Source organism: Peromyscus leucopus, chromosome 22, assembly GCF_004664715.2.
Source record: "Peromyscus leucopus breed LL Stock chromosome 22, UCI_PerLeu_2.1, whole genome shotgun sequence".
Classification (NCBI taxonomy): domain Eukaryota; kingdom Metazoa; phylum Chordata; class Mammalia; order Rodentia; family Cricetidae; genus Peromyscus; species Peromyscus leucopus.
Genome location: NC_051081.1, coordinates 10,864,513 through 11,005,592, shown reverse-complemented (window position 1 = coordinate 11,005,592; position 141,080 = coordinate 10,864,513). Strand labels below are relative to the sequence as shown.

General features: G+C 44.7%; 5 protein-coding genes and 1 non-coding gene across 20 annotated transcripts; 3 read left to right on the top strand and 3 right to left on the bottom strand.

Annotated features, from left to right (window-relative positions):
* The first annotated feature begins 5,491 nt into the window (after positions 1 to 5,491).
* Positions 5,492 to 19,441, top strand: Rab11b (RAB11B, member RAS oncogene family). Its single transcript, XM_028859909.2, has 5 exons — positions 5,492 to 5,692; positions 16,258 to 16,453; positions 17,193 to 17,386; positions 17,679 to 17,759; positions 18,432 to 19,441. The coding sequence occupies exons 1-5, from the start codon at positions 5,653 to 5,655 to the stop codon at positions 18,575 to 18,577; spliced, it is 657 nt and encodes a 218-aa protein (XP_028715742.1). The 5' UTR covers positions 5,492 to 5,652; the 3' UTR covers positions 18,578 to 19,441.
* Positions 19,442 to 30,688: 11,247 nt separating this feature from the next.
* Positions 30,689 to 30,795, bottom strand: LOC114685330. The gene has a single exon (XR_003733456.1). It is a non-coding gene; the product is annotated as a U6 spliceosomal RNA (small nuclear RNA).
* A 6,584-nt stretch (positions 30,796 to 37,379) lies between these two features.
* Marchf2 (membrane associated ring-CH-type finger 2) lies at positions 37,380 to 69,012 on the top strand. Of its 4 annotated transcripts, none has more exons than XM_028859921.2 (5): positions 37,380 to 37,506; positions 46,649 to 46,876; positions 54,040 to 54,235; positions 61,995 to 62,204; positions 68,381 to 69,012. In XM_028859921.2, exons 2-5 carry the CDS (start codon positions 46,701 to 46,703, stop codon positions 68,537 to 68,539), a joined length of 741 nt encoding a protein of 246 aa, XP_028715754.1. In that variant the 5' UTR covers positions 37,380 to 37,506; positions 46,649 to 46,700; the 3' UTR covers positions 68,540 to 69,012. The 4 variants fall into 4 exon arrangements, with proteins under 4 accessions (XP_028715754.1, XP_037053854.1, XP_037053855.1 ...); XM_037197959.1 differs by lacking the exon at positions 37,380 to 37,506 and adding an exon at positions 37,778 to 37,798 and having other exon boundaries at positions 68,331 to 68,542; XM_037197960.1 differs by lacking the exon at positions 37,380 to 37,506 and adding an exon at positions 37,779 to 37,798 and having other exon boundaries at positions 68,367 to 68,542.
* A 6,186-nt stretch (positions 69,013 to 75,198) lies between these two features.
* On the top strand, positions 75,199 to 121,975 carry Hnrnpm (heterogeneous nuclear ribonucleoprotein M). Of its 3 annotated transcripts, XM_028859916.2 has the most exons (17): positions 75,199 to 75,385; positions 84,546 to 84,715; positions 92,764 to 92,816; positions 93,727 to 93,734; positions 93,822 to 93,915; positions 96,631 to 96,669; positions 96,787 to 96,822; positions 97,884 to 98,037; positions 98,724 to 98,773; positions 100,128 to 100,188; positions 103,617 to 103,718; positions 104,820 to 104,864; positions 105,310 to 105,387; positions 115,400 to 115,453; positions 117,754 to 118,556; positions 119,295 to 119,346; positions 121,550 to 121,975. In XM_028859916.2, the coding sequence occupies exons 1-17, from the start codon at positions 75,273 to 75,275 to the stop codon at positions 121,711 to 121,713; spliced, it is 2,076 nt and encodes a 691-aa protein (XP_028715749.2). In that variant the 5' UTR covers positions 75,199 to 75,272; the 3' UTR covers positions 121,714 to 121,975. The 3 variants fall into 3 exon arrangements, with proteins under 3 accessions (XP_028715749.2, XP_037053852.1, XP_028715751.1); XM_037197957.1 differs by having other exon boundaries at positions 96,631 to 96,822; XM_028859918.2 differs by lacking the exons at positions 75,199 to 75,385; positions 92,764 to 92,816 and having other exon boundaries at positions 96,631 to 96,822.
* A 603-nt stretch (positions 121,976 to 122,578) lies between these two features.
* On the bottom strand, positions 122,579 to 130,012 carry Pram1 (PML-RARA regulated adaptor molecule 1). 7 transcript variants are annotated; one of them, XM_037197955.1, is made up of 11 exons: positions 129,929 to 130,012; positions 126,174 to 127,677; positions 126,025 to 126,088; positions 125,874 to 125,962; positions 124,769 to 124,831; positions 123,536 to 123,593; positions 123,328 to 123,433; positions 123,044 to 123,206; positions 122,932 to 122,965; positions 122,819 to 122,853; positions 122,579 to 122,738 (listed from the first exon to the last, which is right to left on the bottom strand). In XM_037197955.1, the coding sequence occupies exons 1-11, from the start codon at positions 129,929 to 129,931 to the stop codon at positions 122,701 to 122,703; spliced, it is 2,157 nt and encodes a 718-aa protein (XP_037053850.1). In that variant the 5' UTR covers positions 129,932 to 130,012; the 3' UTR covers positions 122,579 to 122,700. The 7 variants fall into 7 exon arrangements, with proteins under 7 accessions (XP_037053850.1, XP_037053846.1, XP_037053851.1 ...); XM_037197951.1 differs by having other exon boundaries at positions 123,328 to 123,593; XM_037197956.1 differs by lacking the exon at positions 124,769 to 124,831.
* A 6,773-nt stretch (positions 130,013 to 136,785) lies between these two features.
* On the bottom strand, positions 136,786 to 140,154 carry Znf414 (zinc finger protein 414). Of its 4 annotated transcripts, XM_037197958.1 has the most exons (8): positions 140,012 to 140,154; positions 139,617 to 139,854; positions 139,061 to 139,343; positions 138,725 to 138,832; positions 138,516 to 138,621; positions 137,739 to 138,073; positions 137,610 to 137,660; positions 136,786 to 137,199 (listed from the first exon to the last, which is right to left on the bottom strand). In XM_037197958.1, exons 3-8 carry the CDS (start codon positions 139,314 to 139,316, stop codon positions 136,871 to 136,873), a joined length of 1,185 nt encoding a protein of 394 aa, XP_037053853.1. In that variant the 5' UTR covers positions 139,317 to 139,343; positions 139,617 to 139,854; positions 140,012 to 140,154; the 3' UTR covers positions 136,786 to 136,870. The 4 variants fall into 4 exon arrangements, with proteins under 4 accessions (XP_037053853.1, XP_028715756.1, XP_028715755.1 ...); XM_028859923.2 differs by lacking the exon at positions 139,617 to 139,854 and having other exon boundaries at positions 139,971 to 140,154; XM_028859922.2 differs by lacking the exon at positions 139,617 to 139,854.
* Between the last annotated feature and the right edge of the window lie 926 nt (positions 140,155 to 141,080).

The following is a 141,080-nucleotide window of genomic DNA, read 5'->3' as shown; positions in this document are numbered from 1 at the left end:
TATAAAAAGTAATTGCTACAATAGGGCTGGGATTGTAGGTCAAGTGATAGGGTGCTTGCCTGGGATGAACCAAATCTGGAATTTGTTCTACAGCACTGTATAAAACTGGGTTTAGAGACACATGCCTGGAAACTCAACACTCAGAAGGTAGAAGCTGGAGAATCAGTAGCTCAATGGATACATAAGAGTTTCAGGCAAGCCTGGGATATATGAAACCCTGTATCAAAAACAAAATCAAACAGGACTCAATGGGCCACTGCAACAAAAAAGAATAAATGGGTGAGTGAAAAGGGCAAGAATATGGAAGAAGAGCATGTTGGGAGGTGTTCAGGGAAAATGGAAAAAGGAAGTTGCAAGTGGCTGTGGTCAAGATATATTAGATGCATGCATGAAATTGTCAAGTAATGAGTTTAAAATATCCTAACAGCAATACCTCCCCCTCAAAAACCAGAAAATATCAACCAACAAAAACAAATGAGCAAACATAAACCTAAGCCATGGGGAGATGGCTCAGTTGGTACAGTGACTGCTGAATCAGGTCCCCAGAACCAAGAACAGAACAACAGAAACAAGTGTTATGTAACTACCACGTGGGCTCTGCAGTTATGTTATTCTTCACTCAACAGATGTTCAGCACAAGAGTACAGCAATGATGTGTACACAATCCCTGCCCTCTTAGGACGGATATTCTGCTAATGCTACAGAAACTCAAGTCAGGGCTGATGGGGGTGGCCTCAGTGGCCAAGCACTTGCCTATAGATCATAGGTTTGGTCCCCTACTCCAGAAAGAGAAACAAAACAAGAAACTAAATGGATCAAGAAACTGATGCTCGTTTTGTGGTTAATAACATTGAGAAAGACGGCAATACATTTTCAACGTGTGCCACAGCTTTCCTGAGAGTAGATGTCAGATACACATGAAAAGTTAATCACAGAAGGTAATAGATGCATTTGTATACCAAAATACCCTTTTGTACATTAAAAGAAAAATACAAAGTAAAAATACACACACACACACACACTCTTTTGAGACAGAGTCCATGTAGTCCTGGAACTGGATGTGTAGACCAAGTGGGCCTTGCACTTACAGAGATCTTCCTGACTCATCTTTCTTTTGAAAGGTTCTCATGAAGCTCCTATTGGCCTTGAGCTTGCTATACACCTATAGATGAGCTTGCACTTCTGACCCTCCTGTCTCTACCTACTAAAGGTTGGGGTTACAGACATACCTGTCATATATATAAAATTTCTGGTGATGATATCCAGGGTTTGGTTCTTGTTAAGCAAGCATTCTTCTCACCATTTTCTTTAATTGGAATATTGAGCCAAGTAAGCTAACCTTACCTATTGGGCTACGAGGAGAGCCTGGGTTTTCCCCAAACTCTAGTTACAGCACCAGTTTCCAATATAACATTTCCCTCTTACCCTGTTTTAATTCCCTATATAGATTTTATTACCCCATGGCATTAATATATGCTTTAGCTGGGTATGGGGGCTGTCTTAGGGTTTCTATTTCCATGGCAACTCTTATAAAAGAAAACATTTCACTGGAACTGGCTTACAGTTTCAGAGGTTTAGTCCATTATCATCATGGTGGGACATGACAGCATGTAGGCAGACATGGTGCTAGAGAAGGAGCTGAGAGTTCTACATCCTGATCCAAAGGCAACAGTGTAGCACAAATTGTTAGAAAGTCTTATTAATAAAAACAAACCCAAAGCAGTTACTGGGGTGAATGCTGGAAGATCAGAGAAGCAGAACAAGCCACAGCCACGTCACCTTGCCAATTCCTCAGCTGATCCTGTTTCCTCAGACTGGATGCCTCTGAGTCCTCATCCAGAATGAATCTCAGCTGAACTTCTGCTAAAAGTCTAAAAGCTTAACCAGCTTTAGCTCCTGCTCCTCACACCTTATATACCTTTCTACTTTCTGCCTTCATTTCCTGGGATTAAAGGTGTGAGTCTTCATGCCTAGCTGTTTCCAGTATGGCTTTGAATTCAGAGATCCGGATGGATCTCTGCCTCCCAAGTGATAGGATTAAAGGCATGTGTGCCACCATTTTCTGGCCTCTATGTCTATCTAGTAGCTGTTCTGTCCTCTGACCCCAGATAAGTTTATTAGGATGCACAATATATTGGGGGACACAATATATCACCACACAACAGAAAGTGAACTGTGTGCCACACTGGGCATAGCTTGAGCATATATGAAGAGACCTCAAAGATCAGCTCCACAGTGACACACTTTCTCCAACAAGGCCACACCTACTCCAACAAGGCCATATCTCCTAATAGTGCCACTCCCTATGGACCAAGCACTCAAACACATGAGTCTATAGGTGATATAACTATTCAAACCACCATAGGGGCACACATCTTTGATCCCAACACTACTGGGGCAGAGGCAGGCAGAACTCTGTGAGTTCAAGACTAGCCTGGTCTATATAGTGAGTTCCAGGACAAGTAAGACTACACAGAGAGACTCTGTCTCCAAAAAACCTTTAAAAAAGAAACATGAAAAATGATGAGAAGTAGAGAAAAGAGATTAAATTAATATGGTGAGGAAAGGAATAAATAAAGGACTATCATGATCCCACTTAACTCTGAGGTACTGATATCAGCTTTAGATGATTTACAGAATTGGGTCAAGGGGTATGTATAATTAGGGATGGGGAGATGCAACCATACAAAGCCAGGTGTGGCACGGTGCACTAGCACTCTCAGCTTTAAGGGTCAAAGACAGATGGATCTCAGGAGCCTGCTGGACAGCTAATCTAGCCAAATCAGTGAGATTAAGGTTCAGTGTTCAAAACTGAGGTGGTAGCTATTGAGGAATACACTTGACATCAACCTTTGACCTCCATAAGCTTGTTTACACATACACACACAAAACCATCTCCATATATGAACATGCACATACATATACCACATACACATAAGAAGAAAGTAGTAAAAGTCAAATAGCAATCTCATTGATCATTAGCTCTGCTCTGGTTCTTCAAGGTTGTCCAAAGAAGTTATCACCATCTTGCTTGAGGGATTGGTCACTGGCTAAAGACATCACTTCTGCTCTGGGGTGCAGCCTTGCTTTCATCATAGATACTTGCCCTTATCTAGAGGTGGAAAGTAATAGAAGGCTTTGTGTTTCTTGGAATCCAAGGTGATTATAGATATTAAGTCATTGGCCTCACTTTGTGCTTTCAGAATCATAAGATTGACAAGACATTCCTGAGTGATTAACATGTCTTTGCAGGCAAAGAGGAGTCTTTATCCAAAGCAAAGGAGACAGACACAAAATGAAGACAAGAGATATCAGGCGTTCATCTTTCCCTTTATTATGCTGAGGGCCTAAGTGAGGAGTTAGCATACCTTAACAAAAGAGTGTTGTTTGTTTGTTAGATTTTTTTTCTTTCTCTCTTTCTTTAAATTTCTCTCACGGGTCTTTTTTTTTTTTTTTTTTTTTTTCTTTTCGACAGGATTTCTCTGCATAACAGCCCTGGCTGTCCTAGAACTTGCTTTGTGAACCAGGCTGGCTTTGAACTCACAGAGATCTGTCTGCCTGCCTCTTCCTCCGAAGTGCTGGGATTAAAGCTGTATGCAACCATAAAATGTGAGTGTGTCTGTACTTGGGAGTTTATGTGTACTGCATAAATACAGGACCCCAAGGCAGAAAGAAGGCATCAGATACCCTGGAACTGGAGTTACAGATGGTTGTAAATTGATATGCTGGTGCTGAGAATCAAACCTGGGTTCTCTGTAAGAGCAGGAAGTGATCTTAATGGATGAGTCATCTCTCTAGGCCCTGTTTTTTTTTGTTTGTTTGTTAGGTTGTTTTTGTTTTTGTTTTGAGTAAGGGCCCCAAACTACCTTTTGGGTAGGATGACCTTGAACTCCTGACTCTCCTGCTTACAGCTCTCCAGTTCTAGTGGCATGTGCCACCACACTCAGTTTATGAGGTGCCAGGGGCTTGTGCATATTAAGCAAGCACTCTATTGCTTGAGCATTTTCAGTCTCAAACCAGCTTTTAAACATTTGTTATAGTGCCACTAAGAATTTTTTCCCTCACTTCAGTGCTAGGGATTGAAACTAAACCTATGCATTCTAATCAATTTAGCTGTGGGCCGAAGAGATGGCTCAATGGTTAAGATCACTGGCTCCTCTTAAACAAGATCCAGGTTTGATTCCCAGCACTCACATGGTGGCTCACAACTATCTGTAATTCCAATTTCAGGGGATCCAATATCATCCCTGGCCTCTACGGGCACTGCATGCATATAGTGCACAACAATCAAAACACACATACATGGAAAATAAATATAATTAAGCTGCATTCCTTTTCCATATTATTATTCCCAGCCTCTGAATAGCTTTTAAACAAAGACTTCATGGCACAAAGTGAACTGTTAATTGTGTATGTATGTTTTTAAGGAAACAATCCACATAATCTTAGGAATACATGTGCAGAGGAAGAAAATGAGATCAGAGAGGTAACTTCTAAGTTACTAGTGTACAAGAGGATCAGAAGTTCAAAGTTGGCCAGGGTGTGGTAACAAATGTCTTTTAATACCAGTGTGGGGGATGGGGGACAGAGGTAGGTAGATCTCTGAGTTCTACACAGTAAGTTCCAGGCAAGCTTGAGCTACAGTGAGGCCCTGAACTCCAAATAAAACAGAAAAAAAAGAAAAAGTTCAAAGTAATCCATAAATACATAGTAAGTTTGAAGCCAGCCAGAGTAACATTAGGCCTTGTCTCAAAAAAAGAAAGCCAGGCTGGGAGGTGGCTTTATCCCAGTACTCGGGAGGCAAAGCCAGGCTTATCTCTGTGAGTTCGAGGCCAGCCTGGGCTACCAAGTGAGTTCCAGGAAAAGAAAAAAAAAAAGAAAGAAAGAAAGCCAGACAGGTCATCAGATCCACATCATTAATTCCAGTCCAGCCAAGGTTTACATAGTGAGAACCTGTCTTTAAAAATAAAAGAAAAAACATGAGTAATGGTGAAAAGCAGAAAACAAGAGGCTTAATCAATTTGTTGAGAAGTGGAACAAATAAAGGTCTAGGATCCCCATTTGTTTTGGAGGTACTAACATAACCTTTAGGTTTAAACAAAGAACTGGGGAACTGCAACCCAGAGAAGGTTCCCCCAACTCACGCACATACACCCGGAAATGGTCATTTATGGGGCTAGAGAAAGAGGCCAGAGCAGACTCACTGACCTATGATGTCATCAGGACGTTAAAATCCTTAACATCACCTGGAGGTAGCTCAATTTCCCTTCCCGGACAGGTCCACTGGAAAGCCGAGTCTGAATCCAGTCCCTCATTGGTTTCTCACTCCGTCAATCCACTTCATTGTTCAAGTCTTCCGCCCCGCCTTCCTCCTTCGGCTTCTGATAGGCTGCTGAGTCTGTCACTTCGAAAAGGTCCGCATTCCTTCCGCCTTTCTCCTGGAGACCGAGGGCTAGAAGGGTGGATCCCAGGAGGCTCCCACCCCCTTAAACTCATCTCCTAAGTCTGATTGGCTTGCCCGGGTGCCTGTCACTAACGCTTTCACCGTTGACTGGCCGTCGGACCGCCGCTCTGCGCGGCGCCGGTTCCGCCCCCGTCGGGTGTTTGTGGTGGGGCTGCGGAGTCGCCGATCCCGCCGGAAGCGCCAGGACAATGGGGACCCGGGACGACGAGTACGACTACCTATTCAAAGGTGCGCCCGGTGGACTACAGACGAGCAAGGGCGCTGTAGCGACCGGAGGGTCGAGGCTCCGCTAAGGGACGAGAGGGCTCAGGGTGGAGCCCGGGGCTCCAACGAGGCCTGTCTCCGGGTAGGGAGTTGGAGAAAGCCGCGACAAGCCGAGCTCGCTAGGTTTCAGGCCGTAGTGCGCAGCGGTGAAAAGAGGGAGGCTCAGAGAGGCCTATGGACCCCGGATGCATCGGGGCGGGGCCGAGGCCTGGAGGGGGTGGGGCCCGGAGTGGTAGGGGAGGCCGTTGGGGCGGGGCTTCTGAGGGGCGGGGCTTCCCTGAGTTTGGTCGGCGGGCTGCGTTGAACGCAGGGTTATAGGGAGTTAGGGCAGTTAGGGAACATTGTGGGCGTGCCCAGGAAGCCTGATTGGTGTGAGTCTTCTAGGGCTGGGAATGGACTGGTAGGGGCGGGGCCTATCTTGGGGTAGAGCCTGGGTCATGTGGTTCAGGAGCCCTAAATTGTGGTGCCTTGGAATTGGGTGGGACGGTTCCTGTGTGTGCACTAGTTCAAACTCTGGGTAAGTGATGGAGATGTAGTTCTATTGGTTGAGAGCTTGCCTAGCAGTAGCATCCACAAAGCCATGGGATTTATCGCCACACTGTATAAACCTTGTGTGAAGGTGCAGACCTCCCAAGGAGGCAGAGATAGGAAGATCAAAAGTGCAGAGACCTGCCGGGCATTGGTGGCGCACGCCTTTAATCGCAGCACTTGGGAGGCAGAGGCAGGCGGATCTTTGTGAGTTCGAGGGCAGCCTGGTCTACAGAGCAAGATCCAAGAAAGGCACAAATCTGCACAGAGAAACCCCGTCTCGGGGAAAAAAAAAAAAAAAAGTGCAGAGGTCAGCCTTGATTACTGGAACCCTTTCTCAAAGAAAAAACACGTGGATGGCATTGACCCAGTTTGTACACTATTCTGAGACTTTATAATAATGATCTCTTTTAATCCTCTTTATGAGTTTATACAGCCCATATTATCCAGGAAACAGGCCTGTAGGGGTGCACACCTAGAATTCCAGTATTTAGAGTTGGAGGCAGGAGAATCTTTTTCTATTTCAAAGCCATCCTGGGGCTGGTGAGGTAGCTCAGCAAGTATCGATGTATGCTGCCAAGCCTGATAACTTTAATTCAGTCTTGGGGCCTACATGGTAGAAGAGTCTGTGAGTTGTTCTCTGCCTCCACGTGTACTCCATGTCATATGAGCCCACACACATACATGCACACAGAATAAATAATGTAATTTGGCCAGTTGAGATGGCACACACCTTTAATTCTAGCACTCAGGAGGAAACTGAAGCAAACAGAGCTCTGTGAGTTCAAGGCAAGCAAGCCTGGTCTACATAGAGAGTTCTAGGAAGTGGGGGAGTGGTGGAGGGTCGCAAGTGAGACCCTATCTCAAAAAAATTTTAAAGCTAACCTAGGTTACATAGCCATAGCCTGTTCTCAAAACAGAAGGGAAACTGAAGTTCAGAGAGGAACCTAAGGGTGAAGCAGGATTGGGCTCAGGACAGTTTATGGTTTTTTGCCACTTAGGGTGTGAGCTTTGGGGCAAGGCTTTCAAGTTAGATCTGGAGCAAACAGGTGTCAGACCTCCCTTCAAGACATACGAATCCTACCAGCAGGAAGAGTTTTCCTACCTGGTGAGCATCCCCCATGTCACTGGGTTCCCTCATTTCTCTGCTGAGCATATTTAGGGATCTCTGGCATTGTGACTCCTATGCCACGGCGGGCTTTTTGGTCCTGTACTATTTATTCATGCTGGACTCCCCACCTAACAGTGGCTGGTTTTGAGAGCTAACTCCTGGGTACACAAGGGACACATTGTTGCTTTTCTGGGAGTATGTCCTGGTGCTCAAAGTCAGCCTTGGCTTCTTGGGATTGTGGAGGTAGTTGGGATAGCCATGTGGCTTCTAGGCAGAGACAGTTACCACATAGCACCATGGGCTGATAGTGGGCTATATATCCAGATGTGAGACTGATTAGTAAGTTAGGCTCCAGGTATTATTCCAGAGGCAGAGGACGATTTGGAAGGATTTTGGAGACCAGAGATTTGAAGGGCTCTCTGATGGTAGGTGGAGCAGACTCAAGTCCTGCTGTGGCAGGGACCTGTCCCAACTCAGCCCACCCTGAGGAAGCTTCAGGCAGGGCAGGGTATCTTTTCCCTTCAGTTCAACACATTCAGCATCTGTGGTCATTCCCTGCTTGTTTGTGACCTTTTGCTGTTATAAATAGCCTGGCATTGAATGTGTGCCCAAGTCCTCTCTTTGCCCTGTGGGCTGTTTCCTTGATGTGCATTCCCAGAAGTGCAGTTACTAGGTCAGGGGCGATGGAGCTCCATTGCCATTCCTGGTACTTGTCTCCAGAGCTCACTTCCTGGAAACACCAATCAGCTCCTGCAGTAGCTGGCATGGGGGGAGTGCCTGCCTTCCCTGCTGCCCTCCCCCACTGGCCTCCTTTCCTGGTCTGGCAGGTGCCTTCTTCAGTTAGTCATAGTAACTCCTTAACCCCCAAGGTCAGCATCCCACCAGTGCTCACCCTAGGTCTCTTCTCCATTTTTTACATCTCATTTGAGGACCCTTTAACATTTATCCTTTTCATTCAGATTTTCAAGCTATTAAATTAGAAAAGGGAGTGGTGGGGAATTAAAAGGGAAGGCAAACTACTATCATCAATCACATCACTTGCCTGCATGTGGCAGATCCCCCAGAATGTGAATACACTGCACCTGCTAGTGCCTTCTGAGACCCACAGCTTTCAGAAGCTCAGGCCTAGGGCCCGCCAACCATCATAACAAGGGTCATCATTGGAGAAGCATTTCATATTTGGTGGCAAGAAGGTGAGGCCAAGCCCAGCCTACGCTACATATAGTGAGAGCCTGTCTCAAGAAAAACAAAACAAAACAATCTACAGTTGTGCTAGAAGTGTTGACAAGGACTGATCTTGTTACTCTGTGGCTCTCTCTGCAACCTCTAGAAACTTGGGAAGGATAGCGTCTGGAGCCTCACCCTACCCTCATTTCTCTGTGCTAAATAAACCAGCCTTGGCTGTCCTCACCTCCTTATCCTAGGCTTTGGTCACCTTTCCTTGACATGGAAGGCCACAAGGAGACAGTGGCTCACACACGTTTTTGGCAGCCACATCACACATTGGCTCGCTTGACCTTAAGGTGAAGGCCAAAAGGTCCCATGAGTGGGTGGCCACATGCCATTTGTTTTCCTCCATAAATAGTCTCTGCCCCAGGAGTAAGGTTGTTTATTTGTACCTAATTATAGATGCTCACGTTTATTCTCCCAATTTTCTCCTGTCACCACTGACCATTTTCCCAACCTGCTGGTGGATCCCTAGAGATACCCCTGACTTCTCCTCTAAGGAACATTAAGTTAGGGGTGCCATATTGGGACCACCTAGGCCCCATTGTCAGACTCTTTTCCCAGAGTTCCCAGCCAGTTAGTGCCCACCCAGTTTTCAAGGACACAGGTCATGTGAAAGGCCCAGAGACCCTGTTCTTTGGGTTGTGCCCACCTCTACCCAGGGACATAGAAGTGACTAGACCCCAGGGACAGGGCTAGCTCCAGCACTTACATCCCTCTGCCGAGTACACAAGGCTAGGTAATATGCCTGCCAGGCCTGCTGTGCTAGTGACTCCCACTAGCCCCAAAGAATACGGTCCCTGGAGCCTGGAATGGTTAGGACCCACTTCCTAGAGGAAATCTTCCCCACACTGAATAGCTGCTCAGTCAGCCTGAACATCAAAGGCTCCAGGGGTGCTACCCTGTCATAGGACAGGCTAGAGCATTCAGGGCTCTTGAGAGGTTCCAGATCTTTGTTTTTGCCAACTGGGCTTGCCTGCTTAGCACGCCAAATGGCATATCCAGGGGGACTATTTCCCAGCCAACAAAGCCACAGACTTCTTTGGAAATGCTGAGGGCTGTGTCCTCAAGGTCTTATTATTTGCCCAAGACAACTGGTCACTTGTTTTCTTGACAATGTCGTTTTCACATCTATTCTACATGCAGAGGCAGCCTAGTCACCACCCTGGTATATCAGGCACCCTGTGCCAGGGATGGCCTGAGCAGCCTAGTCTTCCTGCTGTTCACCTGGGTGTGGTTTGTGGACCTTCCATCTAGTCTGTGCATTCTTGTTCTCAGTGGGTAACCTTGGACTGGGAATTTGTCTCTGTGTTGAGTATCCCTAACTGCAGTGGGATTATTAACATTGTGTCTGGCCCTGAGTGGCTCTGAGAATTTGCTAAGCCTAGGCCCGAGAAGCATTTGGGTACAAGATTGACCCAAGGTCCAGTCATGGTCACAGTGCAGCTGCTGTGGCCAACAATCCTGAAGGCTATGCAACAGAGACAAGACTTAGAAGATAGAGGGTGTGGGGCTGGAGAGATGGCTTAGAGGTTAAGAGCACCAACTGCTCTTCCAGAGGTCCTGAGTTCAATTCCCAGCACCCACATGGTGGCTCATAACCATCTGTAATGAAATCTGGCACCCTCTTCTGTATACATAATAAATAAATAAACCTTTAAAAAAAAAAAAAAAAAGAAGAAGATAGAGGGTGTGAGAGACCTCCTGAGCAGGGTGAGTTTTCCATGTCATTCCTGTAGGTGTGAGAATGAGGAGCAAAGTTCTCCTGATGTGGTAGCTCCTGTGGAAAGGAAGTGAGGGGGTAGATGCTCTGGAGAGTGATTCCTGCAGTTCAGCTTGTTTCATGGCTCAGGAGCCAGTCATTGCCACAACCACCATGGTTGGGAGTCCTTGGCTCTGCCCTAATCTAGCTTCACCTCTTTCTCTGAACTTGGCATTTTTTTTTTAAAGATTTATTTATTTATTATGTATGCAGTGTTCTGCCTGCATGTGTCCCTTCAGGCCAGAAGAGGGCACCAGAGGGCACCAGATCTCATTACAGATGGTTGTGAGCCACCATGTGGTTGCTGGGAATTGAACTCAGGACCTCTGGAAGAACAGCCAGTGCTCTTAACCGCTGAGCCATCTCTCCAGCCCCTGAACTTGGCATTCTTATACTGGGTACCCACAGAGTCTCAGGAAGATGCCGAGCCTATCATCACATGGCTTGTGGACCAGGCCATATGATAGTTGCTTGGAGAGGAGAAGCCTGACCTGAGTGAGGGGTCTCACAGACTGTTGGATCTTGAAGGATGAGCAGGAGTTTCTTGGCTATCCCTGAAGAATGCCCAGGTGGTGGGAAGCTGGGAAATAGGCAGGCTGAGGTTCACTGGGCTTCACTGTCTCCAGGAGGTAGAAGCAGGACCTCTGAGTTGCATGCCAGGGATAAGGGGAGAATGGCAGGGTAGATGTGAGATTGAAATGGAAGAGAAAGGCCTTGTTCCAGAGACCTGAATTCAGATTCTGCCTAGATGACTTGCCAGGCAAGTTGCCCTGGACATGCATTTCTTGGTGAATGAGGGGCAAATCTGCAAATAAACACAGGCCCTAGTTCCTGCTTTGCCTCCACACCCCTGATAGCATGCTTTGGGTTCCTCATTCCTCATCTGAACCTCACTTTCCTTTTTTTAAAAAGGGAATGTGTGTGGTAGTGTATGCCATCTCTGCAACCTCTTTTTTGTTCCCCCTCTTATGAATATGTTTGTGGGTTTTTGTTTTGTTTTTGGAGTTTTTGTTGGTTTTGTAGTTTTGTTTTTGTGGGGATTTGTTGTTTTTGTTTTGTTTTGAAATAGGATCTCACTGTGTAGTCCTAGCTAGCCTGGGTCTGCTTCCTGGGTCTGCTAGGATTAAAGGCCTGAGCCACCACACCAGGCTTGTTTTGTTTTTGAGGACATCATGAAGCTTAGACCTGCTTCAGACTCACTATGTAGCCAGGGATGATCCTGAACTTATTCTGCATCCACCTCCAGAGTAATTCCAGGGTATACCACCAGGCTTGGCTTTATGCCCACCACACCTAGTTTAATGCAGTGCTGGGGATCAAACTCAGGGCTTTGTGCATATTTAGACAAGCACTCTACCAACTGAGCAGCATTGCCGATGCAGTTTGTCCTTTTAAACAGGGACTAAAAATGTAGCTCAAGCTGGCCTTGGATTTACTGTGTAGCCCAGGCTGCCCTTAAACTCATGGTTCTTATGCTGCAGCCTCCTGAGTCTTGGAATTATAGGCATGTACCATTATGCCTGCCTCAGTCTTCCTCTTCTGGGCTCTAAAGCAACCAGCCCAGAAGGTGAAATGGGTTGGGTTCCCTGTTTTTTGCCATATTCTCACCTGTGCCCTGAGGGGGTTGACATAGGCATCTTCCCAGGGTGATCCAGGCATGTCTGGGGTCAGATGAGGTAGGGAAGGAGGCTCTTCCAGCTGCTTTGGGGTGTGTTGATTCATTCCACAGACATTTGTTGGCACTTACCATGTGCCAGGCCCTATGCCAGGCCTGAGGATACAGCACGGAACAAGACTATCCAAGATTCATGCTTATAGGGCAGACTAGCCACACACACACACACACACACACACATAGAGCAAAACCAGACACGTGAGGGTTGCATGAGCTATGAAAGAAAAGCTAGGACAGAGAATGAGGAAGGTTGGGAAAGTAGGTTTATAATAGGGTTGTAGGTAGGATCTTCTTGGCATCCAAGGGGCTCTCAAAGAGTAAGGCGGGGGCCAGAGAAAGAATGGTCAGGGAATGGTAGTCTGTGTAAAGGCTCTGAGGCAGGACTGTGCCATGTGTTGGGAAAGAGCAAGAGCCCATATAGTTGGCTGGAACGTGTGGGAGATTGAGGAAGAAACGGAAAACAGCTTAGGGCATGTAGGACCATGCCTTGTGGGCCCCAGGGAGCATGTGGGTTTTGATTCTTAGGTACTTAGGTGCCATTCTAAGTCCCTGCCCAGGGCAGACAGTGTAGACACAGGGCAGACATATGTCTTGTGGCTATGAGTACAAGCTTTGGGACCTCAAGAAAAGGTTGATACTGTGAGATGATGGCCTGGCCTTTGAAGGTGGTAAGGAGCAGGAATCTACACACACACACACACACACACACACACACACACACACACACACAAACTTTGTCTAGCAATTGAATTCATATAGACAAGTACACATACAGGACTGAGGATGTAGCTCAATTGGCCTAGAATTCATGAGATCCTAGGTTCCATCCCCAACATCATATACATAGTGGTAAATACCTGTAGTCCCCACATTTGAGAGGTAGAGGTAAGACAATCAGTAACTCTAAGTATTCTGCAGCTGCATAGTGAATTGGAGGCCAGCTTGGGCTGCTTGAGACCCTATCTCAAAAGAAAGGAAAGTATACATACAAGTATATAACCAAGTATATCTTCACTATCTGAAGTCACCTGATGAAACCCACATGGAAGCAGAACATTACTGATCCTCAGAAGTGCCATGCAGTTTCCCTTCAGTTATGAAGGAAATACAAGATTGACCCTAGAATATGAGAGGAAGAAAGGACTGAAGATGACTATAAGTGGTTGGCCTGAGTACCTTCCAAGTTGCATGAGTCATTGTCTAAGCTAGGGGTGGTGGGGTGGTCACCCAGTGAGGTAACCAGGACAATATTCTGTTGTGCTGACTTGAAATGCTGGGGCTCTGTTTGATGATACAAAGGCAGAGGGCACATTAGTCTGGGCTTGCAGAAAGGAGGTTAATGTAGGAATCATCAGCCTATAAGCGATATTTGCAGCCAGAAGCATGGATGGGATCACCTGGGGATCCAATCCTGTGGCTCCCTTATATTTTTCAGGTAGAGGGATAGCCTGAAGCAGCTCTAAGATGGGGAGGCAATATGGGGTCATTGAAGCTCAGGAAGAAACAGTGTGAGAGAAGGAGGGCTCTCTAAGCTGCTGCATGGGGACAAGGCACTGAGACTTAACCTTTTCCTTGTAGCCACTGGAAGGTCTGTAGGTTGGTATGTTAGTAGGGTGTAGGGACTGAGTCCCTCCTGAGGGCTCTTCCCATTTTGTGCTCCTCACCCTGCTTGCCAGAGCCAGTGAGCTTAGCCTCAAGTCTGTAGCCTGCCTGTATCATCTCTACCCATACCTTGGAGTCCTGATCTCAAGGTGGGTGCTCCTCCTACTCCCCAGACCCTGGATAACCATGCTCAGTCTGGGGCTTAGAGGGTCCTGGAGGACTGGAGGCAGAGACAGAAGTAACAGAAGTATAGATAGCACTTTCTAGGGGTTAGATATGCAGAAAGGAGAAAATCAGGACAATGCCTAGAGGCATGAAAAGAGTGTATTCTTAGCCTGGCCTCTTGGTACACTCCTGTAATTCCAGCACTTAGGAGGCTAGGGCAGAAAAGTCAAAAGTTTGAGGTAAGAAAGGCTACATCATGAGACCCTGTCTCACTGTCTTCTTACCTTCCCCTCCACTCCCACAAAAATGTATTCTTTTCAGGCCGAAGAAATGACTCAGAGGTTAAGAGCACTGCTCTTCCAGAGGTCCTGAGTTCAATTCCCAGCAACTACATGGTAGCTCACAACCATCTATAATGAGATCTGGTGCCCTCTTCTGGCCTGCAGGTATACATGCTGTATACATAAATAAATAAATCTTTTTTAAAAAAATGTATTCTTTTCAAGAGAGAGAAACCAGAGCATATAAGCCAAGCAGCTCAGTGTAGCTATAGGGAGGGGAAGGGTGCTACCTGTTGGGTCCTGGTCCCTCCAGGCCTCAAGACTCCCAGGTGGGGCCTGGGTTCCTCCTGAGAGCTCTCCCCAGTGCTTGTCTCTCAGCCATTCAGTATGGCCAGTGAGCCTGGGCTCAGTCTGTGGCACAGCCATGCATGTCTCTCCTTGGCTGGGAACTAGGGCAAATACCCTTCCTGCTCCTCAGGCCCCAGATGACCAAGCCTGCAGCTCCCATGGCTCTCTACTGGTAGGCCCACCCTCAGCTACAAAGTCCCACTGCCTTCAGGGACCATAAGATTTCTGGCTAAGGTATCTGATTAGATGCCCACTGCCTATTACATCTGCATAGCATATGTGTGAGTACATGCACACGTGAACACAGACATGTGAGCACGGATATGAGCATATGTACATGTGAACATGTGCATGGTGAATCCTGCCCAGGCCCGGGCCTGGGCCCCACCCCAGAGCCTTGGTGCTGCAGCCCTTGCAGGCAGTATTTGCCAAGCCAGGTTAGGACTCACTTTATAGCCTGGCACTAGTCAGTTCCCCTGCATATTCCATGTCTACTGGTGTCATGCCCTGTGTCCTGAGGAGCTTTAACCTGTAATACTTTATCTTTCCTAGCCATGTTGTCCTGATAACTATTCTGGAATAGATTTCCTTTTTGTTGTTGTTTTCAGACAATGTCTCATGTAGCCCAGGCTTACCTCAGGTTTGTTAAGTAGCCAAGGATGACCTTGAATTTCTTGTATATCTGGTGGGGATGGGGCATAGCTTTTTGAGACAGGGTCTCACTGTGTAGTCTTGAATGGCCTGAAACTTGATATGTAGACAAGGCTAACTTCCCGAGTGTTGGGATTAAAAGCATGTGCTGTCATGATCTTGGGTCTCTGATCTTCTTACCTCCACTTCCTGAGTGCTGGGATTACAGCTTTGTTATTACAGGCATGTACCACCATGCCCAGTTTATGCAGTGCTGGAGATTGAACCCAGGCCTTGATTCATGGTAGACATTAAGATGGTTGGCTCCAGCTTCAAGGAGGCATGCACAGGGCTACATTGAGACCTTTTCTCCCTGTCACTGTTAACAACGCCAGCTTCTAGGCTGCAGGAAGTCATACACACTGACATGTGAACCTTATAAAGATGTGACAGTGATGGAACCCTCTAGGAGCACTGAGTAGAGTAATCCTCACCCCAGGCAGGAATGGTGACCAGCTCTGTCTAGGCTGCAGCCAGAACACATGTTCTTGCTGCTCATGGAACTGCCAGTTCTACAGATGAATGAGGGTTTGGTTGTTTGAAGCAGCTAGAGGAGAAGCATGGACAGGGGGGAGAGTATTGTTTCCTATCACTTAAAACACCAGACACAACTGTCATAGGTATTTACCCTGCTGAATGTTGACCCATCCTGTGCCCTGAACAACGCCTGAACAACACGCCCTGTGTCCCTTCCTGTGTACTGCATGCTGGCCAGGTCCTGACTCTGTGTGCTCTCATTCTGCCTTCCAAATAGGCTTACTGCCTTCTGTTCGCACATGTAGAACAGATGGGCCAGAGAGGTTAAGTGACTGGCTCAAGGTCACTCAGCTCCAGAGCTTTTTATGACCCTTCTTGACTACTCAGCCATCAGGCTCTGGGGTTAGTGAGTCTCAAGCCATCCTGTCTGCAGCGTGACCTGGGATGGCACCATGTCCTAGCTGGGACAGCCTTCCTCTAAGAACAAGAGACAAGCAAAGGTATCTGTGCTGACTGTTTCTGAAGCTTCCATTTTCTTTGTGTTACCAGGGTATCTGTGGGTGGCAATAACCAGAGAGCCACCATACAGATTTGATGGGTGGATGTGGGAAACATTGGGTGCTGCCTGATCCTCACCTCTCCTCCTTCTCTCCTGTTCCCAAGTGGTGCTTATCGGGGACTCAGGTGTGGGCAAGAGTAACCTGCTGTCACGCTTCACCAGAAACGAGTTCAACCTAGAGAGCAAGAGCACCATTGGCGTGGAATTTGCCACTCGCAGCATTCAGGTGGACGGAAAGACTATCAAGGCTCAGATCTGGGATACTGCTGGCCAGGAGCGCTACCGTGCCATTACCTCTGCGTGAGTTTAGCTAGAGTTAAGACCTGGAGATAGCAGGGGTGTGTGGACATGTGACACAGGAGCTTATAAGGGTATGTAAAGGTTGGACTGGACGGTGGAGAGCTGAGATCAAGGAGCGGAAGGGTATCCTGAGAGCTGTGGAACCCACGGGCAGACCAGCACCCAGCCTTGGGCATAACCTGGCACTGAGGTTATTACTGAGTGGATAGTGAGGGTCTGGCTTAGGCTCTCCTTTCTGACCCAGCCCCACTCAGGCAGCTTACCTGTCCTGGCATCATCTCCCAGTTTTAGCATACATTTTGCATCACTGTAGCCTCCCAGTTACTGAGACCCACCCAGCCTGCCTCTTTATGTACCCTTGAGCCCCCTGGCTGCCCCCTCACCTCATTTGCTACGCTTTGCATTCACATCATACAGTGGCCTCATCACTGGTCCTTCATCCCCAGAGCATGGAAGTGGTCCCATATGTGGTCCAGGCCTTTATTCACAGTGGGCACTGGCACTTCTACCTGATAGTAGCTTTCTCCCTGCACAGCTGCTGTATCCTCTCCTGTTCGTGGCCTTGGGGTATCTTCTAGCCCTGAGCCCCAAATTCCCTCCTCAGTCTCCCATTTGTGAAGGGCCTCCTTCAAAGATAAGATGGCTGCTTCTGTCCGGGCCCTGTGCTTAGACCAAAAAGCCACTATCCCCTGGGGTTCCCATGAGGCTGCTGAGGTTTATGCCTGCACTTACTCTGCAGGTACTACCGTGGTGCAGTGGGTGCACTGCTGGTGTATGACATTGCCAAGCACTTGACATATGAGAATGTGGAGCGTTGGCTGAAGGAGCTGCGGGATCATGCAGACAGCAACATCGTCATCATGCTGGTGGGCAACAAGAGTGACCTGCGCCACCTGCGGGCTGTGCCCACTGATGAGGCCCGTGCCTTTGCAGGTGAGCTTGTGGCAGACATGCATGCCAGCAAATGGTGGGACTGTGCTCTGAGAACCAGACTGACGGATTCAGAGAATTGTCTAGAAGTCAGGCACCTACTTCCTCCAATGTCACGGTTCATGTCAGTGCCTGTGTTCAGCCTTTGTCCCTAAGCAGTTAATTTCTTGATCCCAACCCTTAGTAGCAACTCTTATGATACTGGGTTAGGCAGGTGGGCAGGCATAGTCCTAGAGAGGGATGTGGGGAGAGGAGTGTGGGAGCCAGACCCCAGAGAGAATTTTCTCTTTTCCAGAAAAGAACAACTTGTCCTTCATTGAGACCTCAGCCTTGGATTCCACTAATGTAGAAGAAGCATTCAAGAACATTCTCACAGGTAGGCCCAGTGTCTGGGTAGGTATAAGGACAGTGCCCAATGTGCAGGTGCATTGCAAACCCAGTCCAGGCCTCCAATGTCACATAAAGTCAGGACATTTCTAGCCCTTGTTGACGCATGGACACAGAGGTCTTCACCCAAGTCCCTGTGATGGGCCCTTCTAGGGCTGCAGGGGAGGGAAGGAACAGCCTAGGCTAGTTAGGACCAGTTCTGTGCCCTGCCCCTGCCCACTTGGCTGTGCCTGGGAACCTCCAGGCCGCCAATGCTATTTTACCCAGATGTGGTGGGGGTCCTTCACAGCATGGTGGGAATTGTCTTTGCTTCCTGTTGCTCTATAAAAAGGCAACTTGAGGGTTTATTTTGGCTGACAACTCAGGGTACTTGAAACAGCTGGTCTCGTCATCACAGTCAGGAGACTGGGGATGTGCACAAACTGATGCTCAGCTCCCTTTCTTCATTGTACACAGTCCAGCAACCCCTGCAGAGAATGGTCCTGCTAGTGTTAATTAAGTCATCAAGATCCTCCCCTACAGGCATGCACAGAGGGCCTTCTCCCCAGTGATTCTAGGTCCTGTCAAGTTGAGGATTAGGAAACATCCGGCCTGTGTCCTTCGGAGAGGTAAATTGCCTTGGGCAGGCACACAGCTGCTCACTACATCCTTCCTGTTGCAGAAATCTACCGCATTGTGTCACAGAAGCAAATTGCTGACCGTGCGGCCCACGATGAGTCCCCTGGCAACAATGTGGTGGACATCAGTGTGCCACCTACCACCGATGGACAGAAACCCAATAAGCTGCAGTGCTGCCAGAACCTGTGACCGCCCTGCGCCTCCACCCAGCGTGCGTGCACGTCCTTGGTCCTTGGCCAGCCCCTCCAGTGTCCTCCCGGCCCCTCCCTTGTCCCTTTAGGACAGGCTGCTCCCACCCTCCACGTGAGCTCCTCCTACCAGCCCACTGGCCCAGGAGGAGCAGGAGTCAAGTGGCCTCTCCTGTCCTGCCTGCTCGAGAGAAGCTAGAAGCCCCTTGCTTATGTACCTGCTCTTGGGTATCATGGGCATCTTGACAGGGTGGGGAGGTTGGTAGAATGGACGGGGCCAGCCAGAGGTGAGGAAGATGAGTGGAAGGACCCAGCTTCTCCTGTTTTACGTGGTAGACTCCAGGGAGCGATCACCTCCTTCCCTCTCTGGCCATTTGACCCAGCTGGCCCTGCATCCCCACCCCAAACCCTCAGAGCTGATACCTGAAGAGCCAGGCATTAGGGGCTGGGCAGGTGGACAGTCCTGCCTACACCACCATAGCCAGCGCCAGCACGGCCTCCAGCATTCCCAGGCCTGCGCACTCCTGCTCCTGCCTGTAGATTTATGCTGGGAGAAGACCCCACACACACACACACCTTGCCCCTCTCCATCCTCTGCACGCAGCGTTGTCCCCTGCCCGTCCCTTCTCTGTCTCGTCTCCCTGTCTGGTCAGGAACCTGTCTGCAAGTGAAGCAATATCTCCATGTTTTGTATATAAAACTGCTCTTGTAGCCTTTGGTTTTTTGTTATTGTAGAGAAACACAGATTCTTTATACACTTTGTAAAATTTACGCCAAACCCCAGCTCTCGAACTCTTATTCTTCCTGTAGCCCCTGCACTGTTGCCCGTTACTAAAATGTATAAGCCAACTTCTGTACAGAAACCTGCCACTCAGCCTCTGTCTTCTTTATCTCTACAAGGGACACCTGATTCAGGGGCCCTTATTGGTCCCCAGTGGTACATTAGTCTAATACTGCTGAAGGCAGTGGGTAGGCATGCTGAACTTGCATACTAGGCTGTAAGATGAGGATCCTGGGCCCCAAAGAGGGGAGGGTGAGTCCTGTGCAAATGGCTCCTGTAGTAGGGAGGGGGGAAAAAAAACAAAAAACAAAACACTGGTGACCTGGCTTGGCAGCCTTAGCTTAGAACAGTTTAGGGAGAAGTACCCACCTCCCCGAAATAGCTTATATCTAGGATTGCCATGTCCAAGGGCGCCCCCTAGTGTGAATGGGAGGCATGAGCGTGCCCACAGCTTGCCATTTCTACCTGCTGCCAACAATGGCCTTATCTGGGTTCCTGGTAAGGAAGGCTTGCCTAGTAACTGTCTGATATCAGCCCCGCCTCCATGGCTCTCTTTACTCAAGATTGACACTTTATGGGGCTAATGGAGGACACCAGTGACTTGAAAGGTGAGTGGCTCTTGATTTTCACTGCCTCTTCCCAGGACCGTCTCCCCTGTCCTGTGCCTCAGGCGTACATAGTAACAAGATGTGTCCTTTTCCACCTCTAGAGGAAACCTTATAATCCAAGTACAGCAAACTGTTCTAGAGTCTCTGGATGAAGAGAACCTGGGGGTGCCTTCTCTCCTGATTTAAAAATGAATGTAGCCCCCTTGACAGGCAAGGTAGGCAATCCCAGACACATCTCTGATCCAAGCTGGTCACAGTGGCTCATACCTTTAAATCTCACACTTGGAAGTAGTGGCAGGAGATCCTGTTCAAGGCCAGCCTCAGCTACATGAGACCCTGTCCAAGAAAAGAAAGGAAAAATCAAAGAGCTCAAGGAAGTTGAGATAGATCCCCAGGGCATGTCAGAAGTCAGGCTGGGCCAACGCTGCTGATGTGAGGTAGAGAGTCTAGCACACACAAGCAGGAGATGGCACAATCTAAGGCCCTGCTCACAATGACTGGCAGTGAGGCTAAATTACCCTAGGTTTGGCCAAGGCAGGACAGGCTAGCTATGATGGATGGGGGCCAAGGTAAAGCAATAGGCACTGAAGGAGTTCAAGCAGATAAAAAGGTCATGAGCTGGAGAGATTGCTCTGATAAAGGTGCTTGATCCCTGGAACCCACTCAGTGAAAGAACCAACTTCTACAAGTCCTCTGATCTCCATATGACACATAACTGAATATTTTTACAAAAAAAAAAATCAAAATTAGTCATTGGGCTGGGTAGATGGCTCTGGGTAAAAGTGCTACATAAGTATAGATCCCAACATTCAATAGATCCCAGAACCCACTTAAAGCTGGAGTCACTAATGCAAACATCTGTAATCCCAGCAACCCTTCAGAGAAATGAGAGGCAGAGACAGGATATTCAGAAGTTCATGGGCCAGCTTCTGCAGGGATAGAGACATCCTATCTCAAACCAAATGGAAGGTGAGGACTGCCTCCAAAAGTTGTCCTCTCACCTTAACCCTTAGGAGGATTTCTATATTTGCACACAAACGTGCACACATGCACCATGTGCAATGTACACACACACAAAAGTGCATACATGGAATGTGCACACACAAATGTACCCACATGCAGTGAACATACATAAACACATGAATGTATGGACATGCATCCACATGCAGTGTACACACATGCATACAACACCATATGTATTGGTTGCAGGAAGTGGAGAAATCAAGCTAGAACTGGTCTGTAAGCTTTCTGTCTATCTTTCATTGTGCCAGAAGCTATATAGGCTGCTAGGGGAGAACTGTCATCAATAGCCCTGCCTATGGACCCTGCATGCTATAGTACTAACATGTTAGGCAAGATATGCCTGCTGGTATAATAGTGTAGCGTGGCTTTTATGTATAGCAATCACTCTCTGATTAAATCTAAAGCCCATTCCACAGAAGGGAACCCACATTTGGTACTGTAAGCCTGGTAAAAGTCTGCAGCTGGGGATATAGGCTCTCAGGATGCACATGCCTGCATTCTTACACATGTGCATATTCTCTCTCTCTCTCTCTCTCTCTCTCTCTCTCTCTCTCTCTCTCTCTCTCTGTCACACACACACACACACACACACACACACAAATAACATAAATAAAATTAGAGCACATAAACATTTGTTCATTCAAGCGTCAGCTGCTGTATCCAATAGGGATTAGACTAGAATTGGAGACAGAACATTCAGGGCTAAGTCTTTGCCAAACATAAGGTTGGATGTGTTATAGAATTGATAAGTATGTAACTTAGCCCACTTTGTCATACTGCAGCAAGAGACTGGAGAGACAAGTACGAACATAAACACATGAAAGACAAAAACTGCTGGAAACCCTTTCCCACATGCAACAAACAGAACAAGCTCAAGAAAGCCTACAAACTTTGGAGGCAGAGGCAAGAGGATCTCTGTGAATATGAGGCCAGCCTGGTCTACATAAGCAAGTTCGAGGACAGCCATGACTACATAGAGAAAAAAAAAAAGAAAATAAAAGAAAAAGAAAAACCCAAGATAGAATGTGGGGAAGCAGGTGCAATGCAAATTACCTATAAAGAAAATAATGAGCCTTGTGGCACAGCACTTCTGAGCACATATTTTCCCCTCAGCTTATTAGCCTACTCCCATTCTCAGGAGTGCTTTTCTTCTTTGAACATTTATTTGTGTATGTTTTTGCCTGCATGTATGTCTGGGTACCACATGCATGCAAGCCACACAGAAGCCAGAAGAGGGTGTCAGATTCCTCTAGAACTGGAATTACAGATGGTTTTAAGCTGCCATGTGGTGCTGGGAATTGAATCTAGGGCCTCTAGTAGCCAATGCTCTTAACCACTGAGCCATCTCCAGCCTACTTTTCGTTTCTTCATAAACTTTTTCTTTCTTTATCTCTTTATGTATACATTGAGTTTGTAGTGTGTGTATGGTATATGTTTGTATGTGTGTGCAGATGCACATACCTGTAGGGAGTATCAAAGATGGTTAACAGGTGTCCTCTATCATTCACTGCTTGACTTTTTTGAGGCAGGCTCTCTCCCTGAATGTGGAACTTGCATATTTTTTTCCTACTAGACTGGCAGTTAGCAAGCCAAAGCAATTCCCCTCTCCCTACAAACTTTCAGTGCTGAGATTATAGGTGTGTGCAGGATGAGACCTGGTTTGTTACATGGGTGATGGGATCCAAATTCTGGCCTTCATGCTTACACAGCAAGTGCTCTTAACCACTAAGCCATCTTTAAAGCCTCTGACTGTCTCTATTTCTCACTATATGTCCTAGGTGCAATTCTTTGTCCTAGACAGTAGACCCTGGAAACCTCAGTGGGTGTCCTCAAAACTGATCCACACCTGAAACAGTATGTTAGTGGTGTTGGGAAGTGTGGCCTTTGTGAGTTAACTAGATAGACGAGGTCATCAGAGTAGGGCTTCCATGATGGCATGGCAGCTTCATAAGATGAAGAGAGACCCAATTTGGCACACTTATAGTGTCTCACACATTGCAGTTCCTTCTGCCACGTCGCAAAGATGTAGAAAGTCCTCCACCAGATGTTGCTCTTAGACCTCCCAGTCACCAGGACAGTGCATTAAATAAGTCTCTATCCTTATTTATTTATTTATTTATTTATTTATTTATTTATTTATTTATTTATGTTGGGGGGGCACTGGTGTGGGGGTCAGAGGACACTTTTCAGTAATTGCTTCTTGCTCTTAGACCTCCCAGTCACCAGGACAGTGCATTAAATAAGTCTCTATCCGTATTTATTTATTTATTTATTTATTTATTTATTTATTTATGTTGGGGGGGCACTGGTGTGGGGGTCAGAGGACACTTTTCAGTAATTGCTTCTCTTCCTTCACCATATGGATTCCAGGGATTAAACTGAGGTTATAAGGGGTGGTGGCAGGCACCCTTCCCTGCTGAATCAACTAACTGACCCTACTCTTTCCAATATCCTGCTTCCAAATCCTTTGTACAACAAAATAAAATTATCTTAGATGGCCAATAATGTGGTGATATTATGTTCCCCAAAATATTGTGCATCCTAATAAACTTATCTGGGGTCAGAGAACAGAACAGCCACTAGATATAGAGCCGAGAAAATGGTGGCACACATGCCTTTAATCCTAGCATTCCGGAGGCAGAGATCCGCCTAGATCTCTGTGAGTTCTAAGCCATACTGGAAACAGCCTGGCATGGTGACTCATTCCTTTAATCCCAGAAAGTGAGCCTTTAATCCCAGGAAGTGATGGCAGGAAGCAGAAAGGTATATAAGACGTGAAAACCAGGAACTAGAGCTGGTTAAACTTTTAGGCTTTTAACAGCAGTTCAGCTGAGAGCCATTTGGATGAGACTCAGAAGCTTCCAAACTGAGGAAACAGGATCAACTAAGAAATTGGCGAGGTGAGGAAGCTGTGGCTTGTTCTGCTTCTCTGATCTTCCAGCATTCACGCCAATACCTGACTCCACGTTTGATTTTATTAATAAGAACTTTTTTAAAAAAAAAGATTTATTTATTTATTATGTATACATCATGTATGACTGCAGGCCAGAAGAGGGCACCAGATATTATTACAGATGGTTGTGAGCCACCATGTGGTTGCTGGGAATTGAACTCAGGACTTCTGGAAGAGCAGCCAGTGCTCTTAACCTCTGAGCCATCTCTCCAGACCCTAATAAGAACTTTTAAGATTCATGCTATACAGCCGGGCGGTGGTGGCGCACGCCTTTAATCCCAGCACTCGGGAGGCAGAGCCAGGCGGATCTCTGTGAGTTCGAGGCCAGCCTGGGCTACCAAGTGAGTCCCAGGAAAGGCGCAAAGCTACACAGAGAAACCCTGTCTCGAAAAACCAAAAAAAAAGATTCATGCTATACAATGTGGCCAGGAGTTTGATTGTTACGTGAGTTGAGAGAGACTGTTGGGCACATGAATAACTATTCTGAGACAGAGGTTTCCTGCAGTCAGAGAAGGAAGATTCTGCGATACGTTCTGAGGCTTGGTTAGTATTAGAAGGTTGTCCTGGCTAGTTTAATGTCAACTTGATACAAGCTATAATCATCTGAAAGGAGGGAACCTCAATTGAGAAAAATGCCTCCATGAGATCAGCTGTAAGGCATTTTCTTAATTAGTGATTAACTGGGGAAAGCCCAGCCCATCTTGGGTGGTGTCATCCCTAGGCTGGTGGTGCTGGGTTCTATAAGAAAGCAGGCTGAGCAAACCATGAGAAGTGAGCCAGTAAGCAGTACCTCTCCATGGCCTTTGCATCAATTCCTTCCTTGCTTGACTTCCTATCCTGATGTCCTTCAGTGATGGACCACGATGTAGAAGTGTAAGCCAAATAAACCCTTTTTTCCCCACTTGCTTTTTGGTCATGGTGTTTCATGAAAGCAGTAGCGGGGTTGGGGGTTTAGCTCAGTGGTAGAGCACTTGCCTAGCAAGCGCAAGGCCCTGGGTTCAGTCCTCATCTCTGGAAAAAGAAAATCAATAGCAACCCTAACTAAGACAAAGGGTTTTTGTTGTTGTTGTTTAGGGTTTTTTTGAAATTTTTTGGGGGTGGGTTTTTTTTTTTTAGATTTTGTTTTTGCTTTGTTTTGGTTTTGTTTTTGACAGGTCTTTCTATATATCCCTGGCTGACCTGAAACTTACTCTGTAGACCAGGCTGGTCTCAAACTCAGAGATCCTCCTGCTTCTGCTTCTCAAGTGCTGGGATTTGTCTGTCTGTCTGTCTCTCTCTCTTTTTATGAGACAGGATCTTGATGTCTAACCCAAACTAGCCTCACACTTGCAACAACTGTCCTGCCTTGCCTCTCAAGTATAGAATTAAAGGAAAGTGCCACCACATCTGGCTGAATTAAGAAGAACTAATTTACTCACACTTTTATTTTGTCATTTAAACTACTTTATCACCATTACTGAAATTACTATTATTGTGCAAGCATATGGTAATATTTGTGTGCACACATGCCATGGTGCATATGTGGAGGTCAGATGACAACTTTGTGGAGTCAGTTCTCTTTTTTTCACCTTCACATGGTGTATTAGATACTTTTCTGTTGTGACAAAACACCATGACCTGGTGAAAAGGTCAAGGACTCTGACTCAATGTCCTGTTGCTAGGCAACCTGACTGCAAGATGTTCTAGTTCCCTGTCTTATCGGGGGTCTGTATTTTTTCATTAACTAGAGATTTTTGTCCTTGTCCCTGACATAAAACATGCCCACTCTTGCCTCTCTTCATCACCAACTAAGGACAGACAAAGAAAGACAATTCCCCTGACTGCAGTTACAGAAGTTCCAAATAGGGGGTTATTTGGATGTAGCAATCACCCTTTCACGTTGGGCCAACCTCCTTCAGAGGAGATAAGACCATATCAAATTCTATTTACTTTCTTGAATTTATGTTTCAGTCAGTTATATAAAATAAGCATACATAATCTTTTTACTTCCTTGATCTTTGCCAATAAGCCTTTGAATTCTCAATAAATTGCAAATGAATCTATTTAGGAGTTAGACTAGGATATGCTATTGTATAAATATCATTAGAAGTGTGTTTTTTTTTTTTTTTGTCTTTTTTTTTTTTTTAACAGAGCTGAGGACCGAACCCAGGGCCTCGCGCTTGCTAGGCAAGCGCTCTACCACTGAGCTAAATCCCCAACCCCTAGAAGTGTGTATTTTTAAGCCCATCTCTAAAATATGAATAAAAGTGCTCTTAACTTCTGTGTAAAAAAAAAACAAAACAAAACACCATGACCAAGGCAACTATCAGAGAAAGGATTTATTTAGGCTTACCATTCCAGAGGACAAGGGCCCATCATGGCAGGGCAGTGTGGCAGCAAGAAGCAGGCATGGTGCAGAAGTAAGAACCTGATGAAGACAGGCAAGTGGTGTGCAGCTTTCAATTCTCCAATCCTGCCTCAGTGACACCGTACCATATAAACCTCTTCCAAATAATGTCACCAACTGGAAACTCAGTGTCCAAATATGAGAGCCTGTGGGGGACATTTTTCATTTGAACCACTACACATGGTTTCCAGCGATGGAACTTGGGTAGTCAGATATATTAGTTACTTTTCTTTTGCTGTGATAAAACACTGTGGCCAAAACAACTTATAGAAGGAAGAGTTTCTTATAGATTTACAATTCCAGAAGGCTAGGAGTCCATCATGGCTAGGAGCATGGCAAAAGGCAGGTAGGCAGGCATGACACTGGAGCAGCAGCTCAAAGCTCATGTCCTGATCCACAAACAGGGAGCAAAGAACAGACTGGGCTGTGGCTATAGGCTTTTGAGCCCCCAAGCCTGCCCCTCTTGATATACCTCCTCATTAAGCACATCTTCTAATCCTTCTCAAATAGTTCCACCAACTGAGGATCAAATATTCAAATATATATGCCTATGGGCACCACTGTCATTCAAACCACCCCTCTCTCTCTCTGTCTCTCTGTCTCTCTCCTCTCTGTCTCTCTCCTCTCTCTCTCTCTCTCTCTCTCTCTCTCTCTCTCTCTCTCTCTCTCTCTCTCTGTATGTGTGCTCATGTGTTACATGGGTGCCTCAGGCCATTTGAGCTGGCACCTTCCCTTTTGCTGAGGGTGCTGAGCTCACATTGACTGCCACTTGAATTCTGGATAGCACCAAACTCAAGTCTTTGCTCTTAATAGCTGCCGCTGCCACCACCTAGCTTCATGTAAATAGTTTATTAAGGGGCTGGAGAGATGGCTCAGAGGTTAAGAGTACTGACTGGTCTTTCAGAGGTCCTGAGTTCAACTCCCAGCAACCACATGGTGGCTCACAGCCATCTATAATGAGATCTGGTGCCCTCTTCTGGCATGCAGGCATATATGCAGGCAGAACACTGTATACATAACATTGTACACATAATAAATAAATAAATAAATAAATAATCTTTAAAAAATTTATTAAATTAGTTTATCTTGAAATAGTAACAACAGCTGGCCACACCTGTGAGGCTGAGAACCTGGTAGTTGCTTGGTCCTTGAGACTGGATGCCTCAGCAATTGGAGTAATTCCACAATATCCATCATTCTCACACTGGAGAGGTAGACAACATACAGTCTGGGCTGCCACCTGTGGCCATGTAGGTGTCCAAGGACCATGCCACCATAGGGACCATACCAATCTGAGTGGTCTGCTCTGCCACCTGGTGCCATGGTGATGTCTAAGACAGAGTTGCAGCTGAGGCCCATGTATGGGTCCATGGCTCTGTGGCAGCCGGGGTCTGAGTTGATGTAGGTGGCTCCTATTACCATCAAAGGCCATGTGGATGCTCAAGATCTAGGTCCCTACCTGGGGTCATGTTGGTGTACAAGGGCCACACTGCTCCTGGGGCCATGCTGATCTGAGTGCCTTACACCTGAGGTAATGGTGACATCCAGGCCTGGCTGCTGCTGAGGACCATGTTTGGGTCTGTGATCCTATTGTAGCTGGGGTCTGTGTTGAAGTCGGAGGCCTGTGTTGCCATCAAAGGCTACATGGAAGCCTGGGGTCTGGGCTACAACCCGTGGTCTTGGTGTTCAAGGGCTATGATGCCACCAGAGCCATGCTGATCTGAGTGGCCTGTGTTGCCACCCAGAACCATGGTGCCATCTGGGCTGGAGCTGGGGCTGAGGGCTGTATTTGATGCAGTTGTAATCTGGGTTGATGTCTGTGGCCTGTGTTACCACAGAGGTATAGTTTTTTTGTTTGTTTGTTTTGTTTTGTTTTGTTTTTTGTTTTTTGTTTTTAACTCTTTGGGGGTGCTGCAAGCCACAGGAAAATGTAATGTAATTCAACTGCTATCACAAAGAAGTCAAGAACTTCTCCAAAGGTCAAGCCATGGCTTAAATCTTGGTGATATTTTAGCTTATGTGTGTGCGTGTGTATGTGCGTGTGTGTGTGTGTGTGTGTGTGTGTGTGTGTGTGTGTGTGTGTGTATTGGTTGGTTCCTACAGTGATTTTCTTGTAATGCTATGGGTGCTTCCAAGAACTCCTAACAGTGTATTTATCTAGAATACCTATCAGGCATCCAAGACCAAACCATCTCCTGAGCTAAGATAACACCCTTATGGAAAAAAATGCCTGTTCCCTAGGTCAGGAGGACAGCTTTATTTCTTATGCTATCTGAGACCCTTCTTTTCTATTGCTAACATTATAGACTCCTAACTTCTTACCTAACCACTCATAGGAATGTAGTTGAGCATACAAATTCCTTTTTTTTCTGATATACTAACTGATCATTAGCTCTCAGTTGACCTCCTTTTTTTTTAACCACTTCCCTTTTGGGTTGTAAAAGAAAGCCTGACTGTCACTGCCTAAGGAAAATTCTTACCTGCCTTTATGACCCTGTAGCAATTCAAGCCTGGTGACCTGGCTGGAGGGGGAGGAGTACTATTGCTTGGGTTTATAACTGAATTCCTAGAGAACAGAACTTGAGAGATTAACTGAGGGGCATAAGGAGATTCAGAGGAGGAATTTGGGGAAGAGAACTTGAGGATGAGACGGAGAAGAGAAAAGAGAATGGAGGAACTAGATGGGTAAGAACTCGAGAGAAACAAACTAGGTGGGAAAGAACTAGATTGAAGGACTAGAAGAGAGTACTAGAGGAACAGGATGAAAGATGAGGAAGAGCCTAATGGGGAGGAACAAGATGAGGAAGAAGGAGATGGGAGAGGAGCTAAGATGGAAAGGAACTAGATGGGTGAGGACTTAGATGGGACAGAACTAATATGAGAGAATTAAGATAGAACTTAGAGAGGACAGCAGATAAATGTAGAAAGAAATCAGGCAAGAAATGAGCTAGACATGAGAACAGAATAGAAGCAGTGTAGAGAAAAAAAACTGACTCAAGAATAAAGTGTATGGACTAAAGAGTTTCATGTACATAGATTTATTTCTTATCATCAAAGATTAAATTATCAGCTGGTTGTAGATTCTTTCCGGACCCTGGGAGGGGACTAGATCCCCATAGTCCCCAATACTGTGGGATGATAACCACAGGATCTCCATGACTTAGGGTGGCATTGGGATATCCAAGAGGAATTTTGATGAGAGTCCAGTGATGATGGTATACCAGAATCCAGAGGCCTTGAACCAGACCAATGAATGACTCATTGCAATGAACATTTTGCAAGAAAAGCTGATTGGACAAAAGGGTATACTGTGTGACTCACCATGGCTCCCAAATGCCACTAAGATGAATGAAGAGGTGTTGGAGATGTGGGAAAGAGGAACAAACAGGATGTTTGTTTGTTTGTTTGTTTGTGTTTTTATTTTAATTTTTTAAAATTTTCTTTTGGAGTTGATGCTGCAAGGGTGAAGGGTGGATATGGGAGGACTAGGAAATGAGTGGAATTGGCATGCATGATGTGAAATTCCTGAAGAATCAATAAATTATGTTAAAAAAAACCCATCACATTATTATTATTTTGTGTGTATATGATGTATATGTGTAGATATGGACATGGTGTACATGTGGAGGCCAAAGGACAACTTTTGAGAGTCATTTCTTCTATCTGTTGTGGATTCAAATGCTATACCCACTGACCCATCTCACCAGTCCTTTGTTTTTTTAGGGAAAGTGGGAGGGGGAGTGTCTCACACTGTAACTCAGACTAGTACAAATAGAGGTCCTTTTCTTGTACCTCCATGAGTGTTTGGATTACAGATGTGCTCCACTGGCCTGGCTTCACATTTTTGTCAGATTCAAAAGAAACTGGACAAATGGCCATCTGTGGTGCCTATGAACATATCCAAGTCCAAGCTGGCCTCCGGGCTCTCTCAACATCACAGATACCTGTTACAGTGTCCAGGATGGCATTCTGGCTCTTCTCAGCTCTTCTCACTCTATCTCTTACCCTAAACTTCTTCAGCTCATGGGCTTTCTTCCCACAGCTTCTCATTCCCTTATAGCCCTGCCATTTCAGCTATACAATCCCTTGGTCCCCTCTTCTGTTGTCTTCCTCTCTTGGCTCCCCTCTTCTTGCCCCTCTCTCTTGGTCTCCTTTGCCCACCCTTTTTTATCTTCCTCTCTCTCCCCACCCCACCCCCCATAGCCAAGTCTAGTCTGCAAGCCATGTTCAATCTACTACTTTCCCTGTCCTGGACTCTTCCAGATGCCTCTAGCTGTACTAACCCTCATATCTATAATAAAATACTTCCCCTCAACTGTACTTTGGAGAAGCCATGTCCTCAGTTTATACAATTTTTTCTTTTAAATATGGAACACTAAATGAATTTTCAGATTATCTTTGCTTGCAGGGGCCATGCTAATCTTCTCTGTATTGTTCTAATTTTAGTACATGTGCTGCTGAAGTGCACAACAGATGTGTGTGTGTGTATGTGTGTAGTGTTTGTGCATTTTTGTGTGCTGATGTGCCCTCCAGTCCTCACTTGAACACACCAGAGAACAATGTGGGGTATCCTGCCCAATCACTCTCCTTATCTTAGAGGCAAGGTCTCTTACTGAACCAGGAACAAGGCTGGCAGCCAGCAAGTATGAGAGATCCTTCTGTCTCTGGCCCCTTACAGTGCTGAGGTTACAGACAGGCACTGTTATATGTATTTACTTGGGTAAATGCCTGTGCAGCAAGTGTTCTTATCCACTGAGCCATTTCCTAACCCCAGACTTCAAATTTTTTAATTTATTTTTATTGTATGCATATGAATGTTTTCTCAGCATATATGTCTGTGCATGCCTGATGCCCACAGAGACCAGAATAGGATGTCAGGTCCCCTGAGACTAGAATTATATTTAGACTGTAATGAGCTGCTATGCGGATGATGGGAATCCCACTTGAGTCCTCTGGAAGAGCAGCCAGTGCTCTTAACTGCTAAGCCATCTCTCCAACCTGCCTCCCCCCATTTTGATTTCTAAATAGCATTTGCCAGATCCAGGCCAGAGGCAGGGCATACAAATCATCCTGAAATATCTAGCTGGGCCTGGCGATGGTGGCGCACGCCTTTAATCCCAGCACTCGGGAGGCAGAGGCAGGCGGATCTCTGTGAATTCAAGGCCAGCCTGGTCTCCAAAGCGAGTTCCAGGAAAGGTGCAAAGCTACACAGAGAAACCCTGTCTCAAAAATAGGCAAGATGGAATTGGAAAACCATCTTCTAACAGCCATCATAGCAGGATTATGATTCACAATACAGCCTTGACAAGAGAGTACAAAAGATTTACAGAGAGGCACTGTGCCTTTTCCTTCAGCTCACTAAGCCAGGATTGCCTTGAACTCACAATCCTCCTCCCTCTATTTATGGAGTGCTTGGATGACAGGCAAGTACTGATATATCGATATATCCAGTTTATGTGGTGCTAGGGATGGACACAGGGCTATCACTTTTTCTTTTCTTTATTTGAGACAGGGTCTCATATAGCCCAGGCTGGCCTTTATTGTGTAGCCAAGGATAACCTTGAAGTTTGATCTTCCTGCATCTACCCCCCAAATGCTAAGAATACCTGTGTGCACCAAAATGCCCAGTTTTATATAGTGTAAAAGATAGCACCCAAGGTTCGGTGTATGCTAAGCAAGCACTTTATCAACTGAGCTACATCCTCATTCACTCACCTCTTCTCTATTTGCAAAATTAGTATGTTTATTTTGTATCTTTTTTTTCTTCTTTTTTAAAATTTTATTTTATTTTTGAGTCTGGGTTTCTCTACATAGCCCTAGCTGGCCTGGATATCCCTGTAGACCATGCTGGCCTTGTATTTACAGAAAGCAATTTGCCTCTGCCTCCCCAGTGGTGAAATTAAGATCATGCACCACCACACCTGGCCCCAAAGTGAATATGTTTAATGAGCATGAGGGAATGGAGCTTAAAGCTAACCTTAATATATAACTTTTATATATATAAAAGCTGCCACTATATAAATATATAAAAAAGATATAAAAAGCTACCCATTCATCAGAGGAACGGACCTAGGGACAAAACACTCTACCAGGCTGGAAATGGAAATGGGTGGAGATCTTATATCCAACCACAAACAAATGAAAAACCCAAGCCTCTTTGTACTTTCAAAAAGGAGGTAGATGGGGCGCCTTAGAGGGTTAAAATGTCCATGCTCATACACACACACACACACACACACACACACACACACACACACACATACACACACACACATTCACACACCAGTAATGATAATGATAATAGCTAAACAGAATGGAAATGTAGTTCAGTTGGTAGAGTGCTCACCTAGCACCCACACCTGGGTTTTCTTCTCAGCACCACAAAACCCGTGAGTGGTAGTGCAGGCCAGTCATCTCTGAACTCTTGAGGTGAGAGCAGGAGGATCAGGAGTTCAAGGCCATCCACAATTAGATAGCTAATTGAACTGCAGTGTGGAATAAAAATAAAATAGAAAATAAAACAGGGGTGTGGTTGGGCCAGCAAGGCAGCTCAGTGGGTAAAGCCACCTGTTGCCAGACATGAGAACTTGAGTTTAATCTCCGGGACACACACAGTAGAGAGAGAAGATTCCTACAAGTTGTCTTCTAACCTCCAAATGGGCACCATGGCAGACACACACACACACACACACACACACACACACACACACACACACACACACACACTTGGTAAGTAAGTGTAATTTTTAAAGGGATTGAGTCTCTAAGGCCATATTTTCCTCCAGCTCTGAATAAAGACATTGTCTCTGTGGGGCTGGAGTTAAGAGCACTGTCTGCTCTTGTAGAAGACTCAGGTTAGATTTCCAGAACTCAAAGGGTAGCTCACAATCATTTATCACTCCAGTTCCAGGGAATCTAAGCCCTTCTTCTGGGTATATAGGTGAGAATGACTTTGAATTCCTGATTCCCTGCTTCCAGTTTCTAAGTGATGGGATACAGACATTGGATACCATGCCCTGTTGTGTGGTGGAACCCAGGGAGAGCCTGGGTACATGCTAGGCAAGCATGCTACCAGCTAAGCTGTATCCTCAACCCCAAACTATAAGTACATCTATGTTCCTATCCTAATTTCTGTCTCCTAATTTTTTTGTAAAACTGGAAACTGAGGCAGTGGCTTTATTGACCTACATGGCCAGGAACAATAGTAACAATCGAATCAGACAATAATCATCAATGGATATCAAATTGCTGGCAAATATTTGTTGATAAACAATATTTAATTCATTTCAAAATATTTTCCCATAAATAATAAAGCATTATTGACAAATATGGCACACACTAACTCACACTGGAGAAACAGGCAGACATTATTTCAACTCAGCATAATCAGGAGTGGAGGATATTAACACTGTATACATCTTGAGAACACAATGTTGTTTCTGTACGTTCTGCACAAAAACATCATGAGGAAAAAATGTAGATATTTTCAAATGAAGGGTTAGTCTACAAAATATCTAGCCTGTCATTTTGAAAAGTATCAAGGTCATGAAGACAAGGCACAACTGAGGAACTGTTCCCATCCCTACTCCTGGGTGGTAGGAATGAACCCAGTGTCTTGTTCATGTTGGGGGCAGGGGTTCTACCATTGAGCCAGGCCCTTAGGCCCTTGCTGGGAGATTCTACATCCTGAACTTTATCACCTAGCCCTACCTTTAAAAGATATCATTCAAACTTTGAAAGGGCTTTGAAAATTATATGGTAATACAGGATTAATGTTAACTTTCTGATATTGAAGGTTTTTAGCTGATTATGGAAAAGTGTGCTCATATTTAGGAAGTAGCTGAGCATGATAGCACCTAAATGCATTCCTAGTTATGTGGGAGGTTGAAGCAAGAGGATTATCATGACTCAAGAACAGCCTAGATTACAGGGTTGGAGATTTAGCCCAGTGGTAGAGCGTTTACCTAGCAAGCACAAGGCCCTGGGTTTGGTCTTCAGCTCTGAAGAAAAAAAGGAGAAGAAGAAGAAGAAGAAGAAGAAGAAGAAGAAGAAGAAGAAGAAGAAGAAGAAGAAGAAGAAGAAGAAGAAGAAGAAGAAGAAGAAGAGCCTAGATTATATTGTAAGATCCTATCTCAAAAACCAAAAAAGCAGGGCAGGGGCTGTACTCAGTGGGTAGAGTGCTTGCCTAGCTTGCGTAAAGCCTGGGCTTCCATCTCCAGCTTCAGATACCAAAGTGGTGATGTGATGCAGGCCTGCCATCCCAGTCCTCAAGAGATAGAGGCAAGAGCTGTAGCCCTTTGGCTACTCAGCAAAATAGAGGTCAGCCTGGGATACATGAGATCCTGTCACAGACAAAAGCAACAAAACAAGAATAAAAAAAGATGGATAATGTATAGCCCCATGATGGCAATATGTGTATCATTGTAGATCAAGTGTATATTTAGAGAGATAGAGGCAAGGGGAATACTATAAAGGCAAACAACCCCCCCACCCCCCACCCCACCCCCAGAAGGATTACATAAGTTATTTTGAATCAGTTATCCTTGGAGATAGTGAACAATAACAAGAGTGGTGTCAATCTGAGACAGTGCAAACGTTGTTCAGCAGATGTCCTTGCATAAACATTTTTGTAAAGTTCCAATGTCCTCTGTAATCACTTTTGTTATGGTTATTATGGAGGCATGGATGAGTGAAATATCCTCTTTTATAATTTCTGGGTTTTTTTTTCTTTTTTTTCTTTTTTCTTTTTTTTTTTGCTGTTGTTTGTTTTTGATGACACAGGGTTTCACTATGGCTGTGTAGAGCAGGCTAACCTCCAACTCACAGAGAGTCGCCTGCTTCTGCCTCTGAAGGCTGGGATTGAAGGCCTGTTCCACAACACACATTCAGCCTTTTAAACTCTTTTTTTTTTTTTTTTTTTGGTTCTTCGAAATAGGGTTTCTCTGTAGCTTTGAAGCCTGTCCTGGAACTTGCTCTGTAGACTAGGCTGGCCTTGAACTCACAGAGATTCACCTGCGTCTGCCTCCCAATAGTGCTGGGATTAAAGGCGTGCATCACCACAATGCGGCTTTAATTTTCTTCTTTCTTTTTTTTTTTCAAGACAGGGTTTCTCTGTAGTTTGGAGCCTGTCCTGGAACTTGTGCTGTAGATCAGACTGGCTTTAAACTGCTTCTTACTATTGCTGTAGGAACTGAATAAAAGTGACTCCACATTGTTTCTGATGTTAATACTCAAAAACAGTTACTCAAGTCAGGTGTGGTGATTCAGGAGAGCCATGCCCACACTTAGAAGCAGGAGTTCAAGGTCATCCTTGGATGAATAGCCTGTTCAAAGCCAGATTGGGCTTCTTGAGAGCCTGTATCAAAAAAAGAAATCAAACAAAAACAGCAACAAAATGGAGCTTAGGGGTGTAGCTTGGCGCTAGAGCACCTACCTCATATTTGAGGCTTATGGCTCCATCCAAAGCACTGGAATAGTAATAGTAAAAAATAATGAAAAGTGAGGGTATGATAACACATGCTTGTAATCTTACACTTGTGAGGTAAGGCAGCACCTGGGCTACATAGCAAGACCCTGTTTCTAACAAACAAAAAATGACATAATAATTGCTAATGTTTGTCTCACAATGTTCATATTAGTTAATGTGTCCCCAGGGTCCTGAACAGTACTGGACCATAATAATGCTACCTTCTGAATTTTCTTTTGTTGTTGTTGTTTGTTTCTCTTGATATGGTCTCGTGTAGCTCAGGTTGGCCTCAAATTTCCTATATAATTGAGGGTGACCATGAACCTCCTGAGTGCTAGTATTATAGGCATGTACCACCATGTCCAGATTATATGGTGCTGGTGATCAAGATCAGGGCTCTGTGTATGCTAGGCAAGTTCTACTAAGTGTTGTATTTTTATTTGTTCGTATGTTTGTGTGTCTGAGTATGTCTGTGTGTATGTGTGTGTTCAAGCAGAACAAACAAGTTTGTATGCATGGGTATCTCTCTTTTCACCTTATTCTCTTAAGGCAGGGTCTCTTAGTGAAACTAGTACTAGATTGACAATCAGTAAGCCCCAGCCACTCTCATGCCACTCATAACACTAGGGTTACAGGAGTTCAAGGCGTCATTCAGCCTTTTTTTTTGTGGGTTCTAGGAACTTTAACTCAGATCCTCATGTTTGCCAGGCAAGAGCTCTTGCCCACTGAGCTGTCTCCACAGCTCTTTCTACTATCATCTCTTGATCCATTTGTTTGTTTGTTTGTTTTTGAGACAGGGTTTCTCTATGTAGCTACCCTGGCTGTCCTGGAACTATGTAGACAAGACTGGCCTCAAACTCACAAAGATCCACCTGCCTCTGCCCCCTGAGTGCTGGGATTACAGGTGTGTGCCAACACTGCCCAGCTTCTTGCTCCATTTTTAAAAAATGTATCTCTTGCATGAATGAGTTACGAATAAAAGATGTTGGCTTTAGTCTCCTCCACAGCCCACAGCACCCTAACCCTTCTGGGCTGGTTTAGTGATCATACCATCTCTCCTTACCCTAGGATTGGTAAGTGTGATAAGGACGAATGCCCAGCACATACGAAGCCCTTGATTCCATTCTAGCACCCCACAGCACTGGGAAAGTGGAGGACAGAGGATCAGAGATTCAAGGTCATCCTCCGCTATAGAGTGAGTTCGAGACTAACCTGATCTACACAAGACTTTGTTTTCAAAATAACGGGGAAAAAAGAAGCGTAAAGAAGTCACTTGGCAAGTGTCACGTTCAGTTTTGTGGCGGAGTTGTTTACTTAAGTGCGCCTTTGTTCTGCAGCAGGCGCTGGCAGCAAGTCTAGAGCTTGAGCTTGGGTTGGGGAGGAGCCGGGATGAGGCGGGGCCCATTCTGGGGGCGGAGTCAGGACACGGCAGGGGCGGAGCCAGAAGCTGCGACGCCGCGGGGCCTGGACCGCCCAGGACGTCCCCGTAACTGCAGGCCCCACCTCCTGGGGCGTGACGTGCACGATGATTGGTAGATGTGGTTGAGAGGCGGTCTCCATTGGTTCGCCGCGCTGTCCGCTCGGCGGGCGGTGCCCGGACGCAGGTGCCGGCCGGAGCGGAGCAAGCAGCTGCAGACGGGCCGGGCCGGGCCGGGACCCGGGCCAGGGAAAACCGAGGGGCCTGCGCGGCCGCCCGGCCCGGCCGCAAAACAGGTAGGCACGGAACAGCGGGTCAGGTCTGAGTATGCAGATGGGTCCAACTCGGTTCCGGGTTCGAGGCTCCGGCTCAGTACTCGGGCGGAACAGCTAGGTCTGCACTCTTGGCCTCGACCCTGCTCGGGACGCAGGCACCTCGGTTTTTATTTCGGGGCTGGTGAGAGGTCTCGGTGCCTCAGCGCGCAGCAAGAACCTCCGTGAGCCTCGGTTTCCCCATCTGTGAAAAGTGGGTCATCCCGGAGCCAACCTGATTTAGGAGATGGTTGATGAGGAAAGCGCCAGGCATACAGTAGGTGGTTAATAAGTGGCTCATGTCACTCTGTAACCCTCTGTTTGGATAATAATTAACATTATAAAGAGTTGGGCGCTTCACAAAAAAGCTACTCAGAGTGCAGAGCACTGAAATTGTTGTTTTTCAAACGCTAGTCAGGGACTGCCAAGATGGCTCAGCTGCCCAAGGTGCTTGCCTGAGTTCTGTCTCAAGGTGTCATGGTGAAAGAAAAAACTGACTCTAGAAAGTTGTCTTTTGAACTCCATAGGCACACCTTTGCATGAGTACGCCCACATGCATATGACCCACATGCATATGCACAAACACACACACACACACACACACACACACACACACACACACACACAAAATAAATAAAATTGAAAACACTTTTTAAAAACTCTGTAGTCAGAATTTATGTGGTTAGTGGGAAACATACGAGGTGGAAATACTAAAAATAATTCCTCTCGTCCAAATGAGCAAATTGACACTCAGCAAAGTTTAGGCTGTTGCCCGAGGCCACACAGTAAACAAGAAGCAGAGCTTCTGGGATTAGAATTCAGTTTCTGGACTGGGGATGTAGTTCAGTACTTGCGTAGCACACACTAGGCCCTGGGTTCAATCCCCAGTACACACACACACACACACACACACACACACACACACACACACACACACCTCAAAATAAAAAAGACAGATGGGGCCCAGAAAAACAAATTAGCTTGAACCAGGACATACAACATCAGAGGCAGAGCCAGGATAAAGCATGTAGGTCATGGGCTATGGTGGAACATATCTATTGTTATCTCAGGTACTCTGGAGGCTGAGGCAGGAAGAGTTCAAGGCCCGACTGGGTTACTTAGTATAACCCTGGTTTTGTTTAGTGCTTTTTTTTTTTTTAAATTTAACTTATTTTTTATTTTTATTTTATTTTGTTTTTGAGACAAGGTCTCACCATATAACCTTGTCTGTCCTGGAACTCCATATGGAGACCAGGCTAATTTTGAATTAATAGAGATCCGGTTCACTCTGCTTCCCAAGTGCTGGGACTAAATGTGTGTGCTACCATGCACACATGTATGTATGTATGCCTGTATGAGTTTATGCCTATTATGTAAGAACCTTCAGAGGCCGGAAGAGGGTGGTGGATCTCCTGCAACTGCAGTTAAAGGCAGTTTTGAGCCACCATGTAGGTACTGGGAACCGAACTCAGGTCCTCTGCAAGAGCAGTAAGTGCTTTTAACTGCTGACTCATCTCTCTAGCCCCATGATATTTTAAAACATTTGTTCAATTTATTTATTTGTTTTGTTTATGTGTAAGTTTGTGAGCTCTCACTCACTACAGCACATGTAGAGATAAATCACAAGACAACTTTTGAGATTCAGTTCTTTCCTCCTATCATGTGGGTTCTGGGGATTAAACTCAGCTCATCAGACTTGGTGGTGGCAAGCATCTTTCCCTAAGGAGCCATCTTACCAGTCTTTAAAATAAAATTTTTAAAAAATTAAAAGAAAACCCTGGAAGTTGGGCATGGTGGCACACGCCTATAGTCAGTCCAAGCACGCAGGAGCATGAGCATGGTGACTGCTGCAGGTTTGAGTACAGCCAGGGTCACATAGCCATAGAGTCCTTAAGACTCTAGGTGGAAAAAAAAAAGAGTCTGGAATGTAGCTCAGTGAGATTCAGGGTTCAATCTTTAATATTACACATTGTGGGGGTGGGCGGTGGTACTCATGAAGTCTGGTACCTTTTCCTGAGAATCTATAGGCAGTTTTACGGTTGCTGAGGGAGGGAGAGACATTCTCTTTAGTGATGTGATCACTGGTAAGGTGCCCAGACTCCAGAAGTAAACCCTTTCCCATGCTCCTTGTTGGCTCACTCCTTCCAAAAAAAGTAAATACAGAATCTGAGTGTGATGCTGGCTGCCTGTAATCCCAGCACACAGGAGGCTGAGGCAGGAAAATTACCAAGAATTCAAGGCCAGTGTGGGTTATGTAATGAAATGCTGTTTCAAAAGTGAAGCAAACAAAGGAACAAAAACTAGTGGCTGGTTTTTGAATACTTGTTGAGCTGGGCAGTGGTGGCCCAGACTTTTAATCCTAGCACTCATGAATCAGAGGCCGGCTGATCTCCGTGAGTTCAAGGCTGACCTGGTCTACAGAGGGAGTTCTAGGACTGTTACACAGAGAGACTCTGTCTCAAAAAACAAACAAACAAACAAAAAAAAAAAAAGAAAGAAAAGAAAAGAAAAAGAAAAAAAGAATCCTTAGTGCTCTTGCAGAGGACCTAGGATCAGTTAGCAGAGGACCTAGGATCAGTTCCCAGAACCTTCCTGGTGGCTTACAGCCATCTGTAACTCCAGTTTTAGGGAATCCAACTCCTTCTTCTGGCCTTTTCAAGCATTCACTGGACACACATAGTGAACTTATGTGCATGCGGGCAAAAACTCATACATATAAAGTAAAATGAATAAATAAAATTAAATAAGTCAACAAAAAAGAACTAGTGTCTCTTGAAGACCAGATAACTCTCTGTACAGTTTAAGTTTAAATCCTGTCTCTGTCTTTTTCCAACTGTGTGACCTTGAGTGAATAGGCATCCCTTCTGAACTTTGGCCTCTTCTTCTTCAATCAGTGAGGCTAATTATACTTTGGTTGTGAAAACCTGATGAAAGCCTTAGAACTGTTTCCCATTATAGAGACTGGCAGGATAGCCTGTGAGGCTCATCTAACTGATTCTTCCAATTTGTTACAGAGTTGGGAATGAGAAATGAATACAGCAATACTGCGTGCAATCACTCTGTGCTAGATCTAGGGCTGGGTGCTGGGGACAGCAGGAAGAATGTCTGACAAAGTTCCTCCCTTCCAGAGTCACTGAAGAGAACAAAGACAGGCATGACAGGTTCATTAACAAACATTTCAGAAAGGACCCCATGCCATGAAGTGTCTCTTTAGCCATAGTGGTCCAAGAGATGTGCTCCAGGGATATGACCTTTGAAGGAGACACTTAATAACAATTGTTTGAAGTTTGAACGTAAGCAGATAGCTTGGCAATCTAATATTTTGTGTGTATTGTTTATTTTTGAAACAGGGTCTCCTGTAGCCCAAACTGGCCGCAAACTCAATATATAGCTGAGGATGACCTTGAACTTCTAATCTTCCTGCTTGCATGTCCTAAGTGCTGGGATTATAAGTGTGTACCCCCATACTCAGTTTTATAAGGCCATAGGGAGCAAACTCAGGGCTCTGTGCATGCTAGATAGCCATGCTACCAGCTAAAACACAAGCCCAGCTTCAGTATCCAGTGTTTAATACATTTTTGCTGATGTTACTTTTTAAAAATTTATTACATTGTGTGTGTGTGTTTTCTCTTCCACCAGGCAGGTTCTAGGAACAGAACTCAAGTCATTAGTGCCTTTACTTGCTGAGCCATTTTACCTGCTGATATTTGTTTTGTTTTTTGAATCGAGGTCTCTTGTAGCCCCACCTGATCTCTAGCTCTCTCTGTAGCCAAAATAAGCATGAACTCTTGATCCTCCTGCCTCTGTGTTTAGGATGCTGGAATCATAGGCATGTGCTACCATGCCCAACATTTCTATGACTATTTTAGCAATTTATGGACTAGTGTGAGCAGATTTACTAGTGTTGGTGGACTTCCTCCCAATAGTAGGTAAAGTAAGGAATTGTGATGATTCTTTTATTTTTTTTAAGATTATTTATTATGTATATAGTGTTCTGCCTGCTTGTATCCCTGCAGGCCAGACAAGGGCACCAGATCTCATTACAGGTGGTTGTGAGCCACCATGTGGTTCCTGGGAACTGAACTCAGGACCTCTGGGAGAGCAGTCAGTGTTCTTAACCCCTGAGCCATCTCTCCAGCTTCATGATGATTCTTGTAAGCACAATTGTTGGTATAAATTCTAAGATCTGTCATCTTCTAAAACTTGGAAGACAGAGGCAGGTGGATCAAGAGTTCTAGCCTGAGCTATATAGTGAGACCTTGTCACCAAGAAAAGGGAGAGAGAGAGAGAGAGAGAGAGAGAGAGAGAGAGAGAGAGAGAGAGAGAGAGCGCACTGGGAGTGTAGTTCAGTTGGTAGAGTATTTACCTAGCATGCACGAAGCTCTGGGTTCCATCTCCAGAACTACAATACACCAAACATGGAATTCCTGAAGTGGGAGTATTTGGAAGATGAATTTCAAGAGTTCAAGGTCAGGGCTGCAGAGATGGTTCAGGGTTAAGAGCACTGGGTGCTTTTCCAGAGGACCTGGGTTCAATTCCCAGCATCCACATGGTAGTTCACAACCATCTGTAGCTCCAATTCTAGGGGATCTGATGCCTTCTTTTTGCCTCACAGGCAGCAGCTGTACATGTGGTACATAGATACACATGCAGGCAGATACACATAAAATAAAATATAAACAATACAATTTAAAAACATTTAAAATGATAGTTCAAGGTCATCTTTGGTTAAATAGTGAACTCTAGAAATCCTGTCTCAAAAAAAAAAAAAAAGAAAAAGAAAGAAGGAAGGAAGAAAAAAAGAAAAAGAACTGAAGAAAAGGGAAAAAAATCTAAAATAAATCTTCAGAGGTCGAGGTGGACTTTTTTCAGCATGCGTTCTCTCAAGAGGGCCCAGCACTTCCCCACTGACCTCTCAACTGTACATTCTGGTTGACAGAACATCAGTGTCCACAACAAGGCAGTCCTGGCCGATGCCCTATGGCTGTTATCTTAGGTTCTCAGCTTTCCTCATGGCTGTCTGACTTTGGTTGATACTTGCTTATCTGACCTATGGTAGCTCAGCTATGGAGGCCTTGGAGGTCGTGCTGGGTTTTTAGCTGAGTTCCTCAGGGAAGAGCTGGTCTGTCAGCTGACTGTCTGGGTGCAAAAAGTCAGTTAATCATTTACGTTCCATGTATTTTAGGTCTCTGGTTTTCACAGGCAGGGCTGGTAAGAGTTGACTTGGGGCAGAGCTGGCCCTATCAGTTGGAACTTACAAATACTATTAGGGTTGCTGTGGGCTTTGGGTTTTACTCTTAGAGACAAGAGTCTTAGGTGTTGGACAAATTGAAACCAGTGATCTTTGGCTCTGGATTGATGTCTTAAGTAGCCTTCTGTTCTTTAAGGGATTTCTCAGAAGAGTCAGGCATGATGCCACAGTCATATGACCTCAGCTACTCAAAGAGCTGAGGCAGAAGGGTCTTAAGTTCAAGGTCTGACTAGACTACAGAGCAAGCTCCAGGCAAGGTCGGCCTGTGTAGCTTGGAGGTACTCTCAAATTAAAACATTACCGGACAGTGAGATAGATACCTCATAGAGTAAAGTGCTTGCCACCAAGCCTGATGACCTGAGTTTGAGCCCCCAAAACCCACTTGATAGGAGAGAACTGACTCTTGCAAGTTGTCCTCTGACTTTCACATGCACTCTGTGGCACATCCACTCTCTCCTCCATAAATGAACATAACAAAATTAATGAAAAAATTTGAAAATCAGAAAGGAAAGGTTTTAAAGTGTGTGTGGGGTGGGGACAGGTGCGGGGTGCAGAGAGCTAGGAGTGTAGCTTAGTGGCAGGGTGATTGCCTGGTAAGGCTGGTCTCTAAGTTCATATCCTGCTACTAGAAAGGAAAAAACATTCTTAGAGAAAATTTACACAGAGATTGGAAAGCTGGAATTCCCTTCTTGCAACACTGGAGAAGAGGGTGAGGCTGCATAGGGTTCCTTTTTGCTTATTGGACCCTGAGGCAGAGGGCAGAATTCCACCAAAGTCATGAAGAGCAGACTTCAGAGCGGTTTGCTGAGGTATTCACTATTTCCTGTAGCCTCTCTTTGGGAACTGAGGATAGAACAACTGGTCTTATGGACACATACATGTGTCATTTCCTTGATGAATTGAGATCTCCAAGAGTGCACAGTCCAACAGAGGCCATGAGTCACAAGGGGCCTGAATGACTCACCATTCTGGTGCTGTGCAAAACACTGAGTTTCTAGTTCTCTATCTCCCTCCTCCCCCTGCCCTGTCCTGCCCTGCCCTGCCCCGTCCGTCTGTCCGTCCGTCCGTCCATCCGTGTGTGTGTGTGTGTGTGTGTGTGTGTGTGTGTGTGTTGGTTAGGAATTGAACTCAGAGTCTCACACATGCTAGGGCAGTATTTTACTACTGTTCCATCTGTCACAGGCCCTCATTGGATTCTAGGCAGGTATTCTACTTCTTTAGTCATGCTTCCAACCTCTCTATATGCATTCTGTTTTCATTAAAGACAGCTTACTGTGTTTTTAGTCCTGTCTCAAGGATCTGGTCTTAGCTAGAACAAGATGGTCCTGGCTGTGGAAAAAAACTGAGCAAAGGGCCAGGCACACAGTAGGTGTGTTGTAGCTAGAGTTTTCCTGCCTTGCCCACAGTCAGGACAAATCTTTGTCACCCGCCAGTCCCACAGCTGCTCAGACCCAACCAAGTAAACACAGAGACTTATATTGCTTACAAACTGTATGGCCGTGGCAGGCTTCTTGCTAACTGTTCTTATAGCTTAAATTAATCCATTTCTACAAATCTATACCTTGCCACGTGGCTCGTGGCTTACCGGCATCTTTACATGCTGCTTGTCCTGGCGGTGGCTGGCAGTGTCTCCTGCCTTCCTGTTCCTTCTTTTCTCCTCTCTGTTAGTCCCGCCTATACTTCCTGCCTAGCCACGGGCCAATCACTGTTTTATTTATTGACCAATCAGAGCAACACATTTGCCATACAGAACATCCCACAGCAGTGTGTATTTCAATTGCTGTTCCATGTGGAAATGTAATATGGAGGCTGATTTGTAGCATTTGGAATTGGGGCCATGCCTGGCTTTTTCTAGAAGACTGAGAAAAAAATCCAACCCAAGCCCCAGCTGTCCTCAAAGCCTGGGCTAAGTTGTGTATATCACATCATAGAGTTCTCACATCTACATTTTACAGATGCAAATAGACATTCAAAGAGGCAAGTCTTAGAGTCCTGTCTTCGTGTCAGTTCTGTTGCACTGATAAAATACCTTGACAAAAGCAACTTAGAGGAGAAGAAAGGATTTATTTTAGCTCACAGTTCCAGGTTACAGGCCATCTTTTCAGGGAAGTCACAGCAGCAAGAACTAGAGGGCATTTGTCATATCACATTTGTAATCAGGAACAGAAAGCAATAAATGCATTCAGGCTAGTGCCCAGCCCACGCTATCCTTTTCATTCAGTCCAGTGTGTAGCCCACCTTTGTTCAAGGGGGGTCTTCCCACCTCAACTAACCAATTAAGGAAATACCTAGGGCTAGTCAGTGGTGGCACACACCTTTAATCCCAGCACTCAGGAGGTGGATCTCTGTGAGTTCTAGGCCTGCCTGGTTTACATAGTCAGTTCCAGAACAATCGGGGCTACACAATGAAACCTTGTCTCAGAAAAAACAAAAACAAAAACAAAAACAAAAATGAAATTGTCAACTAAAAAACAAACAAACCATTGATTAGGGAAAAAAAAAGGGCCTGGTGGTGGTGGTGGTGGTGGCGGCGGCGGCGGCGGCGGCGGCGGCGGCGGCGGCGGCGGCACAAGCCTTTAATCCTAGCACTTGGGAGGCAGAGGCAGGCGGATCTTTGTGAGTTCAAGGCCAGCCTGATCTACAGATCAGGTTCTAGGACTGCCAAGGCTGCACAGAGAAGCCCTGTCTCAAAAAGAAACAAAGAAAGGAAGAGAAGGCAGGGAAATACTTAGGTAGAAGGGACTCCAGATGTTTCAGCAGGTAAAAGCACTTGCCACCAAGCCTAATGACCTGAGATCAACCCTCAGGATCCATATTGTGGAATGAGAGAACTGACTCTTGCTAGCTGTCCTCTGACCTCCACATTCATGCTGTGCACATACATAAACATACACAAGACAAACATAATTTAAAAAGAAAAAATCCCTCAAAGGCACAACCACATTCCCAACCTAGTCTGGACAGTTCCTCATGAGAGCCCCATCCCACAACCACATCCCAACCTAGACAATTCCTCATGAGAACCGCTACCCACGACCACATCCCAAATAGTCTAGACAACTCCTCATGAAAGCCCCTTCTCACAACCACATCCCAGCATAGTCTAGTTCTTCATGAGAGTCTGTTCCCACAGCCACATCCCAACATAGTCTAGATAGTTGAGAGCCCCTTCCCACAACCATATCCCAACCTAGTCTAGACAGTTCTTCATTTCTCTGTGTAGCTTTGGAACCTTTCCTGGAACTCACTCTGCCTCCTGAGTGCTGGGATTAAAGATGTGCACCACCACCACCCGGCTTCCCAGGTGATTCTTGATTGTGTCAGTTTGACAACTAAATAACCATCACAATCCCTGACAAGATGGAACTCAAGAGCCAGGCATGATCTAAAATCCACCATTCAGAAGTCTTAGATCTTAAGTTCCAGGCCAGCCTGACTATAGAGTGAGTTCAAAATAGGGACTCAGAGTCGGGAGAACCACTTTGTAGGTAAAGGCCAGCTGCACAAATGTGAGGACTTTAGTTTACATCCCCAGAACCCATGTAAAGCCAGGCATAATAAGCCTCAATCCCAGTCCTTGTACTGTGAAACGGGAGGTGGGGACAGGAGAATCTCTGGAAGATGGGGAGTCAGCTGGCCTAGTGTACACAGTAGAAAATAAGAGACTCTGTCTCAGACAAAGTGGCAGACATGGGTATTCTCAGACCTTTGACCTCTACTCATGTGCCTTGGTACACATTCACTTGTACGTACACATACATTTGCAAGCACGTGTATACACATACATACATAACTCAAAAAAGAAAAAAAGAGTAACCCAACTGTTACTGTGACTCATTAATTTTGCCTTTGATCTCTCTGCTGGCCTCCCCTCAGGCTCCTGGGACCATGGGCCTCAGGCCCTGAGGACAGACGGCTCCTTGTGGCCATGACGACAGGTGACTGTTGCCACCTCCCTGGCTCCCTATGTGACTGCTCTAGCAGCCCTGCCTTCTCCAAGGTTGTGGAGGCCACAGGCCTTGGGCCACCCCAGTATGTGGCACAGGTGACTTCAAGGGATGGCCGACTGCTCTCAACTGTCATCCGGGCTTTGGACACACCGAGGTGAGTAGTGACCATTAATATCCTGGCTTTTGTCCATTTCTTTCTGGGTTGAGTGATTTTCTCCTAGTCTGAGGTTGGGTCCAGTCACTGAGAGAGGCAAAGGGGTGAACATGCTGGAGAGAAGAAGCCAAATACAGAGGTTGGAGAGATGGCTCAGTGGTTAAAGAACACTTGCTGCTCTTGCAAAAAATCAGAGTTTAGTTCCCAGCACCAACAATGGACAGTTCACAACTGTCTGCAACTCCAGCTCCAGGAGATCCACCACCCTCTTCTGGCTTCCTTGGGAACTTCCTCTCCACAGAGACAAATACTAAAGAGACCAAATAGTTGGGTGTAGTGGGACATGTCTGTAAATGGGGCTAGGGAGATGGGGCAGTTGATAAAGTGCTTGCTATGCAAGCTTGAAGACCTGAGGTTCATCCCTGGAATCTGTGTAAAAAGCTGGGCTTGGTAGCCTGTGTTATAATCCCAGGGAGAGACAAGCAGATCTCTGGAGCTCTCTCAGCCAGCCTGCCTTAATTGGTGAGTGCTAGGTCAGCTAGAGACCATTCTTTAAAAAACAAGGTGGACATCCCCTGAAAAGCCTGATGTTGACCGCTGGCTTTCACACACACATATAGACATGCACACAGATAGAAACATGTACCAGGCTTTTTGTTTTGGGTCACCAACCAGCTCCAAATCATCACACGGAGTCTTCCTATTAGTTATGAATGTTCAGCCTTATCTTATGCTTGTCCCACTAGCTCTTATAACTTAACCTGTTTCTCTTCATCTACATTTTGCCTCAGGGCTTTTTACCTTTCTTTCCTTTTGCATATCTTACTTTCCCTGCTTCTCATGTCTGGCTGGCTGGTGGCTGCCTGGCTTCTGGCCCCAGGTGTGTCCCTCTCCTTTTCCCTCATTCTCTCCTCCTTCTCCTCTCCCTTGCCTAGATTTCTCCTCCTACTTATTCTCTCTGCCCACCATCCCTGCCTATTCCTCTCCTGCATTGCTGTTGGCTGTTCAGCTTTTTATTAGACCAATAAGGTGCCTTAGCAGGCAAGGTTAAACAAATGCAACACATCTTTACATAATTAAACAAATGCAGCAAAAAAATGTAACACATCTTTACAAAGTTAAATATTCCACAACAAGAACACACATCCACTCACAAAACTTGAGTATGGAGACGCATGTTTATAATCCCAGAACTGGAGATGCAGAAAGAGGTTGATCCCTGGGACTTGCTGGCTAGCTAGCCTAGCCAGTGAAAGACCTTGGCTCAAAAAACAAGATAGCGGTCAGTGAGATGGCTCAGTGGGTAAAAGCCTGATATTCTATCTACATTAGATCCCTGGGATGCACACGATGGAAGGAGAGAATCAACTCCTGAAAGTTAGCCTCTGACCTCCACATGTGTGCATGGCACACACATACCTACCTGTCCACTCACGCACACAAAATAAATGAATAAAATGTAATTTTAAAAACAAGGTAGACATTCCTAGCCCAATGGGAGACTCTGTCTAATAAACAAGGTGGATGGCTCCTGAGGAATGACACCCGAGGCTTCCACAAGCATGTGCACACACATGCATGCTCACCAGCACCCATCTATACACCTTACATGAATGCTGAGGCAAGAGGATTAAAGTTTAAGGCAAGCCTAGGCTACAGAGAGTGTGAGATATTAGCAATATCTTTTCTAAAATTTACTAATAAATGAACAAATTGGGGCTGGGGATATGGCTTAGTGATAGAGTGCTTGCTTAGTATGAGCAAATTCTCTCTTCAGCACTAAAATTCTAGATTATGGGAAATCTGAAGATCAAGTGTTGAAAGTTGATTCATGAACTTTTTCTTGAGGAGATATAAACAAATGCTTGCTTCCTCCCTTGATATTCCTAGAGACAGGACACCAATGACAAACTAAAGTACAGTTCCACCAAAGTCTAGGTGTGGGGACCAATGAGTTTACTGAGGTTACTTAGAGAGTGTGGGTGGGTGGATACTTACAGGAGCATGGGTACCCCAGAAGAGCTGTATCACCAGAAAGTCTCACCCAGCATAGATGATGACTTCCCCATAGCACCATAGATAGAGTCCCCCTTCATGAATCTCCCATGTTCTGTATAGTCTAGCAACTCTTAGACCACAAGATCATGTGTAACTGGGAAATTAATTGAATATAGTTAGCAGGGAGAGGGGCAGGAGGTGGTGTCTGGGGTGTCAGGGGAGGGTATAGTGACCCTCCCACCTCCTCTTTGTAGGAGGGAAGGCCAACAGTCAGCAGACTGGATCTTGAAGGTTGTTTGCAAATAGTCCCAGCTACTCTGATGAAGACAATGAGAGCTATCATGCCCAGAGGATAGGGCTTTACAACACCAGTGACCTTGGGCTTTGGAGAAGCAGTGCAGGGAGTGAGAATTGTGGAGAATAGTACCTGGGCTGAAACTCCTGTGGATACCTTTCTCCCCCCACCCCCAAGTGATCTGGAACAGATTTCTGGTCAGAGTATTCTGAGAATATGGTATTATGGTCCTCAGAATGTGGATTTTGCTGCCTCTGTCCATGATGAAGGTATGTTCTAAGGAGCCCACTGGAACTGAAATGATCATAAGCTGAAAATGCTGGGCTGGCAAGATGGCTCAGTGTGTACAAAAACTGGCTACATGTGTCTGACAACCTGAGTTCAACACTTGGAACACACATAACGGTGGAAAGAGAACCAACCACAGCAAGTTGGGTGGGAGAGACAGGTAGATACTGAGAGCTTGTTGGCTAGCATACCAGCCTAGCTAAAAATGCAGACTTCCAGTTCAGTGAGAGACCCTGTTGAGGAAGACACTTGACATGGTGCTCTGGCCTACACATGCATGTGCACAGGCACATGCACCTGTAACTCACATGTGACACATCACACACACACACACACACACACACACACACACACACACACACACACACACACAGTGGTTAAAATTCTTCCAGGCCTTCCTTCCTTCCCCTCTCTCTTCTCTTTTCTCCTTCCCTCTCCCTCCCTTTCCTTCCTTCCTTCTTCTTATTTTTTAATCTCAAGACAAGGTTCCATGTAACCCATTCTGACTCCAAGCTTGTTATGTAGCTTCACTGGCCTTGAACTCCTGGTCTTCCTACCTCTGCCTTCTAGTACTGTGACCATAGATGTACGCCACATTGCCCAGCTTCCTTGGACTTTTCACTTTTTTTTCAAGACAGGGTTCCTCTGTGTAGTTCTGGCTGTCCTGGAACTCCCTCTGTAGACCAGGTTGGCCTCAAATTCACCTGCCTCTGCCTCCCAAGTGCTGGAATTAAAGGTGTACACCACCAGTGCCCAGCTGAACTTTTCCATATCTGTAAAGTGGAATCAAGTAAGAGCTTTCCTCCGAGGCTCACTGTGAGAATGAGATAAATGAAGCCCAGAACTGCACTTAGAATATGGCCTATAGCCACAGTTCTGGAACCAAGGGGAGCCAAAGGGAGAGGAACATCAGTTTGAGATTGACTTGTGAACCCATGTCCAGCCTGGGTTATGCAGTGAATGCAAGTGAGACCCTGTTTCAAAAAGCAAAACAATTGAGCATGGTTGCACACATACTTAGGAGGCAGAGACAGGCAGATTTTTGTGAATTCAAGGCTAGCTTCATCTATATAACAAGTTCCAGGCCAGCCAGGGTTACATAGTGAGACTCTGTCTCTAAATAAATAAAAATAAATAAATATAAAAACAAAGTTAGGTATGGTGGCACATGCCTGGCATCCAGGACTGGAGAAGTAGACACAGGAGGACCAGGAATTTAAGGTTATCCTATGCTTTGGTGGCAAGTTAGAGGCCAGTGTGGGCTACATGATACCCCGTCTGAAAACAAACAAACAACAACAAATAGGCTGAAGTCGGATGTGGTGGCCTATGTCTTTAATCCTAGCACTTGAGATCAGAGGCAGACAGATCTCTATGAGTTTGAGGCTAGCTTGTTCTGCATAATGAGTTCCAAGACAGTCAGGGCTATATAATGTAACCATCTCTTGTTTGTTTGTTTGTTTTTGGTTTTTCAAGACGGGGTTTCTCTGTGTAGTCCTGGAAACCATGTCTTAGAATAAATAAAAAGAGGCTCGCAAAGATGATTCAGTGGGTAAAAGGCCTGCTATACAAGCGTAAGGACTTGCGTTCAAATCCCCAGAATCCATGTAGAAATCCAGTCATGGTACTCAGGCCTGCAAACCTTGAGGTAGGGGTGGCGTCAGGTGAAACTCCAGAAGCTCAGAGCAAGCCTGACACATACAGCACATATGAACATTGACCCTCCTCAAACAAGGTAGGAGGTTGTCCTCTGACCTTCACCCATGTGTCGTGACACACACATGCATACATATATATACATATATACACATATATAACACTCATATAAGATAAATTAAACAATTAAACTAAATACCTCCCAAAGTGCCTGATACATGGGGAATGCTCAGTAAACCATAACTTGCTCCCTCTGTGCCTTTGTAAGAATTGCTGTTTCTGAGTTTCCAGGGCTTCCCAGAAGAAACTGAGCTGACGTGGCTCTTAAGAGTCTCACTACTTCCTTTCCCTGAGTTGGTTTCCAGAATAGGGAGTCCTTTTTCCTGTGAACTTTTATGTTTGTATGACTGTGTGTGTGTAAATCGGAGTGTGTAATTAGAAAGGAACTGGGAATGCCCTTGTGTGTGTGTGTGTGTGTGTGTGTGTGTGTGTGTGTGTGTGAGAGAGAGAGAGAGAGAGAGAGAGAGAGAGAGAGAGAGAGAGAGAGAGAGAGGGAGGGAGAGAGGGAGAGAGGGAGAGAGGGAGAGAGAGTTTGCATGTGTGGGGATACACACGTGCAGTTGTGTGTACCTGTTTGCTTGTGTGTTTGTGGAAATAAGAGGCTGACATCAGATGTCTTTCTTGATCTCTTTCCAACACACAGGCACCCATGCACACACGCACGCTGTTGAACCCAGAGCTGGATGATTCTGCTAGAGTGGATACCCAGTTTGTTCTGGAGACCCCCATCTCCATCTTCTAGGTGCCGGGATTACACATGGGCCACCACACCTGGCTGGTTTTGTGTGGGCACTGAGGATCCAAACTCCAGTTCTTAGGTTTGCATGGCAAGCTCTTTACCCATTGAGCATCTCCTCAGTCTCCCTAGTAGCCTTTTGGTATGGCAAATGAAAACAACTTCTAGCCGGGCGGTGGTGGCGCACGCCTTTAATCCCAGCAGAGCCAGGTGGAGGCCAGCCTGGGCTACCAAGTGAGTTCCAGGAAAGAAAACTTCTTAGAGACTGGGCTGAAAGGAAAGATGTGAGCCCTATCTTTTGGGATCTGGGCTGTTTGGCATTTCTGTTGTTTTGAGACAGGATTTCATGTAGTCCAGGCTTATTTCCAGCCTTGAACTCTTGATCCTCCTGTCTCTACCTCCAAAGTGCTGGATTCGCAGCCACACAAACAGAAAACTGGAGAAAAGGGGGTTTTCTCTCTCTCTCTCTCTCTCTCTCTCTCTCTCTCTCTCTCTCTCTCTCTCTCTCTCTCTCTCGTGTGTGTGTGTGTGTGTGTGTGTGTGTTTTCCTGACAATATGCTCTCTGGGCAGAAATGTTTAGAAAACAATGACTCATGTATTGGATAGCCCATGGGTCCCCTAAAGCCATGCCTCCTGCCTTCTGGAGCTGCCCTAGGAAGAACTCAACTTCCCTAGAGACTGGGCTGTAATTAGAGACTCCACACAGCAGCTGTTATGGATGGTTTCTATGCCTGTTCGCCCATCCCACCCCTTGTCTTCCTTAGCCATGCACAGAAAAACAAATGAGTAATTTTCTCATATGCACAGGTTTCTCAGAGTGTGACTTTTAGATATAGATAGAGCCAGGAGTTTTGATAATGTCTTTTTAAAAAATTTTGTGTGTGGGGCTGGAGAGATGGTTCAGTGGTTAAGAGCACTGACTGTTCTTCCAAAAGTCAATTCCCAGCAACCACATGGTGGCTCACAACCATCCATAATGGGATCTGAAGCTCTCTCTGGTATGCATGCAGACAGAGTACTCATACCTAAAAATACACATAAATAAATAAAATTTAAAAAATTGTGTGTGGTGTATATTTGTATGTATATGTAATCGTGTGTGTGGTATTTGTTAATGTATATGTGTTATCAAGTGTTTTGCTGTATATGTGCGTAATTATATGTGTGTGTGATGTGTGTTAGTGTAAGCATGTGTGTGTGTTAGTGTATGTCTGAAATTTTGTGTGTGATGTGTTAGTGTATGTGTGTGATTATGTGTGTGCTGTAGTCCTTGAGGACTGTATTAGTTATTTGTCTTGTTTCTTTGACAAACACCTGACAAAGGCAACTTAAGGAAGGAAAGATTTGTTTCCATCATGGCTGGGAAGTCACAGTGGCACAAGCTTCTGAGGTGGTTGGTCACCTTGCACTCATGATGCTTAGGAATCAGAGAGATGAATTACTTGTGTTCAATTTGCTTTTTCCTTTAAAAATTATTAGTGTGTATGTGCACACTCGTGTGTATCCCATGACATGTGTGTGTCCAGAGGACAACCTGCAGGAGTCGTTTCTCTTCTTCCACAATGTGGGTCCCAGGGATTGAGCTCAGGTCATCAGATTTATCAGCAAGCACCTTTATCCATTGAGTCATCTTGTGTCCCTGCTTCCTCTTTTTTATTCAGTCTAGGACCCCAGCCCATGGAATGGTATCATCCATGTTTGGGATGGGTCATCCCACGTCTGTTAATCTAATTTAGAAAATCTGTCACAGACATGCCCAGTGATTTGTCTCTAAGGTGTTGACAATATAGACCCTCAGAAGGACCACCAAGAATGGATAGTTACTTAGGAATATCATGATAGTATTTCATCAAAAGAAGAGAACGTTAGGCAGGCAGGTGGACAGGATGCTCACTATAGGCTAAAAAGCACACAGTAGCTCTGGGGAGGGGACACATGGGCCTACCAATGGGAGTTTGAAAAAGCTACCTAAGGAGAGGACATCTAGAGCTGGGCTGCTGAAGGATGACTAGGAGTTTACCAAACCGCAACCTGGAGTGACAGTGAGCTTATATCCTAGCAAACAGTGATGCCAGTATAAGCAAGAAGCCCTACCGTCATTCACAAGTCTTATCTCTGTATCCTTCCAGTGACTGTCCCTTCTGCCGAATCTGTCACGAGGGAGCGAATGGGGAGAACTTGCTGTCCCCATGTGGCTGCACCGGCACACTGGGAGCTGTGCACAAGAGCTGCCTGGAGAAATGGCTGTCTTCCTCCAATACCAGCTACTGCGAGCTGTGCCACACTGAGTTTGCAGTTGAAAAGCGGCCCCGACCCCTCACAGAGGTATATTGCTTGAGGGGAAGACTGGGCATCCAGAAGGGCGGAAGGGCAGTTTTGGGACAGAGGTAGCAGCTGCCCAGGTTAGCTGGGGAAGCTGATTATGTCCCTGCCAGTACTGGGAGGGATCTGCTAATGTGTGGGAACCTGACTGACCAGAGGCTGTAGGTCTGCAAACCTCTGCCCGCCTTGCTCGTTCTCTCTCTGTGTCTCTGTCTCTGTCTGTCTGTCTTTCTCTGTCTGTCTCTGTCTGTCTGTCTCTCTATCTCTGTTTCTCTCTCTCTCTCTCTCTCTTTGTCCTCTCTGATGGTTGTTTTGCTTTGTTTTTGAAGCAGAGTCTCAGGTGTCCTAGGCTGTCCTCAAAGTAGCTTTTAGCTGAAGATGACTTTCCAACTCCTGGTCATTCAGCCTCTACTTCCCCAGTGCTGGGATTACAGGCAAGCAGTATCACCTCTGGTTTATGCAGTGCTAGCAATGGAACCTGTAGAATGAATCTTAAGGGTTCTTACTAATAAAATCAAACCTGAGCCAGGTATTGGGGTGAACACTGGAAGATCAGAGAGACAGAACAAGCCACAGCTATCTCACCTTGCCAATTCCTCAGCTGGTCCTGTTTCCTCAGACTGGAAGCTTCTGAGTCCTCATCCAGAATGAATCTCAGCTGAACTGTGTTGCTCAAAGCCTGAAAGCTTAACCGGTCAAATGCTTAGCCAGGCCAAAATGCTTCTGGTTTCTGGTCCTCACGCCTTATATACCTTTCTGCTTTCTACCACCACTCTCTGGGATTAAAGGCTGGCTTTCTGGGATTAAAGGCGTGAGTCACCATGCCTGGCTATTTCCAATGTGGCCTTGAACTCACAGAGATCCAGAGGGATTTCTATCTCTGGAATGCTAGGATTATAGGTGTGAGTGCCACCATTTTCTAGCCTTTGTATCTAGTGGCTTTTCTGTTCTCTGACCCCAGATAAAATTTATTAGGGTACACAATGTTTTGGGGAACACAATACCACCACAGGAACCCAGGGCTTCATGCATGCTAGGCTAGCCCTCTACCAACTGAGCCACAAACCCAGCCTCAGCCAGTCCCTCCCCTTTTAATATTGCTTGAATTTCCTACTATCCTGCCTCTGTTTCCTGAATATTGAGATGATAAGCATGTACCACTAGGCAGAGCTGTTTTTTTTTTTTTTTTGCTTGTTTGAAATAGAGTGTCATTTTAGCTTAGGGAGGCCTGAAAGGGCAATCCTCCTGCTTCGGCCTTTTGACTGCCAGTATGACAAGGTATGAACCCTAGGGCTACTGTTGTTAGTTCTTTTCTATTTTTTTTGAGATACAGTCTCAGGTAGCCCAGGCTGGCCTACAGCTTGCTGTATAACAAATTGGCCTTAGGCCGGGCGGTGGTGGCACACACCTTTAATCCCAGCACTTGGGAGGCAGAGCCAGGCGGATCTATGTGAGTTCGAGGCCAGCCTGGCTACCAAGTGAGTTCCAGGAAAAGGCGCAAAGCTACACAGAGAAACCCTGTCTCGAAAAACCAAAAAAAAAAAAAAAAAAAACCAAATTGGCCTTAAACTCCTGATCCTCTTGCCTCCACCTCCCATATCCTGGGATTAACAGGTGAACCACCACACCCAGGTTTTTTATTTGCTCGCATTTGTTTGTTTGTTTAAAGGCAAGGTTCATTATGTAGCCCTGGCTAGCCTGGAACTTGCTATGTAGACCAGGCTGGCCTTGAATGATCTGTTATCCTCTTGATTCAGCCACCATATAGTTGTTGGGGGCAGTCTTTGAGGTAGAGTGTCTCTAAGTAGCCCTAGAACTGACCTAGAAGTCTCTATGAAGACCAGGCTGATCTCACAGAGATCTCACTGCTGTGGCTTCCCAAGGACTGGAATTAAAGGTTTGTACCACTATACCATGCTATTATTTTCTTTTTGTTTGTTTGTTTTTTGAGACTGGGTCTCTGTGTATCCCTGGCTGTCCTGGAACTCACTTTAGACCAGGCTGGCCTCGAACTCAGAGATCTACCTGCCTCTGCCTTCTAAGTGCTGGAATTAAAGCATGAGCCACCACCACCCAGCTTATTTTCTTCTTAAAAATATTTTTTATATATTTTATTTGCATTGGTGTTGCCATAGGTGTAGAGTCCCGTGGAACTGGAGTTAAAGACCATTGTGAGCTGCCATGTGGGTGCTGGGAATTGAGCCTGGGTCCTCTGTAAGAACAGTCAGTGCTCTTAACCACTAAGTCATCTCTCCAGCCCCTTAAAAATATTTTTAAAATTAATTACATGTGTGTAGGTCAGAGGACAACATGCACAAATTAGTTGTCTTGTTTCTCCATGTGGGACCTGAGATAGAACTCAATTTGTCAGGCTTGGCAAGTGCCTTTACCTACTGAGTCATCTCACCAGCCCTCTGTCTGTCTGTCTGTCTGTCTATCTACCTACCTACCTACCTACCTATCTATTTATCTATCATCTGCCTGTTTATCATCTAACAACCATCTATCTGTCATCTATCTATCAATCATCTACCTACCTACCTACCTACCTACCTGCCTATCTATTATAGCCCCAGCTGGGCCAAAACTTAGAATCCTTCTATTTCAGCCTCGTCTGGGTTTGGGATTACAGGCATGTGCTACCAAGCTCAGATCATCAAGTATTTCCTTGAACACCTCTGGTGTGCCCAATGTTTTGTCAGGTACTGGACCTGCGAGGTCACCAACCTACAGTTGATAATGTCCACATAATCTCCAAATAGGCCAGTTGGTGGGAACAGTTACAGTGTCTTAGTTCCTGTCCTGTTTGCTGTGATAAAATACCCTGACAAAAGCAACTTAAACAGGTCACACTCTATCACTGCAGTGAAGTCTAGTGGCAGGAATCTCTGTCTTAAACAAGTTAGCTGGTGGCGTGGTATCATAGTCCAGAAGTAGAGAACAAGCAACACCAGTGCACATGGCTCTCCTTTCACTGTCCAGGCCAGCCTATGAGATGGTGCCAAATTCACAGTCTTCTCACCTCATGAAATTAAGAACATTTCTCACAGGCAAGTCCATAGGCCACCCTGATCTGCACAATTCTTCCTTGAGACTCCCATCCCAGGATTCCAAATTCTGTCAAATTGACCATTAACACAAAACATTGGAGAGGGAAATGTTGGGATAGTGCAACGAGACACTTGGGGGCCAAGAGTGGTCTTAGGAACTGGAAGATAGCTCACTGTATAAAATGCTTCCCATACAAGCACACAGGCCTGAGTTCAAATCCCCAGAACTGTCATAAAGCCAGGTGTAGTAGCTTATTTCTGTAATCCCAGTGTTCCTAAGGCAAGTTGGGTGGTGGATACAGAATCCCTGGGAACTCACTGGCCAGCCAGCCTGGTTTACACAAGAGGAAAACATCAGGGAGACCATATCTCAAACATGCATTCCTGTACTCATACACCAACATACAAACACACACAAAGATTGAGAGTTGTGTGGGTGAGGGAGAGGCCTTGGCTGGAGGTGAATCCCCAAGTTGAGACCTGAGGGATTAAAACAGGAATTTAGAGAGCCTAGGGAGAAGACAGTCCTGGCAGAGAACATAGCAAGTGCAAAGGCCCTGAGGCCAGGAGGAGTAGGTCAAGCTAAAAGAAGGGGTGGGGTTGTAGCAGCTCATGGTGTAATGCTTACTTAGCATACATGAAACCCTGAGTTCAAGCTGTAGAATCCAATAAGAATCCCAGCACTTGAGAGGTAGGTAGAGGCAAGGGGATTAGAAGTGGAAGGTCATCCTTGACTGCATAGGGAGTTTGAAGCCAACCTGGGCTACATGAGACCTGTTGTGTAACACTATTCTTGGGGATATGTGAACAGACATCCGAGATGTTTTGTTTGAGAAAAAAAAAATCCAAGAAGGCTCAGTGGTTGAAGTGCTTGCCATGTAAGCATGAGGATCAGGAGTTCAGACCCCTAGAATGTATGTAAATGTCAGGTGGGTGTGGCAGCTGCTTATCCTTACAGCCTCAGGAGGCAGACACGGGATCCTCAGAGCAAGCTGGCTAGCAAGACAGGCTATATCCATGAGCTTTGAGTTTGATTGAGAGAGCCTGCCTCAATAAGGTGGAGGACATCTTGAGGATAATTCTTGATATTAACCTCCACATGCTATATGTGCCCCCACACATACACATTGCACCCCAATATGTATGCACACATGCACACACATGTATATACTCAGACAAAATGAAAAAAAAAAAAAACTAGGGAGGAAAAGAGTGGCTTCAAGAGAGATGGCAGTGATGACACCTGGCTTTGTGAGTCACACAGACACTTGGACCTTGGCCTAAGCATGACAGTTAGGATTGTGATTGGATGTCCTCAGGTGCTTGCTGTTTTATTGATGCCACCCTGGCATACGATGGCTGAGAACTCCAGAGTAGATGTAACTGAGCTGAAGTGTGAGGAGCAATGCCCGTCCTGAGGCCAGGAAGTACTGCCCAGATCAGTCAAGGCCACTATAGGTCACTTGGGAGATCTAAGTAAAGCCTCCAGGCCACCTGGGAGCTGAGTGCCAAGGAGACTGAGAGAGAGAGACCAGTCTCTACATACACCATCTCCTACCCTTGATTCAGTTCAATGTGTCAGTTTAAAAGGCCCTACCATAGGGCCTTTGTGTCTGATGCTCATGTAGTCTGCAGTCCTGTCTCCCTTCCTACCCCTTCTGTCCATTCTGCAAGGCCTTTAGCTAGCTCCCTGACCATCTTCCCCATTTTTAAAAATTACTTCACTCCGCGTGTGTTGCAGGGGGTCATGCACACATGTATGGCACAGTACACATATGAAGGATGACTTTCAGGGAGTTGGTTCTCTCCTTCTACCTTTATGAGGGTTCTGGGGATTGAACAGGTCATCAACCTTGTGTGTCAAGTACTTTACCCACCAAGCCCTCTTGCTGACCCCCCAACTTTCCCTGTTTCATATGTCCCTCACAGGAGAACAGGGACCCTTTCTGCTGCTTTCTCTGAATTTTTTTTTATGAGCCATATTTGTTTCTCTTGGCCCAGCATCTTTGGGGGAAGCTGTATGATATAGTGACAAAGGGTACTTGAGCACCCACGAAGCATTAGCTAGGTTCTAGTCCTGGCTGGCTTTGTGGGCTACAGGATGAATAAACTTTATCCAAAATGCTTGGATTGGTTGTGGTGGCACACACAGGTAGATATGCCAAAGAGTCAGAGACAGAAGGATAACAGAGTCAAGCCAACCTGCATAATACCAAGGCCTGGGGTGTGTAGTTCATCTGGTAGGTAACCTAACATACATGAAGCCCTGGATCTGAGCCTCATCACTTCATAAAACCCTGCATGGTGCCACACACCTATAATCCTAGCACTGGGGAGGTGGTGGCATGGGGGTCAGAAGTTCAAGACCAGCTTTGTCTATATATTGTTGAGTTTGTCCAACCTAGTCTACATGATACCCTATCTTTAAAAAAAAAAAAGCTTGGGCCTCGAGTGGTTTTGAGAGTTTGGGATTTTAGAGTGTTTTCATGGGTAATATGAGATATTTTGGGATCCAAATTGAAAGAAAATCCATTCATATTTCATATATATACATATATGTATACTCTCATCCTGAAAGTAAGTTTATACAATATTTTACTTTAATTACTTGTTTTCTTGTATTGCTGGGTTTGGAACCAAGGGCCTTGCTCACACTAGGCAAATACTCCCCCACTGAGCTACATCCCTAGCCCATAGTGTCATTGAGTCAACATATGTAGTGTTAGTTATTTCTCTTTCTCTCCCATCTCTCTCTTTTGGAGAGATCTCCATGATTTTTTGGAGAGAGATGACTCAGTAGTAAGATCACTTATTGTTCTTTTGGAGGATTGAAGTTCAATTCCCAGCACCCACATCAGGCTGTTCACAAGCACTTGTAACTCTAGCTCCAGGGGATTTGACTCCCTCATCTGGGCTTCATAGCCCCCACATACATGTGTACACACACATACACACATGCATACATACATATGTGTACACGTGTAAAAAAATTTTTTATTTTATTTTATATTTTTTGTTTTTTGAGACATGGTTTCATTGTGTAGCTCTGGCTGTCCTGGAACTCACTATGTAGACCAGGCTGGCCTCGAACTCAAGGATTGGCCTGCCTCCGTCTCCTGAGTGTTGGGAATAAAGGCGTGCACCACTACTACCCAGCATATCTATCAGTTTTAGTTTCTTTCCTATTTCTGTGATAAGACACATGACCAAGGCAACTTATAGAAGGAAGAGTTTATTGGGGGCTTACAGTTTCAGAGAGTGAGTCCATGATCATCATGGCAGAGAGCGTGGCAGCAGGCAGGTAGGGATGGTTCAGTATCTAAGAGCTTACATTTTACCTGCAAGTAGGAGACAGAGAGGGACTAACCAGGAATAATATGGGCTTTTGAAATCCTGCCCCAGTGACGTATCTCCTCCAACTACGCCAGACCTCCTAATTCCCTAATAGTTGCACCAGCTGGGGACCAAATATTCAAATATATGAGCATACATGAGCCATTTTCATTCAAACCACCACTCTATATGTCTGTCTGTCTATTGAGAAAGGATCTCACATAGCCTAGGAGGACCTCAGACTTGCAGAGGTTGACCTTGAACTCATGATCCTTCTCCCTACATTGCTCAAATGTTGGGATTACAGGTGTGTACTACTACATCTCCACCCCCTCTGTTTCTTTCTTTTCTAGGGTGGTGGTAGCAATTGAACCTAGGGCCTCACTCATGCCAAGCAAGTGTTGTACCATTAAATTATACCCCCAGATATAATATTTAAATGATTTTGAGCTGCTTCATTGTAGCACATTATCAACACTTGGAAGCAGAAAGGTCAGAAGTTCAAGGCCCACATGGGTTGCAGGAGATCCTGTCTCAGAAAACAAGAACAACCCACCATGGTGGTGGTGCTGGTGATCGTGGTGATGGTGATGATGTATATATAAAACAAGTTTCATGATGTAGAAATTTCTATTTGTGGTACCACAATAACATTTTAAAGATTCTTTTTAAGCTAGGCATAGTGGTGCACACCTTTAATCCCAGCACTTGGGGAGACAGAGGCAAAAGGACTTCTGTGAGTTTGAGGCCAGCCAGGTCTTCTACATTGCAAGTTCCAGGACAGCCAGGACTACACAGAGAGACCCTGTCTCAAAAAGCAAACAAACAAAAAAAGGATTTATTTTTATTTTTTATTTAGGTGTATATCTGTATGTGTGGTCACTTGTGTGCAGGTGCCCACAGAGGCCACTAGAGGGCATGGGATTCCCCTGGAACTAGAATTATATAGGTGGTTGGTTGTAAACTTTTGACATGGATAATGGGAACAGAACTCTGGTCCTTTGGAAGAGTAGCAAGTGCTCTTAACTTCAAGCCCTGCTTTCCAGTTGCCTTGCTCTACCCACCCATCATCCTGGTGTTTTATAGTTTCAGATTTTAGAACATTTTGGGTGGTAGATTTTTAGAATAGTATAGTCAGTCTGCTCTAGTTATGTGAATTTGCATGAATACATTAACTCCTCTGATGGCTCCATTTGCCCATCAGTAAAATGGATGCAAGCACTCAGCAGACTCCATAAGATTAATTATTAATTAAATAATAACACTAAAGTATTATTATTATTAAAAAATAAAGAGATCCAGGCCTACAGCCTGCCCTCATCCCATTCCTTCTGCAGCACCCTTCTGCATAACACCACCTCTCTTCTGCTCCCCTGCAGTGGCTGAAGGACCCAGGGCCTCGCACTGAGAAGCGGACGCTGTGCTGTGACATGGTGTGCTTCGTGTTCATCACACCACTGGCTGCCATCTCAGGTTGGCTGTGCCTTCGAGGGGCCCAGGACCACCTCCGTCTGCACAGCCGGCTGGAGGCTGTGGGGCTCATTGCCCTCACCATCGCCCTCTTCACCATCTATGTGCTCTGGACACTGGTGAGTGGGTGCAGCCCAGGTGGGTGGGCTCAGCTGGGATGCCCAGGTTGTGTATGAATGTTGCTACTGCTGGAAGTGGTCACTTCAGCTCACTCTTGCTATTGTTTCAGGTTGACAGTGTAACACAGGTCCAGTGACACCCCAACCAATAGTGAGCCTTTTGTTCCAAGGGCACTAGGGCAGCTAATCATGATGGGTCAGGTGAGAAGAAGTGGGGACAGAACAGCAAAAGGCTGAAGCAAGAAAGAGATTGGGAGAAAGTGAGGTCGAGCAGATATGTACTAAGAAACTGAGGACAAGTGAGAAATCTCAGCAGTAAAGGAACTGGTCCTGAACCCGTGTGGTGGAAGGTGAGGACTGACTTCAGCTTGCCCTCTGTCCTAACATAGGATGCCCCAGAAATAACTAAATAAATGTAACAAAGAATATGGATTAAAAATCTTCCAAAAAATATGAGCCCCACCTCTCCCTTCTGAATTGTTGGCTACTGATAGACTCTGAAGAAGGGGGAGACATTGTCTTCAGTTGTGTGCCCACAGTTGAGCCCATGAGGCTCTGCTGTATACCCAAACCAATGGCCACACAGATGGCCCTGCCTTAACTCAGTGTGTCACAGAGAAAAACAAAAAGACATGAATATGGGGAAAGGCTTTGTAGGGAGGAGGGGTTTGATAGCTGGCAGGGAAATGAAAGTGGGATGAGAGTAATCAGAATGCATTATAGACATATATGGAACTGTGAAAGAAGAGATTTAGTTAATAAAAAAGTTAAGAAGGAAAGAAAGGGAGAGGGGAGAGAGGAATCTGTCCTGGATGTAGCTCAGTTGGTGGCGTGTTTATCCAGTTTTGAATCCTAGTGCCATTTTCTCTAGTTTCCAGCTTTGAGAAGGATTAGACACTCAGGGTTATCCTTTGCTACATAGTGAGACCATGGCTAGCCTGGGATACATGAGACTCAGTCTCAAAAAGAAAGAGAAAGAAAGGAGGGAAAGAAGAAGGGAAGGAGGAAGAAAGGAAGGAAGGAAGGAGGGAGGGAGGGAGGAAAGGAGAGAAAGAAGTTGAGGGCCAGTGAGATGGCTCAGCAGATAAAAACACTTGCTGCCGAGCCTGATGACCTGATTTGATTCCTGGGACCACATAGCGGGAGAGAACAGACCTCCACACATTGTCCTCTGACTTCCACATGTACACCCCACTTCACCCCCACACAATCAATAGATGAAAAATGCAGAAAAAAAAATTAAATCTGGGCTAGAGAGATTCCTAGGTTAAATCCCTGGTACCACAAATGCACAAATAAGACAGAAGCCAGCTGTGGTGATTTACATTGCCTGTAATCACAGTACTCAGGAGTCTGAGGCAGGAGGATGGCTAACAAATTTAAGGCCAGTTTGGGCTATACAATGAAACTCTGTCTCAAAATAAATAAATAAATAAATAAATAGACAGACAGATAGATAAATAAATAAGGACAGGCATGGTGGTGCACACCTTTAATCCCAGCATTCAGGAGGAGGCAGAGACTGGTAGATCTCTGTGAGCTCAATGCCTGACTGGTCTATATACAGAGTTCCAGAACAGCCAGGGTCACATAGAGAGACCCTCAAAAAGAAAAAAAAAATGAAGGGAGAGATATTAAGAACTTAGCTTGGAGCTGACAGTGATAGAACATGATTCTTCCAGGAGCTCAGGGCCAGTCTGAGCAACATGGGGTAGTCCCATCTAAAGAATAGAGAGTAGAGAATGAGGGATTGAAGCCAAACTACAGGACTGAGGAGTAGCTCAGTTGGTACAGTGTTTGCCTAACATGCACGGAGCTTTGGGTTCTAGTTCCTAGCACTACATACACCAGGTGTGTTTACAAACACCTGAGTTGGAGGCAGAAGAATCAGAGTTGGAGGCCAACCTGGACTACATGAGACTATTACTCAGCAAAACATAACAGGGCTGGCAAGATGGCTCAGTGGGTAAAAGTGCTTGCTGGGCAAGCCTGGCAACCTGAGTGTGATCCCTAGAACCCACATAGGTAGAAGGAGAAAACTGACTCCACAAAGTTGTCCTCTGGCTTTCACATGAAGGCCCTCCAACAAGAAAAATAAATTTAAATTTTTTTAAAGTTTTAAGACAAATAAGCCAGGAAAGATTGTATGAGACATATTGATTGAAGAGACAGGGGTTAGAGGTGTGGTCCCGTGGTAGGGCACTTTCCTGGCATGTATCAGGCTCTGGATTCTTTCCCTAGCACAGGAAATAAACAGAAAATGAGTGTGGAATGGGTACCCTATAAAATGTACTGGTTTCTATGTGTCAGTGAGAAAAATTAATTTAAACTAAAAAATAGTTGTGAGTTGGTGGTTTGGTGGGTGAAGGCAATTGCCTTCAAGGCTGACAAACTGAGTTCAACCTCCAGGACCCACATGGTGGAGAGGGAGAGCTGATTTCTACAGGTTATCCTCTGATGTCCACACATGTGCATGAGTGGATGCACATGCGAACACACATACACACACACACACAATATAAAATGTAGTAAGAATATACCTAAAAAGTAGTTAGAAGGAAGAAGAGAAGAGAATGGAAATGGGAAGAACACTGAGACTATTGCTGAGACAGAAAGTGATAAGATAAAGTAGGGGTGCCACTAAAGCAAACAGTGACATCTTTGCTCAGAGAGGAAGTCCTTGCGCTTTCCAGTTGTCCAGCAGTGGGCCATTCCTCATATCAAGAAGTCATTTCCAGATCAGTGATAGAGTTCATATTTAGCATGAGAGAGACCTTTTGGTTTCAAACCAGCAGCACACAGAGAGAGAGAGACAGACAGACAGACTTAAAGAGGATCTCAAGTACCCCATACTGGTTTTGAACTCAGTATGTAACTAATGATAGCTTTGAGCTTCTGACCTTCCCAATTCTCTCACTTCCCGAGTACATGGGTGACAGGTGTGCACCACCACACACTTAAGTAAACGCTGACACAACTGAGCCTCATCCCCATCCCTGATGTGCTTTTTTTATGAGACAGAATCTCAGCCCAGACTGATCTTGAACTCTTTGTAGTTCAAGTACAGGCTCGAGCCACCATGCTCACATTGTTAGGTGTTAAAGGCATCTTAAGCACTGCCAGTGTTTGCACAACAAGGATGTGATTCTGCCCGGCTGTCCATCTTATTTTTGTATTTTATTATTATGTTCATTTATTTTGTTTGTATGTATGTGAAAGAGCATGTGTGGCATGGCATGTATGTGGAGGTTAGAGGACAGCTTGAAGGACTCTGTTCTTTACTTCTACCATAAGAGTTCTGGCGGAGCTGGGCGTGGTGGTGCACGCCTTTAATCCCAGTGCTCAAGAGGCAGAGGCAGGCGGATCTCTGTGATTTGAGAGGCCAGTCTAGTCTACAGAGCGAGTTCCAGGACAACCAGAGCTGTTATATGGAGAAGCCTTGTCTCAAAAAAACAAAAAAAAAAAAAAAGAACTTTGAGGCTCTTGCAGAAGACTTAAGTTTCTTTCCCAGCATCCTTGATGGGAAGTTTACAAAAAAAACAAAGGTTAATTCTAGCTTTAGCCGGGTGGTGGTGGCACACACCTTTAATCCCAGTACTTGGGAGGCAGAGCAGAGCCAGGTGGATCTCTGTGAGTTCGAGGCCAGGCTGGTCTACAGGGCGAGATCCAGGACAGGCACCAAAACTACACAGAGAAACCCTGTCTCGAACCCCCCCCCCCAAAAAAAAAAAAAAAAAGAGTTCTGGGGGTTGAACTTGGGTCATCAAGTGGGTCAAGAACCCTTATCCTCTGAGCCGTTTCTCCAGCTCATTCACTTTTTTTTTTTTTTTTTTTTTTTTTGAGATGTGGCCCTGGTATATAGACTAGGGTATCCTGGAATTCACAGAGATCTGCTTACCTCTACTTCCCAAGTGCAGGAATTAAAGACGTGAGCCACCACCACCCAGCATAATGCCCATAATTTTAAAATTACATTGTGTGTGTGTGTGTGTGTGTGTGTGTGTGTGTGTGTGTGTGTGTGTGTGGTAGTGGTAGTGGTGGTGTGTGCACGCACTGGCACTGGTTAGATGACAACTTAGAAAAGTTGGTGCTCCCTTTCCACACAGTATAGGTCCTGGTTGTCAAACTCAGGTTGTCAGGCTTGGTGTTGGTAGCCTGTCTTAGTTAGGGTTTCTATTGCTATGAAGAGACACCATGAGCACAGCAACAAAAGGAAAACATTTAATTGGGTGGCTTACAGTTCCAGAAATGTAGTCCATTATCGTCATGGTGGGAAGCAAGGCAGTATGCAGGCAGACATGGTGCTGGAGAAGGAACTGAGATTCTTACATCTTGATTTACAGGCAACAGGAAGTAGTCTGAGACACTGGGCATTATCTTGAGCATATATGAGACCTTAAAGCCCACCTCCTCAGTGAAACACTTCCTCCAACAAGACCACACCTACTCCAACAATGCTACATCTCCTAATAGTGCCACTCCCTTTGGGGGTCATTTCTTTCAAACCATCACAGTGGCTTTTACCCACTGAGCAGTCTGGTCAGACTCTACCTTTTATTTGAGATAGAGTCTCTCACTGTACCTGGAACTCACTGGTTTGCCTAGACTGGCCAGCCAGGGTCCTCTAGGAACCTGCCTGTCTCTGACCCCAGCACTGGTATTATATATACATGCCATGATGTTCAACTTTATTTGCAGGCATTAGAGGTCTGAACTTAGATCCTGACACTTACACAGCAGACCCTTTATCAACTGAGCCGTTTCCCCAGTCAGGGTCTCATGGGCCAGAATGACCTTGAATTCTTGATTCTCACATCTCTACTTCCTAACTGCTGGGATGTCACATATGTGCCACCACATCTGCTTTATGTGGTGCTGGGATGGAACCCTGGGCTTTGTGAGTGCTGGGCAAACACTCTCCCAACTATGCCGAATTCCCAAACACTAGTGTACAATTTTTAGTTGTTCCTCTGTTCTCCACCTGTTTTTCCCTCCCCACTCCAACACCCCTGATAACCACCCATCTTTTTGCTATCTCCATAGTTTCTCCTCTTCGGGAATGTCATGTACTTGGAGTCATACAGCATTTAGCTGCTTCGGCCTCTTTCACTTGGTTATTTGAATTTACATTTTCTCTATGTTGCATCATCACTTGATAGCTCACTTTTGTTGTTCCATATTGAGAATTGAACCCAGGGCTCTCACATACTAAGCAAGCATGCCTCTACTGAGCTATATATATCCCCAGCCGTTTTTTATATGTTGTTTTGAGACAGTGTCTCACTAAGTTGCACTCATTCTGTAGTCCTGACAGACCTTAGACTTGTGGTTGTCCTGTCTTAGCAACTGGGGTCACATTCCTGCACTACCAGCTGGACTCTTTTTTTAATGGTATTTGGATTAGAATCCAGTGCCTCTCACATGCTGAACAAGCACTTTATCACTGAGCTGTAGCTCCAGCTCTCACTTCTTTTAGTGTGTGTGTGTGTGTGTGTGTGTGTGTGTGTGTATGTGTGTGTGTGTATGAGTATGTACGTCTGAATGTGTGTCCGTATGTATGTGTGTGTGTGTATGTGTAACCATGTGTGTGTGTCTGTATTCATGAGTGTGTATGTGTGGTATATGTGTGTGTACACATGTAAATGCTACCAGCCGGCAAGTCCTAGCGATTCTCTTGTCTCTACCTCCTTCTTCTTCCCAGTTTTTGGGTTACAGGTAGGACACAGAATCATGCTCAGGGATTTGAACTCAGATCCTCAAGCTTACACAGCAAGTACTCTACCCCCTGAGCCATCTTCCCAGTCCCTTAAATGCACCATCATTTTTATATTCTTACTTATGAAGGGACAGGTTGCCTCCAGGTTGGGCAATTGTGTGAGTGCTTGAGGTTAAATAATCCCAAGAGACTGGTAGGACTCCATTCTCATCAGCTGTAGAACGGAAGAGCCTTGCTCCCTGCTGGGGTCAAGGTGGTGGATCCCTTATGTTACAGGACTCAAAGCTTTTCAAAGTATTCTCAGAGGACCAAATGGTTGAGTATATGGACAGTTTACAAGAAATGCCCAAATGTGGTCTGCTTCTAGGTTTGGCCTATGGCGAATGCCAGGGCTCCTTTTCCTCTCCCAGGGTGGAGGCCTGTCTCTACCTTCCCACCCACTGCAGGACTGCCTCCGCAGGTCTCTTTCCGATACCACTGCCAGCTGTACTCAGAATGGAGGAAGACAAATCAGAAAGTCCGCCTGAAGATTCGAGAAGCAGATGGCTCCGAGGAACCCCACCACTCCTTGCTGGCTGCTGGACTCTTAAAAAAGGTGGCAGAGGAGACCCCTGTGTGAAGAACTGACTGGCAGGGCCCTGAGGTAGTGAAGAGACCAGAGGCAGATGACAATGCCTTGGTGTTTGGAAGGATGGAAGCTGCCTGACCTTTCATGCACAGCCACGATGCTTCTCAGGCCAAGAGCCACAGCAAGCAGAGCCTGCTCTGTGCTCCTTGTGAACATATTTTCAAGGGTTTTGTTTTATGTATTGTTGTACATGACCAGGACAAATGAACAGACCCAAGCTTTGGATGGAGCAGGCACCCTTATCTCATTCTGAGTTCTGCTTGATACCTCCTTGGCCAGCAGCTTTGACTGCTTGTGTCAGGGACACCTGTTGGGCTAGAAGGTTCCAGCAAGCTTCTTGCGCTACTCTGCACCTGGCTGGCTTGCTTTACTGGCACTCTTGACTTTATAAAGTTGCACTGCATTCCAAAAACCCAACCCTGAATGAATAAAAGGAGCCCTTGCTGGCTAACATGGACTCATCAGTTACATTTCTAAACTGCTCCAAGTGAGTGATTTTATGGGGGAAAAGTATAAAACACTTGGCTAGTTTTGAGGGATGTTATGAATCTGTCTTAGTTTCTTAATTCTATGATAAAGTAATCAGATAAAAGCAACTTAAGTGGGGGTACAGAGATGGCTCAGTGGTTAAGAACACTGGCCACTCTTGAAAAGAACTGTGTTTGATTCCTAGAACTCATATGGCAGCTTGCAATGTCCCTAACTCCGGTTCCAGGGGATCCAGTGACTGCTTTTGGCTCCCCCGGACACTGCTCACATATGGTGCACATACATACATGCAGGCAAAATACCCATACACATAAAATAATTTTTTTTAAAAAGGCAACTTAAGGGAGAAAGCATTCATTTTATCTCACAGCTCCAGATACAGCCCCTCATGGTGAGGAAATCAAGGCACAGTTAAGATGGGTCTTTCTACATCAATCAGTACAATCAAGATGATAAATTGACAGTTAATGCTAACCATCACAGAAGCATAAGTCAGAAGTAAAGTCAGAATTTTAAACAAAGAACAGGATTCAGGGCCTGGGGAGATGACTCAGTGATTAAAGCACTTGCTACACGATTATGAAGACCAGACTTCCCATCTCTATAACCTATATAGATTTGGGGGTGTGTGTGTGTGTGTGTGTCTCCCTGGTGATGCTAGCCTAGCACTCAGGAGATCTCAGAGCAAGCTGGCTAGCTAAACTAGCCATAAGGGCAAAGCTCTGAGTTCAGTTGAGAGGCCTTACATCAATGGGTAAGGTGGAGCCTTACTTGGGCCTCTGCATGCCCAAGCGCATACAGAACGAAAAAACAAAGAACAGGAAAAGGGGATGGTTTATTCCTCTTTGAATTATTTATTGTTATTATTGCTGGGGGAGGTCAGAAGAAATCTTGTTAGGATAGCAGGATCTTTCCTTCTACCTGTATTGGCTGCAGGGAGCAAACAGGTTTTTAGGTTTGTACAAGCGCTCTTACCCATTGAGCCCCTGCACTGGCCTGGGCAGGGTTTATGATGAATGATCTTTTATTTTATTTATTTGTTTGTTTGTTTGTTTATTTATTGGTTTTTCGAGACAGGGTTTCTCTGTGTAGCTTTGTGCCTTTCCTGGAACTCACTTGGTAGCCCAGGATTGGCCTGGAACTCACAGAGATCCGCCTGGCTCTGCCTCCCGAGTGCTGGGATTAAAGGCGTGCGCCACAACCGCCCAGCCTTAAATGATTTTTTAAAAAGTTATTTTAGCTGGTGATGTAGTGCAGTAATTGAGTACTTGAATAACAAAGACAAAACTCTAGGTTTGATTCCCAGGATTATTAAGTAAATATAGTTTTTAATATATTTTTAGTAACACACACACTTTGAGACAAGGTCTCTAGGTAGTACTGACTGGCCTGGAACTCAAAGAGATCTCTTGCCTCTGTCTTCTGAGTGCTGGGATTGCTAAAGGCATGTAACACTATGCCTTGGCAATATATATATAGCCAAGAGGTCTCACTGCATAGTGAGATGATGTCTCAAGGAAATAAAATTTTATATATATACTATTTATATATACACACGTGTGTATATATATATTTTTTAATAGTACAAAGGATTGAATTCAGAGCTTCATATATTATAGGCAAATGATCTACTGTGGAGTGTGTCCTTAACAACAAATGACTTTAAGAATAAACAAAGTGGGGTGGGGAGTGTGTGAGTTGTTGAGCAGGTGTGGGTTTACATGGGTCTGTGGGAAGAAGACACATCACACCTTAAGGATATCTTAGCCTTTCCAGCTGCTGGGGGAATCAGCCTCTTGCGGGACTGAGACACCTACCCTTAGCCTAGGTCATTTTTATTGTTTTCAAAATTTTCACTTTCAGCAGTTTGATTTCCATATTCCCAAAACATCCTGATGAAGCGTCCAAAGGGACAATGCCAAGTGCAAATTCTTGATTAAGGAAATCACAGTGTACTGGATTTTTCCTAACCAAGTTTTGCATATGCTTTGTACCCTTGGGAAACTCTCAGACAAGATTCACATTGAGGGCAACAAGAGAAACAAAAGGTAACTAAGAAACAAAAGATGGATTTAGGCTAGGTGCTAACACTCTGGAGCCAGACCAGTGTAGCCCAGTGGGAATTCTCCCATATGTGTGCTTGAGAATTGGCTCAGTGTTTAAGAGCACTGGCTGCTCTTCCATTGAAGAGGACATGGGTTTGATTCTCAGCACTCATGTGATGTCTCACAACCATCTGTGACTTCTTTGGGGGATTCAATATCCTTTTCTGGCCTCCACTGACACCAAGCATACACATGGTGCACAGGTACACAGACAGGCAAAACACCCATACACATAAATCACAAAGGGCCTTTCATGGTGTTGCACATCTTTAATCCTAGCAAGCACATAGAGGCAGAGGTAGGCAGATCTCTGTGAGTTCAAGGGCAGTACAAAATACATATTGAGTTCCAGGCTGGCTAGGGCTGTATAGTGAGACCATGGCTCAAGGAGATAAAATAAGGGCTGGAAGATGATTCAGAGGTTAAGAGCACTGACTGCTCTTCCAGAGGTCCTGAGTTCAATTCCCAGCAACCACATGGTGGCTCACAACCATCTGTAATGAGATCTGGCACCCTCTTCTGTAGACATAATAAATAAATAAATCTTTTTTTAAAAAAGAAGAAGATAAAATAAGCCATGTGTGTGTGGCACATGCCTTTAGTCCCAGCACTCAGGAAATAGAGGCAGTAGGATCTCTGAGTTCAAGACTAAGCTAGTCTACATAGGGAGTTCCAAAGCAGTCTAAATAGAGAGATCCTATTTCCCAAAACAGAACAAAAACACAAAACAAAAAAGCCGCCCGGGCGGTGGTGGCGCACACCTTTAATCCCAGCACTCCAGAGGCAGAGCCAGGTGGATCACTGTGAGTTCGAGGCCAGCCTGGGCTACTAAGTGAGTCCCAGGAAAGGCACAAAGCTACACAGAGAAACCGTGTCTCGAAAAACCAAAAAAAAAAAAAAAAAAAAAAAAAAGCCACAAACCCTCAAAACCACAAAAATAAACAAAATAACAACAACAACAACAAAACCAACTTGAGAGTATACAAAGGGCTGTGAATGTAGCTCAGTGGCACAAAACATGCTTAGCATGTGGGAGGTCCTGGTTCCATTCCAAAAGGAAAAAGGTAAGGACAATTTCCACTTAGCTTGTATTTCCAATGAGCCCTTTATACTAAGACCCTTTATATTCACTAATAGCTAATGGCAACACTATCCACACTTATCTGGGGTTACCATGGATGAGACCCAATTCTGAGCCTGTTTCACATCTCTAGGGAAGGAACAGTTATTACTGTTATTCCATTTTAAAGGTGGGAAGACCGAGGGCCAGTGTATGAAAACCTTTATTTTAAGTTCTACAGCTTTAGGAGTTTGGGATCCCGGATGCTCCAGTATTAAGCTTTGTGCCATACCTCCCAGGCAGACTCTAGAAAGATGTAGAATGTGACCATGGTAGTAACAGCCTCTGTTGCTTCATGTCCTCTTTGCTTAGTTGGCCTCAATATGTAGCCCTGTTGGCCCTGGAATTGTGTAAATAGGCTGGCCTCAAATTTGTGGTAATCCTTTCAGTACTGAGATTACAGGTATGTGCCACCATGCCTAGCCAGCTCAACTTTGAGCTCTTGTTGCATGCTAAGTTATTTAACAGTTAAGGGTGCTTGACATCTTCCTGAATTTAATGCCCAAGGCTTCTCTGAAAAGTGGTTTTTGGGAGCCGGGCGGTGGTGGCGCACGCCTTTAATCCCAGCACTCGGGAGGCAGAGCCAGGCGGATCTCTGTGAGTTTGAGGCCAGCCTGGGCTACCAAGTGAGTTCCAGGAAAGGCGCAAAGCTACACAGAGAAACCCTGTCTCAAAAAAAAAAAAAAAAGTGGTTTTTGGGGAATCTTTTATTAACTCTACTTTCAGATGAGCGAATGGAGTAGGCTCATCATCATTCCAATACAATATGGGTCCAATACAATATGGTCCTTCCGTTTTTTTTCTGCACCCATCCCTTGGCTAGTACATAGGGTGGGGGCTGGGGTCCGATGGCACATAAAAACAGTATCTTGCTGCCCTGACTGGAATGGCAAGGGGGAAGCCAGTTTTGCAGAAGGCTAAAACTCAGCGGCTGGAATGTGTTTGACTTCATGGCTGGAACAGTATGATTGAGGAGCAGAGTAAGATGATCAGGCAATAGTGACAGGTGAACTGGTACCTATAGAAACTTACATAAATGCACACAGGCACATTTGCTCTCCTGGCCTACCTAGTTTGGCACCTATTTATCCTTATCCTAACTTTAGAATGTAGGGCCTCTGGAGATGGTATAAGGGTACTTCAGAAGGTGCTATCAAGGAGAGAGAAGGGGGGCGGGGAGAGAGGGAGGGAGGGAGAAACAGGGAGGGAAGGAGGAAAAGGGGATGTTGGGAGTGGAGGTTTCTGGTATACATCTTTTCTAATGCTTTGAATTACATGGAAAGTTTTAGTTTGTTGTTAGCCTGTCAAGGATTCTGCATACAGGACTGGTTCTGTGGCTCAGTGGGTAAAGATGCTTGCTACCAAGCCTGTAACCTGCATTTGATTCCCGGAACCCACCTGGTGGAAAGAGAAAACTCCAACTTGCAAGCCATGGCATGCTACAAGCCTGTATTCAATCACACACACACACACACACACACACACACACACACACACACACACACACACTATAGTTAAAAAAAATCCTGCCAACGGAATTTTCATTTTCTTTCTGCCCTAGGACCATTAAAAAAAAAAAAAAAGCTGGTGTCTCCTTGACATAACATGGCTGTTGCCACCCATGAAATCATAGCTGGGGTGGTTACTTGCACAAGATAGAACCCTTTAGCATTCCATCATGGTTGGGATGGGGCGTGGTAGGCATCACCTTTCCCTGAAGACCTATTGGTGGTAGTTGCTAGAGGACGGAGGTGTCATTTTCTTCAGTGGTGTAGCCTATGCTCAGGTAAGTAAACCCCATATCTATGCTCATGTAAGAGATCCTAACTCAGTAGTTCACAAAACAATGACATGGAAGTAAGTAGGGAATTTATAGGAAAGAAGGTTCAGTGGGAGTGTGAGGGGGGATAAGACGGTAACTGGAGGTGAATATGATACAAATACTGTATAGAGTCAGGAATTGAAGCTGGTAGAGTGCCTGCCTAGCATGTTCAAGTCCCTGGGTTCCATTCCTAGCACTGAACAAACAGCATGATTCCTAAAGTCTATCATTCCGGCACTCAGGTTGTGGAGGTGGGCAGGTCGGACATTCAAGGCCAGATTCTGCTACATAGAATTCAAGGCCATCATTGGCTAGAAACCCTGTCTCAAAAAAAAAAAAAAAAAAAAAAAAAAGGCCCAGCCGGGCATTGGTGGCACACGCCTTTAATCCTAGCACTTTTATAGGCAGAGGCAAGCGGATCTCTGAGTTCAAGGCCAGCTTGGTCTACAGAGTGAGTTCTAGGACAGCCAAGACTACGCAGAGAAACCTTGTCTGGAAAAGCCTGCCCCCTTCCCAAAGTCCCAAACAAACTAAAAATACATGATATACATATATGAAGTTGTTAAAAAGAAATTAATAAGCTGGGCGGTGGTGGCGCACGCCTTTAATCCCAGCACTCGGGAGGCAGAGCCAGGCGGATCTCTGTGAGTTCCAGGCCAGCCTGGACTACCAAGTGAGTCCCAGGAAAGGCGCAAAGCTACACAGAGAAACCCTGTCTCGAAAAACCAAAAATAAATAAATTAATTAATTAATTAATAGGCAGACGTGGTAGTGCATGCCTTTAATTCCTACACTTGATAGGTAGGGGCTGGAGAATCTTCCAGGCCAACCGGGGCCACATAGTGAGGCCCTGCCTCAAAAAAGAAGAAGAGAAATTAGTTAATAAAACAGAGGGGTAAGCTGGAGTGAGTAGGTCAGTATGCGCACTCTTATTAGAAGTGAGTAAGGGCGATACTCTGACTTCACACACAGCAGTACTCAAGGGCGCCGGGAGGCGTGGCCTGATAGCTAAGGGAGCAGATAGTCAGGGGGCGTGGTCTGGTATCCAGGGGGCGTGACCCGAGGCGAGGAGGAAGCGGGAACCGGTCGCTGCACACGCAGGCGTTACTGGTCGTGCGGGGTCACGTGAGCGCGCAGGCGCAGCTCGGCACAGCTCGCTCCCTCACACAAAGCCCAGACGCGGAGAAAATGGCGGCAGGGGTCGAAGCGGCGGCTGAAGTAGCAGCGACAGAGCCCAAAATGGAGGAAGAGAGCGGCGCGCCCTGCGTGCCGAGCGGCAACGGAGCTCCAGGCCCGAAGGGGTGAGTATTCTAACAGCAATTTGCCTTTCTCAACTCGGGCCGGGCTTCTTTGCAGCTCCGTTAGGTGTGTTGGCCGCTTTCTCTTCCCCTAAGGCGGCGCGGCGTCTGCGCAGGCCTTTCCCTGCCGAGAGTCGGGGGCAGCGGAGGCTGTGATGACGACGAAGCTTGGAGAGCCGCACCGGTCGCCCCCTTCCGACGGCGCTTGCCTCGGCTGCCTCAGCCTCCCGGCGGCCCGGGCGCGTCGTCGAGGCCTGTGGCCTGCCTGGTCTTTTACTCTGGGAGCAGTGATGGCGTGCAGGCTGGCGGGAGCCCGAGTCTCGCTGCACCCCTCAGAGGGGTCTCGAGGGTTGAGCTACTAAGGCTGTGTGGTTTCAACCCCTCAACATTACAACCCATGGTAGTGGGGGTGTTCTTGTCTCAGTTTCTCAGATCCGCCAAGTTAGGGGTGGCAGGGGTACGCGCGCGGGTTATCACGTGTACGGTCAGCAAACGGCGGCGGGACAGGGAAGGTGTCGCACCTGCCTGGTTGCAGGGTTCTGAGACCCTCGGTGTCCGTTCATCTCTCCTGCAGGAAGTACTTCCATCAGAAGTACTGAGTCCCCGGACCCAGGCTCCCGGGCTGGAATCCTTCCGCTTCTTCCTCAAGCGCAGAGTTGGTAACAGGAGGGAGAAGTGATCCCAGCTTGCTCAGTGTTCATCTTAGCGACAGACATAAAGTGTGCGCGGGTGAAGGCACCTCTTTGGGGTTTCAAGGTTTCAGAAATTAGGATAGCCAGACTTCATCATTTCCTTTTCGGAATCCTAATTGGGGTCTGTCCCGAGTCCTTGGTTTGTTTTTGTCAGTTCGGCCTGATGAGTGCCAGCTTTTGGGGAGGAAGTTGAAGCTGAAAGGATCCAAAGTGCAAAGTGTGGCCAGGCTATATAGAGTGAGTTCAATCAATGGGAAATTGGGTGAGACCGTGTCTCAACTAAAAAAGAGGGATGGGAACGTAGTAAAGTAATAGAGCAGTGGCCTGACACTCTAAAGTAACTAGATTCCATCCCTAGTAACACACTACATGGCAGACCTTCCCGAGCCAAAGAAAAAGTTGTCTTCAAGAAGGAAAACGTTTCATTATGCTCCCGTGAAACTTTATTCACACTGATTTACCATTACTTGAGAAAGGTGTGGAGAAACATTTTGGTTCTAAGACCACCAGCTTATATCTCTGAATTTTCTGTCTGCCATCAGATTTGTAAGGCAGGAAGCTTTAGGATTCTGGGGACTAAAAGTATTTAAACACTTGTTGATAAAGCATTTACTAAGTAATGGCTACTGTGTTATGGATCTATGTAGAATCTGTGTTCTATGTAGATCTGTGTTCTAGATCTATGTAGAAGTAATTGGTTAACTGGTTCATATCTGTGATTTCAGTATTTGGGAGTTCCCCAGTTTCAGCTACATAACAAGTTCAAGATTTGCCCACAATATATGAGTGCCCGTCTAAAAACAAACCAAAAATGTGTGAACTTGTGATATTATAGCCCATTAGGAGTATTTGTTCAGGATGTACAAGGCCCTGGGTTCCACCCCACAACACTGAAATAAATAAAAGAGAGAGGGGCTTCCCTTTAGTTATTCCCAACACTTTATTATGGAACGTCTCAGCCTTTTGAATGTGTTATTGTTACTTCCCTGTCCACCCCCTTTGGAACCCAGAGTCTTGCACTCTTTCCTATGAGCTACACCTCCAGTCAGTCCTATGTTCACTTTTTTCAGCCTTTGTTTTAGAGATGTCTTGTAGGATCCAATTTCCTTTCTCCTTCTCCAACCTTTGCTGTTACCCCAGTTTTTGAGATAGATGCCTGGCTAGCCTGTAGAGTCTACAGTGTAGACCTTGGTGGCCTTGAATTTGTAATGATGCCCCTGCTTCTGCCACCCAGTTGTTGCTGGAATCAAAAGCATGCACTATCACTTCTGGCTTTTGTAGGATTTCTGAGGGCCTTATCTGAAGGGCTTTAAGAAAAGTTATAGGGTGAAGTGCTGTCAGAACCTTTCTAGGTGAAAGGTTGAATTTGTTATAGAACTCAGTACAGTGGTAGTTTGCAAATTTTCTACTGTCCATTTTAAATAGATATCTTGTGACTGAGTCATTTGACAAACTATGTGCATAGAAAGTTTCAGAGATGAAATAGTGTTGGAAAGAACCTGAGTGGTCTGAGACTGGCTTAATGGAGGATACTTGAGAAAGGGGCAGCACTTAAACAGTTTTGTAGTATGGGTGGGGAACAGTTGTTTTTGTTTGTTTGTTTTGTGTGTGTATATGTGTGTATGTTACAAAATCCTTGAAGTAAAACTTCTAAAAGAATGGAAGAGTGCTTCCTCCCTACTTTTTGACTAGTTATCAAACTGGGGTCTTCATGCTTATAAGCATTGCCTACTGAATCTTCTCACCAACTGGTTTTTATTTTTTGTATTAAAAATATTATGTGAGCCAGGCAGTGGTGGCACACTCCTTTAATCCCAGTACTCGGGAGGTAGAGGCAAGTAGATCTCTGAGTTTGAAGCCAGCATGGTTTACAAAGTGAATTCCAGGACAGCCCACAGAGAAACTCAAAAAAACAAGAAAAGAAAAGAAAAAGGAAAAATATGTGAACGAATGTTTTACCTGCATGTTTGTTTATGCATTACGTGCATGCAGTGCCCATGAAAGCCAGAAGAGGGCATCAGATCTCCTGGAACTAGAGTTTTTAGCAGTGGGTGCTGGGACTTGAACCCCGGTCTTCTGGAAGAACAGTTAGTATTTTTAACCACGGAGCCATCCATCTTTCCAGTCCACTTATTTAGTTTTTGATGGTAGAGACCATTTTATTTTATTTTTTAAGTGTTACATATATGCACGCAGGTGAGTGCCAGTGTTTGGAACCAGGAAGAGGGTGTCAGATCACCTGGAGCTAGAGTTAAAGGAAGTTGGGCGCTATGGGTGCTTTTAACCACTGACCTATTGTTTTTTGAGACAGCATTTCACCCTGTAGGTCAGGCTGGCCTTGAATCCTGCTGCTTCCTTCCCCTGAATGCTGTGATGATAGATGTGTACCATCATGCCCTGCTCTGTTTGCTGTACTTTAAAAGGTGATTGTATATTTGGTGAAAAGGATTTTGAGGCACATTAGATTGTTAGCTCAAGATTAGAATAGGAGGCTCTGTATTATTTGAGTGTGTGCTGTCAGATCACAGCTTTGCTGTTACTTTACCCTTTGAATTTTTTTCCCCCATGACTGGAGAAACAGATGCCAGCCTGCAAAGCTTACTTTTACCTTTCCCCCCACCCCTCCTTGAGGGTTTCCCAAATGAGCTCTCATATTACTCTGTTTTGCAGTATTAGAGTTAAAGCTGAATTGTCTCTTTGGTAGTTTATAGTAGGATCAATGCTTAGACTTTTTTCTCTGATGGACACTGGTTGAAATGTTTTAAAACCTCCCAAGTGGGTGCAGTGCTAAAAGGCTAGGAGCAAATAGGTCTCCCTTTTCACACCTCTCAAAATTATTATTGGTGTGCTGTGTGCTAACTCTTTTTAAGTACTTGTAACTTTGTAGTAGCCTCCACTTATAAGGAGTATTATTCAGACTTTGATGTATGGCCCTAGCTCTTAGATACCTGTTGTACTTGTCCTTACATATTTTGTACTTAACATATACCAACTTGTTTTTGGTCTTAGTCTTTTTTTGTAGAAATAGACAGTTTACTTATTTGTTTTTGTTGTTGAGACAAGTTCTCACTGTAGGTCATTTTGACTTTAAACTCAGAAATCCACCTTCATCTGCCTCCCCAGATCTGGAATTAAAAGTATTCTCTACCATGCTGGGCAGAGACTGTTTATTATTAAAGAGAAACATTGCTGAGAATAGAACTGGACTAGTGAGCTGGGAAAAAGCATATTCTCAAAAGCCCCAAACTGCTTTTGGTTATGCTGTCTTTGTTTTGTCCTAGAATAGCTTTGTAGACCAGGCTGGCTTTGAACTCACAGAGATCCACCTGCCTTTGCCTCCCAAGCAGCTCCGGATTAAAGGCGTGGGCCACCACCACTTGTGGTGTTTTTAACTTGTGGTGCTTTTTAACAAAACAAACACTGGGCTTGTTTTTTTTTTTTTTTTTTTTTTTTTTTTTTTAAGGCAAGATCTTATATATCTCTGCTTGGCCTCTTAACTTACCATACTCTTCTGCCCCTGCTTCCTGGGTGCTGAGCATACAGGTGCATACTACCACACATCCTTGTTGTTGATCCCCCCACAGCAAGCCTAGATACAGGCTATGTTGGTTTGCTAGTAAAAAGTCACACTAGAAACGGACTGAGTTATGTGGTTCGTTAAGTGGAGAATCTGTAGCTAGAATAATGTTCCATTAAATGGTCAGAATTTAAAAGATGTCTCTGAAGATTGATTTATGAAAGAGGTTGTTTTCAGGAGGGAAGATGGATTTTTGTCTCTGAAGACACAATCAGAATTTCAAGGTATTGAGATTTTTCTCCCAAACTATATCCTTCTCTTGATTGAGAAATTCCAAAAATAGTATAAGTGGTAATTATGCATAGGAATGTCATGAAGACAATAAGAGATGCTAGGGAGACAAAAGGCACATTAGATTGTTAGCTCGAGATTAGAATAGGAGGCTCTGTTATTTGAGTGTGTGCTGTCATAGCTTTGTTGTTACTTTGCCCTTTGATTTTTTTTTCAAGTGGGTTTTGTTGGTTTGTTTTCTTTGTTGGTACTCATTATATAAACCAGGCTGGCCTGAAACTCAGAAGTCCACCTCAGTCTGGGATTAAAAGTATGTACCACCATGCTGGGCTTGAGACTGTTTTAGTGTACTAAATAGAATAGTCCTTCATGGTTTATATAAATTAAGGCACTTGATCTTTATATAAACTGTCACCTTTGTATATAGTATAATTTTAGTGTGGCAGAGCAATGATAAATCCCAAAGTTGTATAAAACAGGTGTTGATTTAATGTCTTGCAGATACCTAATATATTTTAGGTCTTAGCATATTATGATATAAAACAATTTGTTAGACTATTAGAAAAGATTATTTTATTGGGCTTGTTTGGAACTTTGAGTAACTGGGTGCCAGAATCTAGTTTTTCTTGGCAATTTGGGATTGAGAGCCAGTTAGGTAAAGTACATAGATTAGCTGCCTGTGTTGTCTGCAGGTTCTTTGAAAGATTACAGATTTGTTAGTTTATGTTAACGTTACAACTCAAACACACTGACATATGCTGGAAAGTTTAACAAACACGAGAAGAAAGTGTAAAGTTTAACCCAAGTATACACCAGTAGTCCCAGCACTCAGTAGGTAGAGAGCCAAGAGCTATATAACATCTTCATCTTCTCATTCTTTCTCCTTGTCCTAGGGACTGAATCCAGGGTCTTGTGCTTGCCAGATAAGTGCTCTGTTCTCTAGTTAAATCATTAACCCCCGCTTTGTAACACTTTTAACAGTTCTTCCTTGTTGGCACCTTGATCAGTTCTCCCTGGGTGTACCCTTTCTAACTTTGGGACATTTGGAAATGTCTTGAGACACTTTTGACCTTAATCTTCTTAACTAGGGGATTGGGTTTACTGTTACCTATTGAGTAGAGTTAAGACTGCCATCAAGCATCCTGAAGTGCAATGAATACAGGATAACAAGAATATCTGCCTGGGAGGCTGAGTCAAGAAGATTGCCAGTTTAAGCCAGCCTGGGCAACCTAGAGTTCCTGTCTAAAAATAGAGTAAAATAAGGGCTCAGAATTCAGTAATAAATTAATTACCAATGTTTTCTTTTTCATGCACACATGCATGCATAGGTCATAGGACAACCTACAGGAGTTTGTTCTTTCCACCATGTGGGTTCTGAGGACTGAACTTGCTTGGATCATCAGGCCTGACACCAAGTGTCTTTTTACCTAATGAGCCATCTTGCCAGCCCAATAACCTGATTTTTAAAAATGGTTGAAGAGCTAGGTGTAGTGGTGTGGGCCTGTAATCTTAGCACTAAGGAGGCAGAGTCAGGAATTAGTCATCCTTGGCTAAAGTTTAAGGCTACCTTGGGTAGAATGAGAACTTGTCTTTAAGCAGGGGAGGACAAGTTTTGTTTTTTTTTTTGTTTGTTTGTTTTTCGAGACAGGGTTTCTCTGCGTAGTTTTGCGCCTTTCCTGGAGCTCACTTGGTAGCCCAGGCTGGCCTCGAACTCACAGATATCCGCCTGGCTCTGCCTCCCGAGTGCTGGGATTAAAGGCATGTGCCACCACCGCCCGGCGAGGACAAGTATTTGTGAACATCTCACCAAAGAATATAGATTGCAAATATGCACATATAAAAATAAAACCCCAGAACTGTGAGTTGTTAGGGAAAAAATAAAACCAAGATACCATTTAAATACCTGGCATAATAGGTAAACTTAAATAATGACCATGCTAAGTATCATCAGAGAGAAAAAGGAACTTGGGAGAATTGTATTTTCTTGGTAAAATGGTGCTACCATTTTTGCAAACATTGACAGGTTCTTTTTTTGAGGCAGGTTCTCATGGTAGACCAAGCTGGCTTCAACCTTCTGCCTCCTTCCTTCTGGGATTAAAAGTATGTGCAACCAGGCCTGGCTTACTTATTTTCAGAGCAGATACTTTTAATTTTGAAGACAGTTTTGCTTTTTCAGATTGAAATCCATTGTGAGTTAATTTACAGAGAGAGTTTATAGATGAAACTTTAACGTGATGCTTGTAAACTAAATTTGCTTTTTGTTTTGAGGCAAGGTCTCTGTAGCCCTGGCTGCCCCAGAACTTACTCCATAGACCAGGTGGGTCTCTAACTTAGAGACCCACCTACTTCTGCTGGGATTAAAGATGTGTGTCACTACAACCCTACTGAATTTTACGTTTTTTGAATGCTGTTTTTATTTTCCATAAAAAGTGAACAGAGGTTATGCAATTGATACAGATAGTCTTGAATTGTTATTTTAAAATTTAAGATTCTTTTTGCTGCAGGTACTTTATCAGTCTTATTTTCAATATCTTCCAGATTTGGAGTATTTATGATAAAGATGCCTACAAAGGGTCAGCAAGATGACTCAGACACAGTGGTGCAGGACAAACATGGTGAAGTAGAAAACCAACTCCTAGTAGTTGTCTCCTGACCACCACATGCATTCCATGCAGCATGTACACTCAAACATACACACAAAATTTAAAACAAAGCCGAGTGATGGTGGCGCACACCTTTAATTCCAGCACTCGGGAGGCAGATACAGGTGGATTTCTGTGAGTTTGAGGCTAGCCTGGTCTACAAATTGAGTTCCAGGATAGGTTCCAAAGCTACAGAGAGAAACCCTGTCTTGGGGGGAATATTAAAACAAAACAGAAAATCCTGTTTATAACTTATAACTTAGGAGGCAGAGTTCAAGTCCACCCTGATGTACATAGTTCCTAGCCACACAAGGCTACATAGTGAAACCTTGTCTCAAAAAAAATAAGTCTTTCTGTGAATACTTTTGTATTATCTGCTTAAGCAGGACGAGGTTTCAGTATTAAATGTTACGGATCTGGAGAGATGACTCATGGTTAAGAGGACCTGAATTTAATTCCCAGCATCTACTTGGCAGCTCACACTGTCAGTAATTCCAGTTCCAGGGGATTTGACACCTTCTCTTGACCTCCTTGGACACCAGTCAAGCACATGGTATAAATATACATGCAGGCAAAACATTCAATATGCATGGAAGAAAATACTTTTTAAAAAACAGCTATTACTATAAGGATTTGGGAAGGAAATCATCATTAGTCTTATGGCATGTGAGAAAAATAGCATTGAATATGTTAAGATGAACTTTATGGTATACTGCCTGTTACATAATCTGCATTTGAGTATGAGAGAGATCTTTTGAGGAGTTTTTTCTGAATACAGTTGGTAATCAATATATGTTCAGAAAGGCCAATATTTTGAAAAGCTGAAAACAAGAGGTAGTTCAAACCCCAATTGCTTATGAGGAAATTAGCGAGAGAGAGATTGGCCAGAACAGGATTTGTGTGCAGTGGTGCTGTGCCTACCCTTTGAGTAGTAAAACTCAGTGAGCTGCTTCTCAGTGGTGAGTCATGTGCTATGATTAACCTCAAACCAAACCCCCAGCTGCTGTGGTTGTAATTTACTTTTAGCTGTAGGTGGATCAGGAGAATATGAGCGAGATACTACTGCCTGTGTCCTCTACTTATTATGTAGTTTAGAATTAACAGGTGAGCTGAGCAGTCTATGAAAACAGACTGAAAGTATTACTGTGTTACTGATTTTTTTTTTTTTTTAATTAAATGATTTTTTTGAGACAGGGTTTCTCTTTGTAGCTGTGGCTGGCATTGAACTCAGACTGGCTCTGCCTCCTGGGTGCTGGGATTAAAGGTGTGTGCCACCACCTCCCAGTACTGACTGATGTTTTTAAATGTAAACCTTTAAATATTTGGGATTTTGGGAGGCAGAGGCAGGTGGATCTTTGTGAGTTTGAGGCCAGCCTGGTCTACAGAGTGAGATCCAGGAAAGGCGCAAAGCTACACAGAGAAACCCTGTCTCGAAAAACCAAAATAAAATAAAATAAAAAAATAAAAGAAAGTTATATTTAAGTACATTTCTATCCATAGATCCTCTAGTTAATGGTGACAAGTGGATTGATGTATAATTTAAGAACTTTTGTTTTTGCCAAGAAACATTTAGAGATGTGTTGGCAGATGGTATTATGTTTGGCAAACTTAGGTGATGGATTCCCTCCCCCATCCCTCACCCCCATGCCTGGGAAGTTGGCCTCACTCCCTCCTTCTGTGTTATGCAGCATAAAGAACTATACTTAAGCCTAGGATTTCTCTTGAGCATGGGTTCTTGATAGGTAGATGTGTTTGTTCTCATTTAAGTGAGGCTGACTCTGCCTCCTTTTTCTAGGTGTTGGGATTATAGGCATGTGCACTATTCCCAGTGTGGGGGTGGGGGGGTGGGAGAGGAGGCTAGGTTATAAGGAATGCATAATTGCAAATATCTGCTGTGAAGACCTTCATTTGGAATGTTCCAAATCAAAACCAGCATTGTCCTCATGTCATACATAACTGTGGGATTATAAACCTGGTACCACAGATACCACTAACATAGAAACTTTTTCTCTTGAATTCAGTGAAGGAGAACGACCTACTCAGAATGAGAAGAGGAAGGAGAAAAACATAAAAAGAGGAGGCAATCGCTTTGAGCCATATACCAATCCAACTAAAAGATACAGAGCCTTCATTACCAACATACCTTTTGATGTGAAATGGCAGTCACTTAAAGACCTGGTTAAAGAAAAAGGTAATGGTACTGGTGGTGGAGTAGGGTAAGAAGGTTGGTGTGTCTTCTCTGTGGCTAATCTGGATTTTTTTGTCAGTGGAAGCTGCTCTAGGAAGAGCATGTGTTCTGTTCAGGTTTAGAGCTACCACTAGATCCCTCCACCCTTTTTTTTGCGTTCACACCCACATGTTAAATAGGGTGATTTATATGGTCCCTTGACCTACAAATAATTTTACTGGCTTTATTGGGGACTTCAGTTAGGTTTGAGAGGAGTGTTGTTATGTTAAGGAAATTTATCAAAATTTTCACATTATTGTGTGTGTGTGTGTGTTTGTGTGTGTGTGTGTTTTAATTTACTTCTGTCTTTTAAGTTTTTTTTTAAGTGGCTAAGAGATAGTTTTAATTTTTGTGGGTATCCTGGAATCAAAATTTGGTGCCTGGAATGTCTGTTGCTCAGATTCTAAACTCTGTAACAGGATCTGCTGTTTTAACTGAGCTCTCCTCTGAAGTAAAGAGAGAGATGGGCAGTAGGAGAGCTCAAATCATCTGTGCATGTGGTGCTGTGAGGGTGTATGGTGTCCCGGCCCAGGTATCCAAATCCTGGCCTAAGACAGGTCAAGCAACCAAGGGCCTCTGCCGCCTGGAGGTCTGAGGGGACCACCTTGCCTCTGCACACCGGTGCGTGGCCCTCTCCTGCACTCTGTTTGCTCTTGTCCTCCTTTCCTTCCTGATTCTTAGCTCTCATGGTGGCTCTCAGGACTGAAGAGATTGCTGGGTCCTGGTTTAGATAAGGTAGATAAGAAGCTCCTCTTCTCCCCCAAGGGAACCTAGGATCAAATTACCCTTAATGGAGTCTCTGAAGGACTGAAAGGTATTGGTTTTCTGGAGCATTCATAATGAAGAGAGATTTGAGCTTGATTTGTTGAATGATTAATTCTAGTGACAAAGATGTCACTTGGATGGCCCTTTGGTGTGTGTGCTGGTGCCCCAGCATTGAGTTTTGAAACTGAGTGGCCACTGCCATCATTATCCCATTACTTACTTGACCATGACATGCAAGAAGCACTAGGCACCGTGAACCTTCACAGTAACATGTGCTGCTCCCATGTGGTATTTCTCAGATAAACAGATGAAAAACTGTTTTGGTGTGAGATTTGTTTTCCTGCCTTGATCAGCCAAATCATTCCTGCCAATCCTCTTAGAGCAAGAGTGAAGTTTCTTTTGTCTGAAGGGAGTGTCATGTGGCATCCCAGATACAGTGTTCTTGGTTCCTTGGGACTGCTGCTTTCATATAAGCTTAGAATTTCTGTACAGTACAGTTGGATCTCATTCGAATTAGTTTTTGGAATAAACCCCAAATTTGTGTTCTTGTGATTTGGTTGAACCACTGAATTGCTATCCCCATTGATAATAAGGTGTAGTAGTTCCAAGAACCAGGAATGTGGCTTTGAAAATGCAATTGTTAGAGTTTTGTAAGAGATTGCAGGCCAAACTACTTTTTCATTTTTAGGAGTGTGTGAACCAGTTTTGGGACATGATGGATAAAGTAGGTGATATTTTTACTGCTTTACCATTCAGTAATTCAGTTTTTTTTTGGAAGCCATGAAGCTGGTAGCAGCAGCAGGCATGACGTTTCTGGATGTAGAAGCAGTTCACCTCAATTACTATTTTGTCCTGTATTAAGTGTGGAGCCAGCCTGGTGGTTTACTTGGAGCCTTCCAAACTGGTTCTCATATTCCCCTGGCCTACTGCCATGGATGTGGGTGCTCCTCCCTCTCAGTGTACTTTTGTTGGTGTAACTCAGAATTACAGGTGTGCAGTAAATCTTTTTATTGAATGTTAAAATGTTCTTGCTTAGTGCTCCCAGGTACAGGTTAAACTAATTACTCTGCTGTCTAAATAATTAGCAATTATTGGATTGGGAGTAAGAAAGGTTAATTTTTCTGTAGTAATGTTTAGATTCAGTGTGTGAAGTTTAAAGACATTTACTTTATTTACCTATGTATGGCTTCTTAAATGTTCTTGTTTTTATTATGAGATTGAAAATTTTTTATTTTTGTTTGATCTTAAAATATGTTACTAGTTCCTCTCTCTCTCTCTCTCTCTCTTTCTCTCTCTCTCTCTCTCTCTCTCTCTCTCTCACTGTTTATCTCTTCTTGAGATGGTCTCATCTTGATCTCTTTCTGAGATGGTCTAACTATGTAACAATGTCCTAGAACTCATTGTGTATACCAGACTAGCCTCTGTGGAGATCATAAGAGACACAAATGCCTGTCTCCAGAGTGCTGGGATTAAAGGCATTAATTTAATGTGTTGTCAGAAAGTCCTAAGTTTTCGGAAAGTTTAAGTGGCAGATAGAAATACTTAAACCCTAAAAGGATTGGTTTGGTTTCATGGTAACTATAGTTAAATAGATTACAGAGATTGGGCTGGTGTAATCAAAGCAGTTTTTCCAATCTGCAGTCTTCTCTGAGAAAACTCTGTCTTCCTGGAATAAGAGGAATAATTATTTGCCTTTACCTCCAGTCTCTGCCATTCCAAGTGTCATTAGTTGCAGCCTGTCAGAACAAGACAGGAGCTTAAAAAGGCAGCACTGGTGATAGCGTCTCATGTACCATTTCCTGACTCCTGATCTTTCTCTTCTCCTTCTTTGATACCAAGCATGTATTTTGTGTTTAATTTTACCTGTTTAGCAGCATTTTAGGATATTCTGTTAATGATCTTGTAAAAACCTGGTCACTTGCACTTTCCCCTTGGAAAATGACACAGAGCTTGTTTGGTGGTGCTATAGTGAAATCAGTATTGCCCATTTTTAAGACAAGATGCATGGAAAGTGTTTTTTTTTCTCCTCTGAGCTGTGCTGCTGTTTTGCTCAACTCCTATCAATGAAGGTCCTGCATTAAGATACTGTTTTTACATCTTGCCCTTTGCTTGACTACCTGCTCCCTGCTCCAAGGTGTCCCAGAGGAACAAAGTGAAGGTTTATTTTATTTGACTTTTTTTTTTGAGACGGGTGCTGGTGTGACAGGTGACTTCCATAACTTGGTCATCCTTTTTTAATGGAGGCATTACAAGTAACAAATGGTTTGACACCAGAGCGTACTGGATTGAAAAAACAATTGGGAACCATTTTTATATGAATTTAAATTAGAGGTTGCAGAACTATGATTGAAAATAATTTTTATTATCCGTAGCTACTCAAAAAATGGGATACTGTCTTTAAAATGTTTGACTATAAGGACTGGGTACCAGAATGATGATTTCTTTTAAACAAAAGGTGATTTTTTTCTTTTCCTTTTTTTTTTTTTAAGATTTATTAACTTATTATGTATACAGTATTCTGCCTGCATGTGTCCCTGCAGGCCAGAAGAGGGCACCAGATCTCATTACAAGTGGTTGTGAGCCACCATGTGGTTGCTGGGAATTGAACTCAGGACCTCTGGAAGAGCAGTCGGTGCTCTTAACCACTGAGCCATCTCTCCAGCCCCTCCTTTCTTTCTTTTCTTTTTTTTTTTTTTTTTTTTCATCTTAAAATAAAGTCCGCTGGGCTGTGGTGGTGCCCACTTTTAATCCCAGTACTTTAGAGGTAGAGGTAGGTCAATCTCTTAAGTTCGAGGCCAGCCTCATCTACAGATTGAGTTCCAGGACTGGCAAGGTTACACAGAGAAACTGTCTCAAAAAACCAAAATAATAATAATAACAACAACAACAACAGAAATAATGTCTTACATTAATTGGAGCCCTTAAAATCCTCAGAACGATGCCGGGCGGTGGTGGCGCACGCCTTTAATCCCAGCACTCTGGAGGCAGAGCCAGGTGAATCTCTGTGAGTTCGAGGCCAGCCTGGGCTACCAAGTGAGTTCCAGGAAAAGGTGCAAAGCTATGCAGAGAAACCCTGTCTCGAAAAACCAAAAAAAAAAAAAAAAAAATCCTCAGAATGAAAAAAGTTGGGTGGGGCTGGAGAGATGGCTCAGTGGTTAAGAGCACTGGCTGTTCTTCCAGAAGTCCTGAGTTCAATTCCCAGCAACCACATCGTGGCTCACAGCCATCTATAATGAAATCTAGTGCCCTCTTCTGGCCTGCAAGCATGCATGTAGGCAGAACACTGTATAATAAATAAATAAATCTTTAAAAAAAAAAAAGAAAGAAAGAAAGAAGAAAGAAAGAAAGAAAGAAAGAAAGAAAGAAAGAAAGAAAGAAAGAAAGAAAGAAAGAAAGAAAGAAAGAAAGAAAGAAAGAAAGAAAGAAAGAAAAACAAAGTTAGGTGTTTGGAGCTAGCAGTGTGGAGGTGGGGCAACTGCCACCCAGGCAAGACTCAGCTGCACTGGTGAATAAACACTGTGCCCCGTTTGAGGAAGAAAGAAAAGTCAGTGATAGTTTACTTTCAAATCCTAGTTTAGCGGCAGTCAGTTTAATTTGTATAAGCAAAGATTTCTTTAAGCCTTTAATCCATGTGTTAATATTTAACGATCATCACCGAGTAATTTTCAGATTGCTGCTGACAGAAAACAGAGGCCTAGAGGGCAAGTATATATAGTCCAATAGAAAGCCTCTCTTGGTTCTCTGCAATAATTTGCATTGTGGTTTGGTGAGGTAAAGTTGCTTTCAATTTCAGTTAAGTTCCTGCCCAGTATTCTTCATATTTTCCTGTTGGAAATTGAGCTGTTTCTTTGCAAGACCTGTTATGCAAAAGCACTCATGTTTAAGTAGTGTTGTTCATCCCCAGCTTTCTAGTCATTGCTGTAGGCAGTAGAAAGTTTGTGCTTTTATCACTATGTATTTGGCTGAGTCAGTTTATTGTTGTGTAGGGTGGCTTTGCATATTTGAAGGTGTCTTTTTTTTATTGGTTTTTTGAGACAGGGTTTCTCTGTTGTAGCTTTGGAGCCTATCCTGGAACTCACTCTGTAGATCACACTGGCCTCGAAATCACAGAGATCCACCTTCCTCTGCATCCCAAGTGCTGGGGTTAAAGGCATGTACCACCACGTCCGGCCTTTTTTTTCCTTCCCTTTGAGATTGGGCTTTTGCTATGTTTGACCAGACTGGCCTTGAGATCCACCTCCCTCCAAGGGCTAAAGATATGCTCCCAACTGAAGTTGTCTTTATGAAATGTGCCTTTAATCTGTGCGATTTTTCCCTTAGATTGACTGAATATTGACCACTATGATACATAGAAAGCATGCTCAACAGTGTGTCCTGCTTTCTTTCATACACATGTCCCCTTCAAAAAAAACAGAAAAAAGAATTCAAGTATGGTGACACACCCCTGTAATCCCAGCATTTGGGAGGTGAAGGCAGAGGATTGAGAATTTATAGGCAAGCCTGGGCTGCATGAGACCATCTCAAAAAACAAAAAATAAGGACTGGCTTTGTAGGTAAAAGTGTTTTCTGTACAAGTGTAAAGACTTGTACAGCAAGCTTGAATCCTCACAACTAAAGTACAGTAATCCTACAAAGAGATGGCAGAATCCTTATAGAAGTTCACAAGCAAGTATATGCAGTGGTGAAAATGAGACTCTAATCAAGGTGGGAGGCAAGGACTGACACTCCTAAGGTTGTCCTCTGACCACCATAAAGGTGCCATGGAACACATATGCCCCAACTCTCACTAGTGTGTGCATGTGTACACAAATACATAAGATTCCAAGAAAGATGAAAGGTCCTAGGTTCAATTCCTAGCATACAAGCCATACATACATGTATTTTCTTCAGTAAAGCTTTGGTTTCTATATTCTCTTAGTTCTTTTTCAGTCTTTTTTATTTAGATACTTTGACATTTAAATCTGCAGTAGATTTGTCTTAGCAATCTACTCTTGGGATTCTGTGGATAAACTGTACTGACTACATAAAACAAATCCTTGACATACTAGAACAGAGGAGGCTATTGTCTTTTTAAAGCCTTCATGATTACCTTCCTCTAGAGAATTGAGAATTACAAACAGGAGTAACCACATGAATTCTCTTGTGGTATCAAGATTGGAATATTACAAACTTGTGAAAAGCATAGTTATTGCTGATATTGCCCTAGTTTAGAAATACTTATTTCTGACCCACAGAGAAAACATTTCTAAGAGGGAGACCATTTTTAATCAAATGTTAGTGCACAGGATTGAAGTTGGGTGTGTGTCATCACTAGAATGTCAAATGGAAAAAGCTATAATTTTCTTAACTTGGTATTTTGTTAAAATGGTTATGACTGTGGAAAAAGTTTGTTTTGGACTTTGTTGTTTTCTAGGTTGCAGTAACATCGTTTTGATTAAAGTGTCTTTTGGCTACAAGCTAGAAATTTCAAGTGCAACAGTCCTTGGATTCTGACAAACTTAAAAGTTGTCTTGAGGTTGATTTTGTGATTCTTTTATTTAAGGTTATTGGCAGTAGTCACAGCTGGTAGGAGACAAATTTGGGATTTCTTCACTGGCTTGACACTAGGCATTTTCATCAGTGGAGATAAGAGAGCTGTTGGTCCTTGAATGGCTGCTGCTGTTGAAATAAATGGCTTTTAACATGGCTTCAGAAGTGGTCATGGAGTTTTTGAACTGCTTTAACTTTTGTAAGGGTAACATAAAGCCAACACGTACAACTGTTCCTTGGCTGTGATCAGTTTTTGTTGTTATTTGCCTGCACAAAATATGTACTCAGAATCAACTATAATGGTCCCTCCCATTTCATTTTTCTTTCTTTGCACTGATTCTCCTTGTTTTGTGCAAAGTACCAGTTCTGTAACATTTCAGGAAAGACAAGGAGGGTGAGGCTATAAACTTTGAACACTTGGCCTTCAACCACTGTGCAACTCCATTAATACATCCTTAAGATGTTCATTGTGTTTGTGAAATAATTTTTGTTTTCCATTTGAATCTTTACTTTCTGTATTGATTTTAAAAATCCTAATTCTTACTCCTTTGAACAAAGGAGTTTAAGTAGGGAGGCCCTGTCAAGGCCTTTAATGGGTTATTTTTAACCCTTGCACTGCTAAACTTAAGTGAATTGAAGACTTTAATATCATAATCATCCTTCTAAGCAAAGAGTGATTGATTCCTAAGAAATCCCCATTATGCCCTTTTTTAAACTTTGGAAATGTGATTTAGAGGTTGTTTTCTAGAAGTTAATGCTTTGAGCCATCTTCAAGTTCAGCAGCCATTTTGGTGGTTGTCTAGATGGATTTAACATCTGGTTACGGTGGTCATGAATTGGCAATCCAAACCTTGGGGAAATCTGCAGAAATTTTGGAAATCATTGCTATTTTTCCCTTTGCATGTAGCTTAGAATCATTGTACTGTGTTTAACTATCTTGTTGCAAACTGTGCCCCAAACTTGAATTTGTACCCTCTTATGGGCTTTTTAGGAAATGGTAAGAATATGGCCTGATGCTATTCAGACTTAACAATTGTATAGTCAATATTCTTTCTCCAAACTGGTGCCTCGGACTGTGTGCAGAATTCAGCTATAGAATTTGTGAGGCTCAGTACAAAAAAAAAAAAAAAAAAAAAAGGCCAGTGCTCTTGTTAAAATATTAGAAATTTCAGTATAGTGCTTAAAACCTAAACAAGCACAGGCTTTGTTACACAGTTTGCACACACAAAGCTGGCCCTGAGGTTGTGTCTATATTCCTTTTGGTTTATGTATAGGCACATTCTTGTATTTGTGGCATGTGAGGTCAGTTCATTGGCATTGTGATGTATGTGCTGTTTATCTGACTTCACCAGTAAGAGTATATCTGTAAAGCTCTTCTTCCTTCCCCTGAAAGTAAGTCTTGCAGAATTCTTTCCCTTAGATTTGGATTGCCTCTAGTCATGAGTGAGCATTACAGATAGGGAAATTGGTAATGGAAATCTGTGGAAGTAGCGTGTTTGTGGTGGGAGGAAAATCAAGGACATATTGTTAATGACTTTTCACCTATTTTACTGCACACCTGTAATGCCTAGTTTGGTGGTTTGGAGAATATGGAGTGTTTCTGGGCTTTCTTATAAGGCAGAGGCTCCATACAGGGTTGCTGATGATTGTTCTAAATTCCCATTGTTTTCTTGGCTTTTCTCCCTTGGTTTATGTGTCGTCTGGAAACTGATTTGTAGTTGGTGAGGTAACATACGTGGAGCTCTTAATGGACGCTGAAGGAAAGTCAAGGGTAAGTGTCTGAGAGAATTTCTTCTGTGGATTTACTACATGAAAATGTAACTGTATGGTGGCGTGGACTCGAATGAAATCAGGAAGGCAGTGAGTGCTCATGTTATTGTAGCCATGTTTGATTTTGCCAACATTCTAGTAGGGTGGGAGGGGGCTTGCACACAGGAGTCCCGCTTTTCCAAATGGCTGGCCAAAGAGCTTTCTGGTATTCTGTTTGGATGCCCAATTTGGATAACTGGGGACCATTAGCAGCATTGTCTCTTTGTTTAACAGGAATTGGCTGTGTGTGAATTATGCATGGAATTTTAGTGGTGGTATAATTAAAGTAAAAGTGTGTTCTTGTTTAGAAAATGTTATTCTTGGTTGTTTGCTGATTTGAAAGTTGTGTGAACCAAAGATTCTGAAAAGTAGCCTTTGTGCCAGTAAATTGTAAACCACACATTACAAACCTGAACGTTCAAAATTGGCCTAGTTTAATGAGAATATAAACTACTTTCTGTCGTGCAATAGAATGGCTTAGAATAAGCAAAAGGACGAACTTAGTTTATGGAAAGGTTGGATTTAGTAGGAGTATGGTAAGGATTGATTGAGTACAGAGGGAAGCAGATCAAAAGTTTGTGTGATTTCTTGGAGAAACTGATTTAGGTCTGCTCATTATAAGTTAGCAGCTTTAGTGTAGTGCTGGTAATGTGTAGGAAAAGGAGATTAAGGAGCCTCTAGCTTTTTACAAGGAAGGCTAGGTCATGCACTTCTGTCAGCTTCCCCTTAGAAGGATTAATTTTTAAAATCCTGACCTTTGTTACATAAATCATATCTTGAATTTGTTCATAACTGTCATTTATATTTACTGTTTTGTTTTTGTTTTCTTTTCCCCCCTTGCTCTTCTGACTGGTCTGTGGCCTCTTTCAAAGGGATGCGCGTAAGTGTTACCTATTTATACTTACTGGCATTTGAATTTTCCAAGTTGTAGGATGGTTTTATTTATTTGCTTTTGACTCTTTTATAGTGTTGTTGAATTCAAGATGGAAGAGAGCATGAAAAAAGCTGCTGAAGTTTTAAACAAGCATAGTCTGAGTGGAAGACCACTGAAAGTCAAAGAAGTGAGCTCTTTTTTTTTTCCCTCCTCTCCTTGGTGTTGGTGATGGAACCCAGGGCCTTATACATACTAAGAAAACAGTCTGCCACTGAATTACATTCCCAGCTCAAAAGTAAGGTATAATTGTTTGGTGAAGATAAGAATGGTCCTTGACTAAAATGTATTGAGTAGACCAACCTGATGTTTTCGTTTATTTGGTTCTTTGTTCTTTTAAGACAGGCCCTGTAGTGAAGAGAGTCTTTATATCCACCAGTCTGAATGCTATTCTTGGCCCATCTTTGTTTTTGGTTTTGTTGTTGTGTTGTTTTTTGAGACAGAATCTTGCTACAAAGCTTTGATTGGTCTCAAACTTGGGATCCTTCTGTCTCAGCCTCCTAAGTACTGTGATTGCAGTGATGTGTCACAGTATGCCTGCCTCTTTATTTTTATGTATGTAGTATATACCTGTGTGTGCACAGGTGTTCATGTTAGTGGTGAATGTTGGGTGTCTTCCTCTATCACTCTCCACCTTAGTTTTTTTTTTTTTTTTTCTGAGACAGGGTTTCTTTGTGTAGCTTTGCGCCTTTCCTGGATCTCACTTGGTAGCCCAGGCTGGCCTCGAACTCACAAAGATCCTCCTGGCTCTGCCTCCCGAGTGCTGGGATTAAAGGCGTGCGCCACCACCGCCCAGCACCTTAGTTTTTGAGATAGGTATTTTTACTGAACTTGGGGCTCACTGTTGAAGCTAGACTGGCAGGCCAGTGGACTCCAGAGATCTTCCTGTTTCCCATTCCCTTAAACACTGGAGAGATGGCTCAGCAGTTGAGAGCACTGGCTGCTCTTCCAGAGGTCCTGAGTTCAATTCCCAGCAACCACATGGTAACTCACAACCATCTCTAGTGGGATTTGATGCCCTCTTCTTGCATAAAGGTGTACATGTAGGTAGGATGCATATACATAAAATAAATAATTAAAAAAAAAAACAACACTGCAATTACAAACATTCTCCAGTACCCCAGCTTTTATCCGGGTGACTGAGGATCTGAGCTCAGGTACTAACGCTTGCTCACTTTGCCCCCTAGCCATCTCCTTATCCTTTTAATTTTGTAAAATGTATTTATTACTCATCTTTATCAAATCCAAACCAAGTTTCTTTTGTTTGTTGGTTTTGTGGTGTCAAAGATTGAATCCAGGGTTTTTTGCATGCTAGGCAAGCATTCTGCCACTGAACTGTGTTCCTGACCTCCAGAACTTTTTTTATAGGAGATGTTGTTTTGTTAATACTACTGCCAATATTATTTACCTCCTTGATTGAGTGTGTGTTGGGGGAGGGGTGGTGTTAGGTGTCTGAGAACATTTCTTTGTTGTGTAGCTCAGGTTAGCCTTTAACTCAGGATCATCTGTCTTACCTGTGCTGAGATTAAAGGCAGGTGCCACCCTTCTTGACCTTTTCTTTTTTGGAAGGAAGACAACTTATTTGGGACTTAATGGAAAGCATGGTGGGGTGTAAGTCATTTCTTATGTGTTCCTGGTAGATTGATGAGGCAGGGTTCAAGAATTATGTCACTCTGGAAAGATGGTTCAGTGGTTAGGAGTACTTGCTGCTTTTCTAGAGACAGTCTGCATTTGATTCCTAGAACCCAAGTGCGGATTACACTTAAAATCACCTGTGTAACTTCAGCTCCAAGTTATGCCTCTTCTGGCCTCTCTTTGCATGTCCACACACATGTGCCATATACCCCTATAAAGGACACATAGATGTAAATAAATAAATGAGATAATCATGCCAGCATCAGATTTCCATAATTTTGTTCAGGTGCCAGTACACTGCATTGACTATACCTGAGTGCCAGCACCTCGTATCCCTGAGGGTTTTGTTGTTGTTGTTTTCCCCCATTGTAACTTGGTTACAGACCTATGATTTCAAACTTTTTGAAAAACCATTGAGTTTTACACAAATTACACTAGTTAGTAAGACTCACCCATACTATGCCTGAAGGTCTTGTTTCAATCTGGAATTTTCAACTCAGGTCAGCCAATCCTTTCATTCCCCCTACCTTTTCATTTTATTTAGTTAAATTGAAGATTGTTTTCAGCTTTTGATTTTTATGTTCTTTGTTTCTGAACTGTTGCTCTTCCTAGAACTCTTCTGGTTGATGTGGTTTATTTCATCCGATTAATAATTTGAGAAATGCCTTTTGTACAGTCTATTGGTCTCTGTAGGTTTTTTTGTTTGCTTGTTTTGTTTTTAATTCAGTATTGGAAATGGGAGTGCCTGGTACATCCTGTGCCGCTTGATAAGCTCTGCTACTACTAAGTTGTGTCCTCCGACTTTAAGAAGACAGATTTACTCAGTACACTGCCAGGGGCATCAGACTGGACTGTAACAGAGTCCCACCTAAAGTTTTCTATTTTGAGACAAGGATTCCTTAGCTTCCTAGACAGGCTTTGAGTTGGATCTGTAGCTCAAAGCAGGCCTTGAACTGCTTTAGCAATCCTGAGTATTGAAGTTACAGACCTTCACCACCACTGAATGGTTTACTGAGAGCCCTTTTAAAATTTTATGTTTTAAATTATTGTTGCTGGGGATTGCAATTGTGAATACTATGCAAATACTCTTGTCACTGAGCTGCACCCCAGCAGAAGAGAGCCTCTGCAGTGGTGAAGGCAGAAGTTCCACTAGTCTCTGCAAGCCTACCTCTAACCCACTTCTGGCTGTAACACTTTGTGCTTCTTTCAGGATCCTGATGGTGAACATGCCAGGAGAGCAATGCAAAAGGTGATGGCTACGACTGGTGGGATGGGTATGGGACCAGGTGGCCCAGGAATGATTAATATCCCACCCAGTATCCTAAATAATCCTAACATCCCAAATGAGATTATCCATGCATTACAGGCTGGAAGACTTGGAAGCACAGTATTTGTAGCAAATGTAAGTAAATGGGAACATTCTCTAAAATAGAAAAACAGGGAGGGATGGAAATAATGTGAAAACAGTATGCATGCTTAATTTAAATTAAAATAGAAAAATAGACAACTTTTTAGACTGATCTTGTCACTGTTGTACAAGTAATTTAAAGTAGGAAAAACAGGGAGGGATGGAAATAATGTTTAAACAGTATGCATGCTTAATTTAAATTAAAATAGAAAAATAGACAACTTCTTAGACTGATCTTGTCACTGTTGTACAAGTAATTTTAAGTAGGCTTAAGATAGCTTCTTTTTATTTTAAAGTAGGCCTTTGGGTTGGACTTTGTTCTCTTGTGACCAACTGACTGCATTTGTGGCTTCAGAATTGACCTTGGTCCTACTTTACCGGGGTTTTCAGATGTTTACAAGAGCAGTAGCTGGGTTTGCATCTTTATTGGGATTTATTTGCTATAGTTTTGATACAGGGCAAGAGTAAACAGACAGTTTATGTGTCTGGAGTAAATGATGGTATCTTTATCTTCTGCAAGGACAAATACTTTTAGAACAAAATGGGTTCAGGAATGTTGCTAAGACTTAAAAAGGAGGATGACCTTTTCTTTCTTTTTGTTCTTTTTAATTAATTAATTGGGTTTTTTTGTTTGTTTGGTTTGGTTGGGGGGGGGGAATGTTGTTTTTTACTGTTTTTTAGAGAGAGGGTTTCTTTGTGTAGCCCTAGTTGTTCTGGAACTCACCCTGTAGACCAGGCTGGCACCTGCCTCTGCCTCCTGAGTCCTGGGGTTTAAAGTGTGCGCCTGGCTGACTTTTTTTTTTTTTTTTTTAAAGTGTGAGGGTGGGTGGGGAATGTTAATTCAGTAAATGTGAGGAGACTTAAGCTGTTTCATTTAAGAAGAGAGATAGTAAATAGCAAAATTAAGGCCAGGCTCTGCAATTGTGCTTGAAAAATTCTACTAAAGTTGATTTTCTTATGAAGTCAGCCAAAGCAAGTCTTGTTAAATGGTAAAAATATGTCTTTTTTTCCCCAAGAGGTTTACCTTGAGGTTTTTACCCTCTTCTTTCACCTAGCTGGATTATAAAGTTGGCTGGAAGAAACTGAAGGAAGTATTTAGTATGGCTGGTGTGGTGGTCCGAGCAGACATTCTGGAAGATAAAGATGGGAAAAGTCGTGGAATAGGCACTGTGACTTTTGAACAATCCATTGAAGCTGTGCAAGCTATATGTATCCTTCTGTGGGAGTTAAGCTCATGGCAAACAGTGGACACAGCACTGTTTGTTAGGCATTAATAGTCCTAAGTATATTATAATAATAAAGTAGGAATAACTATCTTCTCTGTGACTAGACTGAATAAATTACTACAGAATCTGAAATTTTTCTGGAGTGGAACACAGATGGATAGAGGGTGTGGTTGCATCACAGACATATGCTATGAATGGTCTTTTCTGATGTTTTGTTTTCAGAGGAGTTTAGGAAATGGATCACTTAGGAGAACTGGGGCTTTTAATTTTTTTATTATAGATCCTCTATGGATCCTCTGTCTCTTGTGAGTAGACATGGTTTGAAGAGGCCCCCCTCTCCTTGCACTAAGCTTGCCCTGGGGTTACATCTTTTTAAAATAATAATAAAGTATGACTATAGGAATTAAACTCAGGAGACTATTCCTGGCTTCCTTACCCCAGAAAACATGATACTTCTGAAATGGTAGGACTCTTGGCCTGTTGAAAACTGCTATATCTACATCCCAGATGGATTTTGTAGTGTAAGATCACAGATAAAACTTCATAGATCAAAAGAATTGAAATTGCTTATGAATTCACAGAGAGGACTGGTAGCTGTGGAGTTATCCCCTTTTTTAATCATTTTATCTTGTCTGCAGCTGTTAGAAATAACCTTAATTATAATACCAGCTATGTTTAATGGCCAGCTGCTGTTTGATAGACCAATGCATGTCAAAATGGTGAGTTACTAGGATCACTTTCTTCATAATATGTTCAAATAAGTTAGCAAAAAATGTAGAATTACTAAAACTATACATCTAGCCCTTAAACTAAACCTACATGTCATTGTTTAGTAGACTGTAGAGTGATGAGCACCTTTGCTCATGCATGTCTTGTCTGTAGATTTCTGTCTGGTTCACTGTTAACTGCTATGTTCAGAAAGACTGTCCTGCTTGAGCAAGTAATCGGTTACAAAGAATCCTTTGCATAGAGCTCTAGTTTTCAAAGTGTTACCTACAGTGTTTGGTTAGTATTACATCTGTAGTGAACAAGTATTTGATTCAGACAGTTTTTTTTTTTGTTGTTGTTGTTGTTTTTTGAGACAGGGTTTCTCTGTGTAGCTTTGCGCCTTTCCTGAAATTCACTTGGTAATAGGCTGGCCTCGAAATCACAGAGATCCACCTGACTCTGCCTCCCATGTGCTGGGATTAAAGGAGTGCGCCACCACCGCCCAGCCAGATAGCTTTTAAAGGTCTGTTGAAGTTCAGTTTTAATAAACAATAGCCCTGCTATAACATTGCCAAAGATAATAATAGAAACAGTACTGGAAGATGTCGAGGGCAGTCTGGTTAGAATTCAAATTCAGGAATAAAATAAAAGGAGCTATAAATTATCTTTATTTCAAACAGTTTAATTCTTTGACTAGCTAATGTATTCATGGACCTCAAAAATACATGTGTGAGCCTCACTGGTACTTCTTGCTTAGGTCCTGCCCCACCCACCCAGTAATACAAATTTGTTGTTGTTTTGGTTTTTTTGTTTTGTTTTGTTTTTATCGAGACAGGTTTTTCTCTGTGTAGTTTTAGTGCCTGTCCTAGATCTCACTCTGTAGGCCAGGCTGGCCTTGAACTCACTTAAAGGCCTGCACCACCACCACCCAGCCTACAGATGTGTTTTTATCCTTCCTGTTGGCACAGAAGATTAAAAGATGCTCCCATATACCTCTTTATGTTTGATATACTTATTCTATGTCATAGTTTATTTATATTTAACTGGTTGTCTGATTTGTGACACGGTCTTTATACATGGTGCTATACTTCTGGGCTACATCTCCAAATCTGACTCTCTGTTGTTAATTGTCTTTTGTTTTGTTTTTGTAACAATTTCATGTAACTCAGACTGGCCAGGAACTTGCTGTGTATCCAAAGCTGGCCTTAAATTCCTGATCCTTCTGCTTAAGCCTCTCAAGTGCTAGGATTACAGGTGTGCAGCACAGCACCTGGCTTCTAACTGGTTGTTGAGGTAATTGCTTCCATCTTTTGCTGGTGCTGCAATAGATATTGAGATCTTTTTTCCTTTTTTTTTCCCCTCCAGGATGAGAGGGCCTTACCAAAGGGAGACTTTTTCCCTCCTGAACGACCACAGCAACTTCCCCGTAAGTATTTGAATTATACTAAATAGGAAACCATTAGTTATATTTACACTTGTGAAAGGTTAGCCTGGGGGTTCTCTTGATTAGTTTGTTTGTCCTGTCACCCACCCTCACCCCACACAGGGTTGTACTATGTAGCCCTGGCTAGCCAGAGATCTATTTGCCTCTGCTTCCCAAGTGCTGGGATTAATAGTGTGCACTGCCATGCATGTCTTGACCAGTCTTTTCTATAGATTTTTCAGGGTAAGAAATGAGTAGAGAAATTCACAACTTGAATTTTCAGTACTGGTGCTCGTTCAGAGGGTAAAGGCATTTGATGCAAAGCATAATGACTTGAGTTCAATCCCTGGGACCCACATGGTGGAAGAAGAGGACTGATTCCTACAAGTTGTCCTCTGACTTCTGGTTGTACACCAAGGGATGCATGCTGTCTGTCTGTGGTGGTCTGAATGACCCTCGTTGGCTCATAAATTTGAATGTTTGGTTCCTAGTTAGTGGTACTGTATGAGAAGGATTAGGAGGCGTGGCCTTTTGAAGATGGTATGTCACTGGAGCAGCCTTTAAGGTTTCAGAGGCCTACAACATTCCTAGTTAGCTTTCTGCTCGTAGACATGTGAGCTCTTAACTACTTCTCTGGCACCATGTCTGCCTTCCTGCTGCCATCTCTGTGCTGTGATAGTCATAGTCTAACCTCCTGGAATCATGAGGCTCCAAATTAAATGCTTTCTTTTAGAGATTGTCTTGGTCCTGGTGTCTTACCACGGGATTAGGAAAGTAGCTAAGACACTGTCTTACTACTATGTCTCACTCACACAATTTCATTCATTCGTTTGTTTGTTTATAGGAAGGGCTCTTGGATTATACTGTGGCAAAGTAGGCTGCCCAGATGTAGAGGGCAAAATTAGGCACTGAAAATGTCTTGGGGTGGTTGGGCAAACAAATTAGAAAGGTAACGAACGCTAAGTTGCACTGGATTTTGCTATATAGTATAGCAGTTCCCCTTTCAGGTACGTCCCAAGGGTGAAAACTATATGAAATTATATAGATGCTTAGTGTATTCAAAGTGTACACTTAGTGTACTCAGTATTCAAAAAGTCAAGCCAGGCTTGGTGGTACACACCTTTTATTGGCACTCAGAGTCTGAAGCCAGCATGGATACACAGATAGATTTTGTCTCAAAAGGGGAGGGGAGGGTATTGCAAGTGATCCATTAGCTTATGGATACATAAAATCTGGCAGATTCAATGATGTAATAGTACTTAGTCAAAAGAAAAAGGAGGGGCTGGAGAGATGGCTCAGAGGTTAAGAGCACAGACTGCTCTTCCAGAGGTCCTGAGTTCAATTCCCAGCAACCACATGGTGGCTCACAACCATCTGTAATGAGATTTGGTGCCCTCTTCTGTTATACAGGCAGAAAGAACACTGTGTATAGAATAAATAAATAAATCTTTAAAAAAAAAAAGGAAAAGGAGGAAGGAAGGAAAATGCATACACGATACAGTACAGATAAACCTTGATTCCAGCACTAGGCATTGTCCAGAACAGGTGAATCTAAAAGGCAGCAAGTAGTTCAGTGGTTGCTGAGGAGTGACTGCTACCAGGGGTGAAGTTTTTTGGAGTGATGAAAAAGTTAATGAAATTGTGATGATTGCTAGCTTGAAAGAGGCCTGTGGCCGGGTTGGGTATTTAGCTCAGTGGTAGAGCGCTTGCTAGGCCCTGGGTTCGATCCTCAGCTCAAAAAAAAAAAAAAAAAAAAAGGCCTGTGGCTTTAAAAATAGATTAGAACTTTGGGTGTAATGTTCAATGATTGGGTGCATGGCTAGCAGTTAAAATCACTCAGCAACCAAAAAGGATCAGGAAGAGGAGATGACTTGTCTGTTGAAAAGACCATATTTCCTTACTATCCATCTGCAAGCAGGCAATCACTTACCATGTTTGCTGTGATTCTTACTGATGCTTGTTCTAGAGGTAAAGGAGCACTAGACCCTAGGGATCCCATTATTCTGGTTCTTGGTCTCTTGACATGGTTGAAAGGGTTGACCTCAGAGCTTTGAGTGCTTTAGAGTAGTAAGCCTTGGTGACTCCTTGGAGCTGTTGCCATGCAATTAAAAAACCTAGTTGTTAGCCAGATTAAGTACCTAGAGCTTGTCGTAGATTTTTGTTGTTTGTTGCCTTGATTTTAGTGCCAGGCTTTAGTGGTTATTTCCAGATATTCCTGTGTTCTTGTATTCTTGTGTTCTTATTTGAGTTTGTGGAGCATAGCAGTGAGGATACGCTTTAGAATTTAATAATTCTTTAGGTAGTGTCACAAATCTGCAATACCAGGACTCGGGGTAGAGGCAGGATGGTCTCAAGTTGGAGGCCAGCCTTGAAATGCATAATGAGACCTTGTATCTAAAAGAAGGGGACAAAAAGGGGGGTGAGGGAGAAAGTTTAGATTTTTTTTTTTTTTAAGAATAAAAAATGGAGTGGGGGGTAGGGTCAGGCATTGTGCATAGCTCTAATCCCAATATTCAGAAAGCAGAGGCATGTGGATCTTTGTGAGTTTGAGGCCAGCCAGAGCTACATAGCGGAGCTATGATTATTTTACTTATTTATTTCCTGTATGTGTATGCATGTACGAAGGCTTGTAGGTCAGAGGACAACTTGTAGGTACCAGCATTCTCCATCACATAGGTTCTAGAGGTAGAACTCAAGTTGTCAGCCTTTACCACTGAGCCATCTTGCCAGGATGTGAAATGACTTGTTAGCTGCCCTTATTGTTTTAAGTACATATTACATACTCCAGTCTAATTCTGTGAGCCAGGGATCACACACACGTGGCCGGTAGCAGATAGCAGAGTGCTGCTCTGTCTGGAGCTGCCCGGGGGCACAGCGAGTATGCTGGTCTCCTAGAGTGCCACGCATTTGTGAAGCTCTGGATCCCCCCCCAGGGGGACAGAAATTTGCCTTACACAGACGCCAGATATTACTGTAATTAACGAGGTGATTCCACGTAATTTATCTGGTACTCAAGAGGTTTATTTCTGGGATAACTTACAGCCAATAGGAGTTGGTTACAGGATCCATGAGAGATGAGGTACCATCCAGCTTCCAGGACCACGAGGTATCCAGAAGGGCCAAACATATACGCACCTCGAGTCTAAGGGGCTCCTTCTCAGCCATGCCCCAGGGGCAGGTCATAGGCAGGTGTGGCAGTTACCTGCTGTCACTCTAGGGACAGTGTTTCAAAGATCAAAGCTGGAACAGTTCCCCACGGTGTACCTTCGTAAAGAGCATGTGTAGGTATATAGGTGTTTAAGTCAAGTTAGGCTCTGGACTTGCTTGATCTAGGGATGAAGCATGGCAGCTAGAGCATACCAGTTGTCTTGCCTCTGGGGGTCACCATGTTTTGAGAAAGGGAATCCATACTCTTTATCTGCTTCTTCCAGATGGACTTGGTGGTATTGGTATGGGTTTAGGACCTGGAGGACAGCCTATTGATGCCAACCACCTGAACAAAGGCATTGGAATGGGAAACCTAGGGCCTGCAGGTGAGAATTGTAGTGTACCTACACTGGGGATAATTGGGGAAATTCAGTTTATTAATGTCTACTATTAGGGCAGTTTAATCTGGAGTTTTTCAAGTAGGATCAATGCAATTGGGACAAAATCCCCTCTTCATCTCAGCCTCATGTTCACAAAAGTAATATTGTTTTTATTGAGTTAAAAAAAAATCTTACGCTACTGTGCCTCTTCTTAATCTCATGATAAATTTTGAACAGAGGCCATTAGTTGGTCTCATCCAAGGTCATACTGAGTAACAATGCAGGCTGCTGACTGCAAGACCACAGCTCTGCCATTGGCACCCTAAGTCTGTCAAAAAGACCATTTTGTGCCTGAGAATGACATGACTCTGGAGTTGTGGGCATTAATAGAATAAAAGGAATTTGTAAAGCTTTTGTGCATGACAAAACTCCTGGGTCACAAGGAAAAATGGACAGTGTCTTTGTTCAGGAAGACAGAAAACCTAATGAGTGAAAGCTTAGCTGTGTTCATTTTTAAGTTTGTAATGTATTTCTGTTCTATTAAGGCATATTTATCCTTTTGAATCTAGACTTGGGCCTTTCATAGAATCATTTGAAATGGTGATATGGATGCTCCTCTGCCTCACCACCGTCAGTTTTGCATATCCCTGTGCTCATGGTTCTACCATTCTCAGCACATTCTTTCTGATTGGAAGTATGGGAGGGAGCTTTTGTATTTTAGAAGCTACTTTATTATTATTTAAAATTTGCTTTTAATAGGGGTTTTATTAAACGTCTATTTCTGTCCAATAACATTCTGAAAAGTGAATATTTACATACTTTATCTGATCGTTACATTTTATATTTAATGGTGTCTGGCTTGTTCACTTAATAAGATTACATAAGCTCTAATTTTAAGTCACATTTAAACTTGGTCTGTTTAAAGTTTTTGCTTGAAATATGATATCTTTTGACAGTTGAAATGGTGTTCACCCCACCTTTGATGAAATACAATAACATCAGAGAGCTGCTTTATATTCATTTATTGGTTTGGAATTTTGTGCTTTTAAAGTTTAAACATTACTGTTTTGACATCAATTTTGTTTGCATTGACTTTTTCTTTTAAAGGAATGGGAATGGAAGGCATAGGATTTGGAATAAATAAAATTGGAGGTAAGATTTAAAGTGAAGTACACATGTGATCATTTTTAAGTGTTTTCCTCTCATTTTCCTGTCTTTGAAGCCCTGCATGTCATTCTCCCTTTTTAGAAGTTTGAGTCTAGGAATTGCTTGTTTTATTTGTCCATCATTCATTCCAGTGGATGTTGGCTTTGATTGGTTTTCTCACTAGCTAGCTCTGTGGCCTTGGGCGTATGGTTCCATTTTTCTGGACTCTCTGTCTTTTTTTTTTTTTTTTTTTTTTTCCCCTTATTCACTGAGGGAGTTGGATCAAGCCAGCTTTTAAAAAGGAACCAACTTTTTTTTCCTCCCTTGCCGAAAAGCTATAAAGCTTGGTAAGTTCTTGACATAAATACCAAAAAATGAAACGTGAAAACATTTTTTCTTGTCTGATGAATACGCTTGTTGGGATGACATTAAAATAAATAACTTCTTACAGGCATGGAAGGACCCTTTGGTGGTGGTATGGAAAACATGGGGCGATTTGGATCTGGGATGAACATGGGCCGGATAAATGGTAAGAATAGCATTTTCTCCTCCAGCTTGTGTCTTGTCTATCCCTGATAGCTAAGGGTTTCTTGCTGTCCTTTAGACTGTAAACCCGCTGTGCATGATGTTTTGCTTATGTTTTTTTCCCACTTAATCACATGCTTTTTAAACTGCTAAAGATGGTAGTTAGACTTAGCTAGACCTGGTTCCCTTGAATGTAGCCAATGTATCGAATGCCCTCAGTGGTTGAGTAATAAAATTTTCAATTTTTTTACTGCCTACAGCACTCAAACACACATAGGATCAGTGCTCATGCTTTGTTCACTCAAAAATGTTTTTCAGGGACTGGAGAGGTAGCTCAGCTGTTAAGAGTACACAAAACTCTTGCATGGACCCAGGTTGAATTCCCAGCACCCATGTGATGATTACACAACTGTCTGTAATTCCAGTTCCAGGGAATCTGACCCCTTCTGTTGAGCTCTCTGTAGGTTCTGAGTGTTGGTATGCATGTATACACACACACAAGTAATAGTGATAATTTTTTTTTAATTTATTTTATGTATATTAGTGCTCTGTCTGCATGTAGGACTTTATGCCAGAAAGGGCATCGGATCCCACTATATGGGATGGTTGTGAGCCACCAAGTGGTTGCTGGGAATTAAACTCAGGACCTCTGGAAGAGCAGCCAGTGCTCTCATTTCTCCAGCTCCTGATGATAATTTTTTAAAGAATGCTTTCCAAAACGCCCTTGACATGGAATGTTGGATTGATTCTTTCTTGATCTGTTTTGCTGATGACTCCCAAGTTGTAAAACAAATATAATAATCCAGTTGTTTAACAAATCTTAATATCCCTTATAACCTGGTAATGAAGATAACTCTAGTATTACAATATTAGTGTGTTGACATCACCTTACAAGCCTTGCTTTGGTTTACTTGACTTTATGAATTCAACCATGGACCTCTCCCCAAGTTCATTCTTTGAGGGAGGGTCACAGTATTCCCTAGGCCCAAATGGTCCTGAGGTCATAGAAGCAGGAGTGGCTAAATGCATGCTTCACCTGGCCCACAGAGGCCTGTCCCACCCTGTAACTGCTAGTATACTCTTATAATTTCTCTGGACATGACAAACTTCTCCCAGTCGGTGTACTCAATCACACTTGATTGCCTTTGTTGTCGGGGAGAATTTAATCTCTTGATGACACTAATTACAAAGGAGTGGCACCTAGCTTCAGCTCATTTGGAGACATCATCCATCATGAGACACAGCTTTGACCTGCTCCTGGAAGTTATTATTTGCACAGTTGATATGATCAAGGCCTTGGATTTCTAAGTACAGAAGAGGTCAGAAACCTCAGGTAACTTTAGAGCATCAAGCCCACAGTGCTGACCACATCAACTTGCTAGCCTTGTTTTACTTGGCCTTATGAATATAGTGCTGACCTATTGCTGAATCATAATGCAGAACTGGGCTATCTTTGGTAGAATCTTTGTTGCTCTTTCCAATCAGTGGGATTTTGAGTCGCCCAAGAATTACTTGATGAAGTCAGATTAGTTGCAAGAAGACCTCAGATAACTACACATTATACAATTTGGTTCGAACAGTGTAGGAATGGATTCTTGGCTCTACTTGGCATTAGTTAATAAGATCCCATTATTTGAGAAGACAGAGCTTGTCCAGAATGCATTAGGCCAATTTTTTTGAGTATCATGGAGCCACAAGGCATCCAGTGATAAGAGAAATCTCACCACAGGTATTTCCAAATCTTGCAACAGCATATTGGGCAAAGTGATTCATTCTAATATACTCAAAGATTTAAAGCATCTGACTTAATTGCTAAGGCAACTGTAACATGTCTGATTTAGATGGCTTCAGCACATAAACTAAGATGTGAGATATCAAAAGGTCGTGGTGCCAGTGTAATGGTCCAAAAAACAACCAATATCCTCCCCACACTTATATATATATATTAACCAACACATATATTTTAAAAGCAAAGAAGAACCAGTGTCGCTCTGTTCAGTCCTTAAGAATCACATGAGTAGGTATTGTTTATTTTCATTTTGTCAGAAACTAGGGCACAGAGAGTAACTTACCTAAAGTTACGTGGCCAGTAAATTGTGATGCTACGATGTGAATTCAGCCTGTCTCTAGCCTCTTCCTCGTGCCTCCATCCTGCCTTTTAGAATTGCCTCCAGAACAGTGGCAGCCCCTGTGCTAAGAAACTGGATGTCTTTGCTTTTGAAAATCCTCTACATGCCAGTGGAAGCTTGACTTCTACTTCCTGGAGAGCTGCTGCTACTATTCATAAAGCTTTCCTGGAATGAGAGTCATTAAGTATTTATGCTTACATTTTTCTTTGCTGGTCTGTAGTAATGTGTCCAAGTAGTATGAGGCAGACTAGCATCTTCTAGGGTGTTTTTGAGGAGCATACTGCCCAGCTTCCAGAACACAGTTTTATGTGGCTTTGGATACCTTTTCTCTGGTACCTAATATAGATAGATGGTGTTGAAGAGATGTAGGAAGGCTACAATACCTCGCTGATGCAGGGACAGAGATTTATGTTTTCAGTGTGCTTTTAGGTATATCTGCTGCACCCGTGCTCCTTAGTGTTTAATAAAAAGAAAGAGAATTGTGGCTTGATAAAATGTTGCTCAGATAAAGTCATTAGGAAGGAAATGTGATTGTTGCTCTAACTGGAGTTTGGTATATCTTTGGAGTAGATGAAAATGGATGGGGTGGGCTGGGCTTCAAAGCCCTATTGAGGTGGTAATGAAGCCATTGATAAACTAGAAGGTATACTCCAGCAATTCAAATTCATGGTGCTGGGGAAATGCAATCTGTGTTCTTAGATGTTCTTAGATACAGATATTTGGTGTTTCTCCCTCTTTGTCTGTCAACAAAGAACAGAGGCTTCCACAGACTGCATCTAGGTTCTGAGATATAGACAAATGAAACTCTGGAGCCCTTGAGTTTAAGTAAAATGTTTTAAAGAGAAAAAACTTAAAAAGATATGTGAGCATTTTGATTTGATAATCATTACTCAGCTCTTGTGGTCCTATGTGCTGATTGTTGACATTATACAGATTCTCAGGCCAGTGAATCAATCTGTATAGATAGTCATGATAATGTTTGTGAGATACAGAACAACATTTCATAATAAATTTTCTTTTTTTGTAAGTAAAATTGGGACTCTAAGACCCTGTTGTTAATACATGGGATGATGATGGTCTTAAGTTATGTATTAAGGCCTGCATTAGACTTGATTCCCGCCTTCCATCTTTAGACACAAATTGAACATATTTGAAAAATGAAAAAGACTGACTTATAAGCTTCACCTGGTTGGTTCAAGCTGTAGTTCCACCTTTACCCAGAGTCTTTATTAAATGCTAACAGGTTGGCAAGATGACTTAGCAAGTAAAGGCATTTGCTGCTGAGCCTAATGAACTGAGTCCACATGGTTAAAGAAGAAAACTGACTTCCACAAGTTGTCCTATGGTAACTTGGCACATGCACTCACACACAGACAGCCTAAATAAGTAAATAAATAAATGTGGAAGTGCTAACCAAAGCCTGCTTCCACATCTCTAATTGTTTACTTCCTTGAGAGGATAAGGCTGTGAAGCTGCATGCAAGTAAACTTTTATAGTTATACACTAAAAGGTACTTGCCACACAGCACCAATTTGCCTGATGTTCCAAAGGAGTAAAATAATAATGTTTTTGTTTGTTTTTTGTTTTTTGAGACAGGGTTTCTCTATGTAGCTTTGCGCCTTTCCTGGAACTTGCTTTGTAGATCAGGTTGGCCTGGCTCTGCCTCCCGAGTACTGGGATTAAAGGCACACACCACTACCACCAGGCTAAATAATAGTGTTTTATTCCCCGTCATTCTGGGTTAGAACCCAATGCCTCATGCATGCCAGGCAAACATACCATGGATTCATACTCCCCTATCCAATTTTTCAAGGACCTTTCAGTAAAGGAGAAAGCAGAGTGATAACATTTGAATCTTGCGTGAGAGAGATGGATGTATGTATAGGAAAAAAGTAGACAGTCATACAAAGCTTTTTTTTTTTTTTAAGTTTAGTTTATGCATATGTGTGAGTGTCTATGTATGTATGTGCATCATGTGTGTGCCTGGTGCCTTTGGAGGTCAGTAGAGGGTATTGGATCCACTTGAACTGGAACAGACAGTTGTGAGTCTGTTGTTAGGAACCAAACCCAGCTTAACCACCCAGCCATCTCTTCAGGCTCTTAAAAGACTGTCTTAGTCAGATATCCACTATGGTTGACTTTTCCCCCACAAAACTTGAGCATGTTTTAAGATATTGTAAAGGGTGACAAATAGTTCTCAACAATATTAATAGTGCTGTAAAGGACAAATGGGTGGAATTTTGTACCTAGACACATTTCTCCACTCAGTTTGGGCAGACTTTGCTTTGTGCTTGCCAGACATGTGACCTTGGCAAAGTTACTAAGGGATTTGAGCCTCAATTTCTTTATAAGGGGAAAGTAGTGGTTGTATTTGGTGAGATAACAGCTTTTGGTCAGATGTCTGTTAGGGCCTAGTAGATGGTACCTTTTGCTTTATGTGAGAGACTTCACTGTAGCTTGCCTTTGGCTTGGTAGTGTGATGATGAGTGCACAGTGTACCCACTGTGTAACTGTGTCAGAAGTTGTAGATTAGTCCTCAGACTATAGTAGGTCATTTGTATGCAGTGCCTCCCCTCTTCCTTTAAGAAATAAAAGGGTGAATGGCAGTTTCCTATAGAAGAGCTTTAGTCATTAACTTTTGGTAACTTGTTTGCCTATAGCTTGTTTTAATGTTTAAAGCATATGGTGTTCCTAGGAAGGTCTAGGTTAATATTTTTTTTCCACAGAGATGGAGCATGGCATATGTGGAGGATTTGAAGGAGAATTTGCCAGAAATGAGACTGTTTTGGAGCTTTGGAGAACCCCTTAACAGGGGAATGGGAAAGAAGGTCCCATGGGCTCCATGTAGGCAGGGTCTACTTTTGGGCATACAGGTAGATTGTGGAGGCTCAGCTCATCCCAATAACGTGGATTCTTTCCCCAGGCAAACTCTGGCAATTTTTGCGTCTAGTTGATATTAGCTGTGTTCTTAAAATGTTTAAAGACCCAAGGAAGATTGTCTTCAAATACATCATTCAGCTAAACATCCCAACTCTACAGGTTTTCTTTAGGCTTGTTGCAGACAGTGTCTTTGTGGATATTCAGGAATTACCAAAACCTTTCCCCATTATTTGGTGGCTGTTGTTGGGTGGAAACTTCCTATTTCTTCAAGGCATGATTATAGAGCAAATGGTTTTCTTTTTAATTTTAGTTTAGGTGTTTACCTGCATGTATGTCCTATGTACCACTTTGATTCTCAGTGCCTGAGAAGGCCAGAAGGGGGTGTCAGATCTCTTGGAACCGGAGTTACAGAGTGTGAGATGCCTTGTAGGTGCTGGGAATTGAACCCATGGTCCTCTGGAAAAACAGCCAGTGATTTTTTTTTTTAATTAAGAAAATTTCTTATTCATTTTACATACCAATGACAGATTCCCCTCTTCCTTCCTCCTGCCCCTCCAGCCTCCCTCTCCCAACCCACCCCCCATTCCCTACAAGAAGGTAAGGCCCCCCCCATGGGGAGATACATTTAGTAGAGGCAGGTCCAAGCCCCTCCCCCTGCTTCAAGGCTGTTCAAGGTGTCCCATCATAGGTAGTGGGCTCCAAAAAGCCTGCTCATGCACCAGGGATGGATTCTGATCCTACTTCCAGGGACCCCGTAGGCAGATCAAGCTACACAGCTGTCTTACTATGCAGAGCGCCTAGTCTAGTCCTCAGCCAGTGATTTTAACCACTGAGCCATCTCTTCATCCCATAAATGATTTTCTTAAATTTAACCTAACTTGGTTGCTAGTGAAGATGCACTTACTAACTTTGACTTTATATATGTGAATCTACATGGGTGTTGGGGACTAGAGAGTAGAAGAAAGAGGCTTTAAGGGAGACCAGTACATGTGATACATGACAGTGAAAGGGTTCTAGCATCCTAGGGAGGGAGAATTACGGGAGAGGTCAAGCAGAATGTAATAGGTACAAAAATGGCATAAGGAAATCCCTGCTTGGTTTGTTAATAAATAAAGAATAAAATTAGAAATAATAAAGACATCCATGTTTAGAAAAGGAGAAACAGTTTTACTTTTTCTGAACTTGGTTGCTCTGGACTATCTGAAATTTGGAGGAGTGAGTTCATACCTGTATCTGACTAGAATGATTGCATTTCCTATTGCTGAAACTAGATTTGTTTCTATGTCTAGAATAGTCCTGTATTAAAGATATATTTTAAAACACTGTCTTGGGGTCATGTCCAGTCAAAAGAAAATGATATTATGCTCAGAACCTTACATCATTGCCATTCTGTGACACACACATCCCCTCACCTATGTGACAAGGGTGTTCAACCTTTCCTGTCCTGAAATGGTCTCTGAGGTTACTTCATATGGCAACAGGAAGTTTGTCCTGTCCTGACCTAGATGAAAACATTAGCTGCAGGCCTTGCTGCCCTTGCTACTGTAGTACCTTCTTTCTGGTTAATACTATTTAGTCCTTGATTCCCTGCTGCTGCTTGTGATCAAACACAAAGGAGTAGAACAGTCTATACCAAATAAAATAGTTAAGTTGGATTTTCAGAGTAATGGCCTTGCTTGGTTTGGTGTTCGTTCTGTTTTGGTTTGGTTTGGTTTTTGGTTTGTTGTTATTGTTCTTTTGTTTGTTTGTTTTATCTCTTTTACCCCCTGCACAGAATCCCTTCTTATAGCATGGCAGTAAGTAGATCTTTGCACTTCTTTGTGCAAGCACCTGTACTCAGTGCTTCAAAAATGGGTCTGTGGCCCTTGACCTTGGGATAGGATGCACTTGAAGAGATGATGGCTATAAATGGCCAGGAGACTAGTCTAATGAAGTGAGTGGGAGTATTGTTTCCAGACCCTTGGCAGCTATATCTGCAGCTCATGAAGTATGCTAAGACCTAGAAAGGATGGTTGTGGACAGCCAGTAGATAAGCTGTGCTCTAAGCAACAGTGTAGGGAGACAGGGCAAAGGAACAATTAATTGAAGCTAAAGCTGGCATCTGGAGGCCCAGAGATTTGGCACAGGCAGCTGGTGTGGCAGCAGACAGGGCACTTAGGTACAGTGGTTTGGAAGGCGTAGGGAACAGAGTCAAGTGGGGCACCTGCTTAGGGAGGTCTATGGATGTCTGTAGAAAGAGTTTGGTTGTTTCAACTTTTTAAATATGTGGTTTAGTGATATAAAGCTGTCATAGGGAATAGATTGATATATTAGGATCTTGGGTGTCGTGTAAGAATGAACTGGATACTTGCCAGCAGATGGGAGCCACCTTATCTCTCCCTGTACTTTCCAATCTTCCTCCAAGGTGTTTGGAACACAAGAAACAGCTGTGGGCTAGGCTTTCATTTGTGGTTATAGGGATAATAGTACAAGATGTGCCTTGAGGCTAGTATACTTTGATGACCAGAAAAGTTGAGTACATTTTCCCACATTGCAAAAGACTGAGGGAAAATACAAAAAAAATTTTTTTCCTTTTCAAAGATTTTCTTTTATTATATGACATACAGATTAAACTTGCCTACTTGAAAAATACAGAAAGGGTAATAAAATAGATATTTTTCTCCTTATCTATTTTTATGGGTAATGCTTTATCAAATGTTAAAAATGGTTATTTTGCAAAATAATAAATAGAAAACACCTGTGGAATGCAAGGACCCACCCAAAAGACCAGGAGCATTTTGGCTTTATAAATACTTAGCCTTTTGGCAATATTTTAGTTTGTAAAACAATTTTCTTCTTAAATTTTATTTCAAGATAGGGTTTCTCTGTGTAGCCCTGACTGTCTTGGAACTTGTTCTGTAGACCAAGTTGGCCTTGAATTACAGAGATCTTTCTGCCTTCTGAGTGGAACCAAAGGCATGTGCCACCTCTGCCCAGCCACATACCAGTTTCTAAGTCTACAAATCTCTGCTATTTAAACAAAAACTGTCAATAAACTTTAGTTTCCAGGAAGGTCCATCAGTTCTTGTCACACTTTGGTAGAACAATAATAGTTAGGATTATCATGGTGGCCAGTTCTAAGTCAGTAGCTCCATAGAAAGGAGAAAGACCTCTTTCTTGCAATTAAGTCTGACCATTTTCCTAGATTTCCTTATGACCTGGTGACCTCAGTGAGCAAAACTTCAATGATGAGATATTCCTGTTGTAGGCATTCTTAGTAAGCTTCAGTATTTTGCTGTGAACCACAGACATGTCCTAAAATGAGTCTTAGGTATCCATGTAACAAGGTTTGAGTATTTCCAGATGAATACCCTTGGTAAAAATCTTCCATTTCCTGTGTATTCGTTGCCCATGAGGTAGTGTTGGTTTCCAGTTGCAATGGGAGAAACCATGTCTAACAACACTACTTAAATATCCAATGCAATACAGATTATTCATCACAAAGGCTTGTAACAATCTCCATCTGGGAGAGACAGTGTCTAGAACACACAGAAGCCATGGAAGGATCTTGACTTCAGTTTTGAAGGCCATGTTCTTGTTTTTTTGGCTATGATGCTGACACAGAAACACCTAGCTTTCTTGGGGATGCTTTTCTGCCTTTTCTGGTAGGCAAGCCTCTGCTTCATTCTTGCTGTTTGAACACAGATGACTAGTATGCAATGCCCTTGAATAACACAGCATCACAGGCTTTCCATTCTGACTTACACAGACACTTCATGGTACCACACTAAGTTCACTTTTTGTTGCCAAAAGCAGTACAGGAATGTTTTCTGTCTGCTAGGCCCTGTGGAGCTGGATCCTCAGCTCAGACATCTCAAAACTTGCTTGGTCTATGCTGAAGTAAGCAGCCAATTTTAGGCATCCATAACCTGCATGCAGTAGGTTTTTTTTTTTTTTCCTATTATGTCTATAGTCATTCCACTTCTCCATCCGCAATCAGGGTACATTCAAATATCTTCTCCCAGTACCTTGCAAGTACTGTCCATGCTGTCTTGCATCCTACAAAGATAACCACAATGACTTCCCTAACTTCTGCTCTCTTATAAACACCACACAGTAGTAGGTGTTCCCCAGCTAAAAGGAGATGACAGTCTCTAGTGACAGTAGTCTTCAGGAGTGGCAGAGGTTACATGAGTGGGGTTCCTTCTAGACTGTCAAATGTCTGGCACTGGCATATTGTCCTAAAAGAAGGCCACAGAAAATGCATCTGCTTCTGTATGTCATTTCATAAAGATTTCTCTGTCTCATTTGCAAACAGTTCTGACAGCTGTGAAGTCCTGTAATAGTTAAGTACCTATTTTCTGCTCATAACTGTGTTCTCACATGATAGAAGTTAAAACTTCAGATCTCTAAGGAGGAAGTTAATGATAACAGTAGCAAAGTTTAAGGAGGCTTGGATGAACCAACCATTGGCCAGCAAGCAACAGTGTTTTCTCTGTGGGACAATGTCCCGTGTCTTTGTCAACATATCCTGCTTGCTCATTGGGTGCTGATTGTCCTCACCTCCTGTTCTGTACAGCTACAACTTTATTTTGGTGGTGCAGTGTCTGTGCAGGTTTCAGGCTCCTGGGTGGGAGACATGGAAAGGCCTTGATTTCCTGCCCACTGGGGAAGCCGCAATACTAAGTGTTGCACCTATAGAAAACTGCTACTGATCAAGAAGGGTTGAGGGCCCTCTTCTCCTGTATTTGAGTTTAACTCATTAATACACACCATTCCTGTCTGCTGAATGAATTTGCAGGCACCCCTGCAAACTGGGTTTGACTCTGAAGCTATAAGAAGGTCCTAGCATGTGGCTCTCCTGTTTTCTGTAGAATGATTTTATGTATGTTTCTCAAACCCCTTCCCTTTTCTTTAAAAAATAACAATAACAACAACAAAAAAAACTATTATGCTTCTAGAATATAGTGATCAGGTTTGTGTTACAGAGAAATTTGGCTAATTATTTTTTCTTCCTGCTTTCCTTAGAAATCCTAAGTAATGCACTGAAGAGAGGAGAGATCATTGCAAAGCAAGGAGGAGGTAGGAATCATTTAGGTTGATGTTTTGTGTTTTATTGTTGTTGTTATTAGAACAGGCATTTAATGGGGACTCTAACAGTAGTGTGACAAACATGGGATCTGACACAGGCTACCCAGGGTAGGAGCAGTCACTGCCTTTTTGTAGCTGTGTGGCTTGTGGCAAGTGACTATACCTTTGTAGTACTCACCTATATAGTGCGGGGAGGGAATAATAGGTACCATCTTAGAGGGTTGTAAAAGAGCCAGTACATGTAAAAACTCTTAACCTAATACCGCCTAATACATGACAAATGCTTGTGAAAACATGCATATGTGTTCATTAGAAAGAATCAGAGAATGAATATCTATAGGCCCGGTGTCCATTGTTGAGTACTGCAAACATTTTGGTATATTGTCTTCCATGATGGTTTTAGGGGTTCTTAGAATTAAATGAACTGGTGTTTTTTTGTTGGTTGGTTTTTTTGTTTGTTTGGTTGGTTGGTTTTTGGTTTTTCGAGACAGGGTTTCTCTGTGTAGCTTTGCACCTTTCCTGGAACTCGCTTTGGAGACCAGGCTGGCCTCGAACTCACAGAGATCCACCTGTTTTTTTTTTTTTTTTTAAAGATTTAATTGTTTTGTGTGTGTGTGTGTGTGTGTGTGTGTGTGTGTGTGTGTGTGTGTGTGTGTGTGTATGTAGGGATGTGCACATGAGTACAGGTGCCAGTAGACAACAGAGGCAGAAGATCTCCTAGGAGCTGGAACTATAGGTGCTTGTGAGCTCTGTGTTGTGGATGCTGGGAACTGAATGAATTCTGAGCCAGCTCTCCAGCCCAAACTGTACCTTTTAAGCCCAATATTTTTCCCTCCAGCCTTCAAGTTTGTCCTTCCTTTGGCAGCCCACTTGCCAGGCATTTCTATGGGGGCTTTGCTAAGGTCTTTCCTGATTCTGATGGTGTTGGCATGGGGCTGCCAGCATCATTGCTACACTATATGTTAAGCCTGAACCTTTTTCCCTCTCGCAAATGTGTAGAAGTTACTTTCTGAGCTATTTTTGTTCTGAAACACTAGCATTCTTGAAGTTGTGCTTCTTTTTTATCAACCAGTGTGCTGTATTTCAGCTACAGAAGTGGGCACAGAGAGATGAATTGACTTGTGCCAGGCCACACAACTTTGGCGAGTTACATACTATTATAAAAATTGCTGACTGTTCCTCTTGTTAAATTTCACCCTGGATCAGTAATAGTCTAGCCATGGGTTAGACTGCTATGTTGAGAGATGAGCACTATGAAACTTGAGTTTTGAGCTCTGCATGGTGAAGTGGTAGGTCATGTATGGCCTTAGTGATGGAGCCAGACTTTCCCTGTCCAGGGTTTGCAAGCACCATGGAATGAGGGTCATTGTGCACTGGTCACCGACCCCTTGGCTTCTTCGAGAATTGACCCTGCTATGCAGTCAGCATCTTTCTTCCAAAACCAATGAAATCAATATACATAAGCTATCAATTTTCCTCCCAGAAGGAAGTGTTCTGAGAAATGGACAGTTTGTATGCATGTGTACACTGAGATCTATATAGACATTTTTGTTTTCTTTATCTTCTGCTCACATGGCTGTTTAATACCTTTGTGCCTTGGAAGCACTAAGGAAATGCAGACAGACTGGCTGTCAGCAGGGCATCTTAAGAGGGATAAATTGAGGGAGGATAAAGGTTGTAAGTGACTTTGAATTATCTCTATGTAACTCTTCCGTTACCCCGAGTTACTGAATATGAAGTTTTCTGAGCTTCTTTGAGAGCATTTCTCAATGTCTGCTGATAAGGAAACTACAAAGTTTTCAGGAATTTATGTGTGACTCATAGGTTTGTTATAGGTACCAGCATGAAGGTGAAGTTTTTTTGGTTTTTGGTGGGTGGAGTTTTTTGTTTTTTTGTGGTTTTTTTTGGTTTTTGATTTTAGGACGTAGTGTTTTCTCTGTGGTGTATCCCTGGCTGTCCTTGAACTCAGTTTGTAGACTAGGTTGGCCTCAAACTCACAGAGATCCAACTGCTTCTACCTTCCAAGGGCTGTCAATTAAAGGCATGAGCCACCACCACCCAGTGAAGGTGAATTTTTATTCCTTAAGTTTTATTATGAAATTTTTACCTTTGTTATGGAGTGGAAAGTATAATTGTGGATATCTTGTTGCTAACATTGAGTTTTCTTAATAGTAAATTACTTTGATTTGTGTTTGAACTTGGCATCTGAAGCACCCAGACTGGCTTGCATTGGTATATGAATACCTACACAAGTCCCTGACTTCCACTTGTGCTTTTTATTCCTGTTTCAGGTGGAGCTGGAGGCAGTGTCCCTGGGATCGAGAGGATGGGCCCTGGCATTGACCGCATTGGCGGTGCTGGCATGGAGCGCATGGGCGCAGGCCTAGGCCATGGCATGGATCGAGTGGGCTCTGAGATTGAGCGTATGGGCCTGGTCATGGACCGCATGGGCTCAGTTGAGCGCATGGGCTCCGGCATTGAGCGCATGGGCCCACTAGGTCTTGACCACATGGCCTCCAGTATTGAGCGCATGGGCCAGACCATGGAGCGAATTGGCTCTGGCGTGGAGCGCATGGGTGCCGGCATGGGCTTTGGCCTAGAGCGCATGGCCGCGCCCATTGACCGAGTGGGCCAAACCATTGAGCGCATGGGCTCTGGTGTAGAGCGTATGGGCCCTGCCATTGAGCGTATGGGCCTGAGCATGGATCGCATGGTGCCCGCAGGCATGGGGGCCGGCCTGGAGCGCATGGGCCCTGTAATGGATCGTATGGCCACCGGCCTGGAGCGAATGGGCGCCAACAACCTGGAGCGCATGGGCCTGGAGCGCATGGGAGCCAACAGTCTGGAGCGCATGGGCCTGGAGCGAATGGGCGCCAACAGTCTGGAGCGTATGGGCCCTGCCATGGGCCCAGCATTGGGCGCTGGCATTGAGCGAATGGGCCTGGCCATGGGTGGCGCTGGAGGTGCTAGCTTTGACCGAGCCATTGAGATGGAACGGGGCAACTTTGGAGGAAGCTTCGCAGGTTCCTTTGGCGGAGCTGGAGGCCATGCACCTGGAGTAGCCAGGAAGGCCTGCCAGATATTTGTGAGAAATGTAAGTGGTTCTTCAGGAGCTCTTAGTTGTTGTTGTAAATGAGGTGGTGGGGAAAATCAGTGGACTGAGCGATGTAGACCAGAGGGAAGTCGAAGGGAATGCTGGGTAGCATGCCCATCCCCAAAACTGGGCTGGAGGTTGAGGGTTTTCAGGGTCAGGCATGGTGGCCCATTTCTTTAATCCCAACCACACTCTAGAGGTAAAGGTTAGTTGGTTCTCTATGAGATCAAGGCTAACAAGAGCTACCAAGTGAAATAAAAAATACAAAGAAACAAAAATACAGTAGTCAGGCATTTGCCTCTGATATGTGAGGCAGTAGAGTAAACTGAGCTCTAAAGGTCTGGTTTCTGATTCCCTTGGCTTGAGGAACACTTCAGTCTTGGCACAGTGATTTAGAGAAAGGTGGTTGTGATTGATAGAATTACACTGAATGACTGAATGGGTTGCCTACTCAGCTCTTAGGTCATCCCCATAAGCTAAAGACTTGTTTTGTTTCCTGCTAATTGTCATAAAGATGTCAGCCTGCCTCTCTGTCATGAGAAGTGGAGATTTTTTTTGAAGTTGGGGGCACTGCTGGGGGTTAAATCTAGGTCTATACACTTACTAGGCAAATCACCCTACACCTAAGCTACACACCCATCCCAAAGAAACCTTCAAGTCATATTCTCATATCTATTGTGATGTCTGTACATTAAGATTTGGTTGCATCACAGATTGGTCTGCCTCTTTTTTCCTCAGCTCCCATTTGATTTTACATGGAAGATGCTAAAGGACAAATTCAACGAATGCGGTAAGTGTCTGTTTGAGAAAGGCTCTCTGTGTGCATTCCTGTGTTGTGGCTTGTTGGTGATGCTATTGAATTGGAGCAATGACGCTTCCTTCCTAGCCTTAACCACTGACCATGGGCTCTAGAGCACCAATGGGCCTTGCCATTGTTCTGCCTCTGCAGGTACTCAGGCAGGTGTTGGGTGTCCTGGTATGTGTCATGCTATGTGCTCATTTCACCCTTTATGAGACAGTCTGTCTCTATTATAACCTAAGCTGGACTTGAGTTCATGATTCTTTTGCCTCTGCCTTCCATATTCTGGAACTACAGGCAAATGCTACCACTCCTGTTTTCTTAGTTTGAGAGGAGGCAGTATTGTCATTTTTACATAAGAGTCAGCAAAGCCACCTTCCTAAAGTCACAGATTTGTAAGAGGCAAAAACAAGTAATTCCAAGACACGTTGCCTTCCTCCATGAAACCTATAACCAGTTTGGTTCCCCAGAGCACTCACGCTCTGCAGTTACAGGTTTGGGCACACAGTATGGGATAAAAGTCTCTGATTGTGGATTCATAGGCACACTAGGCAAACTTTCTGGAAAGCTTCCTTGATGACCGAGATTCAGTCTTCCCCTACTACCATTGCACCTTCTCAGCTAAACCAAGGTCTAGGTGCTACTCGATCAAAACACCTGTTTTTTGTTTCCTCATTCAGAAATGACTTACATTTCAGTGTTTTTGATGCTTTCCCCTGTTTTTTTTGGGGGGGTAGCTGTAGAGTCAAAGCTCACCTTCTTGCCTGGTTCTTTGATTCTCTCCACTGAAAATTTCACATCAGTCATTATTGTAACTAGATATTATAAAAACTCAGGTTGGAATGTGCCACTTATCCCACCTCTGAGAATATGCAAATTCAAAAGCTTTTGAAAACTTGGTTCCATCTCTCTATTGCCCTTGAACCTGTGACATTCTCTGCTTTCTTGCCAGAAGATGGCCTTCCCTTTTCCCTTCTCTTTTTTACTTCCTCTTTTCTCTTTTTCTTTTTGAGACAGAATCCAACTAGCCCAAGTTAGCTGCAAAATCATTGTGTAGCCGAAGATGATCTTGAACTCTTAGTTTTATTTTAATTTTTTTGAGATTGGGGTCCTAGAAATCAGACTGGACCTTAAACTCACTATTATGTAGCCAAAAACAACCTTGAACTTTTAGTCCTGCTTCTAACTCCTGAACGCTGGGGTTACAGGGGTGTGCCACCATGCCTAGTTTGTATAAGTGCTGGGGCTCAAACCCAGGGCTTTGTGCATGCTAGGCAAGCAGTATATCCACTGAGTCTTATCCTCAGTGACCTTGCACTCTTGATTCTCCTACCTCCACCTCCCAAGGGCTGGGATTACAGGTGAGCCACCTTTCCATTCTTGTTTTTGTCTTCCCTCCTTTAGTTCTGTCTTGTCATTCTTTTGAGGCTGGGTCTTGCCATGTAGCTCCAGTCTGACCTAGAACTCAAAATCTTGTTTTAGCCTCCCAAGTTCTGGTTTGCAGATGGTCTACCATTGTGTCCTGCTCTGTCAGGAATGTTTATTCTGATGAATTGCTACTTAATATCTTTCAGAACTTTATCATGAGAAGCCACTGGAGTGTCATCTCTCCCCAAGCCATTAGTAGCAAGAGAATTAAGAGCCTAACAGTACTAACGTGTCTTTGGCTCTTACTCTATTATAGACCCATTTATTGTACTTGACACATACCTGGGTACTTAATAACCTGGGTGCTTACAGGTCTATGAATGGATATGTGTAAGATACTCACTAACTATACCTGGCTTACATTGGGGCAGTATAGAGTATCGTATTGGCAGTGGCCCTTGTGACTAGATGGTGGTATTCAACAATCAAGCCTCTAGAATATAAATCTAAAGTTGGCTCCACATAGTCCCCTCTTGGTGTAACTTGCTGGAGCATAAAGGCAAACATTTGAAGCTGGTTGGCAGGTTCTTCACAGAAGGTTAGGCTGTTGTCCTGCTTGGAGAACAATGGCAATATAGTGGAGGGGGCTGTAGTTGCTGGCGCCATTCGTGGTGTTCTGAGCATTCACTTCATGTGCAAGGGCCTCTCTCCTTTTTGACTCTGTCACCGAAATCCAACAGGTGATCTGGACTGAGTGGAGCCCAGACTGAGGCTGAGCTCTGGGTTTGCCTGATGCGTGTGGTCTCTTCTTCCCTCCCTGTGCCAGGCCATGTGCTGTACGCCGACATCAAGATGGAGAACGGAAAATCCAAGGGGTGCGGTGTGGTTAAGTTTGAGTCTCCAGAGGTGGCTGAGAGAGCCTGCCGGATGATGAATGGCATGAAGCTGAGTGGCCGAGAGATTGATGTTCGAATCGATAGAAATGCTTAAGCAGTTGCCTTTTTTAAACATCAATACCAGACCTCTGAATTTGTATTTTTCCTTGTTAACCATTTTAATTTGTTGGCTGGATGTATAAAGATGTTTAAAAAATTCAGTTGCTTTTTGGGGTAATCTGAATTAATATTTTAATGATTGGGGTTCCATTTGACTGTTTGCATTGAGATTGCAATGTGCGCAATTTTTTTTGTAGTTGTGGCATCTTGTTGACATCAAATATGACTTTGATAATAAATACCAGTTCCTGAAAGTGGCTTGCTTTTTTGTGTGTGTATATGTTTTATGTTATAGAGATGGCCATCTGAGGTCTGCAGAGCTGGGGCAGCTTGCACTTTTTCCTCAGAGCTGTGACCTCCAGGGATCTGATTCCATTTTGCTTGTCTGTGGGCTCCAATCTTCGGAAAGCAGACCCTGGTTATAGTAGGAACACTATAGTACAGATCCTAGAAGGTCTTCATCTTCCCAGGAGTGATAATAGCAATCCTGAAAGTCATTCTGTGGCCTTATTCTCAGGCACTGAGTGAAGCTCACTTAATTTTGGCTTTTCTTTGTTCAAGCCCACTAAGAATGTCACTGTTTGGGACACACTTCATATGATGTCCTGTTAGGCAGGAGTCCCACTATTTATTGAAAGGCGGTCATAGCCTCGCTTGGCAACACATGCTTCCAGCCTACAAGGAGTTTTGTGATACAGCTACTGGTCATCTAGGGTGTGTGTGGGTGAATCCTTAGCAGCTCCTTTCCTATGGGGCAGACAACTGATTTTTCTTTCTCTTCACTTTTTGATGCCTAGCATGTGCCTGTATTCTGTTGTGTGTACCAGTCAGGAAGGAGAGGAAAAGACAAGAAGCAAGGATGTTTTAAAAACGAGTTTTATGTGGGCATGTACACTTGGGCTTGTTTGCCAGGCTGAGATCCAAGGCTCCTGAGTAAGCAGTGACTAGGTTGGTGGTCCTGGAACCCACTTGTCTGTCTGCCTTACTGTCCCTGAGGAAACGGTTGGGTGTCCAGAGGGTCTGCAAAGAAGGATGAGTTCAAGTGATCTATGCCACAGAAGCATGATAACAAGCATCCCTATAGGCGTCACTATACATACCCCAAAAGCTGACGTCATCATATACTTCTGTTTCCCTGGCAGAGAGCACAGTATAGTCAGTAGGGGGACAATCCTGGTGCTCCCCATTCCACCCAGGCAGGACCAACACTTACAAGGGCAACAGTGCAATCCTGGGTACATAGCCATCTGCAGGGGAGAGTAGAGTGGATTCTCAACCCTAGAACCCCTCCCTCATTTCCCTACATGTGGGCCAAGCACACTTACACTTGCCCTTGGGGTCCCGGCACAGCATCTCATCCTTGTTAGTAAACTCGATCACCTCCAGGATTTCTCCACGCCGGATGCCCAGGTGCTTACCACCACCACGCCGGGTCTTGGCATTGGGATCAATCATCATCTTTGTGTGAATCACGATCTCACCTTCAAACTTGGGGAATATCATGTTAAGACTCTACTTCTGCTGTAACTTTGATTCTTTCCTGAGGATGGAAGTCCTGGGCCCTGGGTACCAGTCCTCCCAGAATTCATTCTTTGCTCTATGTTCTCACCTTGAACTTCTTTCTAAACTCTTTTTCAGCTTTTTCTGCCTTCCTGATCTGTTTCAGCAACTTGGGGTCTGTGGGTGGCAGCTGCTGTGGCTGAGTGGCATTCTTCCTGGAAAACTCAGACATTGGGGTATTTATAAGTAAGAAGTATGCCCTATCAAGAGTCCCAGAGCTTACCCCAGCCCTGTAACACCCTGTTTGCCCCATGTACCTGAACTCTGTGTTCTGCTGAGGCCATCTGGTGGTTTGCTGGGTAGACTGCACTTCATCTGAGGGCATTGGACAGAGTCAGGACAAAGGCCCCCAGCTTTGTCTCTACCCTAGTGACTTGATGGGTGACCCTGTTCTGTCAGTCCTCAGGGCTTCCCTGTATTTTGACCACTTCTGTAACTTTCTCTGAGGATTTATTGGTTCTTGTGGGTAAGGTTTACTTTGGTGAGGAAAGGCTGAGAAGTTAGTCAACTGTCTAAGGCTACCCAGCTAGTAAAATTGTAGAGATGGGATGGATTTGTAGGCCTTTGGTTTTGGTTTTTGGTCTCACTGTATAGACCAGGCTAGCCTGGAACTCAGATCTCTCTGCCTCTGTCTCCCCAAGTGCTGGTCACCATGACCAGCTCACAAATTGTAGACTTTGGGAGCCATTTTGCTTCTGCCTCCCAGAATATGTTGGGAGTTATAGTAAGATTTTGGATTCAGAGCTAAAAACAAGTAGACCAGGCTGGCCTTGAACTCAGATCCACCTGCCTCTGCCTCCCGGGTTCTGGGATTAAAAACATGCACTGCCACCACCACTTGGCCAGGGTAGGGTTCTTAGCCTGAACCTTCTGCTGCAGAGACTGAATGGTAGGGTTTCCCAGAGGAGTTGACTTACACCACTTCCCAGCAGTAGGCTAGGCTTCCAGAGTGAGTCCAACTGTTGGCTGAGGGCTTGGGTGACAGCCACTTAAAGATCAGGGTTAGGGCCTGAATCAGAGGCCCCATTTTGTTAATGACCCAAATGTTACTTTGGACCAACTATCTTTTCTGATGAGCACACCACAGAGGGGCACCTGTGTCATACCCAGTCAGTGCTGAGATTGATCTCTACTCTCTAGGCAGAGATCTGGGTCCTAGCCAGAACCTGCACTGCACCACCTACTTTTCTCATCTGCCTCAGCCTTGAGTGGTTTCACAGCTAGAAACAAACTTGACGGTGGCAATACTGGGCCCTGTGGTTCTGGATCATCCTGCAGCTTGTTCTGAAGCATGCCACTGATAATCTTCCTTTCCTGTTGGGTCTACATATAATCCTGGAAAGGCTGGACCCTGCGTCTCCAGGTAAGTTCCCAGCTGACAAAAGACGTGGGGGGAGGGACGGGGGGCGCGTGAGGCTGTCATGTTTCAAAGGAACCTAACAGGAGGGAGGTGCTGGTGGTCCCAGACCACTCTGTTACTAGAAAGATACCTCTGAAATGCTCAAAGCAGCCTTTGAGAGACTCTGTGCCCACAGGATGGCTCACACATTGCACTGAAAGGAGAAATTTGAGAGAGGTCTGATACTTTGATCATGATCTTGAAAAATGGTGGGTAAAGATTGGGAGGAGGTTACTGAAGCAGTGTGTGTGGGATAGGGGATGGTCTTTTAGGTTTAAAGGTTCTAACCCTGGAAACTGGCTAGGGCTCTGACCAACCTCTGCAAAGCTGACACCCCTTACCCCCCAAACCGTAGAACATCCTCTCAACAGAAGCACTAGGGGCCCTCTATAGATGGATCAGGAGAAGCAAACAAAAGGCCCAGAAAGGAGCAAGGGCTGGAGAATTTGAAAGTATCTGGCTTTATACCAGGACCTCCAGCTGGAACAGTGAGAGGGTTCCCAAGGCTAAAAGTCCCTCCTAGGAGCCCCAGTAAGACAGTTAGGGAATAGCTAGGGGAAGTGGGGCTCAGCTGGAATCCCCCACAGCTCTAGATCAACTGGCTGGGCCTAGTCTTAGATCTTTGAACTTCCTCATTGGTAATGGGGTCACAACTGCCTTGGCTGTGGCTGCAGAATCATCAGAGCTCTTTCATAGAAGCCCATGTTGTTACCATAGAGACACCAATCCTGAAACCCTTCAAGAAATTGACTTAGAAAAAAGGCGAAGAACCTTTTGCTGCACTGCTTCCAGCCCACACCTCTCTACCGATTCCAGGCATACATCTTGCTGGGACATCCTCTGGTGGGTGGGGTTTGGGTGCCTCTGGGCTTCCCCTTCCTCATCATTCTGCTCACCAGCATCCAGGCTGGTCTGGATCACTTTGTGGATCACTTAAACCTGGATCCTGAGAGAATGCCCCTTTGCAACTTTTTTTTTTTGTTTGTTTGTTTTTTTGTTTTTTCGAGACAGGGTTTCTCTGTGTAGCTTTGCGCCTCTCCTGGAACTCACTTGGTAGCCCAGGCTGGCCTTGAACTCACAGAGATCCGCCTGGCTCTGCCTCTCGAGTGCTGGGATTAAAGGCGTGCGCCACCACTGCCCGGCGGCAACTTTTTTTTGGGGGGTGCCCAAGCCAACCACCTAGACCATCTACAAACCTCTGCCTTTAGGGCTGAGACTAGAGTTGCCTGTGGCCTCTACAGCATCATACAGTTCATAGATCTCGTCCGGGTTCCTGCAGAGATAGCTGAGATGAGGGCCTCCTTTTACCTTACACCCCATGCCTGACCCCTTTCTCCCCACACTCACTGTGAGATATGTTGAGGTTTTGGGGCTGGGAAGTGGGTCACAGAAGAGCTGGTCTTCAGTACAGCTGTGGAGGAGAGAGCATGGGAGGGAAGTGGCTCTATCCAGATATTTTGTCCCCTCCTCTGCCTGATCCACCTACCCTAACTCACCTATGGCTGTTGCTGAGCCTCTCCGGAAGCTTTGGATATTGATGGGAACAGGCGGTAATGGGGGCTTGGCTGGAGGGGATCCCAGGCTGCTAGCTGAGGGCAGAGGCCGCCTCCGGGGCAGTTGCTGGACTTGCAAGTCTTCTGATCTCCAGCGGGGTGTCCCAGGGACTCCATAACCAGGGCTGAGGGGGAACTGGGGGCTGGAGCCCGCAAAGGCAGAGGGCAGAGAGCACTCCGATACTGAACCAGGAAGCTTGGGCTTTTTGGGCAGACCCTTGGGAAAGTCAGGCTGGAAGAACTTGCCATGTTGAGGCTTCAGAAACTTCCTGGGGAGTGAGCTGAACTCAGGCTCTGAGGATGTTCTAGGAAGATGACCCAGTTCCAGCTGTGAGGGCTTTTTAGGAAGCACTTTGAGGTCTGGGTGCTGAGGCTTCTTAGGAACTTTTCGGACTTCAGGCTCTGAGGATGTCCTGGTAAGGTCACTTAGCTGGAGCTGTGGATGTTTTTTGGAAAATGCATGGAAGTCTGACTGTGGGGAGTAAGATGGGAGATTGTATGACTCAGGCTTCCAGGGGGGTGTCTGGGGGACCTCATAGGACATGGGCTGCTGTGGAGACTTTGGGCAACCAATGGCCTGAGGATGTGGAGGCTTCTTGAAGTTCTCATTGAACTCAGACTGCAGAGACATCTTGGGAAAGGTACTGATGTCAGACTGTGGGGAGTGGGGGTGAAACTCACTGGTCCCAGGCTTGGAGAGGGATGTCTGAGGAATTTGGCTGGACTGTGTCAGGGACTTCCTAGAGAAACCAGCAGCCTGAGGCTGCAGTGGCTTCTTGGGAAAAGTACTGGACTCAGATGGCAAGGACTTCAGAGGGGCCTCACTGGACTCAGGCTGCCAGAACTTCTTGGGGAATGTAATAGGTTTGAGCTCTACTGGGGGCCTGGCAGGATTGCTGAGCTCAGGTTTCAGGGGCTTCTGGGCAGGTACACTAGGCTCCTGGGGCACCTCAAGCTGTGGAGACTTATTGGTGAGCTCGCCAAACTCAGGTTTGGGAAGCTTCTTGGGGAGATTAGTGAACTCAGGCTGTGGGGGCTTGGGGAGGCTGGCAAACTGGGGCTGTGGGGGCTTCTTGGAATCTGTGAACTCAGCCTCTGAGGGCTTCTTGAGACCAGTGAACTCTGGATGTAGAGGCTTCCTTGGAAGATCTTTGAGCTCGGATTGTAGGGGCTTCTTGAGTAGATCAGTGAACTCAGACTGCGACAACTTTCTGAGAACCTCTGACTGCGAAGTCTTCTTGGGGAGGTCTGCAAACCGTAGCTGCAGGGGTTTTAAGGACACTGTACTGAGCTCAGATTGTGAGGCCTTCTCACTTAATTCAGTCTGCGGAAACTTCTTCGGGAGTTTGTTGAACTCAGGTTTTAGGGTTTTTCTGGACAGTTCTCCAGGCTCTTGCTGAGAGGCCTGGAACTTAGCTTGGAGATTTCGGAAGTCCTGATTGCTTCCCTAGGAAGACATGGATCATTCAGGAAGTCTCATACAAGGCAGATGGAGAAACAGCTAGGTACCTACAGATACAGTTGGTTGTAGACACACAAACCCATCACCCTCTCCATTCCCTTAGGCTCCCATTCTACTGTTGCTTCCTCCTCTACCTCAGCCAGCTTCTCTTTTTGGGTGAGAACTATTCCTGGCCTCGGATTCCTGGAAACCACACCCTCCTGACTCCTCCACCTAAGCTGTGTCCAACCTCACTTCTAACAAGACCTAGCTCCTGATGCCTCTCTACTAGCCCATGGCTGCGACACGGTATTTCCAGTTAGTGATACTTGCTTCAACTTTTGCACCTTCTGCTTCTCGTTGGTTCCTTCTTTGCCCCCTGCCCAACCACTAGGTTCTCCACAGTCCTTTTTGTTCTGATTTCAAAATACATCCGGAATCCAACCACTTCTGTCACCCCAGCTGGAGGAACTGACCCCCTCAGCCCAGAATACTGTAATGGGCTCTTCCCGGGTCTGCTGCCCTAGAGGAGGCCTGCTGACTCTGTTCCCAATCTCTCAGTGAGTTTTCATCTCTCCAGGGAAAGCAAACAGTCCTGAATGACTCAGCAACTTCCCTATCTCATAGCCTCTGTCCTGTCTGTAATGCATACACCTCAATGTACAAGTCTCCACTTCCTCCTCCATGTCTTTGTGACAATATTCCTTAAGGAGATAGCACTATTTTAAGTCAGTTTCCCCTCCCCAGTTGTCCGCTTTCACCGCCCTACGTAACTGTTCTCTTTATATCTTCCATCACCTATCAAATTTCTTATTTTCTGCTGTAATGTCTTTACAAGGGTGTTTTGGGGGTTTGTATTTTTGTGGTGTTAAGGATGGAACCCAGTACCTTGCTAAGCAAACTCTGTAGCATTCAGCCACACCACACCATTGACTAGGGTTTTTGTCTTGTTTATTTATTTTTTAATTTATTTTTGAAGTAGGGTCTCATATATCTCAGGCTTGTTTCAAACTTGCTATGTAGCTGAGGATAATGAACTCCTGATCCTTCTGCCTCCACCTACCATGTCCTAGGATTACAGGTGTGTGCTGCCACACCCAGTTTGACTAAACCGTCTGCTCAGTAGGCAAAGAACTTGTCATGAAAGCCTGTGTACTTGAGTTCTATCCTCAGTACCCATACATAAAAAAGCCAGGAACAGCACTTGTAATCCTACCTCAGGGGAAGCCTACAGAGAAGGCCCTCTAGGGTTTTCTGGCCAGCCAGGCTAGCTAAGTCAACAAGCTCCAGGTGCAGTTGGAGACTGTCTCACAAAAGAAGGTAGAAAGCCATCAAGGAAGACCCAACCTTCACATTCATGTACACAAATACAGCTATCTACTTTAGGCCCTCTAGATCACCAATGACCTCCCAGTGCCTGGCACATAGTAGGTCCTCAGTAAATATTTACAGAAATAAAAGTATATGCAGGACTATAAAGACAGGTACACATCCAATCTAAGATGTATGCACAGGGAGGCTTACAACATGATCCCTTCCCCAATGAGGACTAGCAGGCAGGCTCTCCACATGAGGACATGTACTATATGACATGTTCAGAACATCCCTGATGCTCTCAAAGCTGGCCATTTGCCATAGGTTACAGGTACAGGTAGATACACAAGGCAAGGCCTTCTCTGAGGAGGCTTCCAGCCTGTCTTCATTTAGGGTCAGAAGATTGGAGGACAGAGAAGGCAGAACCTTGTAAGCCTATCTGAGATGGAGGGATTCAGAAGCACCTCTAGGGAGGAAGCAATTCTTGCCTAGAGTCAGACATGCCTTTGTTGAAGCCCCAGTCAGCAAGTGAGTTGAGGCAACAGCTCTAGATGACCACAGGGATAGATAAGGATTAGCAGAGCATACTTGGGTGACGACTGGCTGGGGACCAGGCTGGGGCAGCAGGTGCATGACCCACTTAGTCACTCCACAGGAAGCTTCTGGTCTCATCCCAGGTGCTGACCTGGGGTGAGGGGATATCATTCCAACCATACTAAACCTTCCCCCCTTGCAGTCACAGATCCAAGCCTGGTCCAAAAGAGCTCAAGCTATGCCTTGACTGTCTCAATCTTTGCCTGCACCATTTCATTCCCAAGACTGTTTGTTCCCGTCTCTATTCTGCCAGGCTACCCATGGGGGAATATTTACCAGTTCCCCAGTTTTTGCTTATGCCCATTGTTTCCTGGCCAGAACGGACTTCACTAGGGGCTTGGGGACTTACCATAGCTTCTGGGTTGGTGGACCACAGGGTGAGTGGGCTCTGTGCTTAGGCTGCTGCTTTGAGGAAGTATCTGGTTTCTGCTCCACAGGCTGACGCACAAAGTAGGGGCTGTCGGGGTGGGGAGAGGAGGAAGGAGGCGGAGATGGCCTGTCTGTTCCCTCCTTGAGTTCCTGCCTGCCTACTATTGTCCCCAAGCTCAGGTAAACAGACCTAAGCACATCTCTAATGCACACAGTTACTAGCTGTCACTAGCCTCTTGGTTCCCTACTGTCCCCTTTACTCTGAACACTTTGGAGTCTTGACAGGCTTTGATTCCAAAGAACCAGGCCAAGCCCAAACTCAGGACAGCCACAGGGACAGAGTACCTGAGTGGGGATGTTATTATGGTTTGCTCTGGGGCTTAGGAAGTCTCTGTAAAGAGTTAGAGCTAGGATATGGCTGGTGCAATGGTGAGGACATATTTGTCCTCCTGTGTTGCTTCATCTGCCTTCCTTGTTTCAACACGTGTACTCTCAACAGGACTTCCCTGTTAAGGTAACAAATGCCCCACCGGCCAGGGCTGAGCACCCAAAGCATAAGGCTCAAGTGGGATAGCAGATTTGGGGGTGGGTAGTGTTAAAGACTTGTCACTGACTGAGTGAGGGAATATTATTGCCCCTGGTGAGGCAGGGGGTTTTAAGGACACCTCAAGTTCCCAGTGGTTAAAAGAAGTAGAGAGGAGAAACCACAAGACTGGGTTGAAAGAAAATGGAAACAGCCCTTGAGAGCCCAAAGAGGGACCAAGGTAGACACAGGTAAACAAGAAAGGATTCAGTCAAGGAACAAAACACTCAGCAGATGATAGATGATTATCAGTTTAGAAGCAGAATAGAATCTCTAGAGCTGTTAACAGAAGGATCTCCCAGAGATTCTGACTTCACTAGTCTGGGGTGTGGTCTAAGCAGGAGGATTATTTGGACCCTGGCAGGGTGGTTCAAGTGCATAGGTGAGTATAAATGTGATATCCTTGTAGTCACCCTGATATACAAAGCACATGTTCTAAGCCCCTGGAGTAGTGGTGTATACTTGTAATCCCAGCAGAGGTAGGGGTTCAGTACAAATCCAAGGCTAGCCTAATTACTCAGTGATTTTTACTAATTACTAATTTCCAGGCCAGCCAAAGCTATATAGTGAGACCTTGATTCAGAAAATTAAAGAAACAAAAGTGCATGTTCTAGCCAAGTGTGGTGGCACGCATCTGTAATCCCAGTACTTTGGAGACTTAGGGCAAGAGGATCTTAAGTGCATGGCCATCCTCAGGCTACAAAGTTGAGACCTTGTCAGCAGGGCATAATAACCTTTATCCCAAGGGGGGAGGCAGAGGCAGACAGATCTGTGAGTTCAAGGCCAGCCAGGGCTACACAGTGAGACTCTGTCTCAAAAAACAACAGAAAAAGTTGAGACCCTGTTGAAGCAAAATAGCATAAAATAAATCTGAGGTTTTAGCTCTGTTGGTAGAGTACTTGTATAGCACACACAAAACCTTGGGTTTGAGTTCCAGAACCACATAAAACAGCACTTGGATGGCACATGCCTTTAATCCTAGCATTTGAGATGTAGAGGCAGGTAGATCTCCATGAGTTTGAGGCAAGCCTGGTCTACAGAGTGAGTACCAGGACAGCCAGAGCCACATAGAGACCCTGTCTCGAAAAACAAAACAAACAAAAACCAGTGCTTGGGAGGTAAAGACAGGAGGATCAGAAAGTCCCATCATTTGATGCCATCCTGGTTTACATGAGACACATAATGAAACCCAGTCTTAAAAAATACATGTTTTAGCCGGACGGTGGTGGCGCACGCCTTTAATCCCAGCACTCGGGAGGCAGAGCCAGGCGGATCTCTGTGAGTTCGAGGCCAGCCTGGGCTACCAAGTGAGTCCCAGGAAAGGCGCAAAGCTACACAGAGAAACCCTGTCTCGAAAAAAACAAAAACAAAAACAAAGAAACAAACAAACAAAATACATGTTTTGGTTTAGATGACAAGTCTGCTATTGGGTGGTATGAGACTGATGGAGTAGCAAGAACATGTATAACTCTTGGGAATGAACCAGGTGAGGTTTCATAAGCTTATTTAAACAGAAAGCTCAGACAGGGAGACAAGCCTCCTTTATTTTAGTACACAGCATCAAGATTCTGATGCCTGTGTATTTCATATTGGGTCATAGTTCCCAGAGGTTGATCTGCTTTTACAGGAGTCCCAGGTAGACAGGGATAACCAAGTCTGTGTTTTTTGAGTTTCCAGAATCTTGGTGAATGGAGTCAGAGGTAGGGATATAAAAGAAGCCACACCTATAATCCCAGCTACTGTGGAGGGTAAGGCAGGTGGATCACAAGTTCAATTCAGGTTTGGTAATTGAGTGAAGACCCAGTCTCACAACAGAAAATAATGGGCCAGTGAGATGGCTGGGGTGGTGGTGGTGGTGGTGGTGGTGGTGGTGGTGGTGGTGGTGGTGGTAAAGACACTTACTATATAAGCTCGATGACCCAAGTTCAATTCCTGGAACCCATGTAAGGTGGAAAGGAAGAACCAACTTCACAGCTGTCTTCTGTGTTACATACACACACACACACACACACACACACATGCACATAACACAAACATATTGGCTGAGAAGCACACTGTAGGCACTCAAGGCCAGCACAAGCTAAAGGTCTAAATGACAGCTGGGGATCCCCCAGGCTAACCACTCTGTGGAGCCTGGTAGACTGAGCAGGGGCACATGCAGGGTGGTCTGTAAGTTCCCAGCACCAGGGGTCTTGCACTCTGCATGTGGCCTGCATGACCATGACCAGGTGGCCCTAACTGAACTATGGGGTCAGAGGCCTGAAATGATTGAGGGCCAAAGAAATGAACACAGTGTGTCCGAAGCAGTGTGGTCCAGGTTGCTGAGATGTGAAAGCTGGGATCCAGGACCATGGCCAATCTCCACTTCTTTTAGCCGGGGTAATAAGCAATTTGGTGTCTCTCAGGTGACAGAACTGCTGGTGGATATTTGCCTAGTGGTGGCCCATCACCTTGCCCTGCAGACAAGTAAGTCACCAGGAGTTCCTCAGTCAACCTCAATCTCTGAGCAGCTGTGCAGGAATGTGCTGCTCTTCTCCCACACAGACGGTTTACAGTGCTTCTTGCTGGAAAGCTGAGGCACTAAGAAAACTCTTTTGGGGGCGGGGCTATCTAGGAGTTGAGGGCAGAATACTCTGTAGGATCCCAGCTTGAGTTTGGGGATTATGGGAGTTCAAAAGGAGCAGGTGGTGGGGTGAGGGCAGTTCAGCAAGCTTTCCAGAAAAGCAAAGGTTGGGCATGTGTAAATCAGGGAGGATAGGCAGGTGGTTTGGGCAGTGAATTGGATGCAGTGGAAATTCTGTAGTTCCCTGGTATCTGATCCCCAATACTCAGTTCCTGGGATGGGAATCACTGAGCAGACATTTTCCAAATCTCCTAGTCTCCCCAAAGTGTGAGAAGGCCCTCTAGAAAATGATATCCCCTCACCCCAGGTCAGCACCTGGGATGAGACCAGAGGCTTCCTGTGGGGTGACTAAGTGGGTCATGCACCTGCTGCCCCAGCCTGGTCCCCAGCCAGTCGTCACCCAAGTATGCTCTGCTAATCCTTATCTATCCCTGTGGTCATCTAGAGCTGTTGCCTCAACTCACTTGCTGACTGGGGCTTCAACAAAGGCATGTCTGACTCTAGGCAAGAATTGCTTCCTCCCTAGAGGTGCTTCTGAATCCCTCCATCTCAGATAGGCTTACAAGGTTCTGCCCTCTCTGTCCTCCAATCTTCTGACCCTAAGTGAAGACAGGCTGGAAGGCCCCTCAGAGAAGGCCTTGCCTTGCCTTGTGTGCATATGTGTGCGTGTTTGCAGAGGCTAAAGGTTGCCACTGGTGTCTTCCTCTATTCTCCAAGTTAGTTTTTGAGACAGTCTCTCACAGAACCTGAAGCTCACCTGGCTAGCCAGGAGGTCCTGGGTCCCTGTCTCTTACCCCCCTTCCACTTCCCATTAATCACTTGCTATTTATTCTTTTACTTTGGTTTAATAAACTCACTCATTCAAAACCAAAAGTATGGCTGTTGTACTTCATTCTCTAGATCCTACAAACTGTGAAGTTTGGTGAAGAGAAGACAGGAGGGCTGTGACAGGGATATAGGGCCTAGAGGAACCTAGCTTAGCAGATGAGTGGTATCTTGGCTACAGATACCAGGACAAAGAGGTGATAAAGGATAATTCTGATTTAGAGTTAGGATACAAGGGAGTGCTGAGTGGGACAAAGTGGGGTGGGTTTTTCTTTTCCAGATTGTTTCCCAGAAGCGGCAGCTATGAAGAGTACCACCATAGAAGATGGGGAGGCTTGAGAAGCCCCATGGGCTACTAGAACTAGAATCTGTGTTCATGTGTATTGTGTGTGTGTGGGGGGGGGGAGGTGGGGTACACATAATCAAGCCCACACATGTGGAGTCCAGACAGGATAGTTAACATAGGATGCCTCCCTCAGTCACTTCACTTTCTTTTGAGACAAGGTCTTTCAATGGAACTCACTGTTAACTGTTTCAGCTGGACTGGCTGGCCACCAAGTCTCTGTAGTGCTGGGTTACAGACACATGCCACCATGCCCAGTTTTAAAATGGGTGCTAGGAATCTGAACTCGGATCTTGCTTGTACCTAGTATAACATCTCTCCACCCTAAGGAGTATTATCCAGCAGCAGTAGGGCCAGTGAGGAGCACTGGTGAAAGACTGCTTCTATGGGTGCTCCGACTGCAGTAGAAGATGCCTGAGATAGACAGGTAAGAATATCCTCCCAGTGATGGCTGAACAAAGAACCAGACAGAATTCTATATCCAAGAGGCATGGCCTTTCTGGCTCTGGGCTGGAACAGAAGCAAGGCACCACATTTTCTCTTTGTGTGTGTGTGCGCATTATGTATTCCATATGTAGCTGGAATGACCCTGTATTTCTGATCCTCCAGACCCGACTCTCCACTCCTGCCCAGTTCTGGAAATGCATGCCTGCATCAGCACTCCTGGTTTATCTGGTGCTGGGGATAGAACCCAGGGCTTTGTGCATGCTAGGCAAGCACTGTACTGAGCTACATCCCCATCTTTGGTACATTGTCAAACAGGGACCTCAAATTCTCCAGAGCAGAAGCCAGCAGCAGAAGAGGATCTGCAAACTGAACGGATGAGGTTCAAGTTTAGTTCTCCATCCTGTCCTGCCCACCCCTCAACTACAGCCACCAAGGCGTTACTTTCCCCTGTGAACCCTTTGTCCTCAGAATCGGGGCTCTATCCACAATAGCTCAGAGCTTACTTAGATCTAGCTTCCCACACTGCCTTCCTCTTTTTTTTTTTTTTTTTTCCCGAGACAGGGTTTCTCTGTGTAGCTTTGTGCCTTTCCTGGAACTAACTCTGTAGCCAAGGCTGCCTCCCAAGTGCTGGGATCAAAGGCAGTGCACCACCACTGCCCAGCGCCTTCATAATTCTTGATGCTTAAAAAAGAAAACAAGCCGGGGGACGGTGGCACATGCCTTTGATCCCAGCACCTGGGAAGCGGAGGCGGGTGGATCTCTGCGAGTTCAAGGCCAGCCTTGGCTACAGAGTGAGTTCCAGGAAAGGCGCAAAGCTACACAGAGAAACCCTGTCACGGAAAAAAAAAAAAAGTCTCTTTAAGCCAGGGGTGGGGGTGGCACACGCACTTAAAACCAAGAACTAGTGAGGCAGAGACAGGCAGATCTCTGTGAGTTCAAGGCCAGTATGGTCTACAGAGCAAGATCCTGGACAGGCACAGAGAAACCCTGTCTTGAAAAATCCCCCCCCCCCCCCCGCTTCCCACCCCCCTCCCCAAAAAAAAGAAAAAAAAATTTTGAGACGGTCTTGCTATGTAGTTGGCTTTGAAGTTAAGTGATCCTTGCAGGTCTGCTTCCTAAGTACTTGGAAATACCACCATGCCTTGGAGCTTTTTTCCTGACTGTTTTACTGTACGGCCTGGCCAGAACTTGCCCCTTAGATCAAGCCTTGAACTTAAAGAGATCTACCTGCCTCTGCTTGCCAAATGCTGGGATTAAAGGTGTATGCCACTATGCTTTAGGACAACTATAGAGAGATGATTTTCTTTCCCACCCCACTGAGGGTTCTGGGATCAAACTGAGGTCATCAGGGTTGCATGGGCAAGCACCTGAACATGATGAGTCATCTTACTGGTCCCACTTTTACTATTTTTCGAGACAGAGTTTCTGTGCAGCCCTGGCTCTGTAGATTAGGCAGGCCTCATACTCACAGAGATCTACCTGCCTCTGCCTGTTTTTTGTTTTTCAGTAAAGGAAAAGCACCTGAAAAATTCTATCCTATCTGGTTTCTGGAAGTTGTGGAACAGAATGGTGGGCACTGGCTGTCCCTACCTATAGCTGACTAGGGTGGCACTGAGGTGAAGACCTGGATTCCAGGGCTGAAGTGCCAGGTAGACAGTGACAGGAGTGCTGAGGGGGTCAGGTCCTGTGAAGCTAATTCTAAGTCCCCCTCCCATGGTGTGTGAGCACCCTAGACCCAGTATGTGGCAGCCTACTGCTTATTTGAGGGGAGGGCAGGAGAGGGCTGTCATTAAGAGTTCACCTTCGTTCTGCTCTTGCAGGAGACTCATGTTTGGTTCCCAGCACTCAGGTTGGCAGCTCATAAGAGCCTGAGAATCTCATACCCTTTTCTGACCTCCATGGGCATTGCATTCATGTGTATACACACATGTACACACACATACACACATAAAATAAAAACATAAAAGTAAAACCTTATCTGAGGGGCAAGGGACCCAAGACACAGCGCAGGCTGGCTCACCTTGCCTCTTTTATTGTCCCCTCCTTCCTCAAATTACAAAAAATCTCTGCAGGCCCTTCCACCCAGCCCAACACAGCTGGTTCAAAGCTGTGAGAAAATGGGACGCTCCCCCTCTGACAGTTGTGACACCCCAGGAGCAAATGAGGTTGGGTTTTTGTGGAATTGAGGAGGGGGCAGCTGAGCTTGGGCCTCACCCCTTGCCTCTAGCTCCATGCCTGAGCATTCCTCAGCCTTACTCTCCTGGGTTTTGGCATGAAGGGACCCAGGCGCCAGGGCTGTGGGGGCGCCGGGGCGGTGGTCCTGGAGGTGTAGTGTCATGGCGGGCCGTGAGGCCGTGGAGAAGTCGCACTGCATGCACGAGTAGCGGCCACGCGTGTGTTCCCACACGATGCGGCTGGGGGCCACGTACCCTGCAGGCAGGCAGGCCACGGTTAGTCCGGGGTTTCACCCCAGAGGACCTTTCCACCAGGGATGGTGGATGTTGACCAGTGCAGATGAGACTTTTCCCTATGTCCATCCCCCTCAGCTTCCAGGGTCCAGGGAGGTTGGATCCTTTCTCCTGGGTTTGACTGCCCATCACTGAAGGCAGTTTGACTCCCATCCCTGGACCTCCACAGAAGAGGACCACTCAGATATGGAAAAGGCGCAAGTTTTACACAGGAACGCCGGCGCAGATGAAGGCATAGGTGCCAGTCTTTTTAAAGGTAAAAATCATGTATTTTAAAGGACAGGCACTGCTGCTTCCAAGCATTCACAGGGCCCGTGCAGGACATAGGAATGAAGGCCCCTCCACCCTGCCTTGGTGGTCACCTGCACCCACCTGAGGGCGCATCGGAGCCACCCTGAGGTCTTCTGGGACTTCCGGCAGCACCTTCAGGAAAAAGATAGGTCAAGTTCAGAAGAGGGATAGGCCCAACCAGCTTTGCAGGCAACCGGCTCCCATACTCACCTTGACTCTTTTTCCAGATGGCAGTGCTGGAGGCTGGTGGTCCTGGAGCAGCAGCCAGGAATGGGCGCAGTCTCGGAGGACTCAGGCCAAAGGGCGCAGGGTTCAAGTAGGGAAGGAACGGCCCAGTGGGGGCAGAGGTGAAAGGCTCAAGTAGTGGGAATGGCAGGCTCAGAGTAGACGAAGGGTCGGATTCTGGGGGGCGTTCGGGCACAGGTGGCTCTTTGTCCAGGGCAGGGGGTGGTGGCGGGGCTGGGCTCTGAGCATGCTCTGCACAAACATGCAGATGCTTGAAGAGCGATCGGTGAGTGCGGAAGCGCAGGAGGCAATTCTCACACCTGGGGGTAGGCACAGGGCTGGACTATGTCCTGGGCAACAGGAAGGGGCCTATCCATTGCTCCCCAGGGATCAGGATATGAGAAGGGTATCTAGGTTGAAATCTCTGTAACTCTGTCCTCAAATGAAGGAGCTTGCCCTACACACTCTCCCTTACTGAAGTCTTGATCCTTCCCTACCTCTCCAGCTCAGAGCCTCAGGCTTCAATTTTACTTGGGTGCCCAGTTTACCAGTAAGAAGTGAGACAGAACCACAGCATGTATACCCTGCTGCTTCAGCTGAGCCTTCAGCCAGAGTGACTTACTCCTATTCACATCGGCCTTCCATGCACTGCTGGGGCTGGTTTCCCAGGCCATGCTTATATTCCGAACCCACCCCTCCTCCACACACACTAGGAAGGGGCTAAAGATCTGGAATCAATAGAGGGGAAGGTCAGGGCCTCACTTGAAGTAGCGGTTGGGCTTGTAATGCAGCTTGCCGTGGGCTACCAGCTCCTGCATGCTGGGGAAACTCTCAGTGCAGCTCAGGGCTGAGCATCGGAAGAGTTTGCCTGGTAGGGATGAAGGGCAGGTGTGGAGTGGGATGGTTAAGACTGACCCTGGGGGCTCTGTCTTCCACCCTATCTTCCTCACTATCACCAGCCTTCATCCTACCTTCCAGTGACTGTGTGGGCGGGCAGTGGGTACGGAGATGCTGTGCCAGATCACGAATGCTGGGGAAACTGAGGCAGCAGCCAGGGCTAGAGCAGGGTATCTGTTTCCCTACAGGATAAACGGGTATCATCAATTTTTCCTTACAGACCTTCTCCCCATTCCCAAAGCCGTGAACTAGCTCCTCCCCACTGCTAGAATAAATTGCCTGGAAAGGCTGGATAGGTTTGGTTGCTACACCTGACATAGACTTGGTGCTCAGTAAATGGTGAGGAATTCCCCTAGACTGCACCATCTCAGTCCTATCAAAGGACCTATTAAGTCCCCATCACAGATCACCTGGTGGAGGACGTCGTCTGGGCAACCTCAGGTCCTCATTGGTCCCCACACCTGTGCTGGCTGAGCCAGGCTGGCAGCTGTCTACGGCTGGGGAAGCAACCTGCTGCGGAGGTCCTCCACGGTCCCACACTGGTGGTATGGCTGTGGGGTTAGGGCCTGGCTCCCCCACAGAAGAGAAAGTGGCTGTAGCTGTCACATCTGGAGACACCACCTCCTTGTCAGTCTCACTGGAGCTGGACTCTGCAGTGGCTAGCATGTCCGGACTGGGCTTGGACGGTTCCTCCTGGTGCAATAAGTGGCTAGAATAAGGCTGGGATCAGAGTGTGCTTAGGACAGAGGGAAGTCTTTCCACTCCAAAGGTCCACAAGACTCAGGGTTTCTAACTCCCCCCCACTCCCACCAGATATTACCCAACCATTTCACTTTCTGAGTCACCAGAAAGATGCGTTGAGGGAGATAAGGGCAGACTGAGCTGTCTCCTAATTCCAACTGCAGAAGGAGGTATATATCAGGGATTATGCATAAAAGAGCATCCGCATCAGCATCCCTTCTTTACCTTTGGGAGGAGAGAGGCACCACGGGGTGAAGGCGTGGCCTAGGGGAGAGGGCGAGGGTCCGGCCTGGGAGCAACTTGGAAAATGCCACAAGGCCTAGAGTGGATTGTGTGATGATGGGGAATGCCGGCCGAACTAGAGCTGTGCAGACAGACGATCTCGGAGATGCTCGGGGCCAGGATGTGTGAAGTTTAGGGGCTGAACTCGAGCAGAGTGGGCGTGGCTCAAGCAAAGCCAGGCCTAAATGAAGGGGCAGACCGCTCGCTAAGTGACAGTCAGCGGCGGGAGGGAACCCGGATGTGGGGGCGGGGTCGGCTGGAGGGGGTGCGCGCCGTAGGACCGCTCCCTGTCAATACCCGCTGCTTCTCCGCGCCCGCGTGCCGGGTGCTGCGCTCACCATCCTCCACTCAGTTCGACCTCTGGGTCCCGTGCCTTCGATGGCTCCGGCTGCAGCAGGGGAGACTTCTTCGGCGACGCGGGATCTCGATCACGTCGGCGCCATTTTTTCCGCTTCTCAGATCTCGCGAGATCTGGGGTGTGGCCTAATCCTGGGCGCTTCTCTAGGAGGAGGGGACTAAGGTTAGACTGCTGTTCTTAGGCAGGTGAGAGTTTGTAAGCATAATTGAAAAAGCAGAAGGCAAAGATCCTACATGAGAAATCTCTCCAGGCCTCAGCGTCCTTGTCTGCAAAATGGGCACCTCCATCTTTTTCCTGCAGGCCCCATAACCAACTCTGGAAAGGCAAAAAGGCACTTTTTCTTCTTTTTGTATACTAGATCAGGTTGACCTCTAACTCTTAAGTCTTCCCTCCTCAGCCTTCAAGTACTCGGATGACAGATGAGTGTTTCCACACTCTATGCTTATGATTGGGCTTACTTTTAACTGGAAATTGACAGTCTGTTCTTACACAGTTTGACCTTGAACTTGGAAGCTTTTAGGCGGTACTAGGTATCGAACCCAGAGTTTTCATGTATGCTATGCAGACACTCTACAAACTAAGCTACATCCTTAGTAATATACATATACATATGCAAGTGAATGTATGTGTGCACAGATGTGAGCAGGTGAATGTGGAGGCCCAAAATAAACACTGTCTTCCTCAGTTGCTCTCCACTTAATTTCCTGAGGCAACGTCTCTCACTGAAGCTGGAGCTCACCCACTAGTCTGGCTTGCTGGAAGATTCTCTGTGTCTACCTCCCAAGTGCCCCAATTACAGGTAGATGCTGTGTCTCCCACCCAAGGAGTGCCAGGGATCCAAACTCTTCCTCATTTACTGTGGGTCTGAACACTGGTCCCTTGTGTCTGCACAGAGCCATCTTCCTAGCAAGCTCCATATTTTTCAGTGCATCCAGTGTGCAGTAAGAATGAATCTGTTGGGGCTGGAGAGATGGCTCAGTGGTTAAGAGCACTGCTGTTCTTCCAGAGGACTCCAGTTCAATTTCCAGCACCCACATGGCTGCTCACAA

What these genes read in the sequence shown, in the direction of transcription:
- Marchf2 (XM_028859921.2), top strand. Translation starts at nt 46,701, where the DNA reads ATGACGACAGGTGACTGTTGCCACCTCCCTGGCTCCCTATGTGACTGC. An exon ending in CGGGCTTTGGACACACCGAG is followed by an intron (nt 46,877 to 54,039) that starts GTGAGTAGTGAC and finishes GTATCCTTCCAG; the next exon opens with TGACTGTCCCTTCTGCCGAA. An exon ending in GGCCCCGACCCCTCACAGAG is followed by an intron (nt 54,236 to 61,994) that starts GTATATTGCTTG and finishes GCTCCCCTGCAG; the next exon opens with TGGCTGAAGGACCCAGGGCC.
- Rab11b (XM_028859909.2), top strand. Translation starts at nt 5,653, where the DNA reads ATGGGGACCCGGGACGACGAGTACGACTACCTATTCAAAG. An exon ending in TACCGTGCCATTACCTCTGC is followed by an intron (nt 16,454 to 17,192) that starts GTGAGTTTAGCT and finishes CTTACTCTGCAG; the next exon opens with GTACTACCGTGGTGCAGTGG. An exon ending in TGAGGCCCGTGCCTTTGCAG is followed by an intron (nt 17,387 to 17,678) that starts GTGAGCTTGTGG and finishes TCTCTTTTCCAG; the next exon opens with AAAAGAACAACTTGTCCTTC.
- Pram1 (XM_037197951.1), bottom strand. An exon ending in AAACCTCAACATATCTCACA is followed by an intron (nt 125,963 to 126,024) that starts GTGAGTGTGGGG and finishes CCCTCATCTCAG; the next exon opens with CTATCTCTGCAGGAACCCGG. An exon ending in CTGCTTTGAGCATTTCAGAG is followed by an intron (nt 123,594 to 124,768) that starts GTATCTTTCTAG and finishes CAATGCCCTCAG; the next exon opens with ATGAAGTGCAGTCTACCCAG.
- Znf414 (XM_028859922.2), bottom strand. An exon ending in AAGCCCAACCGCTACTTCAA is followed by an intron (nt 138,074 to 138,515) that starts GTGAGGCCCTGA and finishes GCCTACCCCCAG; the next exon opens with GTGTGAGAATTGCCTCCTGC. An exon ending in TGGCTCCGATGCGCCCTCAG is followed by an intron (nt 137,200 to 137,609) that starts GTGGGTGCAGGT and finishes GCCTGCCTGCAG; the next exon opens with GGTACGTGGCCCCCAGCCGC.
- Hnrnpm (XM_037197957.1), top strand. Translation starts at nt 75,273, where the DNA reads ATGGCGGCAGGGGTCGAAGCGGCGGCTGAAGTAGCAGCGACAGAGCCC. An exon ending in GGAGCTCCAGGCCCGAAGGG is followed by an intron (nt 75,386 to 84,545) that starts GTGAGTATTCTA and finishes TCTTGAATTCAG; the next exon opens with TGAAGGAGAACGACCTACTC. An exon ending in CATTGCAAAGCAAGGAGGAG is followed by an intron (nt 115,454 to 117,753) that starts GTAGGAATCATT and finishes TTCCTGTTTCAG; the next exon opens with GTGGAGCTGGAGGCAGTGTC.